Genomic DNA, 140287 nt, shown 5'->3' on the forward strand with positions numbered 1-140287 from the left:
TTCGTCCCTCTGCGGCCTGAACACCATAAGATGTTAAGTGTGTGCAGCATAACAAAAACAGCCAAAGTTTATCTGCAAATGCTTCAGATAAATGCCCGTCTGGATTAAACAAGGTGACGCTTTGTTATTATAACGTCATTACGTCTGTCCTAGAATGGCGTCCGAAAGCGAGTTCAGGGTAAAAATGTTTTTCAGGAACTTAATTTAGAAGCTTTGAAATAATAACAGATACTATGAAGAGTAAAACTAACGACAAAATGTCCAGATATCTTTTTAACATGGAGATTAACGGATGTCACCTTCACAATGTATATAAAATAACCAGCTTTTTCCCTGCAGTTTGTCACAACAAAACACACCCACCTGCTTTGGACGCCATATTTGTTGGACGAGGTTTCGCGCTCAGACCGACTGAACCAAGAACCGCAGCAGGGAGGGGGAGTTTACACGGACCGAACCATTCACATGAGGGCGGGGGTTTCCACCCAGAATCCACCCCAAAAATAGCACCTGAATGGACAAGTCCTCATTAAAACACGTTATAACGGTAAAGAGAAAGTATTAAACTAGTCAAGTATTGCTCTCACCCTTTGGAGGACTTATATTAGGCCTGGATAGATTCTTTGGAAGGAAAGTTTGTATCCAGTAATTCTACACTATATACGAGAATAAACAACATCTTCTTCAGTTTTACTTCAGTTTTTCCATGGCTAGTTTCTGTCTTGTTTCCATCAGTTTTGTCCAGTTTTTGTCATATTTGCTGACACAGACGACCCGTGAGAGGTCAGAAAGACGCTGAAATTAAATCAAAATGAGTTCCAAAAAGTATTATTTTAAGGTGATGAACATGTATGCAGTCAGGTTTTTGTTAGTTTTACATTTTTCTCTTTCTTTATTAATATGTTAAACATCCACATTTTCTTTCTGGACTATTTGAGCATGTGTTAAATTTTTTGGTTTGAAAATGACTTATCAAAGTCTTACAAATCAGAAATTTGAACCAGGATGTGTACACTTTTCAGAGCCTCTCCAAACTGTTGGGCTCCCATATTCTTTAATCATTTTCCTAATCCAAAAATCTAGTCTTATTTGGAGAGCTTACGAGACTGAATCCAAAACAGGCATCAGGAAAGAGGACTAAATCCTTTCAGAGCAGCAGACGGATGTGACTGAGTGCTCCAAAGTCAGGAGCCAATACGACGTTCCCAGAATAGCAATCCTTGTCCGTCACAGTGGCTATGACAGTGACTTGTTTGGGCACATGAAGTTGGTTCGTCCAAGGGACGTCACAAGTTGCGTCTGTGCCAGAAAAATACAACTCCCCAAAGCGAGGCGGAGTGACTCACAAAAGCACATCTAATCACTGTCCTATTGTCCTTTGTTACCAACAACCTCATCGTTTCTTCTTCTCTTGTCTTTGGCTTACAATTATATCTCACCCTTTCTGAATCATGTCATGCAAACAGATACATCAAATCTCTGGTTTCTGTGGGTCTTAGCCTGTCTTTGCGATCTGTTTAGTGTATTTTTAGCTGCTTACAGAAGGATTGAGAGGGGTGGACAGACTGCAGGACAGATGTGCCCTTCCTTCACCTCGTCCCCCACTTTTACCCCAAAGTGACTCAAAACCGGACATTGCTCTCATCACAAATGCTCATAGCAGCAGCATGTTTACATTTCTATGCAAATACAAGCAGGTTTAGAGGAGTAGGAGAACAACAGAAGGCGGATCATTCATGACTGTCAGTAGCGTTCAGCAACAGCATCTTGCCTCTAAATGCAGTATTCAGCTGGTGGAGGCAACATTTTACGTTTACTGAACTCAAGGGGTCTGTTTGACAAACTTGGATTTCTGTATTGATATGTTGAAAACTTAAAATGGCAGTAAAATCACCAAAGCAACCTATGAAAAGCGTGCCCAGACTAAATCAGCTGCTCTTCTTGAACCCTTTGGAGTGCATATAAAACTTGGTCCCATTGTGAAAATAGCAATCTTAATTTTGCAGTCAAACATGTATCTGTAATTAGTATGTAACTATTAAGTTTTTAACAGAAAAAAATAAGAAAGTTTAGCTCCTCTTTCTTTTTCTTGTTCATCTTTATGTAACTACATAAGGGTGAATATATGGACAGGGAAATAAAACTGTAGAATAAAGTCTTGTCTACTTGTTTATTTATTGTTTATCCTTTTTTCTTTTTTTAAAAAAAGCTCAAAATCATTTTTATCGGCCATCGACCATCCATCCATTTAGAATCTCCATATAGATCACATTATACATACCTGACCTACATGCTTCAAATTGCTGCAAATCATTTACGTGTCAACATACAGTTATCAATAAGGGCTCTAATGAAAGGTACAACTCAGAGGAATCTTCTGCTATTCCCAAATTCACTGGAAATATGACATGATACAAGCACAACAAAACAGTAATGACCTGTTTGATTTTTATAGTTCAGTAATTGAGTTTGGACTGATTCAATGACATATTTGTGGAAAATGTGATAAACCACAAGTGTCAAACTCCAGTCCTCTAGGGCCGCTGTCCTGCAGTTTTTAGATGTGCCACAGGTACAAAACACTGGAATGAAATGGCTTAATTACCTCTTCTTGTGTAGATCAGTTCTCCAGAGCCTTAATGACCTAATTATTCTATTCAGGTGTGGTGCAGCACACCACATCTAAAAGTTGCAGGACACCGGCCCATTGACGAGTGGAAGTTTGGTGCTCTGCTAAGATAGTGATGATTGAGTGGATCCCTGTTTCTTGAAGAGGGTCATTTTATTTTATTTTATTTTATTTTATTTTATTTTTAGCAGTGGTGTCTTTGCAGTTCAGAGGTTAAAGTTCTCGCTAAGCATCACATGATTATTGATGAATGTGTATTATTTAATAAATGATGTCATGCAACAGGATTTCTTCAAAAAGAAAAGAGAATCTCACAGTCTCCATTCTGTTTTTATTTATTTACTTATTTTTTACTCATTTTCATTGAAGTACCAGAGCAGAAGTTTGCTGCTCTGCATTCACTTTTGCTGGTATCCAAAGCTGAGGATATTAAAATTAAAATTCAAAAATATGGTATTGATCCCAAAGGCAAATTAGTTCAAATTCTTCATAGATTTATTGTAGGGTTTTTTACCATTTAAAGTTGTAAGTTAAATATCTTCCTTTCCATCAAAGACTGAACTTGTAGACATTTTCTTTTCCAGCAAGCCTTTTTCCTGCCTGCTCCTTTCTTGGGCTTTCCAAGAAAGGCCTTCATGATCATGTAGGCCTGATATATCCGCTGCAAGCAACACGTGCGAAGGTGTACGTCAGCAAATACCCAAGATCTACGCACATGAACACGCCGACTGGAATAAACCCAGGCAAGAAAGGCACAGCCAGATGGGAAGAGTGTGAAAGGGATGTAGATGCGCTGGAGTGATGGAGCTTAAGATAAAAAAAAATATGAGATGAGTGAGTGACAGCCATATAAAGGCACGCAGATACACAAAAGAGACTCTGAAAAGCTGAGCATGGCTACACTTTTTGTCAGATGGGTGGAGAAAGAGTGGGCACATATTGTCAGAGTGATTCTCACAGCTAATGACCTGGTTTTACACCGGAAAAAACACAATGAAAGTCCAAAGAACTCCCAGTAAGGGAATGACTGCAAACGCCTACAGTTTTGTCACAACAGAGAAGCTCTGAAGTATGGAAAGGAAAATCACAATGCGGACAGTGAACTTGCAACTCTGCAGGTGGTCACCTTTTAATGTTGAATGGTGAATGTTACATCAAAATCATAGTATTATTTCCTGAAAGATTGAAATTTATTAGATTTCTCACAGCCTTTGTGGAAATAACAGGACCAAGTCAGCACCTTTATAGCAATTTTCTAGCAAATTTCAAATACGGATTTAGGGCTAGACTTAGACTGGTTTGATACAAACCGTTCAGTGCTGCTCCATTTAGGGCTGTTGTCCTGCTGGAAGGTGTTCCTCCCCCAATATCAAGTCTTTTGCAACTCTGACAGGTTTTATTCAGACTACTCTGTATTCAACTTTGTTCATCCTCACATTAACTTTGATCAGAAAATTATTCCCAAAGCATGATTCTGCCATCTCCGTGGTTCATGCTTTGATGATGGATGCTTTCTTTGGTCATTCAGTTAGTTTAGGTGGCCATGTTTCTTGATAATTTTGGAGATGTGCCATAGTTTGTTCAGATAGTTTGACATAACTCTTCTTTAATTTTCTCGCTGTCTTTCCCCCTGACCTGTCTGCTGTGTTTCTTAGTCATCAATGTTGAAAACTTTCAAGGAGTACGAGCTCTTCAAGGCGCTGCATAAATACTTACATGGACGGTTGTTCATCTCCTGTGTCTTATAGGCCCCTATATAAACATTGGAGCAGGTAAAGGTGAAAAGACAAAAGTTTTTAAGTGAAATTGGAAAAAGTGAAAACAAAAAATTAAGTTAGCCAATGAAATGTGATATATGATCACATTAGGTTGCATGATTTGTAGAGCTCTCATTAATTGGTTACACATTTTCTGGTTTATCTGTACAAAAAAATGGATGGACATACAATTAAAGATTTCTGTTTTGCTCAGTTCATTGGGTTTCAGACTGTTTCCTCTCCCTGAGCAGTTGCTAGGCAACCAGGAAGCAACTTGCCAAGAAAACAGAAAACAGTCAAGTAATCCTTTATTTTTTAAATTTTCCACAGCACATTTTCTGACAAGCTACCAAATAATTCAAGCTCAATATTTGCTGCCTTTATTCAAGCTTTGATAACAGACTCTTGAGTACATTTCCGTACGATCATGAAGGCCATTTATTTAAATAAACATTTGAAAAAGTAAATTTAATATGTAAATTGATTACTGATATATTTCAAAGCTTTTATGCCTTGCAGCTAATAAAATCCCAAGATTAGACTCTCCGAAAATTTTAACATTAAGACTTACATTTATTTTTTTATCAGAAATAATATTTTGTAAACAATGCCATCATGGGGAAGAGTGCAAGGTCATTACATAAGAAGCTGGCTTTCCACAGTGTGCTCTATACAACCATATTAATGGAATATTGAGCAGAAGGAAAAATTGTGATAAGAAAATGAATAGCAACATGAGGCACTGCAACTTTGAATATGTAGAAAAAGAATGCTGATTGAAAAGTTTGGTGGAGATTCACAAAGCAGAGGTGTGACCAAGTCACTGTGTTGCAAGTCTCAAGTAAGTCTCAAGTCTCTGTCCTCAAGTCCGAGTCAAGTCTCAAGTAAAGAAGGCAAAAGTCGAGTCAAGTCTCAAGTCAGGAACCTTTAATTTCAAGTCATTTCAAGTCATTTTTATTCATTTTTTTTAAATAATTTGCAATTATACATAAAATTCAAATATTAGACCATTTGTTCTTTTTAAAATATGTACTTGAGGTTCATTTGTGATCCTCTTATTCATCTGGTATTCTTCAAATCTGTCAGAAGTAAACAGATGTCAGAAAATAAATTACAGCCTTTCATGAATTACATTTGACTTCAGTTTACTCCTTCTATTCATAAATAAACATCAACACTACAACAATCATAGTTTTCAAAAAATGAAATAAGTATAAATGAAGTTATCACTAGTAAACTCAGGAAGGTCTGGTGCATTTATTTTTCTGCTTTTATTTCTAAGTATGTTAGTTTCAGTCCTCCGTAAATATGGGACAGATATTCTAAACACAAAATTTATTTGGGACAGTCACTGTATTTGGTCTTTTTTTTTTTTTCCAAGCAAAGCTATACTACTTGGAAATGGGTTCTGTGCGACATGTGACAGTCACGCCGGTCAGTGCATTAAGTCAAAAACAGTTGACTTAATGCACTGACTGCAGTAAACAATATATTGTCAATATAATTTCCCAACGTAGATGTCTTCAAATACACCAACCATCCTTAGATGATACTAGACCCGGCTCATCATCATGATGGGACAGAGAGACTCTGTTCCCTGTGTTCAGGTCCAGAATCTGCTTTCTGTTCCGGAGCCCCGCTCACTATCCACCGGCTTCCTGAGCTAACACGGTGCACATTATTTGTGGAGGCATTTGAAGGACCGGATTTATGGTAAATCATCACCAATTTAACCCGGAGTACACATGCTAACACGAAGTTAGCTAAAGTCAACTATCTTACAGCAAAAGAAAAATGCCACCTACCGATCTTTGTGAAGCTTCAAATGCCGGACAAAGTTGGACGTCGTGGCATCTCCATCCGATATTCTCTTCTTGCATGTTTTACAAGTTGCAGTTCGTTTTTTAGTCGAAAGTTCATAACCTACATAGCCAAAAGAAATTACTCGCGGAAGCATATTCGAGCGGTTATTTCGTATTTCGTTCCCTGAGCTCTGTAGCTTTGCCGCGTTTTTTTAAACGTCCAAATCCTGTTAATTTGATTGGTTGTGCTACAGCTACGTACACATACATACATAAGGAGAGAGGAAAACCATAGTGACGGTCTGCGCATATTGATACGGAATGAGTGACATTAATTAATGACGCCACTTTATAAATAATGTGTTTTAAATTTTAAGACTTTGAGTAAAAAATATCAAGTCTTTTTAAGTAAACAGCTTCAAGTCGAGTCAAGTCCCAAGTCAATGGCATGAAAGTCAAAGTCAAGTCCGAGTCTTTGAGCATTTTTTCAAGTCAAGTCTCAAGTCGTGATTTTAACGACTCGAGTCTGACTCGAGTCCAAGTCATGTGACTCGAGTCCCCACCTCTGTCACAAAGTAAGGGCTGTGACTGGAGTCTGTGCAGCATTCTGCTGCTGTCTGAACACATTTGTCTTTAATTTTCTGAAATAAAGAATATTTTTTGAAGTGGAGAAATACTAATAAATTTAAATTATTAAATTAGTAAACTGTTCATCAGCAACTATTTTAACTGTTACCATTAAAATAGTAAAAGTGGAACAGATCATGAAAGTTCTCTTTGAAATCTCCAGTTTGTGTTTCAGAGTGTGTGTTAGAGTCTTGGCACAGCACATGCATGGCTGCATGCATCATGACGAACATATTCATGTTGAGAGCGGACCTGTTGAGGGGGTGTGCTGATTCCGACACGCATCGTCACATTTTGGTCCTGGTGTGTGTTCCCCATCCTGCCTCTTTTCTTGATTCACATCTCAGCCCACCCACCAACCCCCAAGCACATGCACATTCAGACTCCCTCTGCAGTAGCCTGATATAGCCGCCATCTGTAAACAACGAGAAAAGAGGCCGGGGTGCGAAGTGACCAGCGCTTAAACTGGTGGCCATCTTTACTCACACTCCCAGTCACACATGAACAGCTAATGCCGCTTGCATACACACACAAAAAATATGCCATTCATCCACCTGTAGTTTTATAAACAAGTTCAGCACAGACAAAATAAAGACTATAAAGTCCAAAGTACAAAGTATCCAGAATAAAACTTGTTTATTTCACCTTCAGCCACTGGCAGAATTTTGCAATAACATAAACATTTTAGGTTTATTTTGTACCGAAGGGATATTATTATTGATATTTGCCTGCTTGTTAGCATTTTCATACATGATAGTCCCAATATACAGTACAGACCAAAAGTTTGGACACACTTTCTCAGTGATGAGAAAGTGTGTCCAAACTTTTGGTCTGTACTGTATATGTCCTGTTACATAAAAAAGAGCTGAAAACTGTTTTTTTCTCTGATTATGAGAATGGAATAGAAAATGTGTAAGAGTGTTGTTGTGGTGTGGATCTTGTAGACTTTGTTGCAAATTAATTAATCCCTTTGAGGCCAATAAAGTGCATCAAATTAAATATTTGTACTTACTATATTTTTAATTACCTCCTTAGTTTAATTTGCACTTTTCTTTATAACTGTGTTTTTATTTAATCACGTTCAAACTTTCTTTGTGGATCACTGTGATTTTATCTAAATAATTTACATAAATAAGATGAAAACTTGCAAGAAAGAAGTAGATTACATGTAACTAAATATTATTTTTCTTAGATGGGAGTCCTAAGTTGTTTTATTTGGTCGTTAATTCATAGTATATTGATCAAATAAAACAATTAATTATTCCCAAATTGAATGCTAAATAAGACATATTTCAGATAATTTATGCAAACAAATTAGTGACTTAATAAATATGAAAAATAATTATATATTGTGTTTGTATGTATGTGAATCTCTTTGACCTCATCTCATAAGGTTTAATTTATTTCCAATGTCAGTTTCTAATGTGGCAAATATGGATACCGCATTGAGAAAAAAAAAAAAACTCGCTGAAACTTTATGAATTCAGTTTTTTTTATTAAATAAAACACTTCAACAGCATCTTCCATTAAAAATACAAAATCCAGCAACATCACAGTATGATCAGTTTAGACATTTACTGTTATGATTCAGATAAAACATAGAGGGTTGGTCACAAACACATGGCCTTAATTCACTGCAGTTACTTTTCTTCCACAGATACAGGAGACAGAAAGCTGCAGACACATCTGGTTGATTGTCATGATCTGTTTGACCATATTTTGCATATATGTTGGCTCTGGTCAAATCCAAAGCAAGTCATGCATTTTCAAATTCTCCTTTTTGTGAAAAATGTTCCGGTTAGAAACACAAAAACAAGTTTTACAAACATAATCAAACAGACTAAGAATTAGAGAAGTCCAGGAAACAACATGAAAGCAGATAAGGCTGGAGTGATGGTTGGGTGAAACTGTACGAGCTAACACATATTATTGGGCTTCCTTCTATTCAAAAATCAATGAACCTAATACAAACTGTTCTTACTAAAAGTACAAATCCTGTTATCCTATGTACAATATGGAATAAGCTTATCTACAGTGATTCTGTGCTGTATTTACAGGTGCTTGTTTGCTGGTAAAAGTTTGAACCTTTTCATCACTTCCATTACTTCTCAGGATCTGCATATTTTTCTAACATCTGGTGGTGCCAAACTGTCTGTGAATCCCCTGCTCTGTGCAACTACCATGACATAAACAGTGATTAGACAATCATTAGATCATGGAGCCTGCATCGTTTGGACTGGGATATCACAAGTAGCATCTGAAGACCCCACCAGATTACTTGCACTCACTTATCGCTTCCTGCTTCAGGTAATCTGACCTCTGCTCTTTGCTCTGAAACAGCTCCCTGCTGCCTCGTCCATCTCCTGCATCACTGAATCATCCCCGAAGAATGTGCAGGAGGCAACAGAAGGGAATCAAGATGCAATTTCTTTAGTGTGAACAAGAAAGAGCAGAAGGAAAATTTAGAGGAAAGAGACGGTGTGAGAGGAGAAAACAGCTCAGCTTAACAGGAAATGGAGTAGGAGTGTTACTATGAAGAAGGAGAGGAAGTGGAGATGGGATGGAGTGATGGTTGAAGAGGAGGATGAAGGGAAAGCTGCACTGTCATAGCTGGGAGCACAGTCCAGCTCGACGCAGCGGATGGAGGAGTCTTCATTTCCATAGTTGGCCCAGTACTCTTCCGGATCCAGCTTGGGAAGAGCTGCCTCGTCTGCGGACAGTTCGTACTTGTAGGGTAAGGTTTCAGCGGGCTTCTTGGGGGGATACTGAGGCTTTACGGGGGAGAAGGGTAAGGTTTTCACATTCTCTGAGCTCTTCTGGAACGAAGCCTTCGATGAAGATGCAGGCTTGTGCTTGGAGAACCACCAGCGCGTCTTGGTGCTGAAGGTGGTGGTTGTGGTTCCGGCCATGGAGCCGGGGTCAGGCATGGGGCAGAGGGCGAAATCCATCTCACGCAGGAATCGGAGGTCCTGGCCACGACGCTGGGATGGGGAGGTGCACACGACTTCCGAGGAGGAGATGCGGGCTTTGCGGAACCACTCCCAGAGGGGACGGGACTCACAGCCGCAGGACCAGGGGTTGCTGTTGAGGCGCAGGAACTGGATGCCCTGGGTGTCCTTCATGGTCTGGCCTGGCAGCTCGGCCAGAGAGTTGTTGAAAAGGTAAAGGATCGTCAGGCGACCCAGATCGCGGAAAGCCCGACGGTTCACCTGCCGGATGCGGTTGTCATGGAGAAGGAGGCGGTCCAGGTTGACCAGGCCTCTGAACACATTCTCAGAGAGGGCACGGATTCGGTTCCCATGCAGGAATAGATGGGTCAGGTTAACCAGATCTGAGAAGAGGTCGTCCTGCAGAGAGTGGAGTTGATTTTCCTGCAGAAAAACCCAAATATGAGAGAATTTAGTAAAAATGCAAAAGAGGAAGCTGATGCTGTTTCAGTTTTCTTTAGTAATCAGCTGCAATGTTTAAATGTGGGATGTGCCGCTGAATTTTCATTCATTTTATTGATGATTTGTTTGTGTTTTGCACCTAACATGTTCTTTTTCATATATTTCTGGATATATCCTCTGACCTTACTAAAACTGAACAGTTTGTGTGATTAAATGAGGCTAGACCACTGGTAGTACATGTGCTGTCTTGGTTTTCTGAGGTTGTATTTGAATGTGTTGCTTAGACTAAATCTTCCAGCAGTGTGGAACACGTCACGGCGTGTGTGTGGGGGTGGGTGCGGCTTGGATGCAAACTGTTGCAGTCAGTAAACTAATTCTGCAACATGACTGTCTCCTGTTGAAAGCATAATAAATGATGAACATCTCAAAAATGTTTTTACATTTGTCTATGTGTGGGGTGTGTGTGTGTGTGTGTGCATGCCGCATTTACCTGCAGGTAGAGAAACTGGAGGCTGTACAGCTTGTGGAAGATATCATGGGGGAGAGTGGCCAGCTTGCAGCGATGCATGTGCAAGGCTCTGCAACTTCTCCAGCCCCCTGAATGCTCCACCTTCCAGGTGCCGCAGCGAAGGGTTGTCGCCCAGGTCCAGCTCCTCCAGGATCCTGAGGTTGCTGAAAGCTCCGGCCTCAATCCATGTAATGTTGTTTCCATACAGCCAAAGCACCTGCATGGGGATTTAATGGGAAATGTGTTAAAAAAGAAATTCTTTAGTAACAGGGAACATTTCCTACGAGTAGGGAGCGCACCTGTGTCTCGAAGCCAAAGGAATCTGCGCGAAGCTCTGTGATGCGGTTGTTCTGCAGGAAGACTCGTTGGGAGTCGTAGGGTACTCCAGCTGGAACCATGGTAAGGTTCTGGGACTGGCAGCTGACCGTCATGGGCGTAGGGTAACACACACACAGCCTGGGGCACTGCAGAAACCCCGCCCGGCTTCACCACCACCAGCCACAGAATCAACCAAAGGGTCAGTCCACCTGAAGGTACAGAGGAGCAGAAGGAGGTTTTTACTAAGCTGGAAAACATCACGATTTACAGGAAGAAGGTTTTACAGAAACTAAGACTGAGGAAGGGATGCTGGTATTGTAATGTTTGGAAACCTGCACATTGTCTGTTTATGAATGAGCTTTCTGTCTATCAAACCTGTTGTTGTGATTCCATGTAACAGTATGTTCCTTCACCCATGTCATTTTGATACTCCTCATATATAATTCAGACAAAAATCATTCACCTATTCATTTCCAGATGATCACTTTACACAGGTATCAGTGACTCGGTTGCATAACTCTGGCCCTAAGCAAGTTTAATTGGTAAACTTGGCACTAATCTATGACCCAGACAACATTCTTAAATATTGGAACATGTGATTTGGAAAGTAGTTATATTAAATCGACACAGATTTCTAGATCTCATGTTATTTAAATCAAATGGTTGTTTCCCCTGGGAGAGGTGCCAGGGGAGAGAGCACGTACAAGCTACAACCAGTACCCAGAGCAGGATCAGTTTCAGTTTTAATTAATAATTCAGAAGCCATTTGGCAGCTGCTCGGATAACACCCCACAGAAGAAGTAAATGCGGGAAAAGTACATGCATTAAATATTAATAAGGTTCCATTCATCAGTTCTGCGCAAGATTTTCCACCATCTAACCTTCTGACCTTTTAACAAGTGTGGTTACATGCAGAATCTGCAGATGTGGAGAAAAATACACATCATCTGAGTTTTGGAGTTTGAAGGTTGTTGGCACAAATCATGGATACAGGAGCATCACTTGAAAGTTTTAGGGGTAGCCTGATGGACCAAACTAAAGTACATAAGTAAATTTTAGTTGTTTTATTCACTAGTTTTATACTAAGACTCTCTGTATGCAAAAAGAGAAAAACGTTAAACTTTACAACAGAACCAAACTCAGATTTGCTCACTTATATTAAAATTATTTTAACTATATTATTTACTCTTGAACATACAAAAGTGGCAACCTTATTTGCTATCAGAACTTAAAAATGCAAATCCACACATTTATAAACTAAATAAGTTGTGTTAAGTTTTTGTTTAAGCTAATGTTATTTCAAAAGTTTGAAAATAAACCAAAGTTTCTGTGCGTAAAAGCGCACAAAGTTCATTCGCCCACAAAAAAAGAGACAGAAATATATGAATTATTGTTGCTTAAACATCTAAATGTCTACTTTAAACCCATAAAAATTTCCATCAAACACATAAGACAACTCAAATCACAAGATCAGATTAAAAGTTAGCATCCTCCTCCTGCAGGATCGAGATGCTGCGCAACTTACTCTTGAAGTTGTGAGCTCTGGAGCTCCTCACGGTCCTACGGGTCTCCATCTCGAACCAAAGCCGAAAGCGAGTTAGCCTGCGCGGCGTGGAAGTGCCTGCTTGCTGCTATCTCTGCTGCGGTTCAGCTCTGGTGACCGAGTCACTGCGGCTTCAAGCAGTGACGTTCTGGATTCCCGGGAAGCTTTTTATACCCGCGACCGGCGCGTCGCCCACGGCCGTGGGCAGCAAAGGATCCTCTCTACGTCATCCAGGAGGGAGGGTTACGAGCCGCCGGAGGAAGCGCCTGGAAAGGCAGTGGAAAGCAGAGACTTGGCGCTATCCAAATATTGACAACCGTCTGCTAAAGGGGAGATTAATTATTTATTACTTATAAATGTGGGGATGATTATAGGAAACAAAATGCCCTAACTTCCTAAATGAATACATTTGATTAATTTTGAATTAAATTTTATATTATATAAAGACAAAAAAATGCAGGCTTTGCTTGATACAGTCAAAAACATTTTCCCTTAAGACAAAGCACAGTGTGGGAGGATTGGTTGACTTCTACTGGAAGGAGGTGGGATGGAGGCAGTTTTGGCACAAAACAAGCTCTCTGCCTCCTGGAGGAAAGCCAAAGAATTTACTGTAAAACTACAGCTAATTAAAAGTGCTGTGATTTCACCTGTGGCACATCATGCTCACCACCAACGGTGAAAAAGGGAGGTTGGTAAACTCATTTGGCATTAAACCCAAAATCTCATTACTCTGCTTCAGTGTAGGCTGGATTGGAAAGAAGCCGAGGGCCGCCTACATCTCACAGCAACAGATGAACATGAAAGGAAAACCCAGCGGTGGAGCAAAAATGATCAAACCCAACATATGGATGGGCTACATTATATGTGTGTGGCAGAAGGATGACATAATACTGACAAATCTTTGTGGAACAGTACAAACTGCACATCAAGTTAATCATCAAAACAAAGTGTCAATTTTAATGGAATATTTATCAAAGTAGCACTTGGCAAGAAGTGGATCTATATGTTTTGATAATACTCCTTTTTATGACTGACAGGCTAAAATATATACAGACATACCCGTTAATATTTGGATAAATGTCCTTAAGGAAGATTTCGCCTCAAGAACAAAACTTTTTGAAGCAAACAAAAGGCATCAGCTATATTTGTTGGTAAATTTTTAAACATGATCTAAGCAGGATTGATTAATGTTTGCTTATTTATTATTTACCGTGGATCAGAATTTTCACAATTGCCCATAAGTTTCAGATGGAATTGACGTTTGGGCAGGTCATTCAGGAAGGTAATCATGAGCCTTTCAAAATGAGTTTTTATGTATTTTTGGGATCATTTTCCTTTTGGAATACCCAAAACTGTCTAATTCACAACTATCTGCCTCAGTCAAATGAAAGGAAACTGGTTATGATGCCATACAGCAACCCAAGAACCTTTGACTCTCTAGTCGATTCTGAGGTAAGAAATGCTGGTAAAACCAGTTTCACTGTTCACAACAAAGCGTTTTGACATGGACCGAGAAACGGATCTGGCCAAAAATGAAGTCAACAAATTTGCAGCTGCTGACAGAAAGTGATGCCTTCTGGGAGACAGTTTTGCTGTTAGACAAGACAGATATTCCACTATTTGGGCACAATGGCTAATATTTTTGCGGTCTCTTCTGTCCGTCTTCTCTTGTTGTTGTGTGGTGACATTGCAGGCAAAGACTCTACATGCTACAGACTTTTGTTGAACATCAAAGTTTTATTACAATACTGCAGCCTAAGTCAGCACGACCGAATTGTGAGGAAATCTTGACCCGATCGTAACGAAAACCTCCTGATCTCTGGGCAGTTTCCCTTTTATAGGGCTCTGCCCTACACATATCCTCCAAGGTAAACAAATCACCACATATATATATATATATATATTTCATGTTCACGTTTTCTTTCAGGTCCTGCTGCCGGATTGTCTGCTTGTACATCTGGAAACCTTACATTAGATTTATTTTTCAAGCTTAATGTCTTTTGAGCCTTGACCTGACTGCATTCCCAAATCCTCCAGAAAGTTCTCCTGTGTGGTCAGACACTACATTATATACATTAACTTTTTTTAAAACCAGAAACCAAAAAAATTACTAAGCAACGACAACATAACTTAGGTTTCAACTGCTTTCCCTCTGTAATCAATTAGACTGTCAGGCAGTCTGCAGTCGGATGTTATTGTATCTTCCTTTCCATCCAACACGTGTGTAGCATTAGCATGAAGTAATGTAAACACGGCCAAATAACATGCTGTGTGGATAAATTGATCAATTATCAATAAATTGTCCCATAAGTTATCACGATAAATGATAATAATGTTGTTTTGAGGCCATTTTCAAGCAACATGATAGTAATAATGGCATTCTCAAAGATCAAAAAAATTTAAATGCTAATGAACATTTAAACACTGGAACTGGAAGACATTTTAAATATCCAAAATGAATACAGAAAACAAGAGAAACAACAAATTAAATGAATTATAAAGTCTCTGCTAACAAAATTATCTTAAAAAAACCCACCAGACTGAAAACTTTTATCACTCAGTTTCTGGTAAAAACAGAAAGGAAAGAGAAAAACGATAAATCAAATGAAAACTATTGAGTTTCTCTTAATTTATCATGTGATTAATTGATTTATTGTTTATTGTGGCAGGCCTACCTGTAGCCTTTCAGATTAGAAGAGTGAGCAAAGCCAGAATTAAGACAGAAACTTTAAGATTCCCTGTAACATGATGAGGGCAATTTATCTAAACATAAGAACTCGTTTGTTTAAGTTTGAAGGTGTATGCTGTCGTCTCTGAAAGAAAACGACATTAGGAGAACACCAGGCTGACTCTCACTGTTTCCAGCTGATTTGGCTGTTGTGTAACCACCTGGAGGAGAAGGCACGGTGCAGTGAGGCCGTGGGACGGAGCTATTGTGCATATGAAATAAAGTGTGTCAGGGCGAAGAGGGTTGGGTTGGGTTTCACTCACGTGTGACTCCTCCCTAAATGTCACGGGTCACTGCCAGGTCCTCCATGATGCACATCATCTGCTCCCATCTCACCAGAGCCTTCTTCATGGAAGGTCATCTGCAAGCTGGGCTCGCAGTGCAGGGAGTAATTAACTGCGCGCCTGGAATCGGACCACTTGTTGGCTGCGGTGTTGTGAGAGGGGGAGGTGGACAGCTCACCAAGCAGCCGGCCTCCGCAGGGGGCTGTGGAGCTGAGAAGGTCGCACGTGTGTGTGTGTGTCTTTGTGTGTTTATGCACAAATAATTTATTCAGTGGCCCTGGAGTAACGAGAGTAGGCAGCTGGCTCTCTATGTTCAAAAATGCGTGTGTGAATACAAGAGCTTCTTGAAGCCCAAATTTGTTTATCAAGAATCCAAAAGGTGATTCTAAAAGCATTCCTCTTACTGGTCCATCATTCTGGTGTGGTACCACACCTTGCATTGTCAGTGTGCGCAAAGAGAAATGAATAAATATACGCATCGCCTTCCAGATCCCAGATCCCCTCTCACTTGCCTCCTGTGACAAAGTGAATCACAGGGACTCTGGCATTTGAACTGGTGTAAACACAGGATGCTCATGGACTCTGTCCCTGATCCTAAATTAACATGTAGCTGACTGTCCACCACCCATCAACCCACAAACACATGCAGACACACCCAGACACAGAACACACATACAGTATGTACAGTGTGCTGAAGATCGTGTGGACAGAACTTGCTTCTGCCCACCAGGTCCAAGGTCAAGCAGAAAGTTCAAGAAGCATGTAATCAGAGATTTGTCAGTGGGGAGTTTCTAAGTGATCCTTGGTTATAAAAACACACAGCAAAGATGCAATTGCTAATAATTCTCACAAATTGTAGCTTTTGTTGGGAGAGAGAAGCTGATACAAATGTATGAATCATGAGGAATGTGGGTGCTGGACAGCAAAGGTCTGAGAAGACTTTGATAATGAGACAATGAATCATTTGATATTTAGTGTCAGAGGAGAAGGCGATATGTGTAAAGTTCATATTTGCAACTAATTTAAATATACGCCCAATTTGATCCTTGATGGCCTCAGAACTAGATTTTGGTAACACAAAAGTGAAAAGTTATTCGTCTGAACGTGTTGAATAGGTTAGGAAACTTTGCCCTAAACGTGAAACACCCATCGATGCGGCGTGCCAAATGAGATTATTGATTACTGAACATTATCCACAGATGAGTTAATGTTGCAATAATAAGAAAGATTTGGTCGTCACCACCTTTTTATTTCTACAAGTGACACGATATCATCATTCATACAACAAAAACAAAGTCAAAGGAAAAAAGTTTGTGAATATACCTCCAAACCCCTAAAAATAATGAAACGAAATTGGCTGTGCTTCCATTTGCCATTACAATGTTACATTTGTTAAAATCACAATTGACAGTTTACATCTAGGGTTCCTTAAATTAGCCCAAATAGTTAAAATAGATAAATAAAACCAGATACTAATCATGGTTCAAGCATGAATAATTAACAATGCAGCATTATAAAAGCAACCCATTGCAAATTATTGCTATTAACTCAAACTGGAAATAGGAAGTCTCAACACAGATGTTTTCTATCTGTCACCTTTGCTACTTTGATTCAGTTCATTGAGGTTTACAGACCTTCGTTTCTGCACCGCCCCGCTCTCCTTCAGGATCAGGCCTTTGAAAAGTTCTTTCCTTTCTACGTCATTCTGTTTCATCTGCTGCTGCTGCTAACTTCTGTCCAGGATCCGATTTCAGCCTAGCTTCAGATCAGATGGTCTCATGTTTTACTGTAGACATTGTGAGTATGCAGAGGAGTTCCTAACGCCAATTCAATGACCGCAAGATTCCCACTTCCTGTGGCTCTAAAACAAACCCAGATCATCAACCTGCCATTACCATACTTGACCGTAGCTATAAGGTATTCGTAAAAATTTCAATCAGGAAGGAATGCATCAATATTTAAAATAAACATAGACATAACTTGACGAACATAATTATCAAAGATTATGTTTTTCTCTGTTTTGAAGGCAACACATCCAGTATTGACAGAAATGTTGACTCTATCACTTCTTCACATCTCTTCTGTGCATTTTAAACGTAAATCTTACTGCAACTCCAGACAGGTTATTTTAGCTCTCTTGTTTTCATAAAAAGGCTTTTGTCAAGTTAAACAGCAAATGGTGTATTTGTATGAGTGCAATACCATCTCCACCCAGCTGGCACGTGGCTCACAGAAAATCAAGCACACCCGTCTCTCCCACTCAGGCCTTCAGGAGCCTATAAAGCAACTCAGCACACCTGTGTTTGAGATAATCTCTACAAACAAAGACCTCATCTTCAAGCTCCTGCAGAACACCACTGGTAGGAACTGAATTTTAAATCTGTATTCAGAGGACCTTGCTGGCTTTACAAAATGTATTTATGAAAGTAGTTCATTTTGTTTATTTTCTTTTGATGACTCAAAAAGTAATTTGTACTTTGTGTGTTTGTAGGTTTTCAACCTGCTCAGGTGTCATGAAAGAACAGTGATTTAAAGAAAAGAAAAGAGAAATAAAATAAAAAGATGACACTGAGAAGAGTTGGTCCGGGTTGTCTTTGATGGGAGCAAGCCTTGTCAAGTTTGGGCAGAAGCTAAGGTGTTTTGTAGAGACTAAAAACTTGACAGTTGAAAACCAATGGAAACCAGCTGGAAACCAGTTCGAACCAATTGGGAACCAGTTGGAAACCAACTGAAGATCAGATGGAAGTGAAGACCTGAGAAAAGAGCTTCAACGAAACAACTCAAGGAGGAACATCAGGTCATCTCATCTATACAGTCCACAATGGCTGAAGAAATGTTTGGAAAGTCAGTGAAACAATTAAAGCTGGATCGCACCATGGCAAAGTCTTCCTTCACCAAGCAAGCAAACTTCCTGAGCAGAAAAGCTTCCAACATGACAGAGATGGAACTGCGAGAGGAGTTTAAAAAGCTAACTTCTGATGCCAGACATGTAAGTGACTCAAATGATGATTACAAAGCTGGACTATTGGCAGAGGTGGGAGATGAAGCTGATGAACTTGATGAACAGCAAAAAGCTGATTTGGAAAAGACTATTATTGACTGTGAATTAAAATTAGAAGAAGTCAAACAAATAGTTCAGTCTAATTTGTGGAAAAAATATGGTCAAGATGAACTCTATACTGCAATCCAAGAGGCAGAAAAGGCCTGTAATGATGCTTCTGACATAAAAGTTTTAACTGTGTACAAAAACGCATATGAAGTGCAGCTGTCCTTCGTGGAGAATGTGATCCAGGAATCTATTAAAAGTTTTTTGACCTGGGAAATGTGGATTCCAGTAGAAGAAAGGGACAATATAGAAGACAGAGTAAAACAAATGAAATTGATGAAAAATAAACTTCAAACAAGAAAATCACAGTTTGCCATAGCACAAACAATTGCAGAGGAGAAGAAGAAATCAGATGATGCGCAATCAGACCTTACGTCTTTTCCTATACTAGCTCAACCTGCACCCAGTGTAAAGATTAGACCCATTTGTCTACCAAAATTTCATGGCTGTAAAAGAAACTTTCACAGATGGAGAAAAGACTGGGAAAGCCTGCAGAAGCAGGGAGAACCAAGTGGCTCAGTGGAAGTGAAAAAGTTTCAGTTGTTGGATAGTGTGGATGAAAGAATCTGTAATGAATTACATCTGTCTGCTTATGATACTGCTGCAGATATGTTCCGAGTGATGGAAAATAGGTATGGCGAGAAGTTAAGCATTGCTTTAGAAATTATTGAAGAGCTTGAGAAGACTCCACCCCTGAAAGCAAACCAGCCAAGGAAAGTGATAGATCTTATTCAAGCAATTGAAAAGGCTCTAGCTGACTTAACAGAGTTAGGTAACATTGGAGCAATGAAAAATCCTCTGGTTATTAAATCTCTAGAGAGTAAACTACCTGATGTTATAAAGAGAGACTGGCTAGTTTTTATGGTTAATCCTGCCAATGCAGTTACACCAGATAACCATTTTGATAGTCTTCTCAAATTTTTAAAGACACAGGAGGAAGTTCTAGAGAAATTGGAGCAACTTGGAGTGAGTGAAAAGGTTGAGAAGAAGTTTGAGAAACGACATGCTTTTACTCGATCCACAAGAAAGAATCATGTCTGTATTGTGTGTGGAGACGCAAGACATGGAGATAAAATATTCTTCTGCAAACAGTTCAAAGCAATGAATTTACCTGAAAAGCTCAACATTGTAAAGACGTTGGACACATGCAAAAGGTGTTTGAGAAAGCATGGAGATGCTGATTGCATCAATACTTACCTTTGTAGAAATAAAGATTGTAAGAAAAGAAGCTTTTCAGATCACCATTTCCTCCTTTGCCCAAAGGGTGAGCTTACAAAGGTTGAGACTGTTAAACCAAGAAGGGAAAATAGACTGACAGAAGAGCAGGAAAAATTCATAGCTGGACTTTCACCAGAACTAGCAGAAGAATGCAGAAAAGCCTTTTCAAATGTGACTGCTTCAACAAAAAACACAAAGTGTGAAGCCTCTGGGCTTATGGAGTCATATGGACTAAAAGAGCAACCTGTCATTCTAATGCTATTGGAAGTCACTACGAACGCAGGCCAGAAAATAGGCACTTTGATTGACTTGGCTTCTGATACTAATTACATTACTCATCAAGCAGCTAAAAGGTTGAGCCTAGAAGGTGAAAACATAACATTAGTTGTTCATGGTGTTGGGGGAATGTCAGTCAAAGTTAGAACAAAGAGATACCTGTTAAGAGTGAGAGTTAAGACCCCCAAAGGGACAATGAAAGCTCACCAACTCATTTGTTATGGACTTAGTGAAATTGCTAAAGTGCATAAAGTCATTCAACCGCTGCAGCTGCAAAAGTTTTTCCCAGATGTTGGCCTGGAAGACCTTAAAAGACCAGATACCATTGAGCTGCTAATAAGCCACAGAGAAGGCAGACTGGCCCCTCAAAGAGTCAAGGTTGTTGGAGACCTGGTCCTGTGGAACAGTCCACTCGGCATGACCGTGGGAGGAGCTCATCCGGATCTTTGTGAAGACGTCGACGTGGCAGCACACAGGTCAGAAACGCACTTTGCTCGTTCTATGCGCATTGCTGCTGTAAAGTATAAAGAAGTCTGCAGTTTCGAGGAAGTTAAAGCAGAAAGCAAAAACACAACTACCAATAAAGAGTTTATTGATTGGTGGAAGTGGGAGAGCATAGGAGCGGCTTGTGAACCAAAGTGTGGTGGATGTCGCTGCGGAACATGTCAACCAGGTGGGAAAGATATGACATTAATGGAGGAGAAAGAACTTGAAATAATTAAACAAGGTCTTACCTATGTGCAAGCAGATAACCACAGTGATGCTCCCCACTGGGATGCAAAGTATCCTTGGATTGTAGAACCCGCTTGTCTTCCCAAGAACAGGAAAAGTGTTGAATCAACTTTCTTAAGAACAGAAAGACGATTAAATAAAGAGCCTGAATGGAAAACTGTCTATGCAAACCAGGTGCATGAAATGGTGGAGAGAAAAGCAGCAATAAAACTAACAGAAGACACTCTAAACAACTGGAAAGGACCAGTATGGTATGTAAACCATCAGGTGGCGCCAAATCCTCATTCTGTGACCACTCCTGTGCGTTTAGTATGGAACAGCAGTCAAAGATTTGAAGGTCTAAGTATGAATGATATTCTGCTGAAAGGTCCTGATGTTTTAAATCCCATTCGTGCTGTTCTACTCAGGTTCAGAAGGGGACTGCATGCTGCCCTGGGAGACATTAAAAAAATGTATAACTCTGTTTGGCTAGAGGACCTGGAGAGACATCTACACAGGTTCCTCTGGAGAGACGGCTCAGAAGAGGAGATCGGTGAGTTTGCCATTACCAGAGTTAACATTGGGGATCGACCTGCTGGATGTATTGCCCAAGTAGCAATGCGAGAGACGGCAAAACTGCCCATGTTTGACAGCTGTAAAGAGGAGCGTAGGATCCTGGAAGAAGACTGTTATGTCGATGATATTTTAACATCTGACAATGACCCAGAACTTTTGCATAAACACATTAAGAAGGTGGAAGAGATCTTACAAGCTGGGGGATTCTGTTTGAAACCATGGGTCCTATCAGGTCAAAGTGGGAGGCAAAACATGTCCTTACCTAGCAGAGACAAAATCCTTACACTCCCTAATCAGTTGAAAGAGGATGATAATAAGGCTTTGGGAGTGGGATATCTGGTGGAGGAGGATAAATTATATGTGATGACATCAATTAACTTCTCAAAAAGGAGGAAAAAAATGAAGATGGGACAAAACCTAGAAGAAGGAGAAGTGAGAGTAAATACTCCAAATCCTCTCACTAGGAGAGAACTCCTTAGCCAAGTAGCTAGTCTTTTTGATCCCATTGGGCTAGTCACACCCACCAAACAAAAAGGAGCCATTCTAGTGAGAAAGGCTTTTCAAGAAACCAGAACTGCAGGCAAAGCAGGTGATACTTGGGATCAACCACTTTCTGACGGGCTAAGAAATGAAGCCATTGAATTGTTCCAGGAGTATGTTCGCCTGGGTCAAATTAAATTTCACAGGAGTTTAACACCAATCAGTTGGATTAGAAAGCCCATTGGAATAACTTTCTCTGATGGGAGTGACAAAAGTTATGGGGCAGTTCTATACTTCAGATGGGAGACAGAGCAAGGGATCCAAGTGAGACTTGTAGAATCCAAAGCAAAACTTACTCCACTCGACCAGAAAGGAGAACCTGTAAAAGCAGAAATTTGTGGTGCTGTGTTTGCAGCTCGTCTGAGGAAGTATGTTGAAAAGCACAGTAGGATGGAAATTGGAGGTTGGTACCATCTTCTAGACAGCCAAACTGTGCTAGGAGCCATTCAGCGTGACAGCTATGGGTACCAAACTTTCTTTGCTAACAGAATTGGTGAAATACAGAAAACTGGGCCTGTCGCAGATTGGTGGTGGATTCCAGGTGAGCTAAATGTTGCAGACATTACATCAAGAGGAGCATGTCCTGAGCACCTCCAAGAGGACTCACAGTGGCAAAATGGACCAAAATTTTTGTTGCAACCTATTGACCAGTGGCCGAAAAGATCTGCCAAAGATATTGCTATAAGTGCAAAGGAAGGGGTTGAAAAACTCCAAAGAAAAGCTTTCTCAGCAGTAATAACTAGAGCACAGTCTAAGCAAACTAAAGAAAAATTGTGTGATGAGGGGGTGACAAAGAATGCTCTAAAAGCTACAAAGTGTAAAGAAAGGGACAGGGAGCTCAAAATCTCACCTCTTACATTCATTGCCAAGCAGTTAATTCAAGAGAGAAGATACAGCAGTCTTTCTAAACTAGTCAGAGTTATTGCATGGGTGAGAAGAGCTGTTGAAAACTGGAAACTCACTTTAGAAAGTCACCATAGTGGCAGAAAAGTGAAAGTAAAAATTTCAACAGACATCAAACAATCAACCATCCATCCCGGGCTTAGTGTTAAAGAGTGTGAGAATGCACTGAGAGAGGTTTTTCTGGCTGCACAAGAGAATACCTCATTCCATGACACAACTTTAAACAGACTAGTTGTGTTTAAAGAACAAGATTCTGGACTTCAGGTATGTGGGGGACGTATTCAAGCCTTTAATGAGGACAACAAAAGAGCTGTTCCCATTTTACCTTATGACTCATGGGTATCCATGTTGGTTGCTGTTGAAGCTCATGAAGTAAATCATGAAGGCATTGCTGGAACATTACTGCAGATGAGGAAAAAAGCATGGGTGGTGAGAGGCAGAAGATTGGCTAAAAAAGTTGTGGATAACTGTGTGACGTGCCGGAAAATCAGGGCAAAAAGATGTGAACAGATAATGGGTGATCTTCCACCAGAACGAACACTGCCTGCCAGACCATTTGAGTTTACTACTATTGATCTATTTGGACCTTATGAAGTGAGGGATGAGGCCCGGAAAAGAGTTAAACTGAAAGTGTGGGGCATCATCTTCTGTTGCATGTCATCTAGAGCTATTCACACAGATCTTGTAAGCGATCAGTCAAGTGAAGGCTTTTTGTTAGCATACCAAAGATTTACAGCCTTAAGAGGACATCCAAGGAAGTTATGGTCAGATGGCGGAAAAAACTTTATTGGAGCTAAACCTGTCCTGGTTGATCTTTATCTGTTTTTGGACCGACTAAACAAAGAGCAAATTCAACATGAAGCTTTGGAACATGGAACTGAATGGAGCTGGAAAATACACCCTGCAGATTCCCCCCATAGGAATGGGGCAGCAGAAGCAGCTGTAAAGATAGTCAAGCAAGCATTGCACAATCTAGGATCAGATGGAGTTTTTACATGGAGTGAATTTCAAACATTCCTGTATATGGCAGCTAATCTGGCTAATGAAAGACCAATAGATGCAAGAACTCAAAGTCGAGAAGATTGCATAAGCTACATCACACCAAACTCTCTGCTGCTTGGAAGAACTGATCTAAAAAGTGATAACTGTGGATTTGACTTTAAAAGTTATCCACTCAAGAGATTAAAGTTCATTCAAACAGAAGTGGACAGATTTTGGAGAAAATGGAGTCAACTAGCTGGACCAAATTTGTTTGTCAGAAGTAAATGGCATTCAAAGAAGCGAAATGTTGCTGTCGGAGACATTATTTGGCTTGCAGACCAAAATGCTTTAAGAAGTCAGTACAAACTTGGCAGAGTGATCAGTGTAAACAGTGACGGGAAGGGGATTGTAAGAGATGTATATGTACGAACTTATCCAAGTTACCCTGTACCACTTGTGAGAGCTGGAGGACAAACGAGGAAGATGAGGAAGAAACTTCAAATGAAGATACCCTCAACAATACTTCACAGAGATGTAAGACGCATTGTTGTGTTATTGCCAATAGAAGAACAAGAAAATCCTGTTGGGATAAGATCTGGTGAAGAGAGAGAGGTGTGATCTCCTTGGGTTCAAGAAACCAGGAGCTCAAGTGGGAGGTGTCAAGTTAAACAGCAAATGGTGTATTTGTATGAGTGCAATACCATCTCCACCCAGCTGGCACGTGGCTCACAGAAAATCAAGCACACCCGTCTCTCCCACTCAGGCCTTCAGGAGCCTATAAAGCAACTCAGCACACCTGTGTTTGAGATAATCTCTACAAACAAAGACCTCATCTTCAAGCTCCTGCAGAACACCACTGGTAGGAACTGAATTTTAAATCTGTATTCAGAGGACCTTGCTGGCTTTACAAAATGGATTTATGAAAGTAGTTCATTTTGTAAATTTTCTTTTGATGACTCAAAAAGTAATTTGTACTTTGTGTGTTTGTAGGTTTTCAACCTGCTCAGGTGTCATGAAAGAACAGTGATTTAAAGAAAAGAAAAGAGAAATAAAATAAAAAGATGACACTGAGAAGAGTTGGTCCGGGTTGTCTTTGATGGGAGCAAGCCTTGTCAAGTTTGGGCAGAAGCTAAGGTGTTTTGTAGAGACTAAAAACTTGACAGCTTTCATTTTGTATATCTAAATATGATTTGACAATGGTTTGTTGAATTTGAAGTATTTGGTCTCCACGATCTGCTAAAAGAAATTTAGTTGCTCTGGTCCATTAAATATGGAGTTGATGTTATATCAGCTTTTATTCATTTCTCCTACTCTGTAACTCACTTGCCTCCACCTCCTCAGCCTCTTCCTGAGCCTCTCCATTGTTTTCTTACTAACTAATTGTTCACCAGTTCAAACCAACAGCCTCTGCCAAGGATTTTATTCAAATAAGTCACCCACTACTTCAGTATGTGTCACTGAAATGAACATGTGAATCTCATATGGGTCCAGTCGAAAATTATAGCAGAGCAGAAAAAAAGCAGCAGCTGTTTGAGCTATCTGATGATGGATGTCTGTCACTAGAACGTTCCTATCAGACTTCAGATATCAGGATGAGCAGGAGATCATTAATCAGGGCTTTATTCAGATTAAATTAAGTTCTGCGTTTTTTTTCCTCAGAACATCTTGTATTTTAAAATTTTGATTGTGAAATAAGAAGGATGTTGTCCAAACTCTGTGTTAGCTTTGGGGACTATTTGGTTCAAATCATTCTTCATCCCAAGCTTTGGGGGAAATGTTGAGGCATTTTTGATTTTTTGATCACGTTCCACTGCAGAGCTGTTTGTGTTCAAATATTTTTAGCTTTTTAACAGATACAGTGGAAAAATACAACCTAAGGACAGAAAGTGTGCATCCACCTGCTTCATCTGCGTGGATTAATTAACAGGACAAGATAAACGGATTAAAAGAGGTTGGTCATGTCATGATTAGTGGTTCAGTGAAAGAAAAACAAAAACACACAAAAACATGTGCAGAGTGTTGAGAAAAAATGATTATTTTTAGTGCTTAATACAGTTAATCTTACGGCATGTGTAAAAGGTATATTGAACATTCTTATTTTGAACAAATTTCTTAATTTTGAACAGGTTTGTGTTAAGGATTTAAAACTAAACTATTGATGGGTAAGTATTCAAAGTACATGAACCAAATGCAGATCAAAGGGGATCTCTCAATGAGGCTCCTGTTGTGTTATCAGAGGACAGGAGGCCATAAAATTAACATCTCCTGGAGGGCAATATCACTTGAGCCTGGAGGAGAGAAGTCTGTTTGGTTCACAGAAGATCAAAAGTCTTCCAGAACCAACATCTGGGATGGTGTAAAACTGAATACAACATAGAATGTTGAAACCACTAACATTTAATTTCTAAGACATTTTTCTAAGTACTAATAGCATGTTTTTAACGAAGATTGTATTATCTAATTTTAGAACTACTAATCTAGTAAATGATGAATGTATTTGAAAATTGTACTATCTGTGACAATATCAGAATCAAATGGAAATTGTTTGAATGAAAATGTTTTGTTTAGTATTAGAAAATTGCTCAGGATTTATGCTAAATGGGGTTTTGGAAAATGATTGTGTTAACTTGTATACTTAGGATTGAATATTATGTTTCATAGGTTAGAAAAGGAATTATACCTCATTTTGTTCTGTTGATTTTATGTGTTATTTTTGGCAAGACTCAATCTTTTGAGGTGCTGGGTGCAGAGGAGCAAAACTGTGTTTTGTGAAGATAACCTTTCCTTGAACCAAATTACTGGATTTAAGTTTGTCCTGAGAATTTATGTAAGGAGAGATAACGGGAGAGACTCCGGATTCCACAAGTATCTGTGAAATCTTATCTTATGTTTTTCTTTACCCAAATGACCGTAGAACCCAGAAGGCCAGGATGCAGCTGTTTGCTCTTTTGTTGAACCAGAGAGCAAATGGCCTTTGATCTTTGGCGTAAATTAGGGGGAGTTCTAAGTTTTTCTGAGTGTCCAAGGTAGCTTCCAGTTGGTCAACCAGAGGTACGCCTTAATTGAATATATTAAAAAGGAAAGACACACCTTCAGTATAAGAGTTCGTGCACAGGAGTAATAATTCAGATAGCTGCCACTATTTTGCTTTTTTGCATCAGCTCTCTCCAAAGACGCGTCTTTGCCTTTTCTTTGTCTTTTCTTTCTCTATTTTTTTTTTCCTGTCTCAGGTAATGAATGTATATCTCTGTTCCTCTGCGGTTTTGTTGTTAATTCATACGTTGCTTTGTATGGGATTAAACTCTGTGATTCTGTGACGTCAACACGCATTGTTGTTTTCCTTGTGGCCGCACGTCGCCCGCTGAGAGGACCTGGGATCCAGAGGAAGAGAGAGCCAAACTTTTTTCCAAAGTTAATTTATAAATTATTCTTCCTTAACAAGAGTAAGAAGAAACTGTTAAGGTGACAAAGATTGTAAATAAGAGGAAACAGAGAAGAAAAAAAGGAAGATTTACTGCCATCTGAAGAAGTAGAGCATATAGAAGCTTTCAGATTGATTACTGAATGAAAAGCATGTTAGCGCTTTGAGATTTGTTGATATAAATGCCGGTGGGTTGATGTTGTTTTCATATTTAGCTTAGATATCACAGTTCAGAGGTGAGGATCATTATGTTCTCTGGTTCTGCTGCTGTTAGTCAGACATTCACTCAGTTTCAGAAATGATTTATCTCCCTATTAGCTGCCAGGCACGGATGGGAACAAACACATGGATGATGACAATATGAAGCTGTAACATTTGTGACTTTTTGCCTGCTGCACCAATTAAAGGGAACAGACAGTCTGAGTGAGTCTTTAAATCTGCCATGAAGATGTGGTGCAGCAACAAACCACCTCATTAACAGATGGGGCCATTTTTAATCTTCCTCTCCTGCTGCCTTCATTCTCGACTTGGACGTGCTTTTATGCAACTATTTATTTTTAAATGAGTGAGAATCTGAAGCTGAAATCACCAATGACGCAGAAGTAACACACGTGTGTGCGCACACATGCAAGCACACAGACGCAAACTCTAGATGTGGAAGAGTTTGTGGGGATGCACTAAGTCTTTTTTTGGGTTGTGTTGGTGCACAGCAGGTGTTGTGGGGGAGCTTCCTTTCTATTTAAAAAAAAAAGCCACAGATTTTTTTCTCAACCTTCCTGCCCAGTGACAAACCTCCCAACAACTTCTCCCAAAAAAATCTGTTTTATTTGGATCACAGACGTCAAGCGGATCTTAAAAGCCGACACTCCCCGCCCCGCAGATTGAATCTCATTCATGAAATTTCCTCAATGGAGGATTCACTTCACAATTTAAAAATGTGTTATTCTACTTCTAGCATTTTTTTATTGCTAATGAATATCTATTTTATGCAACTGTTTTCGCCTGAAATGTAACTTAGAGCAGATTTTGTTAAGCTGGGTAAGGAAATGTGAAGCTGTATGGCTTCACATTCCTGCATCCAGGAAACATAATTGACAGTTTACCGATTTATTTTCTCAAACACAAACATCTCATGAGACACTTTATCAGTTTTAGCACAGCTCCCTCTGGAGACACAAACGTTTTTGTGCAACTTTTCTGCATTAAGTTGAAAGGTTATGGAAGTAAATATGTGCCATCAGAATTTGAATGAAAAATGCATCTGAAATTTGAATGTTGTATATTAGTGCTTACTTTTTCAGTGTTAAAATAAATTCAGAATATATTTTTAACCTAAAAAAAATTCAGTGTCATTATTTGTACATGGTTGCAATTTTCATTTATTAAAAAGATTCACATTCCTATTTCAAAGTGATCAAATTTTCAATATACATATTTTTCACAGTTTAAATTTTCAGTGTTAAAAAATTCAGCATATAAAAAATTCAACTTTTCAAAATTCGAATGCAATATTTTCATTGTCCTCCAATTCAACTTGCTCAAATTCGCTGTCTCAAATTCAACGTCTAAAAATTCGCTGCAAAAATGGCGAGGTTACTTCAGGTCACAGACATTAGCAATGGATGTCAGATTCCAGGACCCAGCTGATCACGTGACACAACCGTCATATTGAAGAAATACCAGCATCGCCGAGGCTGGCGACCATGGAGGCGAATGAAAACCCAACGGTGAGTTTAATGCTTTCATATTTCTGTATTATATTTTATTTTGCGCATGAAGTTTGATACATTATCTTAAATCTTGATTTAAAACACGGGTTGGGCCGTTGTTAATCTTACACCATGTAGTGCTAGCATATTACGTCTTGCTACCTCCTAGCCCCCCCAGCCCCTCACCCAATTTACCCCGTTTTATTTCAAAAAGAAATACCACTTGCGCCAAGTCTAGAATCTTGAAAGAGAACTGATGGGTGGCGACTTTCTGGGTTGTTTGATGTTGTCTTAGCTGAGACTGAGACAGGCAGTCTTAGTAAAGTGTAATTTTTCAGGAGATGCTACCGCTAATGTACTAAGCTAATATGGCTGCCTTGTATGCTTCAAGGAGGGGCTGTGAACACTACCGACATTAATTATAACCACAACCCCATTCTGTTCAGCTACTGTATTGTTCAGGTGACTTCATTTATGAATTAATTAAGAAATTTATTGTCATTACAACATCATCCAAAATACTGCTTCTCTTATCTGACAAGTGTTGATATACAATATTAATTTACATTATTTTCTTTCTTGCTTTTTTTCCCTCTGAGTCATTTGTGATGTCTTTTGCAGCTCGAAGGAGAATCCAGGCTCTCTGATACTTAAATGGAAAGAGTACAGAGCTTGGCATATTCATGGGACCTTCTTTGCCCCACAGAGAACAATAGGAAGTGGCTTTTTGAGAAGCTGTTACTTCATGCAGTGAGTCAGCATTCATTTCTACTGCATGTATTTTTTTCTTTAACTTATGTTTTAAATGACATTTTATTTAAAATCCAATTTTGATACACAGAAGGATAAAGAATTGTGCAGGTTTGCCATTGTTTTAACATTTTTGAAATAGTCTGGTACCAATTTATCTTAAGTGTTTTCTATAAACCTAATCAAAGGTAAGAGGTAGAATCTTTCAAACAAATTGTTTTATTTCAGTTTCTTTAGATTGCCTTAGACAAATGACAGCTTTTTAAGCTTAAGCTCCTATCTGAGGAACAGTCTCATACTTTCTCTGAGGTCTTGCAAAACTCAAGTGATTCACTTTTAAAGATTAATCTTTTTACATTAGTTGTTAATTGTAAAGATTGTCATATCTTCAGTGTCACATGAATTACATTTTTTATACACATTGTGTTTTACTGTATACTGCTTTGATCCCTGTTATTAGTTTCAATTACCAGAGCAGCACAATGACTGTAATGAAATGAGTTGTTTAGAAATAAACTATTACCATTTTCTAAATTAGGTTCTTGGACGTGTCGCAAGACAAATAAAGCAGCTTAGACGAGGCTTGAAAGAAATCCCAATATGGTCACTGGTAACTCGGCGGCCTGATGCTGTACCGCTGCTTTTTCCACTGGAGGAAGCCTCCCTGTGTCCAGAGGTATATTTAAATAACTGGAATTATGGTGCTGCATCTGTTATTGTTTTAATGAAATGCCTTTTATATAAAACATTTTCTTTGCAAACTTCTGTTAAACACAACGCAATTAGTTTTTTCTACTAAACTTAGGTGGTACTTCAGCATATCACTTGGCCAGAAACAGATGACGGAAGTGATGAAGATGACGACTGCTCAAAGGAAACCAGATGCCGCATTTCAGGATATCTGAAACAGTTAATTGCAAATGGTAATGTTACCAGTGTCTGATTGGAGATTTTCAGATAACTTTTCAATGAAACATCCCTGTAGGACAGGGGTCTCAAACTTCAGTCCTCGAGGGCCGCAGTCCTGCAACTTCTAGATGTGCCTCTGCTGCACCACCTGAATAGAATAATTAGGTCATTAAGGTTCTGGAGAACTGATCTACACAAGGAGGAGGTAATGAAGCCATTTCAATCCAGTGTTTTGTACCTGTGGCACATCTAAAAACTGCAGGACTGCAGCCCTCGAGGACTGGAGTTTGACACCCCTGCTGTAGGAGAATTCTTCTCTTAGTTGCTTGCAGTGGTACCTCACAATTCAGTTTTAATCTTAGCTCAAAATTCAAACAGTTGAATTGCATGCATGTTTGTGTGTTCTCTCTGTGTAGTCTAGCTCTATCTCAACATGTGGTTCCAGAACTGATGTGGATTTTAATAAAAAGTAAAACTGTCTTGAATATTTCCAGTTACTTTAGTCTTACAAACATACAACGTTATCCATAAGTTGCGGATGTATGGTAAATTAGAATTGAAAATGTGATTGTGGCTTTGTTCTCTTCCACAGCCACACCACCTGAACTGAAAGACATGATGAAATTCTGGACCGGATGGGAAAATCTGCCATCAAGTCTGTCTGTGGAGATAGTTCATGGAAACTACCCAACAGCTGCCACTTGCTACGAAACGCTAAGAATTCCTTGTCACTACAGGAGTTACAAATCTTTCAGTGATGAGTTTTTAGCTTGCATTTCCTCTACGCAAACTGGCTTTGGCTTGCTTTGAATGATCGACCTGTAAAAAAAAAAAAAATCTACATTTAAGCTGTAGCAGTTCTGTTTGTGAAGCAGCTTTGTTCAAATGAAAGTTTTGTTGAAATGTAGAATCAATTCAATTTTCTGATTTTGTCAGATGATTACATATAATCACATGTATTGAACGTGATTCAATACATATGAATGTATTGAATTCATATTGTATTGAATATGAATTTGATACATATGAATGTATTCATCCATATGAATACATACAATGTATTCATATGGATGAATGATTACTATGTAATACATATGATACATAGTAATCATATGTATTATTCATTAGAGTACCGTGTTACTCTAGTTCCTCTAGTTTTGTCACATTCAAAACTAGAGGAACTAGAATGACACAATGTTCAGAGTAGGTATTTCATTTCTCTGAGTCTGTACTGTTTATACAGGCAGTTTTAAATATGAAACTGAAATTGTTTTTTATGCAAAATTTTATTGAATGTACTTAGATGAGTTCATACATGCTTGAAGTATTAGAAAATAAATTACATAAGACAAACAAAACTTTTTTCTGATTCTTATAATGCAAGAAATTTAAAGTCCTAGAACAATGTACAAATGTACCTACTAGGTTTCTTTTGAGTAAAGAAAAAACAATCAAATTACAAATTTAGAACATTTTAGTTCTTAAACATGTCTACCATAAAGACACTAAAATTCACCTTTGTGGTAACATGATCAGCATTTTGCTTTACATTTCATAACTGGTGAATTTTGAAACTGGTATGGAAGCTTATTGCTATAATCCAGGGGGAAAAAATCGAGCGCTATCACGTTATAACGTCATACGTATCTTATTGAAATGTGATAGTTATCTTGTTAAAACATGATACGCATCTTGTATAAATGTGATAATTTTATGTCCAGGAAGTGGCAGTATTATGCTAGGCTAGTACAGTGGCTAACAGGACTTGGACAAGTTTCCCTTCATGTTTAGTCTAAAACACAGAGATACGGATGCTGCTTTGCACTGTGGTTGGAACCAATAATAACATGCACACTCTGAGCAGGATCCTAAACAGAACGGGACTGCACAGAAGGAAACGTCAGTCCGATCCTCTAGCTGTGGTGGCGATCCTAACTGATTCTGGATTTTAAAAAAACTAGTTCTTGAGTGCAGATAAAGTCCAGGAGATCCAGGGGCATACGTTCAAGAACATGCTCCAAACGATCATGGAGTCTATCAAAAATATGATCCAGCAAAAATTCCTTGAAAAGAGAAAAAAAAAAAAACATGTCAAAAAAATTGTCAGTAAAATAAAAAAGTATTTTGAAATCAGTAGGTCAGTATTGAGAAATCACAGTAATATAAATTAAATTATGATATTTAATCTAAAATAAGTTAACAAATGTACTTACAAGCATATATTTTTCTTGAAAATGAGTTAAAATCAATTGAAAAAACAAAGGGAGTTGTTTATAGTGTTGCTAGGTAACAGAACGAGGTTTTATACCGCAAAGTAAAAATAATGTAAATTAATATTGTATATCAACACTTGTCAGATAAGAGAAGCAGTATTTTGGATGATGTTGTAATGACAATAAATTTCTTAATTAATTCATAAATGAAGTCACCTGAACAATACAGTAGCTGAACAGAATGGGGTTGTGGTTATAATTAATGTCGGTAGTGTTCACAGCCCCTCCTTGAAGCATACAAGGCAGCCATATTAGCTTAGTACATTAGCGGTAGCATCTCCTGAAAAATTACACTTTACTAAGACTGCCTGTCTCAGTCTCAGCTAAGACAACATCAAACAACCCAGAAAGTCGCCACCCATCAGTTCTCTTTCAAGATTCTAGACTTGGCGCAAGTGGTATTTCTTTTTGAAATAAAACGGGGTAAATTGGGTGAGGGGCTGGGGGGGCTAGGAGGTAGCAAGACGTAATATGCTAGCACTACATGGTGTAAGATTAACAACGGCCCAACCCGTGTTTTAAATCAAGATTTAAGATAATGTATCAAACTTCATGCGCAAAATAAAATATAATACAGAAATATGAAAGCATTAAACTCACCGTTGGGTTTTCATTCGCCTCCATGGTCGCCAGCCTCGGCGATGCTGGTATTTCTTCAATATGACGGTTGTGTCACGTGATCAGCTGGGTCCTGGAATCTGACATCCATTGCTAATGTCTGTGACCTGAAGTAACCTCGCCATTTTTGCAGCGAATTTTTAGACGTTGAATTTGAGACAGCGAATTTGAGCAAGTTGAATTGGAGGACAATGAAAATATTGCATTCGAATTTTGAAAAGTTGAATTTTTTATATGCTGAATTTTTTAACACTGAAAATTTAAACTGTGAAAAATATGTATATTGAAAATTTGATCACTTTGAAATAGGAATGTGAATCTTTTTAATAAATGAAAATTGCAACCATGTACAAATAATGACACTGAATTTTTTTTTCATGTACAAATAATGACACTGAATTTTTTTTAGATTAAAAATATATTCTGAATTTATTTTAACACTGAAAAAGTAAGCACTAATATACAACATTCAAATTTCAGATGCATTTTTTATTCAAATTCTGATGGCACATATTTACTTCCATAAAAGGTTCCCCAAAGACAGCAATGAAATGAGGTTTTCAATCAAATATTTTGTCAATTTGTTGGACTAACATCACAAAAGCACTAATTATTTAAAAAAAAAAAAAAAACTTTTGTTGAATTTCAGATTTTGTGTAGCTTTTCAGGTTCTTCGCTAGAGTAACAACATATTAAAAAAGAGGAGAGATCTGTAGTAAAGACTGTATAAAAATATTATTATGTTGGCTCAGGACGTTTGTGTTGTTACACCACTTTAAGAGAGTTTGCCATCTTCAGACAGCAATAATAAGATTTGTGGAACTTTGTCTTTTTTCATGCAAATAAAATAAGCATAACTTGAAAACTTTTTTTTGAACAAGAATTGAATCTTTTTCACCTTCATCTGTTGGTGTATGCTGCCAAAAGAACAAGCACCACACATAAAACCTCAAGCTCAAATGACAGATTATAAACAAAAGAAATAACATGATGCATTAGTCAGCTACAGAAAAAAATGTATTAGATGAAAGAAAAAACAAGGTCTCAAGAAAAGCATGTTAACATCATATAATCAACTTTTGTTTTGCGCCAAGTAAGAGCTCCAGTATGTGAGGTGAAACCATGAAACAAATTAAAAGGATTAGAAGATGATAAATGTGGTTGAGCAGTATGCGTAGCTTGGTGATCGACAGGCCTTTTCCAACAAGATACAGGTTGTTTTTTCATCTGGATCCACCGTCTGCAGGGCGGAAAGTTTGGCACAATGTGATTCTGAAACTGAGAGTCAAGCCATGCCTCATTATTACCTTGAGCATTACCAACTACAGCCTGACTAAACTCCACACCGAAGTTGAACTCTCGACTTAGTCTCTGGAGAGTATCTGGTGTTTCTCAGGTATTGACCCACGGAGAGGGGTCAGGTAGGTTTGTGGAGTTTTACAGCCCACTAGTTGAAGCAGTCGCCTTTCTGCAAATTCAGACTCCAGACAAAAGTTTTGACTTGTTCATTACCCAGTCTTCTTTGAATCTTTGAAAGGTCTCCCAAAAGTGTTTCCATATTCTGAAACTGCACAGCAGGATGGTTGGTACAGTGTTTGCTCAAGCAGGACACATTATGGACACCACCAGATGTTTTTTTATATTTCAACTGGGCAGAGAAACTAGGGGCATACCCAGAACATAAAAGTTCAACCTTCCTGACCGAAAACAATTGTTTGTTTATTTTTTTAAATCACAGTTGGATCTGTAAATGGGCCTGTTCTGATGTGAGACAGATCTGGCAACTTTAACACCTCTGCACTATTTAGATTTATGCTCATGTGATCTTTGGGTTAGACAGGAGACACAAGCTGTGTGTGTTGCTGAGTTACAGACTCCCTTTCATCAACAGGGCGGCTAAACTGTAAAGTTTTAGGCAAACCACCACGGTTGTTATGAAATTATCTGGTAAATAAGCCTCATCCGGTCTGTAATATTTCAAGGACAACCCATAATACGTGTTCATTTCTTACTTGAGAGAAATTCAGTATATAACATCTGCTAGATAAACAGCTGGGTTAACATTTAATTAAAGCTTATGCCCATAATTTATTAAACAGTGAATCTGTTTGTCACAACTGGTACAATGGCACAGTCATTCATGTGGGGAACATTGTCCCATCAGTCAGTGGGCTTCAAGAGAAAGCTATGGTTTTCCTCTTGTCTCTCAGAGAGGCGAGTTTTCGACAGTGGAGGTAGACAGAGAGGGGATGTACGAAGGGCAGCAAGCTGAGCAGCGTCAGGCTGATGTTCACCTGCGCACACGTAAGACATGAGAGAGGAAGTCATTAGAGGGAGGGATCACAGCTAAGTTAACTGAGAGATAAGTCAGCACTCACGTATAAAGGATCTCCACCCAGAGCTCCGTTCACCAGAGCAAAGCAGGGATACTGCAGCAGACAAAACAACGCAGCCAGCGACGTACCAAGACCATACAGCTTCCCGAAGTGACACGATGGAAACCTTATCAACAAATAAAGAAAACTTCAAATAAAAATGAACTCTTTAAATGTAAATGTACAGGGTTCAATTTGTGCCAAAATCAAACCCCCTTAAATGAAATAACATCTATTCATTTTTAAGAAAAAATGTAACAGGTTTTAGTTTCGTAATGTGTCTTTAATCCCGTTCAACTTCTTTTTCTTTTTTCATAACACAAACATGCTTCCTGCTTTTCAGATTTCACTTGGCCTGAAGATGATACTCACGCCACGCTGATGAAGGCTGCGATGCCGCCGTAGAGGAAGGAGCGGTTCAGCACCTGCAGGATGAAGGTGAGGTACTGCAGCGGCAGGGAGGGGATGGAGGCACACAGAGAGAACAAGACGCACTGCAGCGCCGTCAGGAATAAAGAAAGCACGGACGCCCGCAGGTCGGCCTCATGCTCCGTCTCCCCTACAAGCATTGACAATCACGTGTAAATATATCACAGCATGGCTCCTTGTCTTTCCTGAGCTTCTCCTGTAAATGTCCAGCAGGTTACCTGCAGCCCGAGGTTTCCCCCTGTGTCTGTCCATGATGAGGCCGTTCCAGGGAGCGCACAGCACAGCGCACAGCTGGGTGAAAGCAAAGGCGTTGGTGTAGTGGCTCACTGCACAGATACAGTACATGCACATAAAAAAATATGGTCAGCAAACAATGTTTTGATAGGAATCCCACAGGTTGAGTTGACTGCAAAGTAGCAGCAAAACCTTCAAAAACGCAGCATATTGACTCAAATAATTATTTTTCTGATAAGAGCAAGGAAGGCGTCACCCAGAGAGGAATCTCCGTCTGTCAGCCTGAGCAGCATGGGGTTAAGGGTCCCGATGAACAGGAAGTGCCTGAGCTGCATCACCGACAGCCAGAGCAGGTGGCCCACAAAGAACCTGGACAGCAAACACTCTCGGAAAGTCTTCTCTGAGAGGAACAAACACTCAATAAACCCAGAGAAGACGGACCAGGAGCCAAAGCACAGAAAGACAGATTACAAACCTTGTTTTAGAGGGACGTCCTTTGTAAACGGTGTGTCCTCTGTTCCTGTAAGTGCACAGCTGTTTGCAGTCACCTCACTGCTCATAGTCTCTAATGGACCACAAGAAACCCTGCAAATAAATTAAAAACAAGTCAAACATGAAAGTCAGTCATAATTTCAGTTTTGTCTTTCGTAAACATGTATTTTTGTGTTTACTAGCCTCAAGATGTTCAGAGACATATTGACCCACAACCACCACAATTTGTCTGGTTTGTCTGTTATTCCTAAGTTAATTTTAACATAGGAATCCAGAAATCTTTAATTCATAACTGTATACTTTGCTAACTATTTGAAATGTCTTTCAATCATTGGACTGGTTACGTATTTGAAAAGACTGACTCTCAATAGAGCTTGAGTTATGTATGAAGAGTTTGAGAAAATAAATAGTTTATCATTGTTTGTCTAACAGTAGCCCTATACAGCAATAACACAAAGTCTTACCAAGTATTTTTGTCTAGTGTGCAAAAATACTAGACAAAAATATAAGTTAGTTGGTCTTGAAATAAGACAAACTAACTTAAAAGTTTGTTTTAAGTCAATAATTCTTGGACATAGATTAAAAAAGTACTAGTTCCACAGACATTTGTTTTTTAAACTAAAAACTGAAAAAACATAGTCATGAGTTCTTCTTTTAGTATAAAAAAAGTTTTCACTCTAAATAACTTTGAAAAATATACAGAAATAGATCGGTCCATGCAGAGGTAAAGGCACTTTCATGTCTGTCAAACAAGTAATCTAATTAATGTACAAAAAAATAAAGTCATTTTAAAGAGATCAAAATGAAGCTAAAGAAATCGCATTTCGGTCCACAGTTAAAGATGCAGTTAACTGGAGTTATTATGCCAGTAGTAAAAGAAGACTTTTAAAGTGGCTTAACGTTGCTACACCCAGGAGGTTTGTTCGTACCCGTACGCGTAGCGATCAGGCAGTGGGTGAGGAATGAAGGTTCTGGGCAGCAGGAAGAACGTCCTGAGGATGTGGACTGACGCTGCAGGCCGACAGAAAGAGGAAGGAAGTGCGGAGAGAAACGCCAGACTCATGTAACAACTGCAGAGACAAGAAGACTTAGTGGCATCCGTGAGCTCTTTACTCTTGTACAAAAACGTACTTTCTGAATGTTTGTCACCTTAATGATGAGGAAGAGTGCTGAGGAAGAATCAAAAGCTCCATTATAAAGATTGATTATGGTAGAGCGACGTGAGTCAAACAGGTTTCCAATCTTCAGGAGGCAAAAACAGATCAATATCATATTGAAGCTTTTGTACATGATAAAACTTGAACCCAAAGGAAACTGAAACTGTATTTTGAAGAGTTGAACTTAGGGATACGATTAGGAGACGACACACAATGCCATCTTTCACTAAGCATCAATTCCTCCTGAGGCGACTGGTGGTCTGTCTACACAAGATCATAAGCCTGATGTTACAAAATTAGCCAGAAAACTTAACCAAAAGACAAACATTTCTTTGGAAAGTGGGTCATGGAAGAAGTTAATAAGTGATCCTGGTCATGTGTTTTTTCTCTAGCTTCCTTTAGGGGATCATTTACTGACAATAAAACTATTTTAGACAAAAAATGAGTCATAGGAAGGACTTTAAGATGCACCTCTTCCTAAAATTAAAAGTAGATTATCTTACCTTTAGCCTTTATAGACCTGCCTATAGTAAATATGCACAGCACTGCACGACATTTTGAGTTAATAATATATTCTAAGCACTCTTCAAAGTCTGGAAAGTGTTTTTAGTCGTGCATTGTCTTTATTTGCACTCATCACCCCTGGAACCAGAAGGTCATGGCCTGGCCAACATCTGTTTTGCCTGTGAATGAAGCCCATTCCACTAAAAATATCTAAAAAGTTTCAAATCAAGTCCTCTCATATGACTTTCTGCGAAAATTTAGCAGTTAAGCATAATGAACAAACGTATACTATCCTCAGGTAAACAGATGTGCCTAACACTTTCACAGAGTTAAAATATGCCATTCAAGCAACGAAAGCTTCACTCACAGCCTGCGCTTTTTGAACTGCTGCACAGTCATTCCTGATCTTTCAAGAAAAAATATTGTGCTGACAGACATGTATAAAACCCAACGTACCTGCATGTTTGTGATCAGAAATAAAATGCCTCCCACAGCCAAAAGGGGGAGAGCCAGGAAGAGCAGGAAAGACAGAGCTGATGGAAAGGAGAAAAAGATAAGAAAGAGACGCAGTAGCTTGTTTAAGCTGGTAGAAATTATCATTGTTTCTCACCCGGCGAAGAGAGCGCCACCATCAGGGAGCCAGTGGTGTAAAGAAATCTGTTGAGAGATGGGGCTGTCTTAGAATAAGCGAAACAGCACAGATCATAATTTTTCTTCCTTTTTCAAATGGATGATCCCAAATGAATCGATTTCACATCATCTCTTGTCCTTGTCAGAAAATGTTGGAGTGGAAAAGACACAGCAGGAGAAAAGATCAGTGATGTTTTGATCCAGCTGCAAGCAACAGTCTGAGCGACTGAGTCTTCCTTTAATTTGTTTTTGTCAACATATTTACTTGAAACAAAGAAGAATATTGTCTGTGCAAACTAGAACCTGGTATTTTCACACATGTTCAGGTTGCTTTGAAGTATTATTCAGAAAATCATCTATTAAGAATAATTCATAGAAATGAGAAGATGCACCAAGTCCTGTTGAAAAACAAAAAATAAAAAATCACATCATTAATTGCATTTAAGACCCTTGACAAAGAGTGACTCCACTATGAAAAACAAGTAGATGCACTTTGCTCTACTCAGCAATCCCTATGAACAATCTCGTGCTTTGTGTTGTTTGACCCGACATTTTCCAACCTCACATCAACATTACGCTACATGGTAAATGGACTTGGATCTAAATGGATTTGAGTTTGGCCTAAAGTTGAAGATTGCTGTCTTTCAGCAACATTAATCTGCTCCAAAGATCAGAGAACAAACTGACGGTTGTCATGTCAACAAAACTCTAAAGTCTTCTGCAGTTTTTTCCTAGAATTACCCTGAATTTAACTCCACATATTTTCATAGAAAGTTTGTTCAGCTTCCCAACATCCCACAGCAACATCTTGTTTCACCATGATGTCTTCAGATTGTTGTGCACAGAGGTTTCTAACAAACCAGAACATCTGTATTTAAACTGAGACAATTTGATAAAGTTCCAATTGACTAAAGTTAGTCACTGTAAGTCTGTAAATGGATGAAAGATGAAAGACCACAAATTTTAGAGGAGCATGCAGCAAAGCAAATGCATATCACTGTGGTTTATAAACACAATTTTACTCACATTGCCAAGAGTCGAGCCACTGTGGTACCAAAGTGATCAAAAAGGAAGCCGTTGGGCAGCGTGAAAAAGTTGTTTATAAAAGAGGTGATGGTGAAAATAAGTGAAAACTGCTCATCTTGTGCACTGCAGTCTGTTGGTAATGCAGAGAAAGACATAAACAAGAAGACAGCTGTGTATTTAGATGCATAATTGATAAACAGGTTATGCAACAATTTTGAAAACAATGTAGTAACATTTACAGTTAAAGCTTAAAATTGAGCAAATTGTGACGAATAAACCAGCAGCAGTGGAAACATCAAGCTGACCTAATATCTGAGTGTCATTGACTCCTGTTGTGTTAAAGCACAGAGAGCTGAAGTAGCCGTCCTCCTTGAGGACAAAAACAAGAGAAGCCCATCCGAACACGACCCCGGCGAAGCACAGACACTCCACCAGGCCCGTAACGAAGGTGAGGCAGTGTCGCACCGACAACTTGTTCTCCAACACCTGCATGCTCACTCAGATACAACTATCAGCAGCAACTGACAAACAAACTCTTTCACACAAGCAGTTTTAGTTTCTGCACCTGCCTCCTAACAACCAAGAGAAGAGAAAGTGTCTTTACTTTGCTGGTTTCCTTAAAGAGAATAAAGGTTTGAACAAGTTTATGACACAGATGATGAAGAAGCACAGCAGAGCTAACGTTTTAAAGCAATATTATAAGATAGAACAGAAAATATCTGCTGTGAGCCTGCAGGGAATGCTGCAGAAACACACATTTCAGTGACAAAAACTAACAGTTAATAATCACAGATATATGCAGAAGTAACCATTTTGCATTGCAAACGCATGGAAACCTGCAAAAACAAACCAACCTTCGTCAAGTTGCAGTTTTCTGAGAGGGTTGCCACAGCTCAAGATTGCCTCCCTAAATACTTTCAGGAAGAACAGATTCTTTCTCGGGTCACGCAGTCCTCCTTTATGTAGAGCAGCTCTTCCCTCCTCTTCCTCATCCCACAGTTTCCTCCCTCTTCTCTTTCTCCTGTCGTCTTCTTCTCCCTCTGAAAAAGCCTCATCCTCGGGGTGTTAGTCTCTGAGTAGAATAATCTTTCCTGTTTAAAGTCACACAGCAGATGCTGCAAGGCCTGGATGGGCAATTTCTGTCACAGCGTCATGTGATGGAGACACTATTGATATGTAGGCAGATGGAAATGCTGATAGGTCTTATCAGTATTTAAAATGTGGCTGCCATTAAAGATAATGAAACTTTGACTGTGTTAACAAGAATTTTATCCATTTGAATTTGAGTGAAGTTGAAGAGCTTTGGTATGTCAAATGAAGGTTTGGAAAGGTGACAACAAAAGCCAAAGGATGGAACGGTTAGGAGGCACAAACATTAACCTAAATTGGAAAACACCACAAGACGGAATGTGACTGAAATGATAATGAGCCTAAATGTCAGTGGGATTGTTGATTAACATTTTCTCAAACCGAGTTAATTATGTCTGAATGGCTTTAATTCGCTTTAACCCTGAAGGCCTAGATAGAGCAGGCCTGAGAGCAGAACAGAGAGAAAGAAATTAAAAATATATGTTTGAATTATATGGATTATATGTTTTGGTTGCAAGTGATGATGCAGAAAACTGACTTATGTTTAAGTCAGTAAGTTGATTTATGACTGCAGATAGGTTATTTACCAAAACTAAGACAAGTCCCATCATAAATCAAGGAGCCTGATGCTGTTTGTCTTTCCACTCTGCCTTTAATTAACTGATTTATTAATAATCTGTTTTACAAAATGCTTGCATGAGAATCACTTTAAAACTGTACATTTATCTAAACCTTTCTGTTGTAACTTACTCATTCCTCTGAAGAGGCTGCAAATCTCTCATTTTTGCAATTCATAATATCTCTGACATTGAGTATGTATCACTTTAAAATGAAAAACTGCCAGAAAATGTAAAAAAAAGAAATAATAATAATATTCTGAACGATTTATCAGCTCTTGTCCAGCTCCCTCTGGAGGCAGAAACGTGCCTGTGCAACTTTTCTTTGAATCAGCCGCATTTTGCCTTTTCCCCTGTTACTTCTGTTGATCTTCTGGAAACTGACTGCATTGACACACTTCATTTATAAGACCACAAATAGAAGCTCTGATTCTTCATTTTTGTTTCCTGTTTAGTTTTTGTAAATTTATTTCAGACGGGAAAACTCAGATTTCATCTTCCTTTATCTCTATTTTCAGCATAAACATATATTTCTGTTTTTTTATGTATAGCTAAAAACAAGTCAGTCTGTTTGATTGCTGTATTGATGTCACACCTAACTTTCTAGTGTTTCAGTTGCGAGTTGGAAACCCAGTAGCATTAGATAATTGTTGTGCTCAGTGTCATGTGACCAACTAACTGCTCTGCTAATTATACAAACCATTATTTCTCAACTATTTGCTTGTATTTTATGCTTTCAATGACTAATTATCAGAACTTTAAGTGTCATTGCAGGTAAATAATCTAAGAAGAGGAAAACAGTTAAGTGTACAAATATGCTTGTATAATGGCAATATTAGACTTTGAGTTATGACTTTGTGAGGAACCTCTGAATGTTAAAGTCTGACAGGCCACTCAGTTTCAAAGAAGCCATTTTTCTAAAACCAACACACAACCAGAGCTATGCTGTGGTCTGATGAAACTAAAATTTTAGCGTTTGACCAAACTGACCATCTTTTCAAACAGAAAGAAAATGCAGCAGCTTGCAGACCTGAGAACATCATTTAGTACAAGGGTGACGGTATCAAGTTAATGGACTGATTTTCTGCAGGAGGGACTAATACTCTTTCACAAAAAAAGATGCCATCCATTTAAAAAAAAAAAGTAGTGGGGAAATTGCAAAGCAACAACTCAAAATATACAACAAAAAAATGTCATTAGATAGACAAAATTCCTGAGGCTGCAGCAGTATTAATCAACAAAGTGTCCTAAGGAAATTAATGTCAGTCAATATTGCAGCTTCAATACTTTACAATTCCTCCTTTTGAAATGTAAGACTAATCCAGTTGCACATTTATGAAAGTTAAATGCATTTTTGGAAAACTCTCAGATTAACTCAGAAAAACAAACATTTTGATAACTGAAATGTATCAAGTTTTTATTCAGGATGGATTTTTGTACGTAAAAACGTGTCCGTACAATTGATAAGATAAGATAAGATAAGATAAGATAAAATAAGATAGATAAATCTTTATTGTCATTGTCACAAGGACAACGAAATTCAAAGGGTGCCATGCAGTCGGTGCACATGCCCAAAAACATAAAATAACTGTCTCACAATTGCACTTTTTTCACAACCTGTAGGTGGCAGTTGACCTCAGTTTAACAAAAGCAACAGAATGTGAAGAACATTAATTCCCTTCATCACACATTGAATCAAAAGCTACATTTTGTTCAGCAATGTTATATCCATATCAATATTTATCAATATCTTATTAAAAAATACTAATCAGCTTTAGTTTGGCACTTTCCCTCGGAATATAAAATGTCCCTTTTTGACCCTTTACACGTTTTAACACAGTATGTCTATATGTCTCCATGTTTAACATAAAAACACTGAAATAATGACACTCCACATAATGGACAAAAACACGACGTCAACGTAGTAAAAAGAAATGTTTATCTGGTCGGAAGGAAATAAATCTGCTGTGCAGCCAGCAGAGGGCAGAGATGTTTCCTCTCTGATGTAGCCGTTCAAATCTTTGCTGAGTAACTTTTATACCGAACACGTTGTTATTACGGTCACTGCAATGGTCCTTAGTCTGTTTCATAATAAAAATAAACTCTGTGCCTTTTCCCTTTCAGCAATAAATGGCACATATTAGGCATCAAACAACAAACGTACAACAAATTTGTTTAAGTAAAACGTATGACTGACCTATGCAGAAAAACAATGAATGACCTACGCAGAATATCTGTGCAAAAAAGAAAAAAAAGAGTTACTTCATGCATCAGATGACTGGGTAAACACATAAAAAGGTTGTTGGAATGAAGCGAAACTTGCAAAAAGTAAGGGATAGAAACAAACGTTCACTCTTTTAGTAGATCTTCCTTCTCCTTCTTAATCTAAAATCCCTTTTTCTTGATCTGACAGGGAGTCTCTACTTGTATACATGCATCTTTGCTTTGTATATGAATTTGTTTGAAATGCAAAAACAAGATGCTATCAGCAGGATTGTCATTCCACATTATTCCTGATTTATGGAGGTTGACGTTGAATTTTTGACAAAAGACCTGCTGGAGCAAAACTCTACGTTTTCCTTAGTTGTATTTATTTACCATAGTAATGGGCATCTGATATTCTGACTGCATAAGCATAATTTTCAATGTCATTATCCCAGAGTGTAGAAGAACATAACGCTACCAGATTATGAGGCTGCATTCATGGATGGCAGGTTTTAAGTCAAATGCCATCTGTGAAAAGATTGCTTTTACCCTAGAAGAGGACAAGCAAGTTATTTATCTACATGCAATGCTTTAATTATTTATAATTAGTTATGCTTTCCATCCCTCAACTGTGACATCATATATCTAAATGCTGCTACACTAAGTAGTGAAACATGATAATATTTGTGTAAAGACTCTAACAGGTTGAGTCTGTGGATAAAATACAAGCCCTGTATTATACACAGATCTTTTAGAGCTGCACGAGACGGTAGACTTTGGTCTGGAATTAGCTGGTTGCTCCTGAGATTTGAGATTGGCACAACTTGACAGTGTGGCTGTAAGGATTTGTAATTTTCTGCCTCTGTGGGACACTTAGGACTATCTATATAAAGAACTCTGGTTTAAGATGAAACTGTAAAATGATCACAAAATTTACTGAAAATAAGGTTCTTTTAGTTTCTAGTCAAGAAATGATACTCGACCACCATGGTGGAAAGCTTTAAAGAGAAATCACCATCCTCGTTTTGCACTCTTTAAGATGAGGCTTTGCTCTTTGCTCTCTCAGAGGCGAGATTTCGACAATGCATGTAGACGAAGACGGGATGTATGAAGGCAAACACGCTGAGCAGCGTCAGGCCGACGTTCACCTGCACACACATGAAGAGGGGAGGCCATGAGAGGAGGGTTCACAGCTGAATTAGCATACAGCTGATACAGATAAAAACTGTGCTCACGTATAAAGGATCTCCACCCAGAGGTCCTTTCACCAGAGCAAAGCAGGGATACTGCAGCAGAGAAAACACTGCAGACAGAGCCATGACCAGACCGTACAGCTTCCCAAAGTGGCAAGATGGAAACCTACAAAGATGCAACAAATTAGCCGTAAACATACATGATCAATTAAACTCAACAAAACCAGCACCAAATAAAGATCCTTCAAGGAGGAATCTAACTGGGCTCTGAGGCCAAAAGCTTTATCAGCAGGAGGGATTCCTGTAAACTAACGCGTTAATGCAATCAGCTGGACTTCCTTAGATAAACTTTAAACAATCTGGATTAGATCATCAACTGACTACAAGTGCCTTTCAGATTGAACTGTGCTGTTTGTTACTTAATCTAAACATGATAACATGGTTAGGACAGAATCAGTTTCAGGTAAGAACTGAAACTGTCTTGTAAAATGCTTTGAGATTACATTTGTTTTGAATTTCTGCCGTTTAAATAAACTGAACAAAAATTGGACTTGGATACCAATAAACAGCTCGGCTGTCAGAATAAAGATAACATTTAAACTTTAAGGTATTGAACATATTTTTCACTAAATCCTCATTGCTGTAGTAAAAATGTTTTTATAGGTTTGATGTAATGTTTCAATTATATGTGGAAAATCATAATTTTTACCAGATTAAAGGCTTGAAAACATGAGCCTTTTAATGCCCATATAATGTGTTTCATTTATGAGCAACTGAAGTAAATAAACTTTTAAATGTCATTCTAATTTATTGAATATGAATGTAGAGGTACACTAAATATACACATTTTACATAGTCTATTATTCTCTTGGCATTAAAAACAGGATTAAATAAACACAAAATATTTCAGTTTCTTAATGTCACTGAATACACAAAGCCAATCACAAACTACAAAATGTTTGTAGTTTCACTGTCAAACCATATTTATGCAAAAGGACTTAAAATTAAGTCTAGCACCATGACAATTTCTGCAAATGCATCCATACTCACGCCACGCTGATGAAGGCTGCGTTGCCGCCGTAGAGGAAGGAGCGGTTCAGCACCTGCAGGATGAAGGTGAGGTACTGAAGCGGGAGGTAAGGGGTGGAGGCACACAGAGAGAACAAGACGCACTGCAGCGCCGTCAGGAATAAAGAAAGCACGGACGCCCGCAGATCAGCTTCCTGCTCAGTCTCTCCTGTAAACATACAAATATAGATCCTCTTGTGAAGTTTAGCGACTCCATTTTGTTATTTCTGGCCTCCTGCTGTGCCAGCATAAATAGGCATACAGTGCAGTGAAGAGAGAAGTTTTAATGCAATATTAACAATCTCTTAGATTATGTGAATAGACTGCATTTTATATCCAATGACTAAGAGACTAGCAGAAATATTATGACCAAAAAAATTACAAGACTTTATTTTTAAACCACAAACAAGTAACTAATATTTTTATTTGTCTGCATACATTTTGTTTTAGTTGTTTCTCTTATCAGATGCAATCCTAAAATTTGTGTAAATTAAATAGTTTTAAAATCAACTAAAATGACTTCATACATCATGAATAAACACCCACGTAATTTTATAAATTATTCAGAAAACCTCAAGTTGTTGATTGGACAAGCAAATAGTCCCCTTTACTTTTTGGAAAATGTTGCTGACATTTTTCATTTTCATTAGATAAATTTGTTAAACTCCGTCTCACCTGCAGCTCGCGGTTTGCCTTTATGTCGGTCCATGATGAGGCCGTTCCAGGGAGCACACAGCACTCCACACAGCTGGGTGATGGCAAAGGCGTTGGTGTACTGGCTCACTGCCGGATACATGAGTAGAAACAACATGGTTAAATGTACATGTTTAACGCACCAGCCGTCTGATGTAGCAAGTACCTAAAATGTTTTGGAAAAAGTAGCATAAATTTTGGCAGTGATGTAAATGTTGGACTTTGTTGACTTTTATTCTTCTATTTCAATGTTATTAGCAAACCACTGTGACTTGGTTTTCCGTGATGCTAAAAAGGTTGGGGACCGCTGCTCTAGGAGATAATCCTGGTATTTAGTAGAGACTCTTTGGCATCCTAAAGTATTTCTGATCTTGTACATTTTGATAACGGCATACCTGTTCACTGAGGTGTTCTCAAATATCAGCACTACTAAAAGCACTACTTAGTGCTAAGTAGTGTGTGAAGGAAAAATTTAGTAACAATGTTTAAATAAATTTGAATGTGCACTTTATGATGTTTCTATTAAAGGTTCGCACTCAGTTGCAGCTCAACAGGACATAGTGCTCTTCTGACCCTCCTCAAAGAAGTGAAGAACAGGGTGTTCAGCGGTTAGAGATGTGAGACATGGCTAAGGTGATAAGCCTAGTTTGTAGAAGTTCAGTTACTAGTATCTGTTTAGCCATCAGCAGAGAGGCCTTTTTGGAGAAACGCCTAAAGTTGAGCTGTGAATGTGTATGCAACCCTGCTCGACTGAAACTTACAGATAAGTAACGTATAGATTTTTACCTGACACTTGAGCCAGGGGGTGTGACTAAGTAATGTGTGATGTATTCTATGTAAATGAGGGGACGTTCAGCCCCAAGTCAGAACTCATCCGATTCTCACTGAGCTGTGAGCTTTGTATGTTTTCTCCATTTGCAAATGTTAATTAAAGCTGTGTTTGTTCTCTTTTGTAGCTGAAGGTTGGTCTCGAGTTTTGTGCAACTTAACAAGTGCTTTTATGCACTACGTAGAGTAGTAAAAATCAGACTACAGTTATTTTTTTATAATTTCCTACGTCCTTCAGTTTCTGTTGGATTCAAATCTATTATCTCCTTCAAGGAACCTGCTGCACAGGTTTTCAATTTTATGTGTTAAAGTCCAGAAAATGTATGTTGTCCGCAGAAGTGCATCTTTAAAGCAAATGATTGATGCACAGTTTCCTTAGGAAGACCCATTACAAACAAAAGAAGACAATATAAATCTATATTTGGATCTGAAAATGCATTTACATGCATCTCAGACCTATAGGCAGTAATACAGTGTGAACTAAAGCTGAGGAAATTTGAAAAACACAACTTCTGTATGTATCACAGTCCAATCTGACAGTGAGATGTTTACCCAGTGAGGGCTGTCCTCCAGTCAGCCGCTGCAGCATGGGGTTGAGCGTGCCGATGAACAGGTAGTGCCTGAGCTGCATCACCGACAGCCAGAGCAGGTGCCACAAAAAGAACCTGGACAGCAAACACTCTCGGAAAGTCTTCTCTGAAAGGGCAAAAAGAGACACAAAGTTATTAAATGCAGTAAAACAACAAAAAGAAATAAATCTACGCCAGATAAAAGAGATATGTAAATAATAGTCTTTGTGTTTTTTGTTAAATACTGGACCTTGTTTGCCAGGAGCATTGTTTGTGAGAGGCGTTTCTTCAGCTGCTGGAAGCGCCTCACCATTTGCTGCCACCTCTGCGCTCGCAGTCACCGATTTACCACAAGAGGCTCTGCAGTGGATGTGGGAGTGATTAGAGAAAAAGACTCAAGTTTTCATGAATTCTTTGAAATAACTGACTCAGAGAAATAGATATTGTCTGACATTACATGATCAACATTCTATCTCAAACATATTTTTCTTATTCTAAAAAACTTTGTGGCTTTTAAACTATTAACTAAATTGCTCTGATTACATTAAACCAGATTTCCACCATACGCAGCATGATCTGGGGTTTTACTTCTTAAAGTAAGCAACCTGAAATGTCATATATTAGATGAAGCAAATTTCCTGCTGAAGTTTATTATATTGTAGTTATTATAGAGTCTAGAAGTGGGAACATGGTTATCAGCGTCTTTGTTTTTCACCAGCAGCAGATTATTTTGTCTACATTTCATCGACTCAGTGACATGTGTCAGCTGTATTATTTTAGTCTGTTTCTTTCTTTGTTGGGCTACCATCATTTGAGCAATAACTGGTATCATTTAAAACAGGTTTTTTCTGCTGAATTTGCACCTTTCATCCATGTGCTCTTTGAAGAGAGAGACTGAGATTCTAACACTTGAAACTAAAGACTTTTAAAAATTCCTATTTTTGGATCTGTCTGTTTCTGATAAGTAGAAAAAAGAAGTGCACCTCAAATCAAAAAACAAACTAGTTTAGGATTAATTATCAAATGACAAATATATAAAAACAAATGATTTTTTTATTCTTAGCTGTTTTAGAAGATGCAGTGCCATGTCACAAGAAATGTGGTATTTTGTCACATTATAAGCAGAAATATCAAGATATAAAAAAAAATATGATACACTAACACAAGATGCAGTAAAAATATGAACTTGAAGAAAAATGTTGGATTGTTTTTGACATTTTTTACAGATAAAATGTAATTACACCCCTTCACTCTGATACCTCTAAATAAAACTTTGCAGTGCAGTGGTTTTCAATCCTGTTCCCAAAGAATCTTGAATGTTTTAGATATCTCCCTACCTTCACTCAACTGACTTCAATAAAAAGCATTTAAACAAACTTCTGCAGGACTTGGTGGAGTATACCTAAATCCAGATTTAAATCCCATCAAAAATCTGCAACCGAACTTCACATACGCCCTCAATACGATGTGGCCAAACTTAGGCGTTTTTGCAAATAACAGGAACAAAAATTACTATCTACATGTGCATAAATAGTAGAAACCTACAACAAAAGACTTTTACAGTAAGTAAACTTGATAAAGTTCAAGGGGTATAAAAATATTTACAAAGTACTATATTTGCATGTTGCTGACTCCCATTTTGATGTTTCTTTTATAGTATTTTTAAAGACGGTTACAGTGTCTATGCACCCTACTCATACCCATATGTGTAGCGATCCGGCAGCGGGTAAGGAATAAGGTTTCTGGGGAGCAGGAAGAACGTCCTGAGGATGTGGATGACGCTGCAGCCTGACAGAAAGAGGAAGGCGGCACGAAGAGAGACACCAGACTCATGCAACAGCTGCAGAGAAAAAAAAGATGTGATGGAGATTATTAGTGGCACAAACGCATATTTGTATGTGCAAATTTAAAAACGCAATTTGATGAATCTCACCTTGACGATGAGGAAGAGCGCTGAGGAAGAATCAAATGCCCCGTTGTAGAGAGTGATAATGGTGGAACGGCGGGAGCCAAACAGGTTTCCAACCTTCAAGAGACATAAAGCAGATTATTGTTGCATTACAGTGTGAATCTCTGTGAAGCAAGTAGAATTTCACCAGGTTATTCTTTCCTAAGAAGATTTGTGTTCATGCTGCACAACATCATGAATTGGATGAAAGATGTGAAGCAGCTTGAAAAAACAGGAACTTCCTTTTTTTTTCTACTACGGAAGCGCTGCAGTCTTTAATAATCTTTGTCTCATAACGTCTTTCGCAACACTCTTGCAGCGTTTCCTCAGAAAGTGGGTCATAGATGAATTAAAAAACAGTTCCTTATTAAGTCACTGTTTTTGTCCAGATGTCTACAACCTGAAGCCATAAGCAGCTCTTCAGTCCCTTTGACAACAAAAAACCTAATGATGTTTAGGTCCCAAGTGCAAGTATTATCCTGCTGTTTTAATTGATGCAATATTTGCAAATATATAACTCTTTATGTTCTGAAATGCAGATTTCCTCCTCAAAATAAAACAGAAATAAATCATTTTAGATAAAGAACTGCAGATTGGAGTTTTGATCCAAGTAGGAATCACATGATTTACCCAATTTATCTTAGTTTCTAACTGCCATGTTATTTATATTAGCCTTTAAAAAACAGTTTCAAAAGACATTGTGATGCTGATGCCTTTCGGTCAACACTTTTGATGAATGGAAAAATCTTTTGATTTTTCAGTATTTCATCAACAATTAGAGACGGTCGAAAACAGATCAAATCGATCAACTTTTCTCCCATTTGGAGCTTCTCTAATTTTCAATACAATCATTTTAAATTTCAAAAAGGGTGAAACACTTTTAGTCATTTCGATCAGTTTCTACCAAAAAAAGGAAAAAGTGACTCATTCTTATTGCAAGGGTCAGAAAATTAATATACAATTCCAATCATTACACAGTGAAAAAAGAAAAACACAACAAAACATTTAATTTCTCCCTAAAGATGAGTAATAGTTTTATGTCCAAACCCTATGACAACAACACGAGCTTAGTACTTTTACAGAGCAGCAAATCAAGATGATCAAATCAGCCGCTCGTGTTGTGGCATGAACATTACCTGCATGTTTGTCATGAGAAGTAAGATGCCTCCAACAGCCAGAAAAGAAAGAGCCGGAAAGAGCAGGTAGGCCAGAGCTGATGGAGGATAATTAGACTGATATCACAAGCCTTTCTAATTTGCAGGTAATAATTTGATAGAAAACTGTTTCCTTTTTTTTACCTGAGGAGGAGAAAGCCACCATCAAGGTGCCCATGGTGTAAAGGAATCTGAAAGTGAGGCAGAAAGATGTTGTTTTTGAATTAGAAGATGCAACTTACACCATGATGAGAAACAACCTGGATTTAAAATAAAATACATTTTAAGCTTGGAAAACAGGAAAGCTGTCGAATTCAAAGCAAAGCAACTTTAATTTCCTATTCTTGGCTTGCACTAAGCACACTTGATCCTCATTGCCATTTGACCCTTTTATATTTACATTCCTTTGGTCTTTATTTTTTCTCCACCCTTTTTCATTGGAAACATGTGTTGACTTAGTGTCAGGCCACACCAACGGATGTGGACATAAATCAGCAGCTTTGTGATGATTTATTTGAAATGATAAATTAGAGGTTTAGAAAAGGTATGCTGAAAATATAAAACTTAAAATAATCACACCATCTTGACTTTCTCCCAACCCAAACAGAGCAGGAATTATAGCTGAAATATATACAGTATATATATTTAGATTTCCTTTGTCCAGGGTTTCTCTTTCAATGATCTGGGCTCTTTTGGATGAAGTTTGATAACCAGAAATTGTATTTATTATATTTATTATGAGTTTATTTAAACAAGACAGTAATGATATAGAGTGAAACCTGAATCCTGACATCTGTCATTGAAATGAGGAAAGCTGCAGGTGGAACTTTGTTACACAGTAATCACACTGCTATTGGCATTTTTTTAAGGAAATCAAAGGGCATTCTCTGGCATTGTTTACATTCACCGATGTCTTGGTCACAAACCTGCTTGATTAAATCATTTTGTGCATGATGGTTTTTGTGTGTTCAAATAAACAGATTCTCCATAATTTATCGTCTGAAACTGATTGTTAAGGCGCTGCTCATCATTGGCTCCGTCATATTTTTACTCACATTCCATAGAGTCGAGTCACTGTGGTACCAAATCGATCAAACAGGAAACCATTGGGGAGCGTCAGAAAGTTATTCATAAAAGAGGCGATGGTGAAAATGAGCGAGAACTGTTCATCCTGTGCACTGCAGTCTGTAGCCAAAACAGAGAGAGATGTTAAAAATATTAAAATATATATCAACAATTAGTGCTCACAATCAAACTTTCAATCCACAGCAGATAAAACTCACCGAGAGTTCGCGTGCCGTTGACGCCTGTGCCGTTAACACACAGAGAGCTGAAGTAACGGTCCTCTTTGAGGACAAAAACAAGGGCAGCCCATCCAAACACAGCTCCAGCGAAACAGAGACACTCCAGCAGGCCTGTGGCAAAGGTGAGGCAGCGTCGCACCGAAAACTTGCTCTGCGGCTCCGGCATGGTCACTCACATAAAAACACTCGGCAGCAGAAAAACTCACAAGCACATGTTCACCGGTCTTTGTGTCAACATGCACTTCCTCCCACGTGGTTTCAGTCTCAGCACTCTGAACCTACAAGCCAAAAAAAAAAAGATCACAAGAGAAGGCAACGTTTTCATCCAGTTAGTTTCATCAGAGAGAATAAAGGTTACACATCATTTCTCGTTTTGTCAGAAGCAAAAACTATCCTGTACTGATGTTTGAACGGAAGATTATGGTTATCATCACAGCTGGAAGAGAAAATATCTGTTATAAATATTCTAATAGGCAACCTCCAGTCATTTCCTTGTGCTAAAATGGACGTCGTCAAGGAAAAATTCAAAAACAGCCAATCATTAAAAAAAAGCACAAAGAAATATTGAAAAACACACTATTTTCTAAAAATAAGGCAACATCCTTTAAAAAGAAGCACACCTTTCTCTGTTGTCTGCAGCAACTGAAATCAGAATCTGCCCTGACGGATCTCGACTGCCACCACTCTGGCTACTGCCGCTTCTTTTATGCAGGTCCGTTCCTCTTCCTCTTTTTACCCTGCATGTACCTCCCTCTCGTCCGTCCCAGATGTTTTTTTTCTCCCTTTTCCAGCGGCTCACAGCTCTGCAGCAGAGGAAGCCCTCCTCATCCTCAAGCTGCTAACTACTGTGATAATAAACACTCCTCCATTCCTGGCTGGCCACACCGCAGAGCCACAGAAGCTACGAGGCTGCAGACGGGGATGCTGCCATGGAAACTGTTTGTGCAGGTTTAGCCAAGAGGCTATGCAGATCACTTCACTTCAGGAAAATAAGGACTGCTGGAGACTGACCCACAGTAAACATGAACGTGTGAATACCAATTCTTGTCTTTTACTCTTCTATAAAATACGCTGTATCTTTACACGAACATGTTCTTTATAAAGCAAGAACCGGAGATGCTTCAAGTATTTAAATTTCTATTTGCATTTGCAAATACTAACTCTAAGCCCAAACTATGGCCTTTGTGTCAGAGTAATGTTCCAGCTTCAGAGAGCAGGAAAGAATTAAATCATGTATGAACGTATAAACGTGAAATTTGAGAAGTTTGATCCTCTGGAAAAGGAGAAGTCAATGCTAAATAAAGCTATCACAAAAACCGGCTGTAAGTTCAGACCGGGCCACAGTGCTGAATAATTCAAGGATATGTTCTCAAAGGTATAAGTCTGCCTCAACAACATCTGATTCAAGAGATGGAAATTCTGCAAGATTAACACATTTGGTTATCAGTAATGAGAAGGTTTTAGTCTGCAATCAACAAATAAAACAAGATAAGAAATGGAGAAAAGTTTAAAAAAAGGATAAAAACATTTGAGACAACATGATTTCCAGAATATCGTCCATTCTAATCATTTTTCTCAGAAATGAATCAATTCTGAACTGCAATAAAAGGAAATTGAAATTACTGACACTACAATCCTTCACAGCGTACATTAAAATTGACCCAACATACATTAGACAAAGCAAGAGAAAAAGGCAGCTAATAAAAGTCAGCAGTAAAGCTTCAGCTGTTACATGAAGCTAAATGAAACACCAGGTTAATGACAGCACCGCATATTAAAATGCCTTAATCAATGAAATCTTTACCAGTTTGTATAAATCAGTTTATTTCAAATAAAATCTGAAAATCTTAATTTAAAATATGCCCTGCACTTTAAAACTCTTTCGCTTTTCATAATGTAACAAACACATTTCTGTGATGATAGTGAAACAAAAAGAAAAAAATTCTATATTCATTAACAATATAAATTGCTTGAGCCAATATTGCTTTTACAAATCAATAACAAGAACAAAATTTGTTTTTTTGGTTTCCATTCCGCTCGTTGTGAGACTACCGGCCCCAGTTGGCTGGATCTAGGTCAGTCACTATACTGTAAAGGGGCTGAATATTTATGCAATCACTTATTTATTTTGTAAAAACAATACAAATGATAACACATCCAAGGTTGTGAAAAGTTTTGACGGGCTCTATATTTTGTAAAGATGTTGTCTGCTCGATGTGAAAACAGGACTAAGAAGAGGTGCATGCTTTCCAGATTTTTATTTGCAAGAAGAATTTAAAAACGATATAATTTACACATATGCACCACTTAGTGTTAGTCTGTACTATAATTATTTTGCTGTATTTTGAAAAATATGTGTAAAAGCTTAATAAGTGCAAATACTTTAAAATATGATCATAAATGTCCAGGTGCAAATTTGATGATTCCCTAAACTGGAGGTCAGAAAACAAATAAATTTGCTGTCGATTAAGCAGAAACACAATGATCTTTCTGGGTATTGTGAAAGACTCACAAAAGCAGAAGAAATTAGATCATACCAGAGCTACCAGCATGTGATTCAATATTACAAAACTTTCACTCTGGGGCATAACTGATAAAAATATAAATATTTTAAATGTAGCACATGAAACCTTAGAGGGATATTTTAAAAAATGCATTTTCTCATCAGTTTGCACATTTGAAGGTGGACTCATTAGACAAAAGCGAGGACGTAATCACAGAAATACGGCTTTGTAGAACCTGTGCCACAGAAACACATTCATGCATAAAAACCCCAGGCCGGGACTCGAACACAGGACACTCTCACTGCAAAGCCAAATTTAGTACATTATTTTAATTCTTCAGCATCTTTGGGTTGAAATGCAGTCTACAATACCAACATTAATTCACATTTAAGGAGTTAAATCTGAACTGCTTCAGCAAGCAAAACATGATTTACATTGTAATCCAGGTTTCAATAATTTGCTGCTGTGTTTGTGGATCAGCAGGATTTTGGAGGCTGGAGAACATTTAGAAGTCAATCATGATTGTAAATCATACTATCATACCATAGTGTTTGCATAAGTGACCACAATGATCTCCTCATCACAAGACACAAGCTTCTGGCACGCAAACCTTCTCACTTCCTAAAACCAAAGTTTGACCCAGGCATCACAACCATGCATGCCTATATGTGGGTGTCAACGTAAGAAGACAAAGCCATCTTAAGTCATAAAACACATGACAGGACTCTTAATGACAATTCAGTCACTATAGTTCAAACAAAAATACTACTATTGGTTTTTATTATCAATGAACAAACCCTCAATATTTGTAACTGCAACTCCTTCTCAGTTTCACTAAGAAAAGAAGGTTGTGTTCAAGTAATATAAATACAACCCAAGACTAAATTAAAGTTTAAAACATTTTGTACAATCATTTAATAATAATAATAATAATTTTGTAAATCTCAACATTATTCCCCCCCTTAAGATAGCTAAAATTACATGTGAGATGCACATGATGTTCCTCTTTGTTCCTCAATAGATTGAAGCAGGTTTGTCAGGTTTAAATTTAAGACATTTAGTTTAGTGTGTTGCTGACTGCTGAAGTGAATGTGATCATGTTAATATGATATGAAATATGAAAGAAAACAGTAGCAGCTAACGGGTTTGGTAAATGAGTTAGAAAGGTCTCAAAATAGGTCAAAATCAGCAAATCCACTGCTTCAAAAACTATGTACAAATGGAGAAGGTTCAAAACAACAGCCAATGTGCTTAGGCATGTCCGTCTGAGCTATCTGACCCTGAAAGCAGAAAACAAAATGCCACAAGAAGTTTCCAAGATCCCTAAAACATCAGTAGGCTTGTACTTGTTGCACAAAATTAGCTTCCATCTAAAATACGAGGGGTAAACATTTACTCTCTAAAAACTATGTTTGCCAGAAAGAGCAAAGACAAAGACCAGGACTTCAGGCATAATGTTCTTCAAACTGAATCATTTGGACTCCAGAAGAGAAAAACTGTTTGACATAAAGCAAATGCAGCGTTCCAAGAGAAGAACCTCATACTAACAGTAAAACAAGAATGGACTATGGTATCAGTAATGTTAGCAGAAAACAGAACTGAGTCTTCAAATGCTTCTTCAGCTACTGAACTTAGAAACATTTATTTACATTAAACCACTGTCTGCCTTTCTGATGAACATACTAATAAAATTCCCAAAGTGCAGACAGGATTTAAAAAAAGAAACGCACAGTGGCAAACATTGGAAAAATCTTATTTGTCAAGAAAACTTTGCAAGCTGATCATGTACAGTATATTTAAGTTTTTCCGACTTCTTTGTGCAATTCTTCCAAGTCCAAGAGAAACAAGCTGAAATTGGATCTGGTGAAGATAATATAATTGATCCGAAAGGTCATTTAAAGTCAACAGAGGCAACAGTGATATCTGTGACCGTGAATTTAACGCTCAGTACATACTGTTGTTTAATATTAGTTTGATTTAAAGGAAAGTGTGAAAGCATGCTGAATATTTTATTAGATCCTCCTGTGATCACATATAGTATCTTTTTATTGTAATCTACAAAGACAGTCAGATAAATTACACAGATTCCTGTTTTTTAAGTACATTTAAAAAGTAACTATTGTCCTTTCTCACTTCAAACAAAAATAAAACAGGTCTACTTGGCATTCTGATAGATAAGAATAATGCCACTTACCAATAAACTTTACACTCCTGACATCTGATTGTTTCCCATTAAATTATTTCACATTTATAATGGAAATGCATTTGTGAATTGAGCAGCAGAATTGAGTATATGTGTGGTGTCCAATAAAAATTACCCACATTCTCTCTGCAATGCCAAACACTTAATTTACTACTGGTTCTGGCTTGGTGTCACTTCAATCGTTTCATTTAATAATTGAGCCAACTGGACTTCCACTTTTGGTTATAAAACTTCAGGTTTAGCTTAGATAAGTCAATAGAAGCATTGTTAAATGGAGAGGATTTCTTTCTTTTTAATGTTAATTCACAGCAAAAGGATACAGTTCCACTAAATTCAAATCAATCTCATGTTCTGGAAGTCATGTTCTGGAAGCACATGGAAACATGTGCTCTGTTTGCATAACTAGCAAAGCCCCCCCTCTTTTGTGTCATCAGGAAAAGTGCAACTTTCAGCAACTTCTACTCCTTCAAAACATCTATATATTTTTATATATTCCCTTTTTCAGAGAGAAAAGCCAAAATAGAATAAAACCATGGGACTGTCACTCTCCATCATACCTTCTACTTCTGTTTTTTTTTTTTTCTTTAAGTTTCATATGAACAGGGCCGGACTTAGGAGGGTGTGGGCCCCTGGGCTTGAGCCAAGGTGCGGGCCCTACTTAATCATCGTTATACAGTTGCGCATACATACGTATGTATATATATATAAATACAAACACGAAGGAAATCATATATATATTTATATATATGATTTCCTTCGTGTTTCCCCATCAGATACGGTTCCCCCAGCGTCTCTTCACCGCTCCGCATCGCCTAGGTGGCAAAATACACGTGTGCTTGTTCAGCGATCATAACAAGCACTGGCTTGTTACGGACACCGTGAAAGCTCAAACAACGTGTTTTAGCAAAATTATCCCACTTTTTTCCCAACTGCCACACATAGTGCGTGTTTTCCCCCCAATAACTGGGGTAACGGGATCTGATTGGGAAACACGAATCGACGTGCCTTCAAGTAGAACTTTTTTTTTAAAACACATGAGCACTTAGCTTCAAAGAACCTAGCATCCGACTAATGGCGTGGCGAGAGCATTGCACCTTTTCAATGAGTACCGTTACTTTGTAAACAAAGATTGTAATTAGAATGTCTTCATGTAAATATGTTAACAGAAACAAAACAAAAATTCCATTTTCGTTGGATCATTGTCATGTAAACAGGGCCGTAGTCACTACATGATATCTATCCATCTTATTTCATCTATTTTATCTAATCTATCCATACTGGGCAACGCAGGTTGCTACAATCGATAGTAGCCACACAGGCACACACTACAGTAGAAGGAAACAAATGCACCCAGTGTAACATTTTTATTCTATTGGCTGAGAGGTTGCCAGGCAACAGTACTTTTCTGTTCAAAGCAACTGAAAATGTAAGCACAAGTATTAAAGGTTTTGAGAACAAAAGACATGAAATCCTGCTTTCAGACTGAGAATATGTGCTTCTCAAATTATGGCAGAAAATTTGAAAAAGAGTGGTCAAGTCAAAGTGCGATCTAATTAGATTCCTTATCTTTAACACCCTCCATTGCAATGCAACTGAATAAACAGATTTTTTAAATTGGAACAGGCCAAAATTTTTAGGTTTTTGTACGTAAAGGCAGCATACACATCCCAAAAGAAATGGAGACGTGTTCTATAAAGTACTTTTCCAGTTATTTTTTCCAAGTAGATCAAAACCATTTGCTGTTTAATTTTAATTACATCATTGGGCACCCGTTGGTTTTAAACTATCACACAAGTTTAAACACAATGAAACACACTGAAGTTTGTGGTTGAGGGATGACAAAATATAGAAAATGTCAAGAGGTATCAATGCTTCACGACATACTGTTAAATTACCACACCATTGTTACTGCATCAAGATCTAGAGTGAAGCACAAAGGTCAGAGCTCTTTTTCTTGCAACTTGAATAAACCTAATTGTTGCAAACTTGATCAGCTTTTTGCACGAACAGATAAAATTGACATATCTGCATGGGAATATTGACACTTTGTCTTACCTTAATCTTTAACTCAATTCACCATCCAGCTCCTGTTTTCATCTCGTGGGAGAATGTGCTGAGCAGCAGCAACAGTGAGAAGGTTTGGAGGTTATGCACTTGGTGCTACCGCCTGTTATCTTCAGTTGAACTTTGTAATATTTTCACACAGACTGAAGGCTGGGGATTTTACCCCCACGCCCCCACCCCATCACTGATAAGCGATGCCCCAGGGCTCCGTACCGCAAAAATGACTGCAAATAAAGTGTTTTAAAATGACAGGTTGAAAACATTTAGTTTTAAAATGAGTAGGGTTTTTGACGAAGGCAATTTTAATAAACTGTTCGGTAGTACTTGCTGGCAGTCTTGCGGGCAGACAGCACTGTTCGGATGCTCACATCAGCAGGTGATGAGGTGCAATCGTGCATCAAGATCCCACAGCGTTGAATATTTGCATTCCTCCTTACGGCAGAATCACTTACGTGGCGTGTTGAGATCCCCTACAGCGACCCCTTTGTCCATGACTGTTTTGTCCCTGGAACCAGACAGGAAAGGCCCCACGCATTAGGTGGGCGAGGCGCACATGGTTTCCAAGCATCCCCAGGGTCCAAAATACCCAGAGTGGTACCAAGAGGCAAACCGGTCCTGTTTTTTTTTTTGTTTTTTTTTTTAATTCAGGTCTATCGAGAGCATAAATTATGTAGTCAACAACCTAGAAATAAAGGTTTTGTACGGAGCCCATAATGGGATATGGGGGAGAAAAAAAAAAGAAGAAAAAAAACCCTCTTCCGCCACCGTGTGACCGTTTAGGCATTGCATCATTTAATACAGTCAGTACCCTGACTGGGCCATTAGAAATATAATCGCCTTACAATATGATAGCCCGAGTCACCCTTTGTCTCTCAATCACCCTTTGGGTGGATTGAGTGGTTTTGTCTCCGTCAGTTCCCCTCATCTTGGAAAACCCTTGTTTCTACACGCCATGTTGACCAAAGGACAATAATTAATAGACATTTATTTGGATTAATAAAGGAGTAGAAATTAAAATCGAGTTCGGATGCCTCAATCCGCAAGTCATAAGTTACAAGCCTAATTTTAATTGAGCTCTACATAGAAAATAAAATGTAGAATTTAGAATTTTAGAATTTAGAAAATAGAACTGTTTTAAAAATGCAAATTTTCTGCATGTTCATCAGTAATTCATTTATTGTGGCGGGAAAATATTAAATGTTTCACAATTAATTTGGCTTTTTAAAACATGGTAAATAATTACTGAACTACGTGGTAATTTTGTCAAAGTTTGGTTCAGTTCTGAAATCTAAAAATGGGCAGTAAAAAGTCATAATGCAGCTCATAATTAAAGAACAAAACAGAATGTGGTGTTTTGCATAATTACTGGTTTTCCCTAAAGTTACATGGATTTACACACACATTTTTTTTAAACTTCAACTTATTCAACAACAGTCAGTGAAAGCTCAGATGTTGGTGTCTTGTTTAGAGTTAGGCCTTGCTCAGGCTAATATTGAAATACAGGTGGAAGATATTCCATTCTGAGTTGAACTCCATCAGAAATATTTACCTAAAACCTGTTACCTAAAACCTTTAATATTGTAACTATCTGCTGTGTTTTGGTCTCCTTGTTAGGAGTCAATTATCACCAGCTGTGTGTTGTTAGGCAGCTAAGTTCTGATTGAGCAGCATTTATGAACCATCACCTTTGCCTCTGGCATCACATTAGCTGTTCAACATGGTCACTGTAAAGATCTTGCTGAGGTAAGGGAAACATTTGTTGTGTCCTTTGAAGCTTAATAGAGTAATTTACTCATGTTTAATGTGTTTCAGGGTTTCCCTCTTCTGCTTGCTGCTTGTGGATGTTTATGGCTCTCCAGTGAAAGGTGAAGTATCCCATCTACTAAGGAAAAGTGTAGTTAAACCTGTTTCTAAACATCATTTCTGTTCACCCAGGCTCAAAATCTCAAGGCCAAGGCAGACCTAGTGACTCTGGAGGAGATCATGGCATCTACCATGCTACTGGCTACTCTGCACCTGGCTCCTACAGCTCAACTGGAGGCATTTCTAAGCTAGTGACAAAACATCTAGCTCAACCCCAGTATGTTCTGGCACAACCTGTGCCCGTAGGCCGGCCCTTGTCTGTGCCCAGAGGAAGATATACTGCAAGCGGTGGTTCTCTAGTCCCTCTTCAAGGAGGCTTTGTTGGCTCATACATGCCAATTCTGGCAGGTTCTAGTCCCCTGGTTCCTCTTCCAGCAGTGTATGCTAGCAGTCCTCCACAACCTGGAACTCAGGCTAACTTCCCTAGTAAGATTCTAAGAAATCACTTGTAAGTTTGTTTGGGTGATCCTAAATTAAGTAAGCTTGTCATCTTTCTCTCCAGAGATGCAGTGGGTTATAGCCCCTCAAGCCTTTGAGGAAACCACAACAAACGCCCAGCCTCAAGGCTTGAGCATTGTTGGGCCACCACTCCCTCCAGCACCTTCTGCACTGGCCCTTCAGTCTGGAGACACTTCTAAAGTTGTGAAGGAGGCTGAGATTGGGAACTACCAGCAGCAGATGGAAGCGTTTGGTTACCCATCTGACCGTGTGAGGCCTGGTCTGGGTCTTCCACCTGTTGCTCTGCCAGCTTCTGGTGTGGGTGGCTTGTTGGGCTTCCCTTCTCCCTACACTCTTCCTTACCCCTTCCCCTACCCTGATTTATACTACAGGCGCCTGTATGGACTGTACCCTCTTGGCACCTACACTACCTTCAACAAAAACCATGAGAAGGGCAAAGACTACTACCAGACCATCCACTATCTGAAAGAACATGGCTCTGATGTGCCACAGAACCCTGGCTCTCAGCAGCAGCAGAGGCTTAAGATGCCCCTTTAAGTCTTTGTGTTAAATATGACAAAGGTGGGTTAACGGTTGTAACATACTAATGTATCTTGCCATTGGTTTAACTTTTTTCTTGTAGATGGAGTCTTAAGGTTCTACCATGTCTTTTAATAAACTTTTCCTCCAACATCTTGTGTCGGCGTATTACAGTTTAAAAATTAAGTGGGGTGGCGTAGGGGATGGCGCGACCCATGTTTGGAGGCCTTGAGTCCTCGAGGTGGCTGTCGAGGGTTCGACTCCCTAGACCAGACGATATTTGCCGCATGTCTTCCCCCTTTCCTGTCAGCTTACTTTCATATAAGGGACACTAGAGCCCACAAAGTGTCCCTTACATGACACTTTTTAACCCCTTCAGGGATAAAATAAAGTGTGGGAAGCTTGGGGTGTCTATTTGAAACCTGAGATGCAAACTTTTTTCTTTTTTTTTTTTAACCACAAAGTGTGAAGCTGAAAAGGCCATGTGGGACTTGACTGGGTGAGATGCTTGTTGGAACAAAGTTCTCTAGCAGCTCCTGCAAAGTCTCCCAATCTTGTCTTGCTGAATTAAGGCTATAGCTTGGTTCTTTAGTCCAGCTCAAGCATACTGCAAGTGTTTTGCTGACATTGTCTTCGGATTCCATATAGGTTAATTTTGAGTGTCACCTTAACTCAAAGTTAAGGATGAATACTTTCATTGCAGAACTGCTTATGCACCAGTGAAGCTTATCTAGAGGGAACTTGTACATTAAATGGGTTTGCTGCTTGTGGATCTGTGTACATTTGTGGTTTCCACAGCAGAGGCAGCTGTCAGGCCGGTAGGACTGCCACTACGGCTCTATTTTAGGATCTTGCGTTCAAAAGGTCAGATAAAGAATAGGAATCCTCACAAAGCAGGGGGAGGGGGATGTTGGCCAAAAGGGGGTGAAGGCAGATGACCACCAATACATCTCTGATACAGAGCTGTGTTGTCTGAGAGGGTGAACCAGAAACGGATGTAGAATAAGTAACTGGATTTAAACTTATTGGATTTAGAAGAAGGTAAAGAGCAACAAACTTGATAAAGTAGACTAACTTTATCTTTTATTTGGATATCATGGATGAAGAACCACCAAACCAAGAGAAGGAAATGACCTGCCAGTCAGACACCATCAATAATAACCAGGTCAGTTTTGTGCTTTGCTTCACATGTTATTGTGATTTGTATGAGAACAAATTTAGTGATTAGCAATTTAGGATCCATACAGAGATCGCTCAACCGGAGCATTTGTGGCCACGGCAGGTGTCGTGAATCCGTGATTCTGGCTGCATATGTCGCGTTGCACCTGTTCTTACTCTTTACTGAATGACTCATTCGTTATACAGGGTGATGCACACTGGAGCTTCCTATTCTTGCTGATGACTTGGTGCTGGGAAACCTGACCCGATGTGAATGTTATTGTGGGAGGTCATTAACAAATGAGGGAAAACACGGTGCAAAGATTCAGATTAGGCAACACTAAAATACAAGTTAAAAAATTAGGACCTTATATTTAGAAGTTTCAGATATTAGGTGATGTATATTATGAAGTGATTTAAAACTATTTTTGGTTAACAATATTGACCAAAGTGCTACATAGACGATGAAAGTATATTGTGAAACATTTAACACAAAATGTAACCCATTTATGTTTGAATCCTGTGAAAATAAAATATGCTGTCTGAATCTTAGTTGGATAAAGCGTTGAATGCTTTTGTGCAGTTCTTTGCAAATGCCTTGTCTCGTCCTCATCTGCAATAAGCAACTGTTGCATCTACGTTTATCAAAGCAATTTATATGGGATCCTTGAGAACTTTAACCTATCAAAATAGTATACTTTGTTTGAATTTATTTTACTCAATGCATGAAAAATAACAAATATAATTTGAAAATTTTAAAAATAAAGTAGGAAAAGAACCACAGCTTACAACCTCCATCCCCAAAATGTTGCCCTCAGAGGAATAGAAATTGGTTAGAATGTCCAACAACAACCAAGGAACTGACCGGAAAACACTGGAACACCGTCGTCTCTGATCACCATGGACTGAGAGCATAAAAGCTAAGAAAGAAGCAGTTTCTCCAAAATGAACACTGTTGAGAGCAACTAAATTATGCAGCTGTCCACATGGATAAGTCAGATGTTTAAAGGAAAAGTTTATGGTCAGAGGAGACAAAGACTGGGCAATGCAGCTACAGTAATCAAATGTTTGGGGGGAGGCTTTTACACCTACATACTGGATCGGCTGTCATGCATCATGACAAGGGTCTGCTCCAGTGCAAGTGGTACATTTCCATTGCACAAAGTAGAGTGCTATTCAGGAAGAAGTATAACTAAATTCTTTAAATTGATCTTATCTATCTACACGACTGAAACACAGTTAGGTGTTAATGATCCCAAGTCATCCAACTACTTTTGAATGTAAATCAGCTGACCAAAAACCATATGTTGTCCTTAAAAACTAGGACAGTGGCAGGAAACCAAACCTCTTAGATGGTAGAATCCATCCAACAAGTTTCTACCAAGTGAAGCGGTGAACTAATCAGTCAGAATTGTGTAAGAAGCTTGTTGATAGATTAAAAAAAAAATGGTGTGAATTCTCAGCAACAAAATATGATTGATTTCTCAAAGTTTTCCGGGGTTGTATGTGTAAAATAAAACTTATACGGATAATTTTGGTTTCACCATAAATTCAAAGTTTTGTGTCCTTTTCCTTTTTATTCATTAAAGTTATTTGTTGCATAACTTTGAAAAATAGCTTAAATACGGGCATAATTAATGAGATTCACTCTTTGATATAATGTTGTATTTCCTGTCTTGTCCAGCTGGACAAACCAGCACTGGATGGGTGTGAGGACTCAGAGGACACCACAGAAGGTCAGAGGGTAACTGATGTTGCAGAGAGCAAGGAGGCAGAAAAAGCACAAGATAAGGCTAATGCAGAAGATCAAAACAACATGGAGGATGTCTCTCAGTGTGCTGAAGAGGGTGGACAAGATAAAGAGAATAAGTCCGCAGTTGATGACGTGAAGGAAGCTGAATTAACAACAGAGAAACAAGATGGGAAAGAAGATGTGGAGAATGGCGACAAGAAAGAAGAGCAGGTGGATGAGATGCAGAATCAAGAAAGTGGGAACATCACGGAGGAGATCAAGGACATGGAGGGAGCAAAGGTAGAGAACCAAGGAGAAAATGTGAAAAACAACGAACCAAAGGAAAGTGAGCAGGACAAACATGCAAAACAGGAGGAAAAAGTGGTGACCAACAAAGAAAAGGTAAAGGAAACAGAAAAACAAGTGAAGCCTAAAAGAAAGGGGGCCCCTCCCTCTTCCATCGCTCGACCAAGAGCCTCTGCACGTTCTATTCGAGCGTCCAATAGAAATGACATTATTGCTAAGTTTCAACAAGGTGCTCCAGAGTGAGTAATAGCTAAAATATCTATAAACTCTTACATTAAAATGAGATTCCAAAAAGCTTGAGGAAATTGCATTTTCTTTCTCTCTTTTGTATGTAGGACACCGATAGCTCGCAATTTCGAAATTCAGAAGTCCGCTACAGCGATGGCAACTGGAGCTTCAATCAAACAGAAGATTCTTCAGTGGTGCCGCAACAAGACACGCAAATATGAGGCAATTTCAACATGTTGAACCCATCAAAAACTCATAAGATTCAGGTCATAATGTCGGTGCCAAGAAGAAGACATTACCTGTACTCTTCTTTGATCCCTGTAGGGTGTAAACATTGAAAACTTCTCCTCGTCCTGGAGTGATGGGCTCGCGTTCTGTGCTCTAATCCATCGCTTCTTCCCTGATGCTTTCGACTACAGCTCACTGAAACCAGAGGAGAGGGAGAAAAACTTCACTTTGGCCTTCCAAACAGCAGAGTAAAGATTGATTCATTTTAAACATATTAACAATTAAATACCACATTTAAAAACCTTTAAACTCAGAGTATTTAACATATATAATGGGACCAGATAGTTCCCATTCAAATCTGTAGAAACAAAGATGTTTCTCTGACCTTTGTGGCTCATCAGATTTCTCTCTCTGCTGCTTTCTTCCTCCAGGTCCCTGGCTGACTGCTGCCCTCTACTGGAAGTGGCTGACATGATCATGATGGGAAATCACCCAGACCCGATGTGTGTGTTCACATATGTGCAGTCCCTCTGCCACGGCCTCTCTAAAATAGAGAAAGAGAGGAAGGACAAGGAGGAAAAGGAGAAGGCTGGAACCGAGAAAGAAGAGAAAGAGGAAGGCAGTGATGCAGCAGGAGAGGAATCATGTGCTGACTGTGAGAAGATGGAGAACCAAGAAGAGAAACTAGAAGAGGACAAAGAAGCAAAGGCAAATGAAGAAGAGGAAGATTGCCCAACGAGGCGTCAGGATGAAAATGCTGAAGGAGTTTTGGTTGAGGCAGAGACTTAGAACAAAACTGACAGAAAACAAAATACTGAAAAGACCAAAGATTACTGTTGATGATGACTTAGTTCAGTGTTGCATACAGCTGTCTCAACTCAGATGCTAGTAATTTAATGTTCCAAATATATGGACATTTTTTGTCTGTTGTGCTGTGTTTATCACTCTTTATTTTAATCACACTCCAAAAAAGATAACTTCTTCCCATAAATGTGTGTAAATAAAAAAAAGTATAATAAAACAATGGATGAAAGTATTACATAGAAATCATTGAATGGAAATTAAAGATGTATTGGTGGATTTGTTACTGAAAAAACAAAACATGACAATAAATGTAACATTAATGTTTTTTTGTTTAGCTTATACAAACAAAATATATACTCTTAGTGAAGCATGTTCAGTAATGGTTTTTGACATGGGCAGTATGGTTTTCTGCTCAGAGCGCTGCAATGTAGCAGAGAGCGCAAGCATAAATGCCAGCATTTTGTAGGGGTCTGCTGCCCTATTGAGGAGTGAATGAAAGTTAAAATTGATTCAGCGACGAATTATGTATTTTTCCTCCAGCTGTTGTCAATAGCAATGCCAACAAAGGGAGCTAAATCTTGGTATGTTTCCTTCTCCTGAATGTCATATGCACAATACTTTTCTACATATTGTTGAGGAAGTGTTTTCACAATTTTCTGAGACTGGTCTGCTGTAAGTAAGTACCACTGCCTAAACGTCTATGTTAATTTGATCAAACACTTTGTGCAGAATTACATTACATTTTGACCTGCTGCGGGATTTAGAAGATTTTTCGTATTTTGATTAGTTGGCAGGCGGCACTTGGCTTACCTGAGGCGCATTCATGCAGATTTATCCTCCTACAATTACTATATTGGTATTTTATTGGATTTTAAGGACTGCATTTAATCACATCTAGTATTAAATCGAAAATACAGATTGGTCAAGCATTAACTGCATTAATCTACTTTTGACAGTGGATCTTTAAATTATAGTTTGAAATGTGATATAAATTTGCTTTTTATTTTCATTAGGATCCCCTTAATGTCAAAAATGAACACAATTTATAGGTTAACCATGTCTGGACTGAATGTTTTACACTGAATACCTAAATATTAATAGATAAAAACGTATGAACGCTGAAACCTTTAAACTTTTCAGTTAAAAAAAGAAGGATCTATTTAACACAAAACTTTGAGTCTGAGTGCATATCTGACAAAGTTTTCATAATTTCCACTGAACCAACAAAAACTTTTGAACCAACAATAAGAAGCTGCGTCTTCTTTCTAAGCGTTACGGTACTCGCCCTCTTTACTACCCGGAAGGAAGACTGTTGTGTAGTTTGTTTCCAGGGCTAACACACACACACACACAGACAGGGACCCTGCTGTATTGTTTTCCCAACATACTTCCCAGTAAAACATGTCCGCAGACATGCCAGCGGCGCTCGGCAGCCTCAACATGGAGTCGCAGCTTCTGTCCATCATGAACGTGTTGGTGAAAGCTGCTGTAGCGGAGATCGTACAGCTATTCTCGGAGAGCTCCGAGTCTACGCGGCTGCATCTCAGCCAGAGTCTGAGGGAGAACGAAAACCTGAGGACGAGGATGAAGGTGATGAGGAGTGAGCTGTTTTCCCTGAAGCTCCAAACCAGGACGAACCGACCGGCCAGCCGCTTCTCTGCCTTCAGGGGCAATGTGACCAAACCTCGGCCAAAACTGCAGGGTAAACGACCCTCCCTTTTTTCAGCACCACTTTTACTCTAATAACAATAAAGCAATAAGGAGTGTATTGCTCCCCACACGTGGAGAGCAATAGGTTGTTACCAACAGGGCCGGTGTTATGCCCAGAAATGCATGCCTGCCGAGAATTGCATCCCCTGTCGCGGGAGCGCGCATCTTTCTAAACTCTCGCATTTTAATGAGGAAACGGACTGAAATATGACCGAAGACGAAACTTTTAAAGATATTCGTAACAATATCACGTTTCTTAAACATGTCAGCCTTAAAACGGTGGGTTTTATATCGCAGATTAATTGAAATAAATACGGTTTTTACACATTTATTGAGACAAATGAGTCGAACGTTTTTCAGTCCGTGTCTGAAGAAAATGCTCTCCGCATTTGGTTTGAAATTTCCCGATTTTTCTTTTAACATCATATTAGCTTAAAGTATTACAAAACAGAGGCCCATTATGTAGAACATTTTATATCATGCTTAACTGTCTAGCATATTAATGTAGAGGGGATGCATTTTAATGACTGAGCCTGCCAATATTTGTATCCCCTGTCTATTGTTGATATGAAACGTATAGCAGTTGCACAGAGAATAAGTGTCATTACGTAGAAAAGGTGAAGTCCCTCTTAACTCTTCATTTCTTCAAGTTAGCAGAGGGATGCATTTTCTGGCATAGCAAATTATTACCTTGCCAATATATGTAGGCCTTATATATTTTCCACAAATATAATTCTACTGATACAAAATGTATACCAGCAGTTCATAAAACAAGTGTGATTGTATAGAAAAAGTAATTTCACTCTTGACTCTTTATTTCTCCATGTAAGCAGGGGATGCATGTACAGCAAAGCCTATTATTAGCCTGCCAAAATATGCATGGCCTCTCCATGTTCTTCAAATATTATCCTATCGATATAAAACCCATACCAGTAATTCATAGAACATCTCTGATTATGTAGAAAAGGTGAAATCCCTCTTTAATTCTTTATTTCTCCATGTTACCAGGGGAAGCATTTTTTTGGCAATATGGATGTCGAGCCTGCCAAAATATGCATGCCCTACCTATTTTCCTCAAATTTTATCCTATTGCTATGAAATTCATACCAGCAGTTCATACAACTACTCTGATTATGTAGAAAAAGTTATTTCACTCTAAACTCTTTACTTATCCAAGTTAGCAGGGGATGCATTTTTTGGCAATATGGATGTCGAGCCTGCCAAAATATGCATGCCCTATCTATTTTCCTCAAATATTATCTTATTGATTTAAAACTTATATCAGCAGTTCATAGAACAAGTGTGATTTTGTAGAAAAAGTTATTTCACTCTAAACTCTTTATTTATCCAAGTTAGCAGGGGATGCATTTTTTGGCAATATGGATGTCGAGCCTGCCAAAATATGCATGCCCTATCTATTTTCCTCAAATTTTATCCTATTGCTTTGAAATTCATACCAGCAGTTCATACAACTACTCTGATTATGTAGAAAAAGTTATTTCACTCTAAACTCTTTATTTATCCAAGTTAGCAGGGGATGCATTTTTTGGCAATATGGATGTCGAGCCTGCCAAAATATGCATGCCCTATCTATTTTCCTCAAATTTTATCCTATTGCTATGAAATTCATACCAGCAGTTCATACAACTACTCTGATTATGTAGAAAAAGTTATTTCACTCTAAACTCTTTATTTATCCAAGTTAGCAGGGGATGCATTTTTTGGCAATATGGATGTCGAGCCTGCCAAAATATGCATGCCCTATCTATTTTCCTCAAATTTTATCCTATTGCTTTGAAATTCATACCAGCAGTTCATACAACTACTCTGATTATGTAGAAAAAGTTATTTCACTCTAAACTCTTTATTTATCCAAGTTAGCAGGGGATGCATTTTTTGGCAATATGGATGTCGAGCCTGCCAAAATATGCATGCCCTATCTATTTTCCTCAAATTTTATCCTATTGCTATGAAATTCATACCAGCAGTTCATACAACTACTCTGATTATGTAGAAAAAGTTATTTCACTCTAAACTCTTTATTTATCCAAGTTAGCAGGGGATGCATTTTTTGGCAATATGGATGTCGAGCCTGCCAAAATATGCATGCCCTATCTATTTTCCTCAAATTTTATCCTATTGCTTTGAAATTCATACCAGCAGTTCATACAACTACTCTGATTATGTAGAAAAAGTTATTTCACTCTAAACTCTTTATTTATCCAAGTTAGCAGGGGATGCATTTTTTGGCAATATGGATGTCGAGCCTGCCAAAATATGCATGCCCTATCTATTTTCCTCAAATTTTATCCTATTGCTATGAAATTCATAACAGCAGTTCATACAACTACTCTGATTGTGTAGAAAAAGTTATTTCACTCTAAACTCTTTATTTATCCAAGTTAGCAGGGGATGCATTTTTTGGCAATATGGATGTCGAGCCTGCCAAAATATGCATGCCCTATCTATTTTCCTCAAATTTTATCCTATTGCTATGAAATTCATACCAGCAGTTCATACAACTACTCTGATTATGTAGAAAAAGTTATTTCACTCTAAACTCTTTATTTATCCAAGTTAGCAGGGGATGCATTTTTTGGCAATATGGATGTCGAGCCTGCCAAAATATGCATGCCCTATCTATTTTCCTCAAATTTTATCCTATTGCTTTGAAATTCATACCAGCAGTTCATACAACTACTCTGATTATGTAGAAAAAGTTATTTCACTCTAAACTCTTTATTTATCCAAGTTAGCAGGGGATGCATTTTTTGGCAATATGGATGTCGAGCCTGCCAAAATATGCATGCCCCCTCTATTTTTCTCAAATGTTATCCTACTGATATGAAACTTATACCAGTAGTTCATAGAACATCTGTGATTATGTAGAAAAAGTTATTCCACTCTTAACTCTTTATTTCTCTATTTTAGCAGGGGATGCATTTTACGGCAGAGCCTATTATTAGCCTGCCAATATCTGCATGCCCCCTCTATTTTTCTCAAATATAATCCTATTGATATAAAACTCATCCCAGCAGTTCATAGAACATCTGTGATTATGTAGAAAAAGTTATTCCACTCTTAACTCTTTATTTCTCCATTTTAGCAGGGGATGCATTTTTTGGCAAAGCCTATTATTAGCCTGCCAAAATATGCATGCCCCCTCTATTTTTCTCAAATATTATCCTATTGATATGAAACTTATACCAGCAATTCATAGAACATCTGTGATTATGTAGAAAAAGTTATTCCACTCTTATCTCTTTATTTCTCCATTTTAGCAGGGGATGCATTTTACGGCAGAGCCTATTATTAGCCTGCCGATATCTGCATGCCCCCTCTATTTTTCTCAAATATAATCCTATTGATATAAAACTCATCCCAGTAGCTAAGAGGATAAGTGTAATTATGTAGAAAAGGTAAAATCCCTCTTGACTCTTTATTTTTTCAAGCTAGGAGGGGGATGCATTTTTTGGCAATATCGAATTTGAGCCTGCCGATATTTGCATGCCATACCTATTTTCCCCAAATATCATCCTATTGATATAAAACTCATACTAAATATTAAATATTAAATATTAAAATATTGAACTTTGCAGATGTGTGAAGTACAATCATGCTAGTGTTTATGTCAAATTCAATTAGTGAAGAACATTTCAATACACCTGGCCTTGATCTCTAATAAATAAATTACACATAACAGCTCAATAGCTGTTGAGGCAAAAAACATAATCAACAAACTTAAAATTGTTCTAGGATACAATTACGTACACTTTTCTTGAGTAGCTTTAATGTAACTTAATAAACAAAAAGGACTTGCAGTTTGTGAAAGTACAAAACTGGAATGAGATGTATTATGTGAACCATTATATTCATTACTGTGTTTTCATAAAATTAACATTTACAAAATGACAAATTTCACAAGATGTACACACATATATATGTAGACATATTAAAATTTTCTGAATGCCATTTTTATACCTTCAGTGGCTTAAGTTGGAGAAAATTATAAAAAAGTAAACACTAAGTGATGCTTTCTTTTACCATAAATCCCAGAAATACCTTAAATAGATGTGTGTTTCAATTCATGAATAGACAGACACCATGTGCGCCTGCCTAATATGCCAATATGATGTACAGTTTCTATTACTTGTATTTGTTTATGAGACCAGACATTATCAAAAAGGGATGATTAGACAACTGAGATCTACACAGAGGATTATTGTTCCACTTTCAAAAGAACACTAACAAATGGAATTATTTAAAAGAAAAAAAAACGCAAAAAAATACCATTAAGATTATTTTATAACATTAATTTAAAGATGCGGTTTGTCAGTGGAGACTCTACAGACTCTGCAGACACTGTGACAGTGAGGACACAGAAGATCACATGTGGGTAAGACAACAATGTAATGCAGTGAAAAATCAATTCAAGCAAACCATATACCATCCTTAAAATAGTTGCAAAGTATGTAGATATACAAAAATAAATCATAATAAAATAAATAAACACCCAAGGCAGGTAAGTGGGAAGTAGCTTAAGTTTTTTTTTTTTTAAGTACAGTCGTAAAACATTAAACACAGTTGCTTGTGGTCCTAGAATTTTTTTACCTCCATACATGTCAGGAACATGCTGTCATCTCCTCAAATAAAGGGCTACCAATCATATATTGATAATTAAGAAGAAGCTTTATGTTGACAAAACCCAAAATCACCTTCAGTAAACAGATAAGGAGCTAAAAGAAAACATTCTTTATGTTGTTATTTGACCATTTTGTATTATGTATTTACAGATCACATGTGACAGATGCAACTGGTGGTACCACCAAGGCTGCATTAAGGTCCCACAAACCGACACAGACTGCTGCTGTGCAATGTGTTTATAGATTTTATGTTTGTACCAATCTAATTCGTTAATGACTGCAGTTCAGTGGATTTTCAGTTTAAACATGTGACATAATTTTTGTTGACTTAATTGGTTTTCCAAAGATTTTTGTTATGAATATTCTTTTGTTGAAATTAATGAAAAAAAAAGTGATTTAATTTTTATGTTAAACCAAAATAAAAATGGTTTGTGCATGCTTTACATTTAGCAAAGATGCATTGTCAGATTTATTTCCTTCAGTATCCTTGCAATAGCGATAATAAAGAAATAACATTTTCTACATAATCACATTTGTTCCCTTAACTGCTGGTATGAGTTTTATATCAATAGGATGATATTTGGGGAAAATAGGTATGGCATGCAAATATCGGCAGGCTCAAATTCGATATTGCCAAAAAATGCATCCCCCTCCTAGCTTGAAAAAATAAAGAGTCAAGAGGGATTTTACCTTTTCTACATAATTACACTTATCCTCTTAGCTACTGGGATGAGTTTTATATCAATAGGATTATATTTGAGAAAAATAGAGGGGGCATGCAGATATCGGCAGGCTAATAATAGGCTCTGCCGTAAAATGCATCCCCTGCTAAAATGGAGAAATAAAGAGATAAGAGTGGAATAACTTTTTCTACATAATCACAGATGTTCTATGAATTGCTGGTATAAGTTTCATATCAATAGGATAATATTTGAGAAAAATAGAGGGGGCATGCATATTTTGGCAGGCTAATAATAGGCTTTGCCAAAAAATGCATCCCCTGCTAAAATGGAGAAATAAAGAGTTAAGAGTGGAATAACTTTTTCTACATAATCACAGATGTTCTATGAACTGCTGGGATGAGTTTTATATCAATAGGATTATATTTGAGAAAAATAGAGGGGGCATGCAGATATTGGCAGGCTAATAATAGGCTCTGCCGTAAAATGCATCCCCTGCTAAAATAGAGAAATAAAGAGTTAAGAGTGGAATAACTTTTTCTACATAATCACAGATGTTCTATGAACTACTGGTATAAGTTTCATATCAGTAGGATAACATTTGAGAAAAATAGAGGGGGCATGCATATTTTGGCAGGCTCGACATCCATATTGCCAAAAAATGCATCCCCTGCTAACTTGGATAAATAAAGAGTTTAGAGTGAAATAACTTTTTCTACATAATCAGAGTAGTTGTATGAACTGCTGGTATGAATTTCATAGCAATAGGATAAAATTTGAGGAAAATAGATAGGGCATGCATATTTTGGCAGGCTCGACATCCATATTGCCAAAAAATGCATCCCCTGCTAACTTGGATAAATAAAGAGTTTAGAGTGAAATAACTTTTTCTACATAATCAGAGTAGTTGTATGAACTGCTGGTATGAATTTCAAAGCAATAGGATAAAATTTGAGGAAAATAGATAGGGCATGCATATTTTGGCAGGCTCGACATCCATATTGCCAAAAAATGCATCCCCTGCTAACTTGGATAAATAAAGAGTTTAGAGTGAAATAACTTTTTCTACATAATCAGAGTAGTTGTATGAACTGCTGGTATGAATTTCATAGCAATAGGATAAAATTTGAGGAAAATAGATAGGGCATGCATATTTTGGCAGGCTCGACATCCATATTGCCAAAAAATGCATCCCCTGCTAACTTGGATAAATAAAGAGTTTAGAGTGAAATAACTTTTTCTACATAATCAGAGTAGTTGTATGAACTGCTGGTATGAATTTCAAAGCAATAGGATAAAATTTGAGGAAAATAGATAGGGCATGCATATTTTGGCAGGCTCGACATCCATATTGCCAAAAAATGCATCCCCTGCTAACTTGGATAAATAAAGAGTTTAGAGTGAAATAACTTTTTCTACATAATCAGAGTAGTTGTATGAACTGCTGGTATGAATTTCATAGCAATAGGATAAAATTTGAGGAAAATAGATAGGGCATGCATATTTTGGCAGGCTCGACATCCATATTGCCAAAAAATGCATCCCCTGCTAACTTGGATAAATAAAGAGTTTAGAGTGAAATAACTTTTTCTACATAATCAGAGTAGTTGTATGAACTGCTGGTATGAATTTCAAAGCAATAGGATAAAATTTGAGGAAAATAGATAGGGCATGCATATTTTGGCAGGCTCGACATCCATATTGCCAAAAAATGCATCCCCTGCTAACTTGGATAAATAAAGAGTTTAGAGTGAAATAACTTTTTCTACAAAATCACACTTGTTCTATGAACTGCTGATATAAGTTTTAAATCAATAAGATAATATTTGAGGAAAATAGATAGGGCATGCATATTTTGGCAGGCTCGACATCCATATTGCCAAAAAATGCATCCCCTGCTAACTTGGATAAGTAAAGAGTTTAGAGTGAAATAACTTTTTCTACATAATCAGAGTAGTTGTATGAACTGCTGGTATGAATTTCATAGCAATAGGATAAAATTTGAGGAAAATAGGTAGGGCATGCATATTTTGGCAGGCTCGACATCCATATTGCCAAAAAAATGCTTCCCCTGGTAACATGGAGAAATAAAGAATTAAAGAGGGATTTCACCTTTTCTACATAATCAGAGATGTTCTATGAATTACTGGTATGGGTTTTATATCGATAGGATAATATTTGAAGAACATGGAGAGGCCATGCATATTTTGGCAGGCTAATAATAGGCTTTGCTGTACATGCATCCCCTGCTTACATGGAGAAATAAAGAGTCAAGAGTGAAATTACTTTTTCTATACAATCACACTTGTTTTATGAACTGCTGGTATACATTTTGTATCAGTAGAATTATATTTGTGGAAAATATATAAGGCCTACATATATTGGCAAGGTAATAATTTGCTATGCCAGAAAATGCATCCCTCTGCTAACTTGAAGAAATGAAGAGTTAAGAGGGACTTCACCTTTTCTACGTAATGACACTTATTCTCTGTGCAACTGCTATACGTTTCATATCAACAATAGACAGGGGATACAAATATTGGCAGGCTCAGTCATTAAAATGCATCCCCTCTACATTAATATGCTAGACAGTTAAGCATGATATAAAATGTTCTACATAATGGGCCTCTGTTTTGTAATACTTTAAGCTAATATGATGTTAAAAGAAAAATCGGGAAATTTCAAACCAAATGCGGAGAGCATTTTCTTCAGACACGGACTGAAAAACGTTCGACTCATTTGTCTCAATAAATGTGTAAAAACCGTATTTATTTCAATTAATCTGCGATATAAAACCCACCGTTTTAAGGCTGACATGTTTAAGAAACGTGATATTGTTACGAATATCTTTAAAAGTTTCGTCTTCGGTCATATTTCAGTCCGTTTCCTCATTAAAATGCGAGAGTTTAGAAAGATGCGCGCTCCCGCGACAGGGGATGCAATTCTCGGCAGGCATGCATTTCTGGGCATAACACCTGTCCCACGATTGTTTTGGAGCTACAAGATTTCGGGGGCCCAATTCCATTTTTTTGTAATTTGCAAGCCCTGTCCTTGGTTAGGCTTTTCGAAGTCGACATTTAATAGTGATACAAATAAAATTACAGCAAAAGAAGACTTTTAATACATTCAAAAGTTAACATGTGAACCTATAATTACAAAGAAACTTGTTCAAATAAGACATAAGTGAAGAAATAAACAAAGAAACTACAAAATAACAATCGATAAAAGGTGCTACAACTTTAAATGTTCAGACGTTTATCTTTGAGCCATTTTAAACATGACATATAAAAGCAGTTATCATTCAGAGGAAATATATCACTAACCTTGAGAGTCTGAATGCATGATAATTAGTTTATTGGCTAATATTTATTGAATAGAATAATAGAACTGCTATTACAAAGAGCAGTGACATTGCAATAAGAATATATGTTCAACATATGCTAATAAAGACCTAAAATGCAATGCTGCCTATTTATATTATACATATTAGATATTTTTATGTTCTGGAGTTATAGTGTTTGGTTTGAAGAAAGAAAATACTTATTCTTTGTGTCAGTTTATTGTCAGAACCAGATGGAGGATATGAACATAATTTCTTTTTTTTGTATAGGCCTCTAGGATTGCTTTAACCTGAACTGACCACCAGAGGTTGACTTTGTACCAAGGTCTTTCTGCATTGGTGTTGTGCCTGTCACAACAAAGTACATTTGAAGAGTCTTCTTGATAGAAAGAAGACTTTGCCTCATTAATCTTTGCAGTGTTTTTTCTCACAGTTCTGAACACTAATGTGTTCCATTCATCTGTCTTTATGCCAACTACTGTTTTTGTCTGTTTTCTCCTTTCTCTTCAGTGTTTATGAAGCCAACACAGGGTGATAAAACCGTTCTTGAAACTGCTTCCACTTCTGTTACCCAAACCAAGTCGTCCTCCTCCGCTGTCCAAGTGCAGGTGAATATCGTTTTATGCTGTTGTGAATCTGTTTGAAGTGTTGATTTGCTCAGGTTTCTGCCTGATTGTTTGCCAGTGTGCAGATGTGGACAGTCCAGAGGTCATTCTGATCAAAGATGAGGATGATGTTGTAGGATCTGCGCCTGACATTGGTGAGTCGGCTTCACCGGTGCTGTTTGCTGTTCTGTTTTGTAGGCAAGATAACGATAAATACGTAACAAATAAACGTTGGTGTCCCTTTTTTTTTCCTTTTAGGTCAAAATAACTTTGAAGAGGATTGCATGCAGGCTGCAGGGAATCAGAGCTTAGACTCATCCGGCTCATCCTGCTTGATCGATAATAACAAGCAGCTGAGGATCGTAAATGTTCACAGCGTAGGACAGGCGCCTCTACAGGAGGATAGTGACATCCTCTTCTCTGCCTCTGAGCTTCAGGCTTTGAGCGTTCTGTCTGACCACAGCATCCCTACGGAGACGATTCTTAATTTCACGAGTGGTGCGAATGGCCGTGTACCAGTAGGAGCGGTGCAGGAAAACTGTAGTGAAGTGGTGAGAAACATCCAACATGAAAGGGATCCTTCCACTCGGAGAGCTTCAGCAGCAGGGAACCAAGCATTAAATTCCCCCACAGTGGATGCAAATGGACAGCCCAGCCACTTCTCTCAACAGCACAACGTCCTCCCCAACCCGATCAGCAAATCTCTGGACTGCGGCTTCTGTGGCGAGCACTTCCACAGCCGCGAGGAACTTATCCTGCACCGTGCCGGACACACCGGTGAGGTGCCCATGCCTTGTTCCTTGTGCAGCAAGACTTTCGCGAACAAGACCACGCTGGCTATCCACATGCGAATTCACACCGGCGAGAAGCCGTACGCCTGCATGCAGTGTGGGAAACGCTTCACACAGAACGGCAGTCTCAAGATCCACCTGAGGACGCATTCTGGAGAAAAGCCGTTCTCGTGCAGCCAGTGCACCGCCAGTTTCAACAACCCAAGCAACCTGCGCAGACACATGATCACGCACAATTCCACCGTAGGGCTGTGATCTTTAATTAAGTGGTCAGGATCTAGATTTTTTTCTCTTATGACTTCCTGGAATAACGTTTTGTTTATCATAATACAACAAACCGCAGCCGCACAGCAGTGTTGCTGAGTCAGAGTTTGACATTTGGGTTGCAGTGTGAGCAGCAGAGGAACTCCTGACTTGATCCCTGAAATGAAAAAAAAAACCCAGAAATGTGATTCAAGTATTTCAGAGCATTGTTAATAAGACATTTAACTTTACATTTTGTTCTTATATTGCATATTTAAAGCCCCAGTGTTAAATACCAAACCAATCATACTGCTGGTTGAAGTTATGTAATTAATTAATTGAAGAACCATAAAAGCAGGATATTAATTTTAATCTTTCGACTTCAATGTCTTGACAAGACGCTGTGTGAACAATGATGTTTAAAATTCAATAATTTGGTTACTTCACAGTCATGGGAAAAAGTTATGGTGTTGACACACATTTTGTGATTAAATACAGTACAAAAGGTATCTTTTATAGGTTGTAACGTATCACGTAAGACATTAATAAAAGTGGCACAAATACGGGGCCTGGTGCCTCAGCCTTCCAGTGCCTTGGTGGTTCTCTGTGCTCAGGTGAATCTCGGGTCTCAGTGTCCATGGCTGGATCTGCTTCAGTGTAGCTGGGGAACCTTTGAGTGTCGGTGGCTCCGATCTCCTCCATGTCTGCCTGGTGTCCTTGGGGACTTGGGGACAGGTGTGTGGCTCCTCACACTGACTATTGAACATTCGGGAACACTTTATTTGAAGAGCTGTGCATAAGACTGACCTTACATTGTCATAAACATGACATAGCGTCTGTCATGAACATGAAGGAGTCTTTATGAATGTTTATATCTGTTTTCATAAAGTGTAATTTGGTAAATAATGACACTTTCAATGCAAAGTTGATTCTTTTAATTGACTTTTAATGTAAGTTTTAATGCAACTTTGGATAAAAATGTAGTTATTTACCAAATAATGCTACGTTGACACTTTAATGCACTTTTAATGCAACTTTTAATGCATATCTGCATTAAAAGTTGCATTATTTACTGAAAGACACTTCATGACAATAGTCATAAACATTCATGAAGACTCCTTCATGTTCATGTCATAAACATGTCATGTCAGTCTTGTGCACACCCTTTTCATTAAAGTGTTACTCAACATTCTTACTAATGTAAGAATGTTACTGATGAGAAACCTTATATAGCCACACAAGTGCACCAACACTGTTTACCGATGCATTCTATATTGGCTGTGGTTGCCACTAAATACATTGTGCTATAATTAGTACTGTGTACTTTTCAGTGACGATATGCATATGTTGTTTGTCACTGTGGTTTCTCTCTTTCTGCAGGTGTTTTCCTGTAGTCCCTTTATCCTTCTTTCTCTCCTTTTCTTAAATCCATCTTTCTCTTTTAGGCCAGTGTCGAGCTAGCTCTGGCTGTTGGTACTGCCATTGTGCATTCTTTCTGGCGCTTGCTCGACACCATAAAACCATTTCCTCTTCAACAAAATCTCTTGAAGGGCATGAGGACCCCTAAATGTTTATGTCTCCTTCAACATTGCTTATGTATGAACCCAATATGTGAACCGTCAACAGTTGCTGCATGTTTTTTTCTTTCTGTTGGAAGGACCTACTGCTAACTCAAAATCACAAAGACCTCTATCCCATTTCCTTTTATTATGCAGTTAATTAACTAATTAGATTGATACAATTATTTTAGTTGTTCTCCTTTTTTATTAAAATTAACTGGTATTTTTAGCTAATTGCATAAATGCAAAAAATTTATTTTGGTTATTTTAAGCCAATAAAGCTCATTGAGATGAGAAAGTTTGATAACTAAACTGACCTTTTGCCATAAAAACAGAAACACCGTGTGTCACTGCCAAAACTTTGGATCATGACTGTGTATTTACATGTTGTTATTCCTAGTACTACTTAGTACTATTTAGTTTTTGTGTTATAAATTTTGTTGATTTTTTTTTTAAATCTTGCATAAATCTTTTTCTAGTTTTTTGTTTTGAATTTTTCTCCACGTCATTGTTTCAGTCATTTAAAGCCTTTTTTGTTCATTGATTCTCTTTTGAATTTAGTTCAGAATATTTACTGAAATTAATTAGTTTAAACTTTATAATTTTCAAACATTGTTTGATAAATGATTCAATTTAAAACGTTTTTTTTTTTTGTAGTTATCAAAAAAACATATTTCAGGTCAGAACACAAAGCTTATTCTAAATTATTGAAAATATTTTTGCCAAAAGTAAAAGAGCTACAATACCAGAAATATGTGTTGCTTGCCCTTTTTAAGATTTGGGAGCATTATTATGTTTAAATCTTTTAAGTTAACACCCACCCTTAAAATAGATGTTGATTCACTTTATTGTATTTTATTATCAGTCAAATGAACTATGTAGAACATTTCAACATAACTTTGAGATTTTTTATTTTTTATTTTCAGAATTTATTTAAGAACAATTTTAAAATTAAGAAAAGAATGACTGTTCTTATCTGGGAGCAGTATTTGAGATGTATTTAAAGATCCTTTAACATACTATGCATTTTGAAATAACCGTCTGAGTTTTCATACATAGCATAATGATTTGTAAAAATAGACAAAGGAAGACAACATTTCCTTTTTTGTGATTGTGTGCAATTTTCATTTATAAACAAACTTCCTCCAACTTTATTGCTTGATTTCCAAGTTTTTATACTTGACAAATAGTTTCTGACTTGTTTTTTGTTTGATTTGCTCTTTAGTGTTGGATATTCTGTAAATAAATGGTTTTCCACACTGCACGGCCAGAGGGCAGCACTACTTGTAAATATTTCTTGTGTGTCTAATATTTCTCATTCTGAAGAGCGTTCAGTGGGGGCTCTCAAGGAAACTGTGGGGAAATTCCTTGCATTGTTCCTCTTTCCACTCAGCCTTTCTTAGTGTGAATCATGACTGAAACGATTTTTGGATTACTTCATGAACGTATTTTATTTATTCACATGTTTTTGGTTTTACAGAAGTTAACTATTTTGCAGGGGGGTTTTTTATGGAGCGTTTTGATTTTTTTCTTTTACTAATAAAAAATGTAAAAGTGTAGTGTGTATTTGATGCACACATGCTGAGTCAGTGCTTTTTAGAACCACTTTTCAGTGCAATTACAGCTTTAAGTCTGGATATGACTCTACCAGCTTTACATAGCTAGAGATTGATATTTCATTCCTATTCCTCTACACAAAAATAATTTGAACTCAGTCTGAATGGAAAGCTTCTGCAAATATTATTTTTCAAGTCTTGCCTCAAGCATTTTATTGGATTTATTGGCCTGGGCTTTTCAACTTGAATATTCTTAGATTTCAGCCTCAGCCATGCTATTGAAGCCAGGAGAATTAGGTTTCTTGAAAAGGCTTGTTGTTTCACTTTTTATTTAGGGATATCAGAGTAAATGGGATTTAATACAAATATATTGCCAGCCTTTTCAGATTTCTATTCATAAAACAAAATGTGTGAATTTTAAAATGTTAAATTATTTTAGAAAAGTAAAACAAGCAGATTTCATATAAGCAAATCAGGAAATGCCTAATATAGTCATCAAGAAATACTAAAGAGGTCAGTGAGTCATACACAGAAGCGAATAGTCACTGGTTTTTATGTGACATTTTCTCGTATTAGTGTGGAATGCTCCTGCTATTCCCGCACGGAGGGCACCCAAGCTTCCCCTTCGTGACCATTGTTCTTGGGCAATCAATGAAATGACATCAGTGTGTGTTCGGAGGCGGAAATACATGGGAGGAGACAGGAGGCGGCACTGCAAACGGAATTTAAATCCCCTATTTTACAATTGCAATAACCAACCTGGTCACACAAGGAGATGTGTGTTTGATCAAGAGGGTTTAATCGTAGACTGCTCGCAGGGACTATACACACCTGTACGACACATTCTGAGTGCGACGTGTTTACCGTAAAGCCTTTTAAATCCCGCCCTCCGTTTGGTAGAAAACTCTGATGTCGTTTGGTTTTCCACAAGGCTGACCCACAGGACAGGGAAGGAGGGGGAGAAAGAGAGAGAGAGAGAGAGGGCAGAAAACACTAAAAACGGAGTAGTCTGGAAGGGGTCGGGGCTTGTATTCCCTCAGCAGGTGAGTAAATCCATAATTATTCCCAGATGTTTGGTTGCAATTTGCGCTTTCCTTGCCTCCCTCCCGTTACTCGCACATTTTGAGGGCACTGCAGCGTTGGCAAGGAGTGGTCGCTTTTTCGACAGATGAGCACGACTCTCGGTGGCTAACGTTAGCCAACGATGCTAATCTAAAAGTTCAAACGGATTAATCTGTCAGTGAACTCTGCGACTCAAAAGGCCATACAGTACCAACGAGTGTGACTGTAAATGCCAGGGCAGGTTATCTGTAAACGCCGCTTGGCCGCTATGTTTAAATTATTTAGCGGATAACGTTTTTGCTATGCTAACGTTAGCTCCCCTCTCGGAGGGCTATGTGGGTTATTGTGATGCTAACGCTGCAAGACAGCCAATCCAGGTCATTCTGCTGCTGAGCGAGCATTCAGCTCAACAGAGCTGATTCCTATCTCATTTAGCGGGCCGGTGGCGTTTACAAAGCACCCAACGTGAGTAAAACGTACAACTCCTAAACAATTTGTCTTTTTTTAAAAACGTATTTCTGCTGTTTGATGACGTCTTCTTCATTGCTGCTGACCCATATTGCCAAATAATCTGTGTGATTTCTAAATCACTGGAATGCTGGCTGCTCCTGACTTGAGATGGTTCTCACTTTGGGGGCCACATTTCTGGCCTTTTTACGCCGCAGCTGATCATTTGAACGTTTGAGAGAAAAAAAAAAAAAAGATGAAACTGAGTTTTTTTTATTTATTTCAATTTCACAACGACATTGGAAACACAGCTGGGCAGTGTGCTACCGGGTTTTCCTGCAGAACTGAATACAGAGTAAAAGGAAAACATATTTTAATTGTTTAATGTTAGTTGATGATATCGTAAGAGGTAAAATAATTGACGTGATCAAGTTGCACTAGTAAACACTTGAGTAGACTGGCGACTTTTCCCACAGAAATGAACTAATTGAGTCATTCTAGTCTGCCTCTCATATGTTGCCAGATTGTCCTATAATTGATTCAGCGGTCTTAAAAACTGATCAAATGTTTTGCCAGAGTCACACAGAATAAAACGGACATTAATTTGAAGCGAAAACCTGATTAGAAAAATTCAAATTTATGAGCTTTAATCAGTTTTCATTAAGAGCTTTTTCTTCTCATCTTAATGATTAACTAGATGACAAAACAAATGAGCATTTTTCAATAACGATGAGCCACTGTATCAAGAGAATTTTATTGCTTTCATAGAAAAGTCTCAATAGAGGCTTTAAGCTTATTTTAATATTTCATCACCTCTACTCCTTTTGTTGATGACTAAACCTGACTGTAAATATTTAAGGCATGATTGTGTGTACATTAAGGAATGTGTTTGCGAAATCCATTCCTCTGTGTGGGTGGTGGTCGCTCACACAACCTGAGATTATCAGTGAACCTGTTGGGTGGGTCTTGTGTTAACCTGTTTTGTTACTGGAAGAAAAAAAAAAAGCATGGGTGTGGATAACCGTCAGCATGAGTGTGAACATGTAAGCTAGCCTTTTTCCTCTTTGTAAACACCGGTTTCATGCAGACGTATACTGGATTGTGGTTTAAAGACTTCCATTTAAGCTTTAGGTCTGTCCTGGTAGATGTTTATAGAGTAGGTGTTTGAACTATAGGTGTAACAGGCTCAGGTTTGTTGTTGATCTGCTGGTGCCGCCACTAATAACACCACACGCCGGGCTCTCCTGGCGACTTGTCTCCAAGCCACTGTTTGATTGCTGACACATGCTCTGAACATAGCCTGTGATTGTGTCTGCTCTCTTAAGGACTCTGGGTTAATCCATAGAGAGCCATAATGGAGGGTGTCTGCATATGTGCGTACATGTTAACTTCACATGTGTATGTGTGAGGAGGTAAGTGGATTAGTGGGGTAAAGCTTCAATCCCATTACAAGTCTTGTTCAGCTTTAGCATCATACTGACTTCGACATCAAACCGCGGTGTCAGTTCGGCTGAAATGGCTCGACCAGATGTGCATTTCTGTGAGTGGATCTCTTGTTTCGGCAGGTGTGAGCGCTCATTTCAAAAACTCGAGTTTAATTAAGTCGACAAAGCCTTCATTGATGGTTACGCATGCGCATGATCACAGATGTCTTCTGACGGGGTTAAGTGAGTCATGCTGACTGATGGCTGCAGAATCAGATGGGAATATCTGACTCGTGGTGTCTCAAGGTTCAATCAGATGTTGTTGACCTCGGAGGCAACGTGCTTGTCGTTTTGAACTTTTGCTGCTGTCATGCTTTGGACGAGCGAGCGTGACCCTTCCTCTGTGCCCTCTTGTTCCCTTCAAAGTTTGGAACGCACTGTCAGGACTTTTGGGGACATGTGACTGGTTGTATTAAAAATTATGCTGTTAGAGTAATCCAGTATTATTATGGATATAAACTGAATTAACTTGTGCTGGTATAAAATGACTTATGTTTACAGTTTCTTGCAATTAATATTCTCACTTTTATGAACTTCATTGTGTTTAGGCAATCATAAATGAAAATATTGTAGTCAGTCTATTAATGTCTAGGTTATAATTGTTAGTAGTTGATGTGATCAGGTTGTCTGTGTACTGTAAGCACAGACGTTGGTTTAATGTGAATGCCATAGATGAAAAACATCAGAAATTTTGATGTCTAAAAAATATATAAAATTGAGTTTTGCTTATGTATGAATTATTAAGCTAATTATGTTTTTGAAATGCATTTAGGGCTTACAGTCTTAAATTGACTTGCTAAAGTTACATTGTAGAAACTCTTCGTACAGAGTAAAAGAAAAGGTTTTCTTTTCACAGATCCAACATCAGACTAAGTAAGACATCTAAGACTTATCGTCTTTTTTATATATAATGAGTGAAGAAAGAGTCCAAGAATACATTAATTCATTAGCAGGTATACTAGAAAACCTTGTTTGGATAGAATGAATGAAAATCAGGTTTTGGTGCAATTATAGTTTTTGTCTCCATTTATAAAGGTCATAGAGACGGAAGTGAAAATGATGGGGAACTATTTTAGCAAAAATAGGAAGCGGACTATGTTTGTGTAATTTAGTCATGGGGCAAATAGTGCACCGTGATCCAGAAAGGCGGCCATCGGCGAAGGTCCTGTAGGTGGCGGTTCTGTCGTGGAATTTGTTTTTTGGGGAGCCGAAGATCCGTCTCTGATGTCGAATCCATAACATCCTGTTTCTCAGGAAGCTGGCGCGAGGGGAAAGAGGAGGGAGCGGCTATGGGACAACATTGATTGTTTTCATTGTTTGGCGAAACACGCTTCTAACTTTCAAGGCCAAAACCAACAGCTGCGAGAGACGTGGGGAGTGGACAGAAGCCGTTCGTGTCCAAAGAGAAGCCAAATTTAACCCCGTTTTCGCATGGACACACACACACAGGCCCGCTCAGATGTGTGGGCTGATGTTATCTCTACTCCCCGGGTCTTTTCACATTACTGTCTGTTCTGTCAGTTGCACAAACTTTACATTGTTCCCACCAGCTTCCCAGACTGACAGCTGCAAATTCCCTCCTGCCTGCGGTTAAACTCCTAGTCACTCACACACTCCATGCTCTTACAAAATCACACTCCCCTCCAAGCTTCTTAAGAAATAACAATCATGGTGTATTATTCATCTTCTGGACGTTGCTTTCTCTTTGCGTATGAAGTGAGAGCTTCTGGATGGTTGAAAGGGTGGCCGATAAGATATTTAGTTTAATTTCCCTTTTGTCACAGTGACTGAATAAGTCGCCTTGAAACGCAACAAAAATAAACAGATAGTCGAATGATGATCAGCCACTGTCCCTAGCTGTTACTCTGCTTTTCAGTGCAGACGAGGGTGGGCTGTGAAGTTGAATTAGCCCAAGACAATGGCAGGAATGCAAGATTAGCCATTATCCTTTATTCAACAAGCCCAACCTTATCTCTATTATATCCGCTGCTCTTTTATCCTTATGTTTGCTCCTGCATTCCCTTTGTTTTCCTACCTGAGAGTCCACTTAGGGTAGTGTAGAACAACAATAAGCCCTAGCTGTTGTGGATAAAATCTGCCCTTTCCTGACTCTGACCAAATATGGTCATAGTGAAGCAGCGCAGCAGTTTGTTATTGGTTCAGGTAGGAGGCTTTGACTCCTAGTGTTGGGTTTATGACATCATGTCTCTGTCAGTCGCTCCTATCCCGCATGTAAATCCAGCTCCCAGTGGTTGTTGCAGATTTTCTTTCCTTGGGAAATTTCACCCAAGCCACTCCTTTTCTCATTAGACCGTCCTCCTTTCCTCCCGTTTTTAAATCACCCTGCTTGCCACACCCCATGCTAGGAATAGAGTGTCACTTTATTGTATTTTTTAAAAAATGCCCAGGAGCACATGGAGTCTTCTTGGTGAAACCACTAGACTCTCTACACGGGCATCACAAAGTCTGATGGGAGTTGCACAATCTGAGTGAGGTGAAACTGTGAGTCACTCATCACCATCTCTCGCTCTCATTATGCCTCTGCTTGTCTCTCCATTTGCACTTGTTAATGCTTTACCTGTCAGACCCAGGAGCACCAGCTGCTTGAAGTGTAAATGCGGATCCCAGTTGGTTGGCCAAACCCTTGACACTGAGGTATATGTCTGTGCTTGTTGACCAGATGCAGTGAGAGACAGAAAAACAGAAATCGAGCCGCTGCCCCTCTCGTCCAACCGGTCGGGCAGGTGTGTGGCAATGGCTGCTGCAGCAAAGCGTGGATTAGGAGATAAGGGCATCCGCTTCCATGGTCCACTTGTTTAACGCTGATATAACAACGTCTCTCTTTGAGCTAACGTAACACGGAAGTTTGGACGGGGGATAAAAGGCAGCTTAGTTGAGAAAACGACAGCATCAGGTTGGCGTTTTTCACATTTAAAATGCGATTCCACCTGAGACAGAAACCCGAGCTCTTTGTGGCCATTTCGATCTCTGAAACACATTTTCTCGTTTCTGCTGACGGTTAAATTTTCTGTGGCTAAGAGCGAGCTGCAGGTCGGTCAGCTTCCCACAGCTAGCTGCCGTACGCAGGCCAAATGTTGGGTAAATACAGGGTGTGTCTGAAGGCTGGGACTACTGTGCATCTGTCTCTGCCTCTTCCACTCACTGCAAACACAGCTCTGTTGACACGCGTGCTCGCCTTTTTACTCGCCATGTTGCTGTTTTTCAGACTTGGGGACATTTACTGAAAACATTTCTCCTTCACTATCTCTGTTGTTCTTTCCCCTCCACCTCTGTCCTTCTCTGTAGTTCACCCCCCTGTTTGTTTTTGCTTGGATGTTGAAGAGGCCTTCTCCACATGTTCAACTAGAGCCCCATCTCTGAGCGCAGCGTGACCTCTCACCTCTTCTACCAAACCACGCCCACAGGTGAAGGTGTGTATCTGGGATTTTTTGCTGAGCGTTTAGACGCTTTGTTTGCTCAAACTCCAGTGAGAAATGTGAACTTCTTGTTTGTGTTTAAGCCAAACTGAGAAATGAACACTTCTCTTTTCGATTTGATGTTTAACTTCCTGCTGAAGTTTTATGCTGTTGTTTTTTTTTCTTTATCAAAGTAAATTTATGTAGTGTTTGAATTAAAAGGGCAATGACACTTGTTTTTAAAAAAAAAAAATCTAACAATGCTGAAATAACAAAAAGTAACGTAGCCTATAATCAGTTTCCATCATGCAGTTTCCTGTAAAACGATGCCTTGTCTTGACATGATTCCTAATGTGGCAACTTAAGGCAGTCAGAGGCCTAAAGTGACTCCTCCATTTGTGCATGAAGCTTGTTTATCGATCTGGATGCAGAAGCAAACCATGACACTGACAAATCAACACATTGCATTATTTATATTCGGTGCATTAACTGGAACATTGAAGCATCCGACTTTCTCTTATCGCTGCCCCACACAACTGTGACGCCGTTTTGATCCCTTGTCTGTATGATAACCTTCATTAATATACCAGTTTCTTGGAATAGAGACATTTACAGAAAAAGGCAAAACATTATCTATTTGGTTTTATTTAAAACAGAAACGCCTGAGTTATTCCTTCTGCAGCTGAAGTGCATTTCAGTAATAATGTTTAAATTTTAAATCTGATGCACTGAAGAAAAATGTCTAAAATTTACATGTACATTATACATTTCGATTAACAAGCCGACATTAGATGACATGTTAGTCAGGTTTTGGTCTCATGCAGCAATTTACCATCAACTTCTTCACACATGTGACTTTAGTTGGTTGGTTTGAAACCAAACTGCATTAATAAGAGAACTGCACGTATTCAGTGTCTACCAAAACTGCCTCATTGAAACTGGACCTTTTTAACAAATGAAACATTTTTCAATCAACAGTTTTTTGGTTGTTGTTTTTTTTTTTTTTGCTTTATCACATTTATTTCAAGAATCTTATTGCACTTGTGTGAACATTTTTTGTAGTTTGATCTATTTTAGTCTAATATTTTAAATCTGGTTTCGATACCACTTGCTGCCGTTGCTGTAGATTTGGCATAACATCTGAACCGTTTCCCGCTGCAGCGTAAAACCCTGGAGTTTCATTATTTTGCTTTCACAGGTTGGATGAAAGTCGTGTATAGAAGTGGGGAGTAACTTTGAAGTCAGACCCGGCCTTTTCAAAGGAATAACATAATAATCCACTGTAGTCTAGGGGATTTTCTTTTAATGCAGGTTTCAGATGTCATGGCTTCACGGTTGTGACTAATGTTCTTTTATAGTTGACGTAAAAGCAAGTCCAACTCTTGTGCAACCTTGATGCCAACAGATAGCCAAGATGATGCCTAATTCTGAGTCATTATAGATGGTTTTTCAGTTGAAACTGGACAGAAAAGAGTAACTCTTCTTTTCAGCACCAAACCTCCAGATCCTGTAGAATCAGATGTAGCTCCATGTTGTTCTGGAGTGGCAGGTTTACTTTTAAAACCCCTCCCTGTGTGCTGCTGTGTTTGCATCTGTATGGCTGTCTGTAACGCCCCCACTCTCACCCCTTGGGGCTGTTCAGTGTGTATGGAGCAGTGTGAGAACGCAGCGGCTCTGCTGGAGTCAGTCAGGGAGCAGGAGGTGCAGTTTGAACAGCTGACCCGGGCTCTGGAGGAGGAGAGGAGGAGAGTTGGCCTCCCCGCCACCAGCCCCACGGCCCTGGGTCACCCCTTCCCTCTCACACAGGTAACACGCCCCGAAGAGTCCAAAACCTCCCCATTTTTCCCATCTTCTGCATCATGGATCCTTCTTCCCCTCATCTGCACCATCCAGTGAATTTAGTTTTAGTCCTTCACTAGCCTCCCATCAGTCATTCTTGCCCTCTCTCTCCTCGGCTCCACCTCCTCTCCATCAAAACTCTGCAAATTGTGCCTTTTGTGTGTTTTGCAGTGAGTTCCTCTCTTTAAGCCCTTGTTTACAGATATTGCTGCATGCCTTCATACTTCCTCTGCCGCTGACGTTTTTGAGATGGCCGTCACTCTTTCAGCACTCTGTCACTCACCGGATGTTCTCTTTAACGTTGATGAGCATCTTTTGTTGCCTGTTCTGGAATTTCAGAAATGCTCCTCCTTCCTTTCAGCATGATGAAATGGATCTGATGGTTGTGCATGTCTCTTGGTTTTCCATACAAAGAAGTACAGACTAGTTTATTGTGTTATTCCAGTCCTGCATTAATCATTTTTCTCCTAATAGGATTTAATGTGCCGTTGTTAATGTAGTCCTAAAGTAAGTTTTAATTGTTTTTTTTATGCTTTAAATCCCTTCTTAATGTTTGGCTTTTACTGTTATAATTGATACAACTTTAAAGTGTGGTCATTTAAGTAGAATAAACTCCATCCAGTATTTTTGCTGGGTGTTCTGGTTTATTCAAATGGTCTCAAACTATTCAAATCATTGCCTCAACTAAAGAAATTTGCAAATATGAATTGTCAGGATTTTTTTATACATGATCAGAATTTGCTTTTTTGTTGTTTTGAAGGAAGAAACTAGTGATGAAATGTCCAGACTTATAGCTAAGCAATACTTTTTAATATTTATTGCAGTTTTTTTTACATTATCCTTTTTTATAAAGTTCAGATTTTCCCAACTAGTATTTTATAATTTAGAAGTATTTTTTTCTTACTCTTGAAACATTGTTTTGTATAATTTATTGAAGTATAAAAGATTTTTTTTTATCAAACTGGCATCTGCTGCTGCCTTTAATGCATCAAAAGCTTGACTTGATTTTTTAGTAAAGTCTTGATAAACTTAAACAGGAAAAGCAAACTTTGCTAAGTTTTATTATTGAGAGAATTTTTTATTTACAGAGATTAAATGGGTTTTTCTGGATTATTCACTGTCAGATTTAATCTTGCCTGAATCCTTAGGCTCTTCCGGTAGGGAGAAAATAAATTTTGATTAAATATTTTTTCTTACTCTTAAATAAAAGATTTTAAAAAACTCTTAATTTATTTGGATAAAAGTCTTTGCCACACCAAAGCTTCTTGCCCAGCTCATTGGCCATTACTGGAGCTGGTTATAAACATTCATTTACAAACATAAAAGAATTTTTTTTTTTTTTTTGTCAGACTCCAGATCCAGATTTTTAACTCGAGTCTCTTTCTCCATCAAACCTGAATCAATAATTGGGTCATTAATTGGACATATTAGAAGTTGATTGCATCTTGACAGATTCCTACTTTTTATTTTATTTGTCTAAAGTAAAGCCTTTAAAATTTAAATGTTTAATCCAGTCCAGATTTTTAAGGTAGTATTAATTTTAATTTGTCTGTGTGTTTATCTCGGAGGTCATTTTCAGCTGTGTTTTTAATTTGTTGGGCAGGTAATAAAATCCAACTGGTGTTTGTTTTGTATTCGTGTGACTAATCTCAAAACGATAGAAAAAATGTAGTATGTATACATTTTTACATTGGTGTTGATGGAGGTAAACTGAAGTTTGTCCACCAGGACAAAGTTCATCGGGGTTGGTGGACTAGAAATGATGACCTGTAGAGGAAGTGCGCCCCACTGGACATAAAAACGCTGCCTTCCCTTCCCGTTAATTTAAAATAACAGGCCTTCCTCTTAGTTAGACATAACGCCTAATCTGGTATGATGCACTATAAATGTGACCTGAGTCAGTAGGTTGTCTGAGTCACCATCACTGTCATAGAGAAACTGATAGTAACTGGGTGGATGAATGATGGCTGGAAAAGATATCTAAAGCAATGTAACAATGCTGTGTTCGCATGATGACTGATATTTCAGGGAGTTTATCTTAAGAATGAATGCTGGTCACAGTTTGATTCTGAGGTGATTATGTAAGCGAGCAGAGCAGGAGGAAGAGGAGTGCAAGAGCGCCTGTCTGCATTCCAAAGTGTTCGCCTTTTTTTTGTGTTTGTCTGGCGCTGATTCACTGAGCCATTAACATGCAGGGACAGGTTGGTCAGCCCTGACTGGGCTTTAGCAGCAGCTAGAGGAACTCTGATTACTTTAAAAAGCACACAGTTTTGACAACTAATGAATATGTGTGGAAGCAAACTGATGTGGTGTTTAATATGATGTTCACAGTTCTTCTTCTTCTCCATCCTAGAACGGGCGTTTAGGGGATGCAGACATAGAACGTCTGAAGCTGACTGACTCGTACATAAACGGCACGCAGGTGTGTTTTTTTTGTATTTTATGCTTGATAAAGGGCACCTGATTGTTTTAGTAATTGAATAAAATGTCATGGTGTACAAATTTTTTATTTAACCACTTAAGCCTTTTTTTTACACAATATTGCAAATTCATTGAAAGGTGCAAATAAGCCAGTTAATTATTTTTTCATTTATGTATTTTTTGCCTAAAATTCAATATTGTAGCAAAGGATGTATCTGCAGCTGAATGAATACTGTATTAATTTGTTAGTTTTTTTGATTAATAATGAGATGATGAAAGATACCTAATTTATTTTTAACAGAATTTGAACCAGGTGAAGCTAAAACTATGCCACTTGAATTCAGTGTACAGATTTACCAAAAAAAAAATTTTAATCTTAAATACAAAATGTAGATTATTTGTACAGTTTTGGCATAATTACTGCTGTGAGGACAATGTTCTTTTAGCAAGTCTGCATACACCAGTTGACGACTGATCAGTTACTAGATTAGTTGACGATTATTTCACTAGTCAGTGAATCATAATGAATTTGGTTAATTGTTTCAGCACTAGCTTGATCTCTCTTTGTGTTTATGTGTTTTACGTTTGCTGTTGCTATTACAGTACAGAATGGTGGACCCCGCACACGGAGCTCTTGATGACGGCTACACACCTGAGGATGAATCCCAGGAAGTACACTCTGTCTTTTCTGAGGAAGGAACCACCCGGATAAATAATGGGGTACAGCAACGTTTCATGCTTTCATGGTTTTTGTATCTTTAGAGCGTTTTCCTGAACTAACATGTCTTGGCTTCTCTGTGTCAGATGAAGAAACCAATCTCGCGCACGGTCCCGCCCTCTCAGTCGTCTATGGATGGGATGTTGTCACCTGCTATGGGGGTCTACAGCGCCACACTGGACAGGCCTTACAGGCCCACGGGGGTTGGGGACTACCCTACCGCGACAGTACCCCGAAATTATCACTATGCTCCAGTTGGCGGCTACGAAGACTACCGGCCAGGTCCGCCGTCGGAGGCATACACCAGCCTGAGCCGGGGCTCGCACATGGATGAGCGCTACAGGTACAGAAATACAAGAAACTCAGAGGAAGTACAAACACAGAACTTCAATGTTCTGCTTCATGTATCACATTTATTGCAGAAACTACACTTTTTTTTGGAACAGAAAAACTTAGCGTTTGCATCTGTATGGTTTCTGCAGAGCAGAAATTTAAGTTTCAAGATGAATGCAAAACACTGCTGGATACTAATAAAGGCTTGTATCCCTCTGCTGATTTATTTTAATGTTTTATTCTATTTTAGGTCAGTTCCATTACGGTATTTGCATTTAACCAGTGCCATTGTTGAATTATTGAACTTATTACTTCCTTTTTGTTTTGTTCACACGTTACATTCAGCTAGAAACTTGTAAACAAGCCTGAGAACCAAGAACACTTTACATGTTCTGTTTTCTGTACGTTTAATACAGGAAGCTCTAATGTGACCAACCACTTTATACCTCTGTCTTCTGTGTAAATAAGTGACCAAAGTAAATGTGCAACTTCTTTAGTGTTCACATGAACCACTGTGATGTTTTTACAAAGTTAAAAAGTTGGCAGATTATTTTTACCAATATTAAATAATTATTGACTTAAACAAGCTCCAACTTCTTGCTGAAAATTACTTGTAAGTTAGTTCTGTCTGAAGTGTACTAAGATATTTGCACTAGTATCTAGTGGTAATATTTGATTTTGCAGTCATCTGCTTCTAACTCTTTAAATAAACCTCAATTCAAAAATCCTGAACTATTCTTGTAATGACGTTTATTCTGTAGTGTTTGGGTCAGTTGGAGGGAAGCATTTCACAGATTTTGGTCTCCATGATTCTCCTCCTCGCCTCACAGGCCCGTCGATGGCTACAGAACTCTGGACTCTGGCTACAGGGCCCACAGCCGCCAGCAGCTGGACCCGTACGCGGCGCAGCCCCAGGTGAGTCGCATGAGGGCGCTGGGGTCAGCGTTGGAGATGAGGTATGGCCACGGCCACTACGGACTGGAGGATGATCAGCGCAGCATGGGGTATGACGACTATGGCATGGGGCCTCCACCCATGCACCCTGGAGGCTACGGTACAATGCCTCGCCTTGGGCCGGGCCCGGGTCCAGGAATAGACAGACGCAGACTCAGGTATGACAGCAAAGTCTTGCTCTTATTGGATAATTTCTTGAAGTCCCAGCTTTAGGATGCTCTTGATAAATATTGCTCTGTCTTCCTGAAATCTGCAGAAGTTGCGAAGACACTTTGGACGGTGATGTGGGAGGAGTCGACCCTTATGCATGGGGGGTTCCCACAACGTTGGAGAGGGATAGCATGGTTTCTCTTGACAGCATACTGAGAAAGGGCCCTCCCACTTGGAGGCAGCCAGATCTACCAGAGGTGATCGCCATGCTGAATTACCGTCTGGATCCTGTCAAGGCCAACGCCGCTGCCTACCTTCAGCATCTCACTTTCAAAAATGATAAGGTGGAATATTGCTCAGTTGCCTGAACAATAATTATTCACGATCCAGTATTTCAGGTTTTGTTACTTAATTTTCAGGTTTTTACATAAGGTTTCTAACTACTTTTAGGTGAAGTCGGAAGTGCGCCGCCTGAAGGGAATTCCAGCCTTGGTGTCGATGTTGGATCATCCCAGTAAGGAGGTTCATCATTCAGCCTGCGGCGCTCTGAAGAACATTTCATACGGACGAGACGCAGACAACAAGATCGCCATCAAAAACTGCGATGGTGTTACTGCCCTGGTCAGGCTGCTGAGGAAAACCCACGACCAGGACCTCACTGACACGATCACAGGTCTAACCTCTCACTGGATTCCTGGTTTAAGCAACCTTTTGTCTGGTATGAAAAAATTAGATTTTTCATACCAGAAAAAATACCAGATAATTATATAATTTCTTATTATAATAAGAAAATATAATTCTTATTATATTTTTCGGGGTTGAATCAATTGCAAACTCAGAATATCTCCAGAGTAGATGAACTAAATGATCAATTTTTGAAATTTCACTCCTAAAAGCTTAATTGATCATTAAATATTGGAAAAATTTAGATTGTAAAGTCGAGGCAAATATAACGTACTCTGTCATGAATCAAAACGCTGAATTTTAAGTTTTTTATCCACACACACACTCTACAAATGAGTCATACCAAAGAAATCCATACTTCAGAGATGCGAGAGGCCTTGCTGTTCCACACAATCTGCTTAGTTTTCTCACAGTTAGACCCACATAGCAAACTTAAAATATGCTCTAATTTTGCGACAGGCACCTTGTGGAACCTCTCCTCCCATGATTCGGTGAAGATGGAGATAGTGGACCACGCTCTGCATGCTCTCGCCGATGAGGTGATTGTTCCTCACTCAGGCTGGGAGAAAGGCGGAGGCGAGGAGAGCTCCAAACCACGACATTTGGAGTGGGATACATCCTTGACCAACACTGCTGGCTGCCTTAGGTATTGGACGGAAAGTGGAGAGAATTGAGAGGAAAACGTGAAATTATGTCCTTAACTTTTCCACCTCGTTCATCAGGAATGTCAGCTCAGAGCGGAGTGAGGCCAGACGAAAGCTGAGGGAATGCACAGGGCTGGTGGATTCTCTCATGTACATTGTCCAGTCACAACTCAACCACAAAGATGTGGATAATAAGGTTATTATTATTATTATTTTACTGAAATCTGCACATTTTTCATCTACGCATCTTTAATCCCTAGGTTCTCTTTTTTTACTATGGTGAACTTTTGTCTCGTTGTTTCTGCAGCTGGTGGAGAATTGCGTCTGCCTTCTGAGGAACCTGTCCTATCAGGTCCACCATGAAATCCCCGGCTGCGAAAATTACAAAGAGCTGATTCCTGTCAACCAGGGCCCCGCCTCAGCCAACAAGGGAGGCTGCTTTGGTTCACGAAAGGGCAAAGGTCAGTGTCGGACAAGTTTTAAGTCCAAAATTTCCTCTGTGTCTGAGACTTCTGCTGTTTGAAAGCCAGGCAGTCGCTGGTTGGTTTGAGCTTGCTGGTGGCGGAAGCACCTGTTGCTGTTTTTCACACTCTGCCACTGTTTCCCTTCTCCTCTCCCTGCTTCCTCTGTCTTCCCACCCTCCTTCATGTCTTCCTATCTCTCCGCTGTGTTTAGATGAGTGGTTTTCCAAAGGTAAGAGTTTCCTCTTGGTGTTGTCTTGAATGCTTAAGAGCTGCTGCCATCACCCATTTTACTAATGCTAAACAAACATCAGTGAGAAACAAAGGCTGTTTACTCGTGTCACACTGGCATGAACATTCGTCACTGAAACAACGCTGCATGTCGACGGCGCTTTCATCACTCAGTGTCATTTCTAGAAGTAGAACACATAAAACTCACTTTACCTGCATGGGATATTGATTTGATAATTTCTCCAATTTTTTATTTAATTTAATTTTATTTTTGTTATAATTTGCAGCAAAGAAGGATGGGGATGATGGAAGTCCAGAGTCTTACGATTTCCAAAGAGGACAATACCTGCCAAAGGTATGATCAGTAATTTTCTTTTATGCTCAACATCTGTTTGCTTATCAAGCTCAAGAGTTTGAATATGTGGATATGTTTGTATTTATCTTCATCCAAGTCTGAAAATGTTGGGTTATGTTTTGTTTTATTGAATGACATTTAAAAACCTTTTAACTTTTAAACCAGAGGTTCTCAAATTTCATGTTCAAAGGTTGGGGAAACAAATCTAGATCAATAAATTGTAATCAAATTTAATCAGATGAATTTGATTATCGCTAAATTTTCTAAAATAATTCGTACTTGTGACCATAGGCTGCTGTCATTTTGACAGTAAAGAGTGATGAACACTCTAATTTTATAAAAGGTTTAGCATAAGTTTAATTTTCTTTTGTGCCTCAGCATTTAAAAGTACCTTTCTATAAAAAATAAGGCTGAGCTATAAAAGTACAACTATCAGTGGTATATCAAAGCAACTGAAGTAAATCTCAGAAGCCCAGAGTCGGTCATAAAGTAAACCAATAGATAAAAATAAATTTTTTTTATTTATATTATTGATACATTAAGCACACACCTGCTCTATTTATGTGGCAGTCTTGTGCCCGCAGTTATATGGCGGGTCAGTTTCGGCCCTGGACCTTGTGTCTGATACATGTGACTTAACTGCAACACTGTTTCCTAGGCTCTGACGTCAAACCCAAACCCTGAGTTTTAACTTCCCAGGTAGCTGGAATGCAGCATTGCCTTTAGGTTAAAGGCCTGTCAGGAATCTGTTTGACCCAGAATGCTGTCTGAGCTAATGTGTCTTTAAAACATGTCATCAGCTAAAGGTTCATCAAGCTCTGTTCATTGTTTTGTTGACATCAGGTTATGAGCTGCTGTACCAGCCAGAGGTGGTCCGTGTTTACACTTCTCTGCTCAAAGAGAGCAAGAACCCCTCAGTGCTGGAGGCGGCGGCCGGCGCCATCCAGAACTTGTGTGCCGGACGATGGACCGTAAGTTTCAGATGCTTCAACAACTAAATTACCTTTTTTAAAATACTTGAATTATCTTAATCCTGCTGTAAAGCCTCTGGAAAGCTTTGCTTCAGCAAATGATGATGGTGTGTGTGTGTGTGTGTGTCCAGTTTGGTCGGTACATCAGAGCCATGGTGCGTCTGGAAAAGGGCCTCCCCATCGTGACAGAACTGCTCTCCCATAATAACGATCGTGTTGTTCGGGCAATGTCTGGAGCCTTGAGGAACCTCGCCATCGACAACCGCAACAGTGAGCTCTTGGGTAAGATGATCTTCTTTGTTTACTGAAAAACACGTCCTGATGTTCACCTGCGCTGTGAAAATAAAGGAATACTGACTCGTGTCTTTTCTCACGTAGGCGAGCATGCTCTGCCTCACCTGGTGGCTGTCCTGCCTGGAGGGCAGAACCAGTCTAGGCGCAATCTGTCAGAGGAAACCACGGTGTCAGTACTGAGCACGCTCACTGAGGTGCTCGGCAACAGCGTGGAGGCAGCAAAGAAACTGAGACTCGCATCTGGCATTGAGAGGCTGGTGCTCATCAGTAAAGATGGGTAAGTGTTTCAGGATTACAGATTTAAAAACCGTGTGGGGATATTATGAGAGAGAATCCTTGCGGGAAATCTGCTCTTTGTAATTTGATTACAATCGGGTATTTTTTAAAACTGAAGTAATAAAATATAATTAGAACACAAAGTTCAGAAAGTATACACTTTTTGTTAAATTGGAGCATTTTAATGACTGTTTTGTCTCTATTTTTGGAAAAACTAAAGTACAAAAAGAAATGGTGAGATTTACTGACTTAAATAGCTGAATTTGTCAGTACATATTCTGAAATTGAAGTTTGAATTTTTAGCTCAAAAGAAACTAAAATGTTTGCTACAACAACTGGGCTTTCTCCTGAGACAAAAGGGTCAAGATTGAAATCTTTTTGTGTGGCTTTTAGAGAGGAAGCTGGTAACAACCTAGAGTTGAGCCAGGTGCAGCTTTGACACACGACCTGTAACTTTGTTTGCATGAGTAGAAATGTCTTCATATTTTAAAATATTATGAGGTGTAAATCATATATAAACATACTGAAAGCAAACAAACTAAGCACAGGGCACTGTAGGACACCAGCTGATAAACTCACTTTGCGATTTAAGAACTTGGAAATGAGACAAATTGAAGGATTTTAAGATTTTTTTTTCTGTAGAACAAAGAAATTCATATAAAGTGACTTTTGTTGACCTGCTTTCCATAGGTCAAGAATTGACAAATTGTGTCTGTTTGAAATCTCAATCAAACTTTGTTGAATGCAGCAAAAATATTTTATCTGATCAGTAGCTTAATATTAAACAGGCTTTTCCAACTTTTGATATTAAAGTTACAAGTCGAAAATGTTGCATGACTCACAAGTTCAAATTAGGAAACTGTCCCACTTTTAAACCAGAATCGAGTAATTACTTGTTGTTTAAAGTTCAATATCTCCCTTAGTTTATGTAATAAACTGTGTGGACAGTCTAAGCTGGACACTTCTTTAATCTTTATTCGGGTTTCTTCCAGCACCCGCACTGACCGTGAGGTGCGAGGAGTGGCTCAGGTGCTGCAGCTCGTCTGGGCTCACAAAGAGCTGCGCCGGCCGCTGGAGAAGGACGGCTGGAAGAAGACGGACTTCATGGTGAACCTGAACCCGAACACCACGACCACCAACGGACCGAGCACCAGAGCGAACGGCACCTACGAGGACAGCACCACGCCGCTACTGGACAGAGGTACGGACATCATTTCTGCCTCCGAGCCTGAATATGGACGTTTCTTGAAATTAAAGTCTGTAAACTCAAATGCATGTTGTATATTTTTATGGTTATTTTTCATGTCTGCTTGTTTTTAGGAGATAAGAGGGATCTAATTCCCTTGAATGATCTTGGCCCTGGTTAGTATATTAATCTCCTCTGTTTTTGTGAATTGGTATTAAAGTCACTCTATGAATGTGCTGATCTGATTTTTATTTTATCGTTCCTCAGATTCCTACTCTACACTGGACCAGAAGGAGAGGAGACACACTCTGGACGAAACCACAGACACTTTACCGGTACTTTCAAAACCTCGTTTCCTGCCTGAACTGGACTAATCCCTAACCTGATGCACCGCGTTCAATATTTCCTCGCTGTGACCTTTTTAATGTAACTTACTGACACTTCTCTCACAGTCACTTCCTGTCCACCTTCTTTCTCTCTCTTCCTCCGTCACTCAGCGAGGGGTGTATGGGAGCAGAAAGGGCTCCCTGCCTCTGTTGGACTCCTACGATGGTTAGCCCCGCCCCCTCCCCTCTACCCCCCTCTGCATGTAACAGCATGGTATGTCCAACTGACCTCTAATCCTGCATGTTTACTCTGAGCTTCTTTTGTCTCTTATTACTTCAGACCCTCGAATAAACTGGTGTAAATCCACGGTGGTGTGCTGGAACAGAGGTGGAGGTTTATTGTGGTCATGTTTAGATCTGTGACGCCCCCCGATGTTCTGTGCTGTACATATTGCTGTAGTTTGCTCCTGAGCTGGTCCTTGTGCGTTGTTTCTTCAGGTTTCTAACTCTGGATAATACAAGTTTAAACGCTAGAACGAGTGTGCAGTGGTGTTGTCACAATATCATTTTATTTTATTTTTTTACGGTCGTAAAATTAATTTTGCTTTCTCAGATTTAATCAATCTCGAAATATAGAATAGGAGTAAAAAATGTATCATTACATGACACAAATCAAAATATTGCTAACTGAAAAGACTACATATCTTTAGAATATTTTCTATTTATATGGTCAGAGGATTCCTTTAACTTGATGTTCATCCATTCATTTCTAATGGATTCTCTATTTTGTGCTGTTGGCAGGTTCATATGCTGTGGTGTCTATGAGCACACCCTTGTGGTTATCTTTGAAACTGCACCCTGTGTCCCAGCCTATAAGAAGATTTAACTTGTCTGATTTTATTTTTTGGCACCACTTTAGAAAACGCGTATTTAGGGCAAACACCACTTGCAAGTATTTGGATCAAAACCTTTTTTTTTTTTTTTTTTAGATTCATGATCTGTGACACTAAACCATCAGGGATGATTTTGAGGTTATTTTACAGGCATTTTATAAAAGAAGTTGTTACAAATTCAGAGAAATCATAGTTTTATCACAGGTAATTTTAAAAATCATAGAGAAAAGTTAACGTATTCAGAATCTATTTTGCCTTTTATTCTTGCAAGCACAGCTTGGTGATGGAGTTTTTTTTTTTGTCACACCTCTGTGAAAAATAAGTCAAGTCACAGGATTTACCACTTCATGTATAAACCGTCACAGAAGTGTTGATTTAAAAAAGTTAAATGTTTAAGTTGGTCTTAATTCAAGCCCTAAAGTCTTTAAAATGTCACAATTTCCCCTTTACTTTCATTTTGTACATTTATACAATCAATCACCTTTTTTCCTCGAATCTAGATTACAATGAAAAGTGTGTGGAAAGCATGAAGTTTCTCAACAAGCTTCTCATGTTACTGTGTCTTTCATTATCTTAAAGATGAAGAAAAAAAACATCTGATTTTCTAAAGAGTAAAATGAAGAACATTTTCTTTTCAAACATAAAAATAATTGTTGCCGTTTGTGTTAAAACTGATCAAAGTTCAGACACCAAATAAATTAAATGCTGAAACGTATCATAAAGGTAAATGATTAATACTCAAAAACTTTGGCATCCAAACCACCAAACAGCCATGTTGGAAGAAGGTTTTTGCCTGTTCAGTCTGCCGAACTTAACTTTTTAAATAACTATTGTTATGTTTGATTAGTGGTCACAGAAAACACTTGAAAACATTGTAATCCACTCGGTCTGCTTTCATTGTACAAAGACGTTTAATTGATGTAAACTACGTGTTAAATCACTGAAGTCTTATCCAGACCTATCACATTTGATCTTAAGTATTAAGTTTAACGTTTGCTAAAATCGTTCTCGTCAAAATAAGTTTTCTTTCGCTCATCAGCTTTAATTAAACGCGTTTTATTTTTAAAAGTTGTGACAGCACCAGTGTGCAGCTGCCATGTTGTATCTTTGTTGTTGTTTATAAATACCTTTTATTTTCTCCGTGGTTTTTAATTTGCGTGTTTTGCTGTTTTTGTTTCTACAGAAAAACTCATAGTGTGCATCACCCAGACTGGGCCGCCCCTGCCCTACCACTGCTACTGAGGAGAGCGAGGAGGCAGACATGGACGCCGTCTCCTCCTCTTCCTCTGTCTTACCCTCCTCTCTGTCGCCACACAGCTGGGATCTGAAGATGAGGATCAGCATCCAAAGAAAGTGGTCGTGTTGCAGAAAAACAGTCACAAACAGCACACACACACACACACACACACACCTGTTTCATTCAATTGTAGCAGCAGAAATATATTCAGTTTATAAATTATAGCTGTCTTCTGTAAAGGCAATCACCTTTGTTGACAATCATTTTATTCTGCAGCCATCATCCTGCTTTTTTTCCCCCCCATTTCTTTTTCTCGCTACTAAGTAAACAGATATTCATGCTCAATATGTTGCTGCCAGCCCCTGCATCTGAACGATGGATCTGTCTTTAGCCGTCTGTGAAGGGGAATATAGTGTACATAGGTGAAACAGGATGACTGCAATGGTTTTGGCGCATTAATTTAAATTGTCCCTTTCCTGGGAATGCTGGGAGGCCGGATGCACCCACAGGCTGCGCTGTAGATGGATAATGTTTATATAGGAGTTATTTTCCTGTCTAGAGTTATTTTCTCTCTGTTGGGATGAGCACAGACCTGTATATTTGTCAAAATGCTAAACCTGTGGCCGTGTGTGTGTGCGTTTCTTGTGTCAAAATGATTATGGACCCTTGTTTGTTTATGATTTTTTTTTTTATTATTATTATTGAGTAATGTCTTTGCTTGCACGGACCAGACACGTTTAATTGTTTTTGTCTGATTGTCCCCTGTTTTATTTTTTTTTTAACTGTCTTATGTTCCTGCTGCCTCTTTTTCTGTTTTTATTTTATTTTATTATTTTTTGTTTGTTTCTGTTACTCTCCCCCAAGTAGAAAATAAGTTTTGAACTGCTTGTTTCATTTTATTCCTGCCTGGATTTAGCAGACTCGTCCAGTACAACGCGTCAAACCTGGTACTGAGATGTGAAGCTGTGACAAACACTACTACATGTTTAACCACTAACCAAACTTTTCCTTTCTCAATACTTACAAGAAGAAAATCGTGTGAACATTCTCTGACTTTTCAAATAAGAGTCTGCCATGTAGCCATTTATACCTTCACCTCTAAATCCGTTTTGCGTCGCCTGAAATATGAATTTCGGAGGCTTTTGTTACTCAGAGGAGACTCGAGTTTTCCTGCAGCTTTGGGAGAGATGCTCTATAATTTAAATTTTGGTCTGACCCATTTGTTTTGTACTTTGTGTCCAGTGTGTGTTTTATTTTTGGGGGTTTGTATGTGGGTGAGAGCATTATGCAATTTTTTTTTTTCTTTTTAATTCAACTTTTACTGCTATGTTTTCAAAAGCAAAAGAGACCAATCTTTCAGTTTTTTTTTTCTTAATCTCTTCACACATATAGTATATTTGTACTGTTGCCTATCCATGTAAAATTATGACGTACCATACACCTGCCTTGGCTCTGAGCAGTTGCTTTTTCAGTGAAGTATGTAACTGGTAATACTGTTTGTTTTTTTTATAAATAAAGATTTTTTCTTAGACAAGTTTTGCCACTTGTGTTGTGCTTTCTCTTGAGTTGTCAACTAAGAAACGGCACCATAAGATGTCAGAGCTTTATTTTTAAAGCAAGTCCTTTTAAAACACAAATGGCGATATTTTATATTAATCAATTTTGATAATGATCTTGATTTTATTAGACTAGTTTCAATATATTCTTTCAATTTCAAGTGAGTATTGTGAAATTTATGTAAAAGCAATGTTATTCATGTTATTCCCTCATCAAAAGCATACTCAAGTATTTTTCATTTTTCATACTCAAGAATTTTTCATACTCAAGTATGAAAAATTCATAGTTCTGCTTTTTTAAATGTATGATTAATTAAAATGTAAAACGTTTTTGCTTTTTTTTTTTTTTTTACATTGTTTTGAAAATTGTCTGCCTTTATTTTGTATCAGAAACAAGATGCTACTTTTGTAACATATTCATTTCTCTGACCCCCTGACTGACAATTGATCTTTCAGATTAAGTTTCTTTAGATTTTTATTTTTTTTTTTGCTGTGTAGATATTTAATCTAGGTTATAATTTCCCTACATGAGATAAGTGGGAAACTTCTGTCACCAAACATTTCTAATTAAAGAGCCGGTGTGTCTTGGTAATTTCATCCCCTGGCACTCGTTGGGGCAAGTTGCAAACACTAAAACTTGACCCTGTCTGATCTTCTCTCCCTAAAATCAGTTTGCTCTGTGAAGCCTTTTGAAGTTTACTTCATGGATTAACTAATTATCAAAGCTTTCTAATCCAGAAAGAAGATTTGCCTTTGAGCGAGTCTCGTTTCTACTCTCACAACTCCTGCATCAAACACATTGAACATGTTCACAACAAAGCAGCAGAAGACTGAAGTGCTGACATCCTCAACTTTTCTGTTGTCTCCCGTTACATATTGACATGATTTTGTGCTTTAGGGTTGCGCTCCAGTACTTGTCTAGTCGTTTTCAGTATGTGGCACATTCGAAAGGCAGCTGCTGGATCACGAGGGGGCTTTGGAAGTGCATAGCCGACTGTAAATGGTTTTAGCATTAGTCAGGCTATAGGATTTGTTAAATCAGCCAGTGAGCCAGATTTAATTTAATTTTACCGGCTATGATTCAACAGAGCCAAAGATCGGATTGCTCACTGTGTCTTTTAGCAACATAACAGAGTTTGAAGTTTCCCCCTGTCTAAAAACAGAAGTTTGAATTTGACCTAGTTTTTACTCTTCTTCAGCATCGAGTACGATGTGCTTCACCCTTGTAGGAACACGTTGTCCCTTTTCAGCTGCACTTGCCTCCTCTGAACATTTTACTATTGAAGTGGTAAACTACAGTATATAGTGTTTGCAACCATATTTATACTCTTTTCACCCTGTGTCTCGCTACAACCACAAAAAATGTCCCTTATAGGGATTTTATGTGATAGATCAACACAAATATGTAAATGTGAAGTTGAAGGAAGAGGAGTATGTATCTTTCAAATACATGTATGTTTGTATAAATAAATTGCAAAAATACAGGTCTTCTGTGAGTGTTAGAGACCGGTGAGCGCAGCTGGCTGGTCAGGGTTGAAACAAGGTTAAGTTATAAAACCATAAATATTTCAAACTTTGAGACTAAAAATTTCACCTGAACTGTTAAGCTTTTTGGCATTCATTCAACAACAAAAAAAACCCCAAACATGTAATGACAAGAAGAAAAACTAAATACAGGGTAATCATGAAAGAAAAGCTTCACTAGACTTGAGATTGGATTGGATTTCAAACTCCAAACTTCACTGGAGGTTAGAGATTGAGATTGCAGGAGGTTTCACCTTTCAGCAGGACAATGGCCTTAAACATGCAGTCAGAGCTACAATGGATTGCTTTTGAGCAAAGCATATTATTGGGTTAGGATGACAGACACTTTAACTAATTAACTGAGCTTAAAATATTTTAGCAAGGATGGAGAAAAATGTTGGTTTCCACATCTGCAAAGACCTTCAGCTGTGAGAGCAAGAAAAGGTCGATCCAAACGTTCATTCCTGGATACTTAACAAAAATGAATGACCAAACTTTTCACATTTTATTTGTAAAACAAATCTAAAATTCACCTCACAGTAATGCTTTATTTCCATGATAAAAACACCAATGATGTACATTCATGTTTGTGGCTGTAAGACGATAAAATGTGAAAAACACTTTTACAAGACACTTTAAATGTCTTGTTAAATGTCTTGCCATCCTGTTGACATCTTCTTAAGACAAATTATATTTTTAACTGCTGGGTTTAAAATACACCAAATAAGTAAATGATAGCGTTTTAACAGAGCTTTGAGACTCTATAAAGTTTTTACTAGCTGTAAAATCCTCCAGCTGCACCTGTTTTAATGTAAGAACTCTTTAGTCAAAGCTGTATTATTAGAACTGTAATAAACAAGTGAGAAACATTAAGGCCCTCTCACTGGTGCAAGCACATTTCTGACCTGCATGTGTGACCAGGTCTCTGAAAGCCACCCTGTGAACGTACATGTGTGTAATATTTTAACCTGTTCTCCTGGCACACACGCAGCCGTTAAAACCGAGATCACCAAAAGTAGCAGCACTCTTCCTTACACGTGTCCTGTCATTGGGTGTCAAATCTATTTATGGCTTCCCTGCTGCTCTTTGATTCCTCTCGGTCTGTCCGGAGCTCAAAGAGAAGGAGGAACATTTAATGTCAGTGCGCAGTTTATCTGAGGGGGGGGGATTCGACTGGGAGGCCTGCAGGACGGGAGACGAAGGACTGGTTTTTTGAGGGATTTTATCTTTGGATTAATCACAGCAGGAGTCCACGTCAGAGGAACCACAGCACAGGGGAGATTAAGTTTGGCTTCATCCTTACGTCTTCATAATCTCACTGGCTGTTTCTTTTTTTTATTTTTTTTCCGGGGAGTAATGTGAGTACCTACAGTATCGGTTTGGGTGCAAAGAAGGGACTTGTATTGCAGGACAACCCATGGATTCAGCTGAGGGCCCCTCTTCGTCCTTTTCAAATTCACCTGAGGAGTCTTTGGATAACACTCCTGCCCCAGACTCCTCCCGTCACACAACCCACACTGGCCACCAGAATGGGCTCAGCAGCCTCAGCTATGGAGTCGGTGTTGCCTGGCACCACTTGAGACCCTTCCTCCCCTTCTTCCTCATCAGCTTCATGGTTGTGGCCCTCGTCTATCTGATGCAGGCTATCATCTATGGAGGGCCCTTCAAAGACCCGCTCTTCTTTGTCAAGTTTTATGAGCGATGGCCACGACCAACTCCTCCGCAAGAGCCTCCGTCCCCTACAAAGGTTTTCACCGCGGTCCCCTCCCCGTCCTTTGTCCAAGTCCTTAACGGTGTGCTCAGACTCAACGATACATCGTAAACTGGAGAAGATGCTTCTTTCCGGTTCGACGTAACCGAAGAATGTTCCAAATACTGACTGGAGGGATAAGACCAAAATCTGATCTTGTTGTTTGTGTAAAGTTTTATATTGTGTCACTTCTGTGGAAAATATGAAATGGGAGAATAATGGTTTGGGCCTCCGTTGATGCGTCTGGGTACAGTCACCAAGAAATTAAATCCGATTTCTAAAATTAAAACAATGTCAGCGAGTTAATTAAAGGTGTTGATCTAGTAGAAATGACTTCTGGGTAAGGATCTGTAGGTTGATAAGAGGAAATGACTAATATTCTCCCAATCAACAATTACTGTCAGAGCTGAGCAAGAGTTTTCCAAGAATAAACTATTACATCATATGGGGGTGTTTTCTTCAGATACTCAATGATCAAGCATAATTATTGCTAACTGTGTCTCTTTCCTGATGATGAGATTGTTTTATGCCAAAAGAGGTGGAAAATATGAGTTTTATAAAAAAAAATAAACATGTTTAATCAAATATACTGCCAAGTCAGTTACTTAACTGAGCCAGTTGTTTTTTGTTTTGTTTTATAGAGATTGTTCGCTTCTATCAGCTCTAGCATTTTATTATCACAGTAACATCTATTAACTACTAGAAATATAACACCCTAAAATATACATTTTTAAAAATGTATGCCAGTGTTTCAGTCTGAAAGATGTTAAAGCTCATTAGAAATTTGAGCTGGTTGCGCTCAGAAACATTTCAACACTTGTTGTTTTAGTACCAAAATGCCTGCGTTGTGTTACCATCTCCATGGCTCAGCACGCAAACAACCTACTCATAACTGTGAGGACTGCTGGGGGCTCACCGTCTTTTCTTATCTGCTTAGGAAAAGGCTCAATGGGCAGATGAACGAGTTGCATGCCTAAAAAACATACTGTACCTTTAGGAAGCAAGAGTCCTGTCTTTGTCGGAGCCATCGTTAACGCGTAAACAAGCAGTGGCCTGTTTATTCTTGTTTGTTTTAACACCTGTTCTGCTGCTTGCTGTCAAACACAGAGAGATTATGTGGTTTTTATATAATAACATGACTTAGGCTTTTTCTGGTACTATCATCAATAGTTTGTTATGACACCAAGGTTGAAACAAATGATTTCAGAAGAATGAAATTGAATCTCATAAATCTTGTTATCATGCTGTGTCTGGACTCGGCTTATAATTCTGCATTATGCTTTGTAACTAATGGAGGCTCATGGAGTCACCATTATGCCTTATGCATTTTTTAGGAGGAAACAGAGGAGAAAAAATGCACATGCTGCTCTTTGTTGCAAATTCCAGAAAATGTTTTTTGTTCCTTTGAAGACGTCTTCTGTTTTTATTTTTCTGTCTGATCCAAAATCAAGTGAAAAAGTAACTTCCCGCATAATGTGTTCACTGTTTCTGTTACTCTCAAACAGATGCCATCACACAATAACTAGAAATGTGTCTTTACATCTTTGTGGAGGAACTTGGGTCCACCTTTCTCCTGCAGAATTGCTTTAATTCATCAACAATGAAGGGTATCTCTACATTAAATGCCTTTTTATGGTTATGCTATAACATATCAATCAGATTTAGTGTGGTTATCATGATCTTGGTTATTTTGAGTTTAAGATCACAAACTAATAATTGGACATTTTCCTTCGACATGAAAGCGAAAGAGGAGTTCACCTTTTCATCAACCAGGTCCTGAAGCAGTAAAGCAGCCCCAGAACCTCCCACTGCTCCCACAGCCAGTATGTTCATCTTTTTTCTCATATGCTATTTTATTTTTACTCCAGATGAAATGGGACATTTTGAAAAAAGAAACCGGTTTCATAAAGTTTCACGACTGACATCAGTCCAGAAAGTATTTTCCTAAAGGTTTTTGTTATCATAAAGATATTTACTGGGTGATATGAGACAGATATTTGTGGGGTTTTTTGTTTGTTTGTTTTTTTTGGAGCCATTTTGGCCAAACACTTTTTTTATTGTTCAGTTTTGAATACTGGTGAAGGCTAGTGAAGCCTGCAGGGCGTTAGAAGTTTTTCTGGGTTATTTTGTGATAACTTCTGGAAACCACAGTTCTATATTTTCTCCTTCTTTGTATAATGTCACTGTCTGTGGTTCGATGGAGTCCAAAAGTCTTATAAATTACTTTGTAATCCAGACTAAATCATGTCAGTGACTTTGTTCTTCAACTGTTCTTGTTTTTCTGTATATTAGGATATATTTAGTTGCTTTTTGATTTTTTGCCCTACTTTGTGTTGTGAGAAAGATACCATTTAAGTGATGTCTTAATTTTATAGGTCTTGTCTGAACCGTTCCGAGGTGTAGTGAAATTCAAATTAACTTTATAAAGAATCTGGTTAATAAGTTTCTGATTTTACAAAGAGAGAGATTACATTTTCAAATAAAATCATTGGATATGTAGCTTTTTTCCTTATAGAAATGAAATCTTTTGAAAAATAACAGGGGAAATATAATAAATCTGTAATTCTTTTCAATTCTATTTCTAAATTTAATTCAAACCTTTTATTGTGCCATGAAAGTATTTATAATTTATAAGATCTACAAAAATATGATTTAAAGGAAAATAGTATTATTGTATTTAGATTTTTATTAGTTAGAATAGTTTAATTTCTAATTAATTAATTAATTAATTTAATCCTTAGTTTGAATTTCTAAGGTTTGGCCTTAAATATTTAATATTTGCATGTCTTTTTTCAGTGTTAACCCCTGTTTCTCTCTCTTTTCTTTAATTTTCTTCTGATAATTCTTTAACTTTAATTTCCTTTGTTTTAGGCACTACGTCCAAGAGGAATAATATTTGTTGTTGTTGTAATAAGAGTAAGAGTAATTTACAATCACACTAAGATTTAAAAAAAAAGGTGAATATAAAACACTTCCTTATTTTTGAGTAAAAGTAGACAACAAATGCAATCCTATTTTAATTGCAAATCAACAGAAATCTTAAAATCCAGTCAAAATTGGATTTCATCGCTTTGTTTTGATTTACAAAAGAAACTGGAAGTACGTACAGAAACCCTCTTGGCTTTATTTTCACTCTTTGGTTTCCTAACCATTTGAGTTCGGTTTTGGTCATTGTTTAGAGCCACTGTCGCCATCTGGTGGCGAAGCGGCAAACTGCTGCCTCGTTGCCCATCCCGCTTTGCTGGTGACCACCAAAATGACCCGTGGCTGGCCTCTACCTCTTTTATTCAGACGAAAATAAAAAAAGAGAAGAAAGATTGAATTCATGCGTTCGTGTTATGTATATGAAATATATTTTTTAAAATTTTTGGACTTCAGAAATCATTTTAGGGCCCTTTAAGACGGTAAGTACCGACAGTGTCGGACACCTGCGCGCGTTTTACTGTATAGCCATTTAGCTAGCATAGAGTTTGTTCTTAGAAATAAAACTCAGTAAAGTTATTAGACTGTATATTATGGTGTGTTTGAAGTGGTAACTAAGCAGCTGGACTGTCAGGACCGATTAAATATGCTTATTTTGGACAGTTTGTTTTTTTTTAGTTAGCCTGCAAAAAGTTTGCAATGCTAAACTCAGGTGTGCTTGATCCACGCGACTTGCCTTTGAGTCCGGACCCCATTATATATCTGCCTAAAAGTGATGAAATTAACTGATATAATTAAATAATAAAGCAAATTGAAGTTGAAGAGGAAAACTGAAGTCAAATTATTTTATGTTTAAATGTTTGCCTAAGACTGGTTTTCAGTCTCATAATTACCAGTGCGTTGAAATAAATAGGATAATTATGTTTATAATACTATTTTATACAAAATATAAAATACAATACACGTTAAGTGTGTTTTTTTTTTAATACAAAAACACACTTAACGTGAAAAATAAAGTTACCTACACGAGTGATTTCTGTTTTTATATAATACAGTATACAAAACATTTATTACTTTTATTGACTTTAAAAAAATTCTGTGATGAATTTATTTTAAGTGATTTTCAGGTGGATTTTTATGAAAATGAAAAGATTCAGATAATCGAGTCTTTCTGTTATGAATTAAAAAAAACATGCTTATGTTATCTTCTGGTCTGATTCACCTTTATTCTGCGCCTTTTGACTCCTGCTTTGAAGTGGATGGAGAAATGTGGTGCTACCAGAAACCGGGCTTCGAAGCCCTCCTCCTCGCTGAGCTACAGAGACAACAACAGTGCAGCCAGTTCTGTGACACTTTGCTCAAAGCTGGAGGTATAAACTCACTCAGAAATTAGTACAAATGCATTTTTGTTGATAATTTATACAAGGTTGCTACTGATAATTACATGTGGGTCAAATATTTGCATGCAATATGTGCAAATTTATATATTGCTTAGGTTTTTCATATAGGGGAGCAGAAATTATTGTAATATGTTGTAAATGGGTCTTTATTATTAATTTTCCAAGCTGTTTTTTGAAGTTTTCTTTGCACTGTTGCTGCTTTCTTGCTCAATGTGACTGAAGAACAAGATAAAATTTAAAGGAATTTCTTTATTTTTCTAATGCATATTGTTTAAACGGTTTTTATGTTAATCTTTTCACCATCAGGTGTTTCAGTCCCAGCACACAGTTGCATTCTGTCGGCCATCAGCCCTCACATCTCCTCCGCTCTGTCGTCCTCACCGGCGCCCCCTTCTGGACAGAGCCGTCTCCTGGAGTTCCAGGCACTGGGCGCCTGCACCCTGCTGCACATCATCCGGCTCCTTTACTCCGGAGAGATGGCTGGGGAGGGGGAGGACGAGAAGCAGGAGGCCATTTACGCTGCAGCCAAGCTCGGCATCAGCGACTTGGTGGAGGTGACGAAGAGCAGAGGAAGGTTTGGTGGAGGGACGGAGCAGTACACGGAGGTAGGGGTCCAAACGGAGCCACAGAGTACAGAGGAGCAGGAGGGGAGGCTGGTCAGATGGAGGAGAGAGGTGAGGGATGGGTCCACCTATCTGTGGAAAGACACGGAGGTGTCAGGTGGAGGAAGAGACATGTGGACTCAAACTGAGGAACAGCTTGTCAACTCATGTCCTCCTGTCCCCTCAGTGGTCCCCTATGAGACCATCGACATGAGCGTCTTCCAGAGTTTAGGACAGACAGATTCTCATCAGCTTGTCACGCTCATCTATCCACCTGAAGAAAACCAAACGCTGCAGTACACCTCTGCTCCACCAGGCTGTCTGCAGGAATCCACCACACCTGGAAGCACATCTGTCGCCAAAATGACGCCACAGTACGCGCCTCTTCCTGCTCCTCTTCCTGCTCCTCTTCCTGCTCCTCTTCCTCATTTCTCCACCCAGACGGCTCCCTGTGTGGCTGATTCTCAGAGCTGCTGGGCCGACCTTAACCCAGAGGAGTGGGAAGGAAAGAGTTTGGAGCAGTTTGAGGGAAACATCGTGGGATTCATCAACCACTTCCTGAACCCGGAGAAGAGGGAGAGCCCTCGCAGGGGGTGGGCAGGGAGGAGGCCAAGGGGTGCCCAGGCAGCCAACAGCGGACAGCAGAGGACCAGGAGACCCAGAAGGAGGGCTGGAGGGAGGGGGCGAGGCGCGTTCACTCAGAAAGTGGATGTGCAGGAGATTGGGGTGGGCAAACTGCAGAAACTGTTCCTGCACAGGTGGAGGGTGAGGACGCCCAGAGCAGGTCAGGGTGGGGGCGCTGTAGGTAGGAGGTTGCACCAAAAGACCAGGGAGGAGCTGGAGCCAGCCAAGAAGAAGCCAAGGAGACGTGGAAATGTGTTTGAGGAGGACCAGAGTCAGGAGGTGCAGCAAGGCGGAGGGGGAGCGAACACCCAGCGGGGGAGAAGAAAAACCACACAGCAGGTTGCCAAGGTGAGGGAATATAACCACTCAGAATTATGCACACTAGAAAAAAAAATCCTGATTTTTCTAAAATTAAATTTTCGAAAACAAAAGAAATTGATTCATCGATTAAATTTATCGCCCAGCCCTAATAGATATTCTGGAGCCAGAGCGAACAGTGTTTTATCAAACTGTCTTCACACTTCAGTGCCCGTTCTGTGAATCACTTGGACTGAAAACCAATCAGAGCGCTTCATTGCTTAGACATTTTTTTATGGGGAAACATTTTGTTAAGTTGAACTGAAGCTGATCTACAGTTAGAATGTCTCTTTCTTAAGTAAGTAAATAAACTTTATTTATATAGCACTTTTTACAGGTCAGAAACCACAAAATATATTAAATAAAACACAGCAAACCTAATAACACACATTCCTGTTTCAACAGATTACTCTTAAGATTAAATTTGCCTTTTTTTATAACATTTTTCTTCAGGGTGTATGTGGTTTAACAGAATATTTGGATTTTTTTGCGTCATAATTGGAGTTTTCTCTCTCTGATTCCAGGCCGGTCTTCCTATTGGCACGGATCAAATCTGCAGGAACCAGCCAACACTAGATTACCACTCTGATCCACCCAACAACCTCTACAGTGGGCCTAGTTTAATGTCTTCCAGTCCCTCCATTCGACCGATGTGTTCTCATGCTGCATCATATGTTTCCGCAGCACCATCCCATCTCTACAGCCCGCAGTTTGCTCCTCCAGCTCCTCCTCCTCCTCATGAGGACGAGCCTGAGCACATCGATCGTTTGTTGGAGGAGGTCTTTCAGGATCTGGACATCTTACCAAACAACAAAGCTCCTCTTTCACAGTGTCTTTCAACAGGCAGCGACCCTTCTGGCAACTCTGCTATCCAAAACAAACACCAGGCCCAGATTAGCAGCTCTGAGATGCCAGTGCTGCAGCAGCAATGTGAGGGGGAGCTGAATGACATTCTGGATAACTTAATCCAATCATTTGAGCAGCCTGATGAAAGCAATAACACCAGGAAGGAGAACGAGACGCTCATTGAGAGCTCTCCAGAAGCCAGACAACCAGTCGCTGTCCAGAGGAAACACGAAACAACCAAGATTCACGAAGAAACCCCTCACACACCTTCTCTACAGCGCATAGGCAATCACTGTAGATTGAGGGAGGAGCTGGAGCCGGCCAAGAAGGAGCCAAGGAGACATGGAAACATGTTTGAGGAGGACCAGAGTCAGGAGGCGCAGCAAGGCGGAGGGGGAGCGAACACCCAGCGGAAACCCCTCACACACCTTCTCTACAGCGAAGGTGTAGAGAAGGTGGTGTTCACTAATTGTTCAACACCTGGTGAACACCTGTACACCAGGTGTTCTCAAACACCTGGTGTACAGAGGGGTTATACCGGACTACCAGACACCCAGGACGTTTCCTCTAGAAACTCCAAATCCATCAAACAAGCAAGGAGGCCAAAGAGAAGGAGGGCAAACACGTATCTGTTCTCATTGGAGAAGAGAAAGGTGAAGAAGCTGGCACCGCCACTGGACTCAAAGGCCACATCGGGTCAGCATCAGCAGGAGAAGCAGCTGCAGCATACACCGGTGGTAAAACTGGCCAGAGACAACTTGCTGTCAGTCAGAGAGGCGCTGCAGGGAAACAACTGTGAGGAAAAGGTGACTAAACTATCTGCAGTCTGCTAATGTTTTTCGAAATTTTCAGTGTTTCTGAAGAGGACCAAGTAATTCAAATAGAGTAAAAATGGCAGCTAACTGAAGATGATAGTCTGTCTCACTAAAAAGCAGCTATAGGCAAAACTAGATCATCACTGTATACTGGAATACCATTTAATTTTATTTAAATAATTCACTTCAAACAGTAAAACTTATATAGATGTATGACACAGTGCTATATTTCAGATTTAATTCTGTTTATTCTGAGAATTATCACTAAAAGCTAATTTAAACCCAAAGCTCAATTTCTCCAAAATCTTAGAGTATTACATAAGAGTAAGAGATTCCTATTAAAAATTGTGAAAGATGACCTAATGTGTATTTTGCAGCAGCAAACAGGTCGACTGTTAAAGGGTGTTCAATGTGTAAGATGAACATATCGACACTCTACTATCACAACCTTTTAGGAATTCAATGAGTTGGACAAAGCTAAAACCTGACAACGGCTCTCGCAGAAAATGTGTCAACTCTTACTTTTGGTGTGCAATATTTCCTGCAGAGTCCACCACCATCAAAGAAAAAATCCCATTTTGGCCGTTTCAGAAGGCACTTTGTCACAAAGTTCTACCCAGTCAGGAGCAGATTTAGGGATCCACAAATCCAGGTGAGCGAGAACCTTTATGGTAAGACAAATTACCTTCTGGTATTCAGAGTTTCCCCCGGGAAACTTGCTAAGCCTGGTGCTCAGGGTGCTAAGGCAGTCCTCCAGCCACCCGCCATGTTTTTGAGTTAAAAATATTTAAAATTGACAGGAAATTTGAAACCATCACTTGATAATTATTGTCTTAAAAAAAGGCAATCATTAAAATAAACTAATAAATTAACAATGCTAAGCCTGGTGGGGGCACAAATAAAGCATGGTAGCCCGCCAGGCTTATAATACACTGAGGGAAAGCCTGGGTATTATTAGGTTGTGAAGAAGCACCACTGATTTGCAGTTACAGGTTTACTTGCAGACTTATTAATTTGGGGATAATTTTGATTTTGAGGGCTTTCAGTATACTCCTCAATATTTCCCTGATTTCCTCCCTGAAGGTTTTTCTTCTTGTCCCTTTGGGTCACTGGTGATCCAAGGTTTATGGTGGGGATGGGGTTGTCCACACAGAAGATTATATAGTTAGTCACACACTGAGTCATGGCATTGATGTCCTCTATGTGCACAGAGCAATCCAATCTGTATCCTCAAAACAACCTGCAGGCCTTCTTCAGCTTCCTGTGATCACTTTCTCACAGCTCTCTTCTTAACAGGTTGCCTCTGAACAAGGGGATTATATTCCACCTAGAGAAACATAAGACTGATCTAAGTTTCTGTTTTTGGAAACATATGAATCCTTGTCAGTGTAGCAGAAAGTGACACATGATTAAAATTATTAGATACCCCCACAAATGCATTGGGTGTTGGTGTCTGTAGCTTAACAACAACTGAATTGATGACTTCACATACATTGTCAACAACAGCTGAGGATAAAATATAAGCGGTTGCCAAGATAACATTGGTAAACTCTCTTGGAAAATAGTATGGGCAGAATCTTGCTGGTAAGGTTTCATTTCGGGGTTGTATAGACCAGACTTCACAGTAACATGACACCATCTGTTGACGAGCACTGCTAGTTCACCTGCTTTTAAGGATAAATGGAACCACTGCCAAACTACATGAAGCAAAATCTTTGAGAAAATTAACTTTGTGCCATTGTTTTTCAGAACCTTTTGCCTTTTCTGGAGGAGGATCCTGTACAGACAACAACACCACCAAAACGAAGGCATGGCAGGCCAAAGAAAAATGGAAATCTTCTTAGTTCATCTCATGTTGAGAGTACAACAACTTCAAAGAGCAACCCTGAGACGGAAACGTGTGAAACAGTCATTGTGGAGGATGATGTAGATGTGGTTGGAGGTACGGGGCCAGCCCCTGAACCTGTCACCATAACCTGGACAGACTCCTCAGAGGAAGAAATTGATGTTGAGATCTGATTCAAAGAAGTTAGTTATTTTCATAGGTTTACAGGTTTTCACAGCTAATTTGTGGCTGTTCAGTTTGTTTTAGCTGTCAACAAAACCGTTTGGAGGGTTTTAAAGCCAAAGGGTAAGAGGTATTTTATCTTAGTTGTAAATGTGTTCAGCAATCAGATTCAGATGTGTAAGATCAGGGATATTTTTAAAAGTTACAAAGCAGTGTTTGAAGAATGGAGTCTTCTGGTTTACAGCATTTTCATGTCGTAGCATGGCCTAGTCAAAGTCCAGGCATGCAGCCAGCTAAGTATCTGTAGCAACACTTGAAAATTGCTCTTCACAGATGTCCTTATTCTGATGAGACTGAAATTGATCTGTTTCATAAAGTAAAATTAGGAAAATGTTAAATGTTTCACAAAGTTTTGACTCAGGGGAATGTACAGTTTTTCCTTATATGGGCATCTGACTAGAATGACTTTAGAAAGTAATAGAAACCAACTTCTCTATCTGTGAGGTGCATCTGAATAAGTTTCCAAATTTCTAGATGGATATGCATTAAATTGGGAACTGGCGCCCCCTTGTGTTGATAGGTGCTGCCTGCTTTCAGCTGAAAATTGGTAAATAAGTCTTGTTTGTCTCACTCTTCCCATGTGGGATGAAACGTAAATAATTCTGTTGCATCTTCATTTCAATTAGTTTCTGAGCGCCATGTTTAGCAGCTCCAGTTGGGGGTGTGACGTTTTCATAAACTGGAACTGTTTCTGTCTCTGTAGTGGGGGAGTGAGGGGACGAACGGCTCACCCAGGGCAATGTTCATGCAAGAACCGCCGCTGTCATAGGCTGACTATATGCACAAAAACACTTTTTAAAATTTAGTTTCCAAAAACTTAACATTTTCCCTTCAAATCTTTTAAATGTCATGTCACATAAGCTAAAATCCAAATAAGAGATTGACATTTGTTTGATAATATGTTGGAAAATTGCTGAATAAATGCTTCTGTTTTAACCTGAAATGTTAAAACTTTTGATTATATCTTCTAAAGTTTGCTTTTTTTGGCCCATTTAGTTTAACCTTTTCATCCGATAGATTCTAAGTTTGCATTCATATCTTAGTTTTTTTCTCTTTTTGCATTGTTTTCAATGATTCGCCCACATTAAAGCCATCTGAAATAATTTATCCTTTGTTTAAATAATTGCCATGTCGTTTGAGCCTTAAGTGAAGAGGGAAGGAATAAAACAAAAACACGTGAAGTAAAATGACTTTATTAGTAATCAGCCTGTGGATCGGTTTCCTTCACACAAACAACACATCTGAGCTGCACCTCTGCTTCATTCAGCAGAGGGGATTATTCCCTGGGTCTCCAGGTTTCACACCTGTCTGATCGATTTCCTGTCCTCTCCGCTGAGGTCGGGTTAGAATACAGCTCAGGTGTGTGCCTGATGCGTGGAGGAGCCTTTAAACCAAATAAAAAGACACTGAGCATCATTAATGTCAGCATGTGTGTGAAGTGTGTAATTCCCTGTGCTTTAACAGTGCGATATTGTCTCTTATCACACTCTGGCAGCGGCTCTGGATCGTTGTGCGGTGTTGTCAGGTTGGGGCGGCTCAAGTCAAGAGGAAGAAGAGGAGCGAGGGGATGGGAAGAGAGGGAGAAAAGGGGGTTTTGGGTATGGGGGAGAGGAACTTCTTGGCCTCAATCTCAGCCCATTCTCCTCTCAGTGCTGAATGCGTCTAATGGACTGGATCTGAGGGGTCTGGCAGTGAGAGCCCCAGTTCCTCCAGTGCTGGTAGTCTCCACTATGTCTCTCACACTCCATGATGTACTGCTGACCCCTGTAGCCAGGGAACTGGTAGCACACGAAGCTGCATGGGGACATCAACAGGACAGAACAGGGTCAAAGAGAGTAACAGGACAACTTTGTGCTGAGACAATCTGTAGATCCTGAGGAACGTTTTGAGCTAGAACTTACGCGCCGCACTGCACGTGCATGGAGCCAACCTCAGGCATCATCCAGCCCATGGCCTGCAGAGAGGGATAGTCGTCGCAGAGCTCTGCGTTGCGGCCCATGAAGTTCTCCCTCTCGAAAATGATCATGCGGCTGCTCTGGTGGGACTGGACAAGAGCACAGAGACCGATCATGTCCTTCACGTTCTCAGTTAGTCGGTCGGCTGGACAAGGTGAGGACGATGTACTCACAGCGCAGTAGATGGGGCGGAAAGACATAAGACGCTCCACATGGTAGGAGATATTTCCACTGTACGCATCCCAGTGGGGGTACTCTCCCCTCTCCATTATGAACTGCTGACCCTGGAAGTCGTGGTGCTCGAAGCCCACCCAGCTTCACACAAAGACACAGAGACAGACCAGCTTATGAGAGGGCTCTCTGTTGCCTTGTTGGAAAGCAGAAGTTATTAAACTGATATCAATTGTGATTCACCCAGATTTTCCTAACTTGAAGGCTCTTTCTTTTCCATTACCAGCCCCTGCCACTCGCAATGATTTCAGTCATTAAGGTCTATGTTAGCTGTGGCCATAAACAGCAGTGAAGCTTCACCCAACTGGCCAAGTATGTTATAGATAAGCAGAGTTTGGATGCATTCTACCTGAAATATAAATACTGCATCCACACACTCCATTGCAGTTTGCAATTTGCAAATATTAAAGTTGCAATAACAGTTTTGATGCAATATATTGTACATAAAGATATTGTTTTGGCTAAATTCAACTTGTGCAGCTTGTTACTGTCACTCCAAAAAAATCGATTTAAGCCTTAAGAGACTTACGCTCCGCTCTCCACCCTGATGGAGCGGATGGTGTCCATTCCGCACTCCTGGATGTTGCAGCATTCAGAGGTGAACTCCAGGCACTTTCCTTGGAAATGCTCCTGCTCGAACACAGTCACCTGAGGAGACAGAGCAAGTTCTCTAACCTGGTTGGCTCTTCTTTACTCTGAGCACAAAATTAATAGGATCATAATAAAAGTGATCTCATATTTTTTTTCTGTTTGTGTACAGAGGACCAGAGATTACCTTGAAGAAAGGAGCCATGCCCATTCCTGAGTTGACCAAAGGCTGCATCATTGGGGACCTTGTAGTTTTGTACATCTTGACTCCTGATTGAGGACAGGGAAATAATGCAAAAATAATTAATATCTTACTTTTAGATTATCTCTTCCTTGAATAAATTATGGTGGTTTTCATTTGAGAATCTATATTGCGTCTATTGGTTGTTACTAAAAAGTGTCAATTGGAGGACGTCTGGGCTCTGGTTGCAGTAAAAGTGCTTCTGGGTTTGAGAGTGAGAGCGACCCTGAGCTGATAGAGCAGAGATTTCCTTACCTAGACTGGCACTTTATTGGAAGAGCTCGGGAGTGATACGCACCTACCGCCTGCCTCGCGTAGAGCTTTGAGAGAACCTGGCGCTTCAGTTTTATACCGACGGGTCGGCGGGAGGCGCGCTCACCGGGGCGCGCCCGCGTCTCTCTATGCGCTCCTGTTAAAATGTCCACATGGCACGGCAGAGCCGGCGAGGCGCGCACCCCGGCGACCCTCTGTGACCGCTGCACGCTGTTGTCCTGCCGCATCGACCAGCTCAGCAGATCCTATAGTTCCCCTGAGGCTGGAGAACAAAAGGCGCTCCGGTATGTTCGGACCCCGGTCAGCAGTCCAGCGCCCTGCCGGGCACAAAGGGCGGGGATCGGGGTGGAGAATGTCGGGGATTAAGGTGGCACACAGAACGACATCTGTGAAGGTCTGAGCTAATATATAGAAATGTTACAGAGAAGGTAAAAGTCATATTTTCTGATTCAGATTTTAAAGTCTGCGGGCGCTACCGCTCACGCGCATTAATTGGTGAAGGTGCACGTGCACAGGTGTCTGGTTTGGATATCTCATTGCGGTTTATTAGCACAGTGGTTCCCAAAGTTGGGGTCTGGATCCCACAGCTGGACGTAAAGCACAAGTTAGAAGTTAGAATGATTTGGTTTGGTCTCAAGTAAACAAAAACAAATAAAATATGTTTGCTAATAGAATCGTTTTATCATGATTGTTACAAGACAGAAAAGGAAATGGTTATTTTTTAATTTGATATTCATCTTTTCTTATTATGTGTCTGCACATTTTTGCATCCAATCTTTTTATTTTTGTTGCTGAAGCTTTGTTGTAAAAAGCACCAAGAGATCTAAATTTCTGGGCTACAGAAGAATGAATAAATTCATGGAATGAATTGTCATGTAATGATTAAAAATACTATAATGGGGGTGTTCTGTGGTGGTGCAGGGGTTAAGCACAACCCATGTATGGAGGCCTTAGTTCGTCGCGGCCGTCGCAGGTTCGATTCCCTGCCTGGCGACCCTTGCCGCATGTCCTTCCCCTTCTCTCATTACCAGCTTTCCTGTCAATTAACTATCAAATAAAGGCCACTAGAGCCAATAAACCTTTTAAAAAATACTATAATGGTTATTAAAACAGAAAAGAATAGGAGCACAAATTCAGTTAAAAGCATTTAAGGAGAATTATGTGAGATTTAAAATAGATCACATTTCTCTTATTTTCACTTTTCTTCATTGGCAACTATTTAAATTCAGGATAGAATTCAAAATCCTTCTTTTTTACAGAAAAAGCCCTTAATAGTAATAATAATAATGCTTCATTATGTGGATAGAAATCTGAGTGTTTCATCTCAGACTGCAGGTTCTTTGGCAGTTCTTTGAGTTTATAAAAGGAGAATGGGAGACAGATCTCTCAGTTATCAGACTCTTCCTCTGTGTCTCCAGCTCCCAGTTTCTGTCCATGAGGCGAAACACCAAGACCAGAATTAAAACTGTCCTGTTTGATAAAGGTTTTAATTTGAGTGACTGATGCTATCCTGAGTTTTCACTGTAGTTATTCTGCTATAGACTTGGGCTGCTGGAGGATAAACTGAACTGAATGTTTCCTTACTCTGAAATATTCCTTCTCCTTCTCATTAGAAATAACAGGGGTAACTTCTATGTTACACCTGACCCTGTCTTTGTGTTGACCCCTGCCTGGATTTCTCTTTCTATAGTTGATACACCTGCCCCTGTCTTTCTGTGTTAACCTCGTCTCTCCCAGACAAAGCAATAGGAGGAACTATTGCTGCTACCAACTCTGCTATGTACTCTCTGGCTGTTTTTCGTGCCATAGATTTTACTACTGGCTCCGTGTTTATGTGTTTAGCTGTGTTTAGCTGTGTTTCTAAAGAAAGTGCAGCTGCTATTTACTTTGATCTAAGTACCTTTAGATCAGCACTGCACTTGAAGTAATATCATAAATAAGCCTCCAAAAAATCTAATTTGTAATTTAGAACTTCACTCTTGCTGAGTTTGACCATATCTGGGTCTCTACCCTAACTTTAGGAAGCAGTGCTATAAAAGACAGAAATAAAAATAGCAAAGCTGAAATCCTCTTTTTAGTATAAGTAAGTAAAATTTATAGCAGCTATCACAGACATTAAAATCAAAGTGTTTCACAAAGACAAACAAGAATATAAAGTGAAACTATCAGCCTAGTTAAAAGCTTGTCAGAATAACAATGTCTTCGGCTGTTTCCTGGAGGAGTCACTGGGGTTCATGCAGCACAGGGACAAAAGTACAGAGCTACAGAGCTTTGAGGCCTGAATAGCCCAATCGTCACCAGTTTTAAAATGAATCACCAACAACCTCTGATCAGATGATCTTAAAGTCCAAGAAGAACAGTAAGGCTGTAATAAAATCTGAGAATATTCAGGGGCTGAAGTGCCCTGAATGTCAGGACCAATACTTTAAAACTGCACCATGTAGTAAATAAACAGGGAGTCAGTAAGGAGGCCAGAACAGTGCTAATGTGCTCCCTGATATTTGTCCTTGTTAACAGTCTTGTTGCCACATTTCACACAGTCTGATCTGTATTTCTAAGACATATAAAAAGACTGTAACAATAGTCCAAACAAAATTAGACAAAAGCATGAGTCGTCATTTCAAGCTCATTTTTTGACACCTGTAATCTTAATTTAGAAATATCAATTCAATGATTAAAACAATTTTGAACCAGTTGTTTAGAATGATGACCAAAGCCTAAAGAGCTGTCAAAAATGACACTCAAGTGTTTTATATTGGTTTGCGAAGAAGATTGCAAAAATATATATCCTGCTTGATGACATAGATCTGAAACGAGAGGCAACATTTTTAGTGCTTGTTTGAGTAGCAGCTTCAGCTTTTTACAGCCTTTCCAATCCTAAGAACTGTTTCACCAATACAATCAGAACTACAGAATATTATTTTAAAGCAGCAATAAATAAAACGATCCCACAGCTTTTCAAGCAATGTTTTAAGAGTTTTACATTTTTTGCTTTTCTAATGTCTTGTAACAGCTAGCTGTGCTACAGTGCAAATAATCAAATAAATCATCAGCATATAAATGTGTCCTTGATCTGTCAGAGATCTATAAATTACCTGACATTATTGTTTGACAAGAAATCAAACAACGCCGTGCAAACATGCTCCTATTTGGGTTATTTTTCTTCTTTTGCAGAACAATAGTTGTGAATTTTCCCACTGACGTTCCTGACTGGATGCCAAGTCTCTGCTGCTGCAGTATTTAAAGCAGGGAGCTGAAAAGTTCAAGATCAGCTGGAGAAGCAAATCTACTAAACAACTGGATTGGATAACTAAAGAATCAATTTTGTGCCCTAAAATAAGTATTTTTCCTTGCATTTTCAAACTTTCTTTGAAAAAAAAAATTCTTATACACAATCTCCACTAATTACATGCTCTCACATTGGTTATAATTCATATTTAAACTGCATTGTTCAAAGTCAGTCGCAGTCAGACTAGCACCATTTATTGTCTGGGACATGCTGGTAACAACAGGGCGATAAAATAATCAAATATTACAAATATGATACTTTAAGTGATGGAAGCTACACTACATTTGTCGTCCCGTCCCCTCCTTCTGTCCCACCTCTCTGCCCGTCCCCCTCTGATGATGAGGGGTTTCTTTTGTCCCCCCGCTCTGACCTCAGCAGGTTTGTTTCTCTCTGCCTAATCCTCCTCCTGTGGGCGCCAGCATATAAAAGCGAGGGGCGCTCTCCGAGCCGCACACACTCTGAGTGAGGCTCGGCGCAGGCATCACACACATAGACAGGTAAGGTACACTGCACACCTGGAAGTCCAGTCCTTTCTGTATCTTCACTCAAATCCTATTTTATAAATTTTCTTTTTTAAAATTTTTATTCAGCAATCATGTCCACTGGAGATAAGGCCAAGACTTCCTCCCAGACTGACGGCAAGGCCGTCCAGGGCAAGAAGTCTGAGATGGGGATGATGTCCTACAAGGTTTGCAGCCCTCACTGAGCTTCCCCTCTCTAACATAAACTAATGATCACATAACCAGTAAGTTCCTTTGTGGTTCTGTGTCTCCCAGATGTACGTGTTCGATCAGGAGAACTTCCAGGGTCGCATGATCGAGATCGTCAATGAGTGCATGAATGTGTGTGAGATGGGCATGGACCGCGTGCGTTCCCTGCGCATTGAGTGTGGACCGTAAGTTTCAGGCAGTGTGCATACATTTAAGTGTTTTTTTTTGTTTTTTGTTTTGCCTAAATTGTTGCATTGATGTCTCCTGACTCTGTGTTTCCTGCAGCTTCGTTGGATTTGAGCAGATGAACTTCTGCGGTGAGATGTACATTCTGGAGAAGGGCGAGTATCCCCGCTGGGACTCCTGGAGCAACTGCCAGAGGAATGACTACCTGCTGTCCTTCAGGCCTGTCAGAATGGTACAAAAAGGAAACAAAAAAAACTTCCACTGATGTCATTTTGTTTTCATTAAGATCCAAGAGCTTTAATTTTCTCAATGTTTTCACCCTCAGGACCCCGAGAAGCACAAGATCTGCCTGTATGAGGTGGGAGAGTTCAAGGGCCGCAAGATGGAGATCATGGACGACGACGTTCCCAGCCTGTTCTCCTACGGCTTCACAGACAGAGTGGGCAGCATCATGGTCGGCTGTGGAACGTGAGTACTAAACTACCAAAGAGAAGATCTGGAAAACAAAAATCCCAGCTTTAATCACCCATCTTCCCTTCCCGCTCCTCTTCCCAGCTGGGTGGGATACCAGTTCCCTGGATACCGTGGCAGCCAGTATCTGCTGGAGAAGGGCGACTACAGGCACTTCAATGAGTATGGCGCCCGCTACCCCCAGTTCCAGTCCGTGAGGCGTATCCGTGACATGCAGTGGCACCCACACGGCTGCTACACCATGGCCAGCAAGTGAGGCTCAGGGAAGGAGAGAAAGAGAAAGAGCGTTAGTGAGGGAGAGGGGCGGAGGAAAAGGGAGCGGGGGAGAGATGTCTGACGTCTTCATCTCAGTGCCTCTCGAAGGTCTGTGATCTAACGGAGTGAAAGGAGAAGGTCAAGTTTGTCCCCCCGATCAGAGACGAGACCTCTGTGGAACGACCAGCTGGACCAGTATTAAAAACCAGATCCACCCTCCATCCCTCTCTGTCTCTACTTCTCTCTTTCTCCCCTCTGGGCTGCACTTTGCTTCCCCCTTTTTAAAACTCTCAGTTCAAACCCCCTCCACAGTCCTCTGAGACACCAGAGAGGAAACTCAGTACCTCTTGATGTTTTACACACGATTCTCGGCTCAGGATATGATGCACCATGGGAAACTGAGTCCCCCGGAGCCCCCTCTGCCACTGTCTCCTCTTGCCCCTATGCTTTACAAACCCTCTCTGCTGTACAGAATCTTGGCCAAGTTTTCAATAAAAAGAAAAACTTTGATTTCAAAGATTTTTGCTGTTGTTACTTATTAAAAAACAGTAGTAATAATAACGAAACCGAACAGACAAAATGAGCAACGTCACAGCTGGGTTATGTTGATGTCAAAGCTTTTACATACATAACCAAGCTTTGTGGTTTGGATGATGCTGTGCAGAATCAGATTTTAAACATTTCCCAGTCACACAATGTTCAGTAAAAACATCTGTAGTTTATAGAGAAGCAGAGGAAACGGGTTCAAACCCCACTGCTGCCAATCATCTGATATAATGGTGTATAGCCTACTGGAATCACTGGCTTTGGCTGATGACAGGCCTTTGTAATGAAGATTGTGCAAAAATGTCAAACAAATAAATCCAATGAATGACAAAATTACAGTAAAAGAATCATGATTAAATTAGGAAAATAAATGTAGCATGAATGAATTGTCTCACCCTTTAGATAATTTATGTTTATTGGCAGAAATTCAGTTAACACTAAGCGTATTTTTAATGAATTTTTTGTAATTTCAGTCCTAGTTGTCTAGTAATAGTAATAATTATTACACTACTTTTAAAGACGAAGTATTAAATTGTCAGTAAGTTACTTATACACATATTTTTTTAAACATGTTTTGTTTTGTGAAAGTAGTGCTATATTAAATTGACACACTTTTACTTTGGGAGAGTTCATTCTTATGATTGAACACAAATTATTATTCCGTAACATATTTTCTCATCTGCAATAAACTTCCTGTTCAATGAACTGAATGATACATTAAAGGCTTAATGACGCTCAATCCAAAAGCGTCTTTCTTTTTCCTTGATGATGATTGACTGAACCACCAAGAGCAGAGATGTCGGCTGTAGATGTTAGCTTCTGCTGTAGTGAAACAGTTTCCGCTGCGCACATTAATGCATATTAAAGTTTAAATGAGATTTATTTATTAAAATAGGCATTTATAAACATTTATAGACACAGATTTCATCACACTGATATGATGTTGACCCAACTTACGCTGCTACAACAGCTTTGATTTCTCTAGAAAGCCTTTCCACCAGGTTTAGGAATGTGCTTAAGAAAGATTTTCATCATATTTCCATAGCAGCATTTGTGAGGTTAAACACTGATGTTGGGCAGGAAGGCCTACTTGTCATCCCAGATCTAATTCATCCCAAAGGTGTAATCAGTTTGAGGACAGGACTCTGTGCAGGTTACCGTGTCTTTATGGAGCTTGTTTTGTGAACGGTAAATACTCGTGTTGAAACAGGAAGGGGTCTCTACACGCTGTTCCTGAGCTAAACTGAATCCACATTAAGTTTGGAGGTCTGTAGCTGTTTACTCTGCAGAAAGTTGGTGACCTCTGCACACTATCCACCCCAACATCTGCTGACCCCACTGATTTTTATCTGGCTTAACACTTGATGGCTGTGTTGCTGTAATTCCCAACCTGTTATAATACCACAAGAGTTGAGTGCAGAATATTTAGTAGTCATGGCATTTTAGGATTATACTTAGAGCACAGGTGGCGTCCCATCATGGTGCCAATCTGGGATCCACTGAGATCAACCCACTCTTGCACAAATGTTCGTAGAAGCACTTTGTATGCCGAGGTAAAGGACTTTATACACGTTACCATAGAAATGACAGAAACACCTCAACTAAATGCTTTAGGTGGTTATGTGAATTCTTATGCTAAAATGTTGAAAATAGCTCTATAAAATTACAAATAGAGTTTATTATTTTATTTGTTTTCTTTTTCTTCTTGTCTTTCTGTAATGGACCTTTTATAAAAATGCTTCAGTTCCAGTCAACCCACAACAAAAATGCTAAATCAAGATAATTTGAAACAATATTTTAACTCTACAAGGTGTTTTCTCATGTTTCTTCTCCATTTGGTCACTATAAATATAAATAAAGGTCAGTGTTCTATGTACTGGCTTCTCTTTGTATATTTTTATTCATTATTAAAATCAGCATTTTTACATTTTTACAAACATTACACTCAAAAACCAACCACTCACATATAAAAATATGTTAAAAAACAGGAAATTATACATTTTTCTTTTGTAAAACTGATATGTATTGCACTGCTGTTTGTATTCTTTCATTCACCTTCGTTATATATTTTCCTGTATCACTATGTAATATAAAAATACATATATTTATCACAAGAAAAATAAAGTTCACTGCAGTACTGTGTTCCCTTTTCCTGCGTCGTCTCTGGGGCAGCTGGGCTGATCAGCGAGACATCATCCGCACAAACTCTGAGAACACAAAACCAGAGAAATGAATGTAAACATGGATGCTGAAATAGTCCTGTCGAAATTCTCTCTTACCCTCAAAGTCCACCTGGCCGTCACCGTTGAGGTCGACGTCCTTTAGGATCTCGCTGATCTCTCTGTTGGTCACTTGTTCGCCCATCAGCTTCTTCATGGCTTCACGCAGCTCCGTCAAGCTGATCTGACCGTCACCGTCGGAGTCAAACTGAGCACAGACAAGAGGACAAATGTGACTGAATATTCTGGGGGAAAGAAGAGTAAAACCTGAAATTCAAAGATCCTGGATTTCCTGTTTCGCTGCATCACTGTTATATTACAGCCAACTGTAAAATAAGCAAAGCCGATGCCCCTCTTTTTGCTTTCCAAACACTTTGCTGTCATCACATTTTCAAATGTTTAATTCTTGGCTTCAAGCCATTTATCTATGTGAAAAATGGTAAAGGGAACAAAAAAATACAACTGCAATGGCAGAATATTATAAATAAATGATTTATGTTTTTATTTTTTTTATAAATGAGAATAAAATTGTTATTTTGTCCTAGCAAATTTTTAAAAATATATGCATACTGCATTGATTGCATCCATCACCTCTTTTGTATTTTTGAAATTGATCCTTATTAATCAGATTTACTTTCAGACTTTGATTAGGCCACTTCAGAACCTTCATTTTTTTAAATTAGTAAAAGTATTTTTTTTAATTGACTCTTTAAATGATGGATTTTTGAATGTTGTTGTGTATAAGTTTAGTTCCAGCAGCAACAGGTTAGACACCAGCATGAACTGCATCATTCAATATCTCTAGTAACAGTGGCTTCACGTCTTTATGTATTTTAGGAATAATAATTATAGTTTTTTATCCGTCTGAACCTCTTTGAATGCATCTCGTAGCTCTTTGACTCCGATCATGTCTGCTGTCTCTGCCAGCAGCTTTGGTCCCATCAGCTCCACAAAATCCTCAAAGTCAATCTTGCCTCCACCTGAAACACACAAACACACAGTCAAATACGAACTACAGAGAAAGTCAGTTCTGTTCTCTTGCTCATTGTTACAGACTAATCCACATCATTTCCATCATATTTTCTCACATAGTGCTGGTACGGAGAAAATTACATCTTGGATCAGGTTAAATTGATAAGTTACATTTCTTTGTGATGCCATTTCTTCCCTTCCAATTTCCTCCCCGTGTCAAAAACCACCTGGTGTCATATTTGTTTCATTTTTCTGTGATTTGTGTTCAGTTTGGTGTTTTAGTCGCTCCACTCACTGATCTGTTGGCTCAGTTCAATGAGCTCCATCTCGGTGGGCATGTATCCCATCGTCCTCATGCACTCCCCCAGGTCTCTGTGACTGATGTAGCCCTTCTTGTTCTTGTCAAACTCCACAAACGCCACGCGGAGCTCTGATCAAAAACGAAAAGCATCTTATTACTTGGATTCGTTAAAACAAGTTGAGGTTCGGCATGATTTGCTGCTGTCTCACCTTCAAGCTCCTCTGGTCTCAGCTCTCTGTCCTGTTGGAGAGAAAAGTTTCAGGAACTGAAAGACTATTTGGTAAAGCACAGAGACAAAACTACATTAAAAGAAAATCCCACGTCAGCACAAATGCACACTAAACAGAGATGAAATGAAGCTGAACACAACATGATACGTTTTCATGGGTGGAAATTCAACCGTTTCATTTGCGGAACCATAATGTTTGGCCATTATTTTTGCAAAATGAGCTCACTATTACATTCATTTGATTAAATAATGCTTAAAATGTTATTTTTTACTTTTAGTTTCACAAACCAGGTTAAATTAACCCCACCTGTCACCCACTGACTCCTGTGATTCTGAAACGAGAACTTTTCATTAGAAATTCAGCAGTGGGACTTTACATATTCGAGACTAAACTTTTGCCTAATTTTCTTGAAAAATATCTCATATTGAATCTGTTTGCGTGGAGAGTATGAAGTCCATCACAGTTTACCAACTGGATTTAGTTCTGGACTTTAACTGGGCCATTCTGTGTGATTGGGGTTGCTGTCAGGCTGTTAGCTTTCCGTCTTGTATTGTAGCCTTTTAGGTTTTTAGGGAACACCCTGTTATTTAGCTTTATCTGTCTTCCTATCAACTCCCACCAGCTTGGTACAGAAATGCATTACCACAGCATGATGCTGCCACTGATTGTGTTTTACAAAGACGATGGTGTGTTAGGGTGTTTTCTTAAAACGAGTGGTTGCGTTGGATTTAATTTTTTTTTTTTTACAAAGGACAATTGTACATTATTCTTTTCACAGCTTCATTTAAAAAGCTGATGATTTCAGCACATGTCCTCCACTTGCAGAGTCTAAAGAACTTGAACTTTTGATTAATTGGTGTATTTGATTTGCCTCCTAGAAGTGTGTGTGTGTGTGTGTGTGTGTGTGTGTGTGTGTGTCTGTGTGCATAGTTGTTTGTCATGTGTGTCTCTATGTTGCCCAATAGATTGGTGCCATAAGTGGCTTTTACACAATAGATGGATAGATGGACTGATTTATTGCTGTGTCATATTTGACAATTAAAAGATAATGCAGAAGAATTATAACTTCTAATAAGTGCCATCAATACACCAGTGACTATTGGATCCAAAAACTCTCAGTGTCATTTTCGGAGTTTCCAGCCTGATAATTTAAGATGTTTTTGCTCTCTTATTCAGACCTAATTTGCTTTATTGACTACTCGTCTCAGTTGGAAAATAACACTCTGGCCTGTGGCAGATTTTAAGCGACAAGCTTCACAAATCCGCTCGATAATTTTCCATTAAAGCCAGTAATCAATCCCTCTGAGCGTGTGCAGAGCTGGGGGATCTGATTGTCTGACCCGGGCCTGTGTGATGAATGGAGGAGGGTGATGAAAGGCCCAGATGTGGGGATGAAAGCCGACAGACACGAGTGGAAAAGCTTAATGAGGAGGACATAGAGTGCTGCCTGTTACATACAAGCGTCTGAACAAAGCCCTGTTTTAGGAAGATGCAGGCCAGGCCTACGATGTTGTGCAGAACTTTGTAGTTCTTCATCAGCGACCTGAAGGAATCCTTGAACGTCTTATCCTCCATATCCTGATTCTCCTCTTCTTCCGGCTGCCGCAGACCCTGCAGGCCCCTCGGCCGACCCAGCAGGGTCCCATGTATGGCCTTCTTATAGAGACACAGCAGGCTGTTAGATCACAGCTCTCACTGTCACATAAACCTGAGTAATCTCTTTAAGGGAACAAGGTTTGGACCCGTGTTTTCTGAGCCTGCAGACATGAGTCCGAATGGGACTTTAAGCGTTATGTTATATAAGATCCTCACTGTTTCACAGAAATTATAACTCATATCAGGTTTTATTCTGCGAAATATGTCAAAAAGCATTTTGATATTTGTCTTTTTGTCTCCATTCTGCTGAAACTTTATTAGTCACACGATATTTTTGATTTTCATCTCACACTTAACGTCTTCAGATCAAAGGCCAGAGAAAATGCAAAAAGCATTTTCATGTGATGATTACCGCCATATTTGTAAAATAAAGGAAATAACTTAAAGAGAGCCTGTTTGACAACATGAAGCAAACTAAAGGATCTGAAAAAGCGACATCACGCTCTGATCCACAGGAAACTGAGAAATCTCCGACATCTATATCTTAATCTGAAAGATCTCCAGATATAAGGAGATGTTTTAAATTTTTGTTTTAAAAAAATAATAAAACAAATCATATGATGGATTCAGACTTCAATAAGGAGAGAATAAATTGAGGAGTGTTCTTTTATTTCCCTTTACTTCTGACATGAGAATGATCAGAATAAAAAGCAACAATGCAATTGGTTTATTTTTTAACCCATAATTACAAAACAGTATCCTAATCTTGTTGGAAAATAAAAGAATATTGTTTATTGTATTTTCTGGGATGTTAAATTAAAGCTGAAGTTTGTTGTATCTCAAACTTCTAGTTTCTTACTGGACAGAAAAGCAAATAAAATCTGGAGTTTTGATTTTGTTTTCTGTTTGACAGGAGGCTGTACATTATGTTTTTAACTTAATTAGAAGTATTGCACAAATGTGAAATGACTGTAAAATCATTATATTCAATAAATTACAACATGATTCCATGAGGCTCTTTTGACAAATTAAAACAGGCTTTAAAAATAAACTTTTAAGCAGGAAATAAGAACACTTTCTTTTATCAAACTTAGATTTATGTATTTGATATGGTTTTTTTTGTTAATATTCTAAACATACGATTGCATTTTAAATTAATATTATCTGTAAAATCACCATAATTAAATAATAAAGTCTTTAAAATATCAGTCAGTGTGTAACTGATCTCTACATTTGTTTTCCTTTATGAATCGAGTTACTGAAATAAATGAAGTTTTCACTAATATTTTATTTAATTCATAATGACTATTTGATGAAAAGAAATAAACAAATTTTCACCAAACAAAACTCCAAACCAAACAATTATCCTGCAACTACAGATTTCAAAATAGAGAACACGTTTCTCCTACCTTGCTGAGTTTGGTTGTCATAGATGGTTTTGTGCAGTTTCCCATCACCAAAACTCCAGATAAAAAACTTCCTCCCTGCAGCTACCTTCCCCCGACCTCTCCTTTATTTTTCTAATATGTTGCTCAGATGAAATCCATGCATGAGTTCAAACAAAACAACAAACTAACTCAGTCAAGCTTACCGAACCCTGTAGTTGTTTCTGCAGACGCAGCATCTCACTATTCCTCCTCCCACTGGGCTTCTAACCCACCCATCCAACAACCCCTCTGTTTTCTCTTTCTCTGTTGCTTCATGGTTTTGCGCCATGATTCAAATGAGTTCAGGAAGGAGAGTTCAAGAGGAAGAGCTAAGAGACCACAAACAGAGAGGCGTTAATCCCCATGTCTGATTAAAATGGGAATGAAGAGCAGAAGGACAAAAGAGGCAGAGCTGCCCGAGTGAGTGTCCAACTAGATGCTTTATGCTTATGAAAGGCATGCCTTTTGAGTTAAGTTTGAATTTAACTTTGCTTATTTTGACCTATAAGTACAGCCATTAAAAATGCAAAGATTATTGGGAAATAACAGGAATGGTGTGAAAACTAGCAGTGTGAAGAAATGGTGGTGAAAGAGAGAAGAGAGAATGATAGTTTAAGACTTAAATTTTAAGGCAAACTAAAAAAAAATTCAGAGTAAAATAGTTTCTGCAATAGGCAAGACTGACCACGAGGTGTCACTGTAGCAGTCAGACAATCTTTGGAAAGCTAAACGTCAACTCGTCGGAACCTCCAGGTAAATTTGATTTAAAACACTTTACATTTTAACTTAACATTTTGGTGTAGATAGAGCCAACAATTACGCCCTTGAACTTTCAAACATTTCGACACATTACAGCCTCAAACCTCAATGTTTGTATTTCGTGGCTCAGATCAACACTAACTGAGCTCATTCATGTTTTTGATTTTATTTTGTGCAAAATGAAAAGTGTTGCACGTGTTCCCTTTCCTTTCTAGAGACCGAAATTGTTGACAAACCTTATGTCCACAAAAGCTCAAACTCCAAATTTAGCTCTTCTTCTTTATTTACTCTGCTTCACGGTTTCTGCTGCAGTAAATCATCCCCACAGCGTGACGCTGCCTGGCAGTATTGTGCATCAGTGTGTTAGTGGAGTGTGTGTGCTGTGTAGGTGTCAGTTTAGTTCATTAGTTTAGTTTGGGTGTTCTGGTGTTTCCTCCATTCCCTGCATGGATTGTTGCTCACTGCAAACAGGATTCTTTATGATTTCATTTAAACGATGGCTTTCTTTTTGACTCTCTTCCTTAAATTCCTGAGTTGTGGAGTTCAAGTCTAATATTTGTCCAGATTCTTCCACCTGAGCTGTGGATCTCTGCAGCTCCTCCAAGGTAACCACAGACCTCTCAGCTTTGTGCCTCATTAAAGTCCCCCCTTCCCAGCCTTGCAGGTTTGAAATGTCCAAAGTTTGGAATATTGTTTTTTTCTGGATGCAATCGTCTCGATGAGTTCCCTGAATAAATCTTGCTTATAAATCTTGCATAAACTAAAACATACTTTAGCCTTCCTCGCATTTTTGTCCTACAATTGATAATAGGGGAATTGCTGCTCTTTAAAATATTTATATGGCCGCTACTCCTGCTTGTCAGCACTGTAGAGTTTTTCTATCCTTAAGTACATCTAAATTATTCCCAACAGAACCGACACCAACAGCTGCGACTGAAGATCCTCGGCACCCCAACCAGATTAATTACCAGGCTGACTCTCTCCTCCTGCTCTCACTGATCACTCCGCTAGAACCTCTCAGTAGGTGAGCGTGTGTGTTTGTTTATGTCTCGGGGTTTGTGTAAATTTTTTTCAGAGTTGACGGTCATGTCAGCAGCCACCTGGTCAACCCGGTACGAGAACAAGACTCTGACATGGTGTCATGGGTTATATGAGCGATCTGAGGTAACATGACCCTGTCCTTTGTTGGGGGCATGTACTGATCTGGTGTTAGATGTACATCGGCTGGTTTTAAGCATCGTCAACCGATAAAGTCGGAAACATTAGAGCAAGGAAGGAAGAGAGGAAGTTTATCTTCAAATATATACAAAAATTATGATATATATAGTATATTTTGGTTGTTTTTTTTGGTAGCACTGTTTCCTTCATCCCACAGTCAAAAACCATAAAGTTTAATTGGTCTCTCTGATTTATCCTAAGATATGAGTGTGTGGCGCATGGTTGTGTGCCCTCTGTGATGGACTGACGACCTGTCCAGGGTTTACCCCACCTTTCGCCCAGTGGCCACTGGAAATAGACACCAGCTACATTGTGACCATGCAAAGATAAGAGGGAATGGATGGACGGATGGATGAATAGATGTATGGATGGATGGATGGATGGATGGATGGATGTGGGGCTGAAGCAATTATTGAAATAACCGTCAACTAATTTAGTAATCAATGAATCATTAAAAGAAGTATGCAGACTTAAAACAGCCAATTTGAACAACACAGTCAAAACTGTACAAAAATATATTCATTTTGCATTTAGGGTTTAAAAAATCCCTGTTTTAAAAAATGTGCTAGGCAGAACTCCTCAAGTAGCCTGGTTTTAGTAACAAAAAAAGAATCTGTGATGTGAATGAATGAATGAAAAATGAATGGATGGACGCTCTGCTACCTACTTGTACAAATGAACTGCATAGTTTGTATTGGCCATGTAACCAAACATAAAAAGCAGAAATAAATAATTAAGATTAATTTCCAAAAATTACAGCTTTCAAATGAACAAAGAAATTGTAATATTTTCCTCTAAAATATTACATTTCTTTCAACCCGTCCCATTCATAAAGATCAGGGAACCTTCTCTGAGATTTTAATGTGTTTAAACTAATAAAGGAATGTGAAGTCTGCTTTTTTAGTGAGGCATTTTAAAGAGATGCCGGGTTGTGCGAGCCATCTGCTTCCCTCCGTTTCATTATGTGGGGGCCGAGGGTCTGTGGTTGTCCTCCCTAAGCCTTCATGTAATGAAGCACAGACTGATCCAATCTTCGGCTTCGCTCTGTTCTCTTCTCTCCAGACTTCCCCGACTTCTGTCTCCCACTCACTCAGCAGATTTCTTCTTTTTTTGGATCACTTGCATCACCACTCACATCACAGTGTTTTTTTTTCTTGCCTTATGCACGACTTCCTGCTGCGAACCTCATCGTCAGAGTTTTTCTGACGTGGTCAGGTGGATGCGAGTCCATCTGTATGGTTACAGAGAAATGTCTGAGGGAGCGAGCTGAGGTCAAGGGTTAACTTCAGCTCGGTGTTATTTCCACACACTTTCCCACATTGTGGTGGTTTGATTGAGCCGTGACGGATGTCTGCCATATTCCTGCGTCTCCTTTTAACCATCTGAGTGTTGGGATGTGATGTGATACTGAGCTTATAAGACGACACCAGAGACAGCGAGGTCACCAGCTGTATCTGTTACAGGTTACACTTTACCGATGTTCTCCAACATGGAGGAGTTTAAATTCTCTCTGTCCAGCGTCCTTAACTTCGGTTCTGTTTGTCAGTAGAGCCCAACACTTCTACTCAAGCTTTTTGGGGTTAAATAAAACGATATTTGTTCTGTTGTGGCTCTGAAAGCTTTGACTGGGTGGGATCAGAGATCAGGAGCAAACTTGGGTCATGTTGGGTTTTTAAACTTGAACTGGGGGAGTTGGGTTTCAATCAGGTTAAAAGGGAGACATTCGATAAGCTGAAGAACTTGATGCAGGACCAGCACAAAAAAAAAAAAAAGAATACACACAGAGCCACACTCAACACTTCACAGAAACCCACACCGACAGTTTCCAGTCCTACCTGTCCAAACACTGAGTTTACGATGGGCAGCAGGTCTGCAGAGTCTTCCTCCGCCTCTTTCTCCTCGCTGGTCCTGCGACGTCCCTCCAGCATCTCCTCCAGCTGCTCCTCCAGCGCCTCGCTGTCCTCAGCCGCCTCTGCCGCCGTCGTCTGGGGCGGCTGTCTGGATCTCTGACGCTGCGGAGGCACGTGGGTGGCGCCCAGACCCTCAGCGATGAGCATGCCCTGCTCGATGCTTCGCCTCTTCTGCCTCTCCATCTTCCTCTTGATCGAGGCCTGAACCTGGATGGAGTTAAGCAAAGAATTAGGCAGATGATAAACTATCCCAGAAGTTATTACGATAAGCAATAATATTGTTTTGATGGAGTCATAAAATAGTGGCATACTGATGCAAGTACACTCTCTCTAATTTCTAGCTAACGTCTAACACTGGAACTGGAAGACGTTTTAAATATCCAAGATAAATCAACAAAACACCATAAACAACAACGAGCATGGATATTTAAGTCTCTGTAAACAGAATTGTGCTTCGAAAAAGGATCTAGTTGAGACCACCACACAGACAGAAACAGAGAGAGAAAAACAATTCATGCAAATGGAAATTATTGTTTTAATAATTGGTTTACTGCTTATTGCGACAGGCTTAGAAATAAAGAGTTAAAACATGTTATTTCAGTCTGGTTGAAGGAAATAAACTTCACATTCATATGACAGAAAAGTCGGCAGCTTAGAGCAGCTTGATTTGTAAGATTACTTCGAGAAATGAATTAATCTTCAATCTCAAGTGAACAGATAAAAAACTCTAACTTGAGCTGGATTGGGAAGAACAATAAAAGCCTGTCTGTGGGTGAAAGCGTCTGACTGCACTAAATAACAAGAATATTATATCAAAACTGCAGCAATTTTTAAGCTCAAAGCATTATTCAACATTTTCTCTATAAAAATTCAACTTCTCACAAATTGTATTCCAACGCTTACTGCGATGAGAATGCACTGAGTACAGTACACACATGTATCTAAATGATATTAAAAGCCAAAGAGAAAAGCTTAGTTTTGGTTTTTCTCCTGGCAGAGAAGAGAGCAACACACCAGCTGAGATGAGTTAAAAACCCAGATCCCGGCTCACAGACCTGTTTCGCGCTCCTCTCCGGTGGTGCGCTCATAGCTCCACCGCCTCCTCCGGCGGACGGCTCTCGAATGAGCATGAACATCTCGCTGTGACAGGCTCAGACGCGCAGACACCACGCTCTCTCCTTCCTCCCCCTCCCTCGCCCTCTCTCTTCCCTTCACTCCTCTCCTCTGCACCACGGCTGCTTGGCTTTTATTTCAGCTTGCTTCTTGAAAAATCCTCCCAAACTCTGCTAAATAAAAGTGAACTTGTCAGATTGTGCTTTGAGAAAATGTTCCAACATTCTCTACGTTTGAGGTACATAAAAAAAAACAACTGAAGCATAAAATGAAGGCAGAGTAGAAACAGAGCTCAGTTCTTCCTTTCTTCTGCTTTTTAGCTCCTTGTGTTTCCTCTGCCTGTTTTCCCGATGCTTCTGTCCATTTCTGTCTTCTGATGAGCTCAGGTGAGGAGGTTTTATTATCATCTGTTGTCTTGGCTCTGGGATTGAGTTCCTGCACCTCTGCCCCTGACGGCTATCTGCTGACACTCTATACCTCCTGAACTTCACCTTCCTTCTGTTATCTACCTCTAAAATGTCGACCTCTGTCTCTCCTTTCCTTCCTCACCCTTTTTTCCACCCTTTCTCCTTCATCACAGGTAAACCGCTCTCTTCTCCTGTCATCAGAGGATATGCCACTGTCCTTTTTTTTTTTTTTATCTTTTCTAATCCTCTCCATGCATCTCCTTCTGAGTCCTTCCTGTTGTAACACAGATTGGATTCTTATTTTATTTTTCCCCATCGCTGTAAGAGAAGGAGGACGGATGGAGAGACGCAACAGCCTCAGCTGCAGTGCAATGATGAAAAGCTAAAAACGCATCACATCTGCGTTGCTCTTGCATGTATAATCCCATCCATCGAGCATGGCTGAGCTCACGCACACACACAGGTAGTTGTCTATTTTTAGCCCAGCGCTCACACAGCCTGATAGACGTTTTATTGTGCTTTTTGGCTCCTCCTGGAGAGCTGTGAACGGCTTTGTATTGTTTGTCCAAAAGGAACTAATTCCCCTAAAAGCATCAGATTTCCATAAATAAAATGCCCCATTTCTCGTCGGCAGCTCAGATCTCACCTTTTATCCCTTTTTGTACCCTCAGACATCACCTTCTGTTAACCTGCATTAAACACTGATAATGTATCTCCAGTTGCTAATGTGGTTTCCATAGGTCCATTTGACTCCGTCTCCCAGCTGCCTTCTCGCCCCTTTTAGCCCCCTTTTCTCATTGGTTATTGATAAAAGGGTCAGGGACTGAGTCCCAAGGAAGAAGATCCATTACCTGGCTGAGGGTTTGAAACAGTGGGTCATAATATAGGAGCAGATTAGCCACGATAAAGTGAAAGGACTTTTGTTAATTTCTCCTCTATATTAGTCTATTTTCATCTGAATCTGCAAACGAACAGCTTCCAAGACCAGCAGCTGAGCTATTTAGAGTAATTTAGAGGTGAAGGATTGTGTTTTGGCTTATTATAATATCTTGTTGCACATCATCGCTCTATAGTTAATGTATAGGTCGATGGCACAGATAAGTTTTATTGACGTCAGACTAATTCTCATTACTTATTTCTCTGTAACAGTAGTCACAGAGTTTGTGCCAGCTGAATTTCCCAGCTGGCACAAACTCACTCATTAACCTTGCTTAAGTAGATGGTGAAAAAGGAACAAGTTGGTATCTGTGACAGGTAAAACACAGTCAGGGCACAGCTAATCAAGTGATTATCGCTGCTGTCAGTCGCACATTCAGCTGCTCGTCTAACAGTTTTCAAATCTTTTAAATTATTCATATACATGCCTTAAGCATAAATTAATATCTTTTCCATATCTTTTTAAGATGCCTTGAAAAAGTTTTTTCACTTTACAACCCTAAACCTAGGTGTATTTCACTGGGGTGCCCTGTGACAGATAATCAAGGTTATCCCATCGTTTATTATTTTAAAAATCAAAATCTGAATAGTGTGGTGTACACCCTTCTGAGTCAATCCTTTGCAGCTGCAGCAGCAGATCATTTGGGCTTCGGTCTGGTCTTTTCCCAGCCTTCTCTGCGAAACAGCTGAAGCTCAGTGTTGGATATTTGGCTCCATTCATCTTTCCATTAACTGTGAAAAGTTTTACTGTTATTCTGAAAGAGATTTAGACTTTAGATGTTATTGCCCCAAAGAGGAAATTCTTTTACACAAACTATCGCCTGAATTCATCACCAGGTAGACAACGGCACGCAACATGGGACAAAACACAACACCTCCACACAAGATACAACATAAAAAATAAAAGCAAAGCCTTCGGCAAATTTAAAAGCAGCCCCACAGCGTGATGCTGCCTGCCACAATGTAATAAATAAATGAATAAGTAAATGCAAGGATGGTGTGTTCAGACTGATGTGACGTGTTGGGTTTTCTCCATTTGTGGAAAACTTTAAACATTTCTTCTTGTGTTTTTCTTTCATTACTGGGGTTTTTGCCTCTTCTGTCCTGCTGGTTTAGGTTTTATGACCAAACATAAACTTCTCTATATGATGCAGTTCATTGACTTTTGAAGGCTTCAGAAGACACTTGAGTTTATTAAGCATCATTTCTCTGTCTGTCTTTTAATTAGGTGACTTCCTGATGTACTGGACTTTACTCAATCATTGTAAAGGGGACAGAAAACATAAAGTTGTCAGTCATACTTCTTATAATTACTCAGCAGG

At 39.0% G+C, this 140287-nt stretch overlaps 13 protein-coding genes and 3 long non-coding RNA genes across 29 annotated transcripts in view; 10 read left to right on the forward strand and 6 right to left on the reverse strand.

Annotated features, from left to right (window-relative positions):
• Nucleotides 1-442, reverse strand: part of selenoh (selenoprotein H) — a 3057-nt gene extending 2615 nt beyond the window's left edge. Inside the window, exons 1-2 of the mRNA XM_032555517.1 lie at nucleotides 364-442; nucleotides 1-16 (exon numbers count right to left, since the gene is read on the reverse strand). The exon at nucleotides 1-16 is cut by the window's left edge and continues 99 nt beyond it. Coding sequence (XP_032411408.1) covers nucleotides 1-16; nucleotides 364-379 — 32 coding nt within the window. The 5' untranslated portion in view covers nucleotides 380-442. The remainder of the gene's footprint in view (nucleotides 17-363) is intronic.
• Nucleotides 443-8286: 7844 nt separating this feature from the next.
• rtn4rl2b (reticulon 4 receptor-like 2b) lies at nucleotides 8287-12729 on the reverse strand. The gene is given in 6 exon segments (XM_032554466.1): nucleotides 8287-10186; nucleotides 10695-10778; nucleotides 10780-10929; nucleotides 11012-11179; nucleotides 11181-11239; nucleotides 12556-12729. Coding segments are annotated over 6 exon segments (1383 nt in total). The 5' UTR covers nucleotides 12605-12729; the 3' UTR covers nucleotides 8287-9313.
• A 5104-nt stretch (nucleotides 12730-17833) lies between these two features.
• On the forward strand, nucleotides 17834-24967 carry LOC116714123 (uncharacterized). 5 transcript variants are annotated; one of them, XM_032554458.1, is made up of 5 exons: nucleotides 17834-17945; nucleotides 18077-20661; nucleotides 21092-21168; nucleotides 21325-24755; nucleotides 24887-24967. In XM_032554458.1, exons 2-3 carry the CDS (start codon nucleotides 18407-18409, stop codon nucleotides 21123-21125), a joined length of 2289 nt encoding a protein of 762 aa, XP_032410349.1. In that variant the 5' UTR covers nucleotides 17834-17945; nucleotides 18077-18406; the 3' UTR covers nucleotides 21126-21168; nucleotides 21325-24755; nucleotides 24887-24967. The 5 variants fall into 5 exon arrangements, with proteins under 5 accessions (XP_032410349.1, XP_032410346.1, XP_032410348.1 ...); XM_032554455.1 differs by having other exon boundaries at nucleotides 18077-21168; XM_032554457.1 differs by having other exon boundaries at nucleotides 18077-18574; nucleotides 20475-24755.
• A 3796-nt stretch (nucleotides 24968-28763) lies between these two features.
• On the forward strand, nucleotides 28764-31553 carry LOC116714127 (uncharacterized). 2 transcript variants are annotated; one of them, XR_004338005.1, is made up of 4 exons: nucleotides 28764-29776; nucleotides 30315-30452; nucleotides 30563-30699; nucleotides 31278-31553. It is a non-coding gene; the product is annotated as an uncharacterized LOC116714127 (long non-coding RNA). The 2 variants fall into 2 exon arrangements; XR_004338004.1 differs by having other exon boundaries at nucleotides 28765-29776; nucleotides 30582-30699.
• A 2491-nt stretch (nucleotides 31554-34044) lies between these two features.
• LOC116714125 (solute carrier family 43 member 3-like) lies at nucleotides 34045-41697 on the reverse strand. Its single transcript, XM_032554465.1, is given in 14 exon segments — nucleotides 34045-35870; nucleotides 35955-36078; nucleotides 36324-36510; nucleotides 36599-36706; nucleotides 36871-37014; nucleotides 37090-37199; nucleotides 38036-38112; nucleotides 38114-38176; nucleotides 38256-38348; nucleotides 39224-39300; nucleotides 39378-39424; nucleotides 40424-40553; nucleotides 40729-40995; nucleotides 41278-41697. Coding segments are annotated over 13 exon segments (1467 nt in total). The 5' UTR covers nucleotides 40916-40995; nucleotides 41278-41697; the 3' UTR covers nucleotides 34045-35750.
• Nucleotides 41698-43519: 1822 nt separating this feature from the next.
• LOC116714124 (solute carrier family 43 member 3-like) lies at nucleotides 43520-60495 on the reverse strand. Of its 6 annotated transcripts, none has more exons than XM_032554464.1 (14): nucleotides 59854-60481; nucleotides 53298-53369; nucleotides 53071-53202; nucleotides 52843-52972; nucleotides 51932-51978; nucleotides 51770-51846; nucleotides 50619-50711; nucleotides 50386-50525; nucleotides 48936-49045; nucleotides 48669-48812; nucleotides 47271-47378; nucleotides 46578-46764; nucleotides 45570-45693; nucleotides 43520-45482 (listed from the first exon to the last, which is right to left on the reverse strand). In XM_032554464.1, exons 4-14 carry the CDS (start codon nucleotides 52917-52919, stop codon nucleotides 45369-45371), a joined length of 1221 nt encoding a protein of 406 aa, XP_032410355.1. In that variant the 5' UTR covers nucleotides 52920-52972; nucleotides 53071-53202; nucleotides 53298-53369; nucleotides 59854-60481; the 3' UTR covers nucleotides 43520-45368. The 6 variants fall into 6 exon arrangements, with proteins under 6 accessions (XP_032410355.1, XP_032410354.1, XP_032410352.1 ...); XM_032554463.1 differs by lacking the exon at nucleotides 59854-60481 and adding an exon at nucleotides 53712-54006; XM_032554461.1 differs by having other exon boundaries at nucleotides 48669-49045; nucleotides 53071-53369; nucleotides 59854-60086; nucleotides 60187-60495.
• Nucleotides 60496-61092: 597 nt separating this feature from the next.
• Nucleotides 61093-62856, forward strand: LOC116714138 (uncharacterized). Its single transcript, XM_032554480.1, has 4 exons — nucleotides 61093-61605; nucleotides 61675-61727; nucleotides 61798-62151; nucleotides 62228-62856. The coding sequence occupies exons 1-4, from the start codon at nucleotides 61580-61582 to the stop codon at nucleotides 62719-62721; spliced, it is 927 nt and encodes a 308-aa protein (XP_032410371.1). The 5' UTR covers nucleotides 61093-61579; the 3' UTR covers nucleotides 62722-62856.
• A 774-nt stretch (nucleotides 62857-63630) lies between these two features.
• Nucleotides 63631-67485, forward strand: smtnl1 (smoothelin-like 1). Its single transcript, XM_032554639.1, has 5 exons — nucleotides 63631-63868; nucleotides 65546-66138; nucleotides 66235-66349; nucleotides 66452-66603; nucleotides 66787-67485. The coding sequence occupies exons 1-5, from the start codon at nucleotides 63800-63802 to the stop codon at nucleotides 67142-67144; spliced, it is 1287 nt and encodes a 428-aa protein (XP_032410530.1). The 5' UTR covers nucleotides 63631-63799; the 3' UTR covers nucleotides 67145-67485.
• A 952-nt stretch (nucleotides 67486-68437) lies between these two features.
• On the forward strand, nucleotides 68438-79739 carry LOC116714223 (zinc finger protein 252-like). Its single transcript, XM_032554640.1, has 4 exons — nucleotides 68438-68861; nucleotides 78043-78140; nucleotides 78217-78292; nucleotides 78396-79739. The coding sequence occupies exons 1-4, from the start codon at nucleotides 68561-68563 to the stop codon at nucleotides 79181-79183; spliced, it is 1263 nt and encodes a 420-aa protein (XP_032410531.1). The 5' UTR covers nucleotides 68438-68560; the 3' UTR covers nucleotides 79184-79739.
• On the forward strand, nucleotides 73034-74039 carry LOC116714233 (uncharacterized). Its single transcript, XR_004338027.1, has 2 exons — nucleotides 73034-73265; nucleotides 73663-74039. It is a non-coding gene; the product is annotated as an uncharacterized LOC116714233 (long non-coding RNA).
• Nucleotides 79740-88735: 8996 nt separating the features above from the next.
• LOC116714218 (catenin delta-1) lies at nucleotides 88736-104202 on the forward strand. Its single transcript, XM_032554635.1, is given in 21 exon segments — nucleotides 88736-90501; nucleotides 92888-92956; nucleotides 93559-93675; nucleotides 93760-94016; nucleotides 94837-95118; nucleotides 95217-95454; nucleotides 95561-95783; nucleotides 96254-96440; nucleotides 96517-96634; nucleotides 96746-96899; nucleotides 97114-97131; nucleotides 97418-97453; nucleotides 97456-97485; nucleotides 98329-98456; nucleotides 98588-98738; nucleotides 98835-99027; nucleotides 100019-100227; nucleotides 100347-100388; nucleotides 100480-100547; nucleotides 100710-100764; nucleotides 102615-104202. Coding segments are annotated over 21 exon segments (2844 nt in total). The 5' UTR covers nucleotides 88736-90291; the 3' UTR covers nucleotides 102674-104202.
• Nucleotides 104203-111687: 7485 nt separating this feature from the next.
• On the forward strand, nucleotides 111688-115082 carry LOC116714888 (uncharacterized). The gene is made up of 3 exons (XM_032555685.1): nucleotides 111688-111790; nucleotides 112127-113394; nucleotides 113928-115082. The coding sequence occupies exons 1-3, from the start codon at nucleotides 111688-111690 to the stop codon at nucleotides 115080-115082; spliced, it is 2526 nt and encodes an 841-aa protein (XP_032411576.1).
• A 533-nt stretch (nucleotides 115083-115615) lies between these two features.
• LOC116714234 (uncharacterized) lies at nucleotides 115616-118588 on the forward strand. The gene is made up of 2 exons (XR_004338028.1): nucleotides 115616-115716; nucleotides 116814-118588. It is a non-coding gene; the product is annotated as an uncharacterized LOC116714234 (long non-coding RNA).
• Nucleotides 118310-120489, reverse strand: cryba1l1 (crystallin, beta A1, like 1). Of its 3 annotated transcripts, none has more exons than XM_032554647.1 (6): nucleotides 120403-120489; nucleotides 120094-120176; nucleotides 119848-119966; nucleotides 119261-119402; nucleotides 119034-119176; nucleotides 118779-118926 (listed from the first exon to the last, which is right to left on the reverse strand). In XM_032554647.1, the coding sequence occupies exons 2-6, from the start codon at nucleotides 120166-120168 to the stop codon at nucleotides 118779-118781; spliced, it is 627 nt and encodes a 208-aa protein (XP_032410538.1). In that variant the 5' UTR covers nucleotides 120169-120176; nucleotides 120403-120489. The 3 variants fall into 3 exon arrangements, with proteins under 3 accessions (XP_032410539.1, XP_032410538.1, XP_032410540.1); XM_032554649.1 differs by having other exon boundaries at nucleotides 120094-120173; nucleotides 120403-120473; XM_032554648.1 differs by lacking the exon at nucleotides 120403-120489 and having other exon boundaries at nucleotides 118310-118926; nucleotides 120094-120168.
• Nucleotides 120490-124050: 3561 nt separating this feature from the next.
• On the forward strand, nucleotides 124051-125848 carry crybb1l1 (crystallin, beta B1, like 1). Its single transcript, XM_032554646.1, has 6 exons — nucleotides 124051-124206; nucleotides 124300-124397; nucleotides 124486-124604; nucleotides 124705-124837; nucleotides 124931-125073; nucleotides 125161-125848. Exons 2-6 carry the CDS (start codon nucleotides 124305-124307, stop codon nucleotides 125330-125332), a joined length of 660 nt encoding a protein of 219 aa, XP_032410537.1. The 5' UTR covers nucleotides 124051-124206; nucleotides 124300-124304; the 3' UTR covers nucleotides 125333-125848.
• A 1906-nt stretch (nucleotides 125849-127754) lies between these two features.
• cabp2b (calcium binding protein 2b) lies at nucleotides 127755-137684 on the reverse strand. Of its 2 annotated transcripts, XM_032554644.1 has the most exons (7): nucleotides 137565-137684; nucleotides 136435-136716; nucleotides 129579-129609; nucleotides 129364-129498; nucleotides 128967-129076; nucleotides 128157-128304; nucleotides 127755-128084 (listed from the first exon to the last, which is right to left on the reverse strand). In XM_032554644.1, exons 1-7 carry the CDS (start codon nucleotides 137643-137645, stop codon nucleotides 128059-128061), a joined length of 813 nt encoding a protein of 270 aa, XP_032410535.1. In that variant the 5' UTR covers nucleotides 137646-137684; the 3' UTR covers nucleotides 127755-128058. The 2 variants fall into 2 exon arrangements, with proteins under 2 accessions (XP_032410535.1, XP_032410536.1); XM_032554645.1 differs by lacking the exons at nucleotides 136435-136716; nucleotides 137565-137684 and adding an exon at nucleotides 132605-132791.
• Between the last annotated feature and the right edge of the window lie 2603 nt (nucleotides 137685-140287).

This window comes from Xiphophorus hellerii, chromosome 23, assembly GCF_003331165.1.
Source record: "Xiphophorus hellerii strain 12219 chromosome 23, Xiphophorus_hellerii-4.1, whole genome shotgun sequence".
Lineage (NCBI taxonomy): Eukaryota > Metazoa > Chordata > Actinopteri > Cyprinodontiformes > Poeciliidae > Xiphophorus > Xiphophorus hellerii.

Bases quoted from the DNA above. Each gene is read 5' to 3' on its own strand.
- crybb1l1 (XM_032554646.1), top strand. From the start codon at position 124,305: ATGTCCACTGGAGATAAGGCCAAGACTTCCTCCCAGACTGACGGCAAG. The intron at 124,838-124,930 runs GTACAAAAAGGA...TTTCACCCTCAG, and splicing joins CCTTCAGGCCTGTCAGAATG to GACCCCGAGAAGCACAAGAT. The intron at 125,074-125,160 runs GTGAGTACTAAA...TCCTCTTCCCAG, and splicing joins ATCATGGTCGGCTGTGGAAC to CTGGGTGGGATACCAGTTCC.
- LOC116714223 (XM_032554640.1), top strand. From the start codon at position 68,561: ATGTCCGCAGACATGCCAGCGGCGCTCGGCAGCCTCAACATGGAGTCG. The intron at 68,862-78,042 runs GTAAACGACCCT...CTTTCTCTTCAG, and splicing joins ACCTCGGCCAAAACTGCAGG to TGTTTATGAAGCCAACACAG. The intron at 78,141-78,216 runs GTGAATATCGTT...ATTGTTTGCCAG, and splicing joins CCTCCGCTGTCCAAGTGCAG to TGTGCAGATGTGGACAGTCC.
- smtnl1 (XM_032554639.1), top strand. From the start codon at position 63,800: ATGGATGAAGAACCACCAAACCAAGAGAAGGAAATGACCTGCCAGTCA. The intron at 66,139-66,234 runs GTGAGTAATAGC...TTTTGTATGTAG, and splicing joins TTTCAACAAGGTGCTCCAGA to GACACCGATAGCTCGCAATT. The intron at 66,350-66,451 runs GCAATTTCAACA...TGATCCCTGTAG, and splicing joins ACAAGACACGCAAATATGAG to GGTGTAAACATTGAAAACTT.
- LOC116714123 (XM_032554453.1), top strand. From the start codon at position 18,407: ATGGCTGAAGAAATGTTTGGAAAGTCAGTGAAACAATTAAAGCTGGAT.
- cabp2b (XM_032554644.1), bottom strand. From the start codon at position 137,645: ATGTTCATGCTCATTCGAGAGCCGTCCGCCGGAGGAGGCGGTGGAGCT. The intron at 129,077-129,363 runs GTGAGTGGAGCG...TGTGTGTTTCAG, and splicing joins TGAACTGAGCCAACAGATCA to GTGGAGGCAAGATTGACTTT. The intron at 128,085-128,156 runs GTAAGAGAGAAT...TTGTGTTCTCAG, and splicing joins CGGCCAGGTGGACTTTGAGG to AGTTTGTGCGGATGATGTCT.
- LOC116714124 (XM_032554461.1), bottom strand. From the start codon at position 53,257: ATGCCGGAGCCGCAGAGCAAGTTTTCGGTGCGACGCTGCCTCACCTTT. The intron at 51,847-51,931 runs GTAAAAAAAAGG...ATCCTCCATCAG, and splicing joins GGTGGCTTTCTCCTCCTCAG to CTCTGGCCTACCTGCTCTTT. The intron at 45,694-46,577 runs GTGAGTATGGAT...GCATCTTTGTAG, and splicing joins GCAGCCTTCATCAGCGTGGC to GTTTCCATCTTGCCACTTTG.
- cryba1l1 (XM_032554648.1), bottom strand. From the start codon at position 120,168: ATGTACAAAACTACAAGGTCCCCAATGATGCAGCCTTTGGTCAACTCA. The intron at 119,403-119,847 runs GTAAGTCTCTTA...CTTTGTGTGAAG, and splicing joins ATCAGGGTGGAGAGCGGAGC to CTGGGTGGGCTTCGAGCACC. The intron at 119,177-119,260 runs GTGAGTACATCG...GCTCTTGTCCAG, and splicing joins TCCGCCCCATCTACTGCGCT to TCCCACCAGAGCAGCCGCAT.
- LOC116714138 (XM_032554480.1), top strand. From the start codon at position 61,580: ATGGTCACTGTAAAGATCTTGCTGAG. The intron at 61,728-61,797 runs GTGAAGTATCCC...CTGTTCACCCAG, and splicing joins TTATGGCTCTCCAGTGAAAG to GCTCAAAATCTCAAGGCCAA. The intron at 62,152-62,227 runs GTAAGATTCTAA...CTTTCTCTCCAG, and splicing joins AACTCAGGCTAACTTCCCTA to AGATGCAGTGGGTTATAGCC.
- LOC116714888 (XM_032555685.1), top strand. From the start codon at position 111,688: ATGTGGTGCTACCAGAAACCGGGCTTCGAAGCCCTCCTCCTCGCTGAG. The intron at 111,791-112,126 runs GTATAAACTCAC...TTTCACCATCAG, and splicing joins CACTTTGCTCAAAGCTGGAG to GTGTTTCAGTCCCAGCACAC. The intron at 113,395-113,927 runs GTGAGGGAATAT...CTCTGATTCCAG, and splicing joins CCACACAGCAGGTTGCCAAG to GCCGGTCTTCCTATTGGCAC.